Source organism: Zootoca vivipara, chromosome 8, assembly GCF_965207765.1.
Source record: "Zootoca vivipara chromosome 8, rZooViv2.hap1.1, whole genome shotgun sequence".
NCBI lineage: Eukaryota > Metazoa > Chordata > Lepidosauria > Squamata > Lacertidae > Zootoca > Zootoca vivipara.
In genome coordinates this window covers 5,988,917-6,133,095 of record NC_142591.1, presented here as the reverse complement: position 1 = coordinate 6,133,095, position 144,179 = coordinate 5,988,917, and the positions used below count along the sequence as shown (strand labels likewise).

The following is a 144,179-nucleotide window of genomic DNA, read 5'->3' as shown; positions in this document are numbered from 1 at the left end:
TTTTCCAAATCTTAGTCTAAATACAAATTTTTAAACATAATTTTTATCACTATCACATAGCTGCCAAGTTTTCCCTTTTCTCGCGAGGAAGCCTATTCAGCATAAGGGAAAATCCCTTAAAAAAAGGGATAACTTGGCAGCTATGCTATCATACAATATCTTAATTTAATTTAATCACAATCTATTTTTCTTCCCTAGCCTGATTTTCCCCCACTATCGACCTCCTTAATTTCAAACCTTTTTTCCATAACCAATTCAAATTTACAATATATTATTCTACAACCCTCCTCTCCCCTAGGTCCGGCATTCCCTCTCCTCCAGCAAAATCCCAAAACAACTGTCCAGTTTTCAGCCTTTTGATCCATCCTAATAATCCCCAATCTATTTCTCTTTTCACCCCACCCCTTTTTTCCATGTTTTATCAAGTTGTATGGAATCCTTGTGTCCATTCCAATGAATAGACAAAACTGGGACTTAGGTTCACCCCTCTGTCACTGGCAGCCTTCTAGCTCCAAACTGGAACTAAGGGGGTGTAAAGTGGAGTCACTATGCTAGCTTCCTGGCAAGTGTGTTGCTGTTGTTCACTGGGACTGAAGGGGGCAAGGGGGCAGGGAAGTTTGTATGGTGCAAATGCACCAGCAGGTGTGACAATTGACTCCACCAGTCCATTTGCACCATGCCAACCTCTCCTTTCTATTGCCACTCCATCTTCTGGTAAGCGGCAGAGAGCCACATGCTGGGAAGCTAGTGTAGTGAGCTGCTTCTGAGCTAGAATACTATATTTATATTGCTTAAATAATACATCTGTTAAGGGCAGAAACAGTGTTTTGTTTTTTGCCTCCCTGTCCACCCATACGCCTTACTCCCAAGACAACTTCTGCTCTTCCCTGGGAGCTGCAGCTTTCTTTTCTTTTTTAAGAGGCTGAAACGCTACAGGTGTTTATTTATTTAATGAAACTTCTTGCAAATACTGTAAAGGATTAGCACAGCAGAAAGAGAGCTAGTTTAGAATAGTTTCCCCTGTAATTAAGAATTGCTCTTGCTTTCAAGACAGTGGTGAATTCAAAAATGGCATCTCCCACATGCAACTCAGCAACTGTATGCAGGAAATTCTCATGATAAATCACCAGCACAGGCCCGTTGGCATTCATGAGAGTTACAGAAACAGTACGCCAGTGGATAAATAGTTCTAGGGAACACACATCCATGGATTCCTGAGCTCTGGCAGGGAAAGGACTGCAGAAGATCCAGCAGGCTGCTTTAGGTCCAAACTATGACAAGTTTCCTCTTCACATTAACAGCAGCAGCAGCAGCAACAACAACTGTTAATCCATTCTTCAATGCTGCAAAGTCAAGCCATAGCTGTGTATGAAAGCATGTAATAATTGAAAGTGCCTTTGTGTGATCACCCTGGCTAGTGGTTGGCACCTAGCCAAGTGAAGAAGGTTGGTTGTAGCAGGCATGGGGGTGGGGGGGAGGGACAAGAAGCAGACACCCCTCAGTTATTGCTCCACTAATGTTGTTGTTTAGTCGTTTAGTTGTGTCCGACTCTTCGTGACCCTATGGACCAGAAAACGCCAGGCACTCCTGTCTTGCACTGCCTCCCACAGTTTGGTCAAACTCATGTTCATAGCTTTGAGAACACTGTCCAACCACCTCGTCCTCTGTTGTCCCCTGTTGTCCCAACATCAGGGTCTTTTCCAGGGAGTCTTCTCTTCTCATGAGGTGGGCAAAGTATTGGAGCCTCAGCTTCAGGATCTGTCCTTCCAGTGAGCACTCAGGGCTGATTTCCTTCAGAATGGATAGGTTTGATCTTCTTGCAGTCCATGGGATTCTCAAGAGTCTCCTCCAGCGCCATAATTCAAAAGCATCAATTTTTCGGTGATCAGCCTTCTTTATGGTCCAGCTCTCACTAATACGCCACCTTTAATTGAGCAGGAGATTCACATGAAGGGCAAAGCGTGGTGACAGGAAGTGACAGGGCTAGTGTATAGGAATTTAACACAAGGGTCTGGGCATTTTCTCACCCACTGCCTCCCTTCGCCTTGCTGCTGGCTTTGCACTCGGCATAGCTAGGCAGCCCGAGGGGTGAATGTGCCTTTCTCCTCAGCCAGAAGCTGGGAAACCATCAATTCACAGTGCTGCTCAATTAGCTCTTCTGATATTTCAGATTCTTGCTCTATTAGATGGGGAAATTCACCAGTTCATCTCCCAAAGCTGTTCACCTCACTTCATAAATGCAAATTGAATCCACAAGACGATATTAAGGAAAATACAACGCCACTGTGCTTTCTACCCAACTCTGTACTAACCAGTTATAGTATCACTGCTACTTCCCTTTTGTGCTTACCCACAAGTTTACTAAGCCTCCAGACATTCAGGTGATTTCACATCTTGGACCGATAGCTCTGGGTGAAGCAATGGCAGCCCTAGATTAGTGCTATGTCTGCCCAAGATTATCCAAAGTCTAAAGCAAGAAAAGGTGAATTGTTCCATAATAGAGTAGTAAAACAATACCATTATGAGAGCCACATACAAAAAATCACAAAACAGAACGCAATACTTTTCACACAAATTCTTCTTCAGAATTCTGGTGAACTAAAAAACCTGCTGGAGGAGACTCTTGAGAGTCCCATGGACTGCAAGAAGATCAAACCTATCCATTCTGAAGGAAATCAGCCCTGAGTGCTCCCTGACCCTGATGTTGGGAAAGATTGAGGGCACTAGGAGAAGGGGACGACAGAGGACAAGATGGTTGGACAGTGTTCTCAAAGCTACGAACATGAGTTTGACCAAACTGCGGGAGGCAGTGCAAGACAGGAGTGCCTGGCATGCTATGGTCCATGGGGTCACGAAGAGTCGGACACGACTAAACGACTAAAAAACAACAACAACAAAAAACCTGCATGCTTTTGCGATTGAACCATCATGGGTTACTTGTGCTTGTTCAAAAATCTGTATCAAGCAAATGTGCATAATTTCCTCCTAATTTGTATTCTTTATTCTGCATTTTTATCATTTTGCATAATTTCATTCTGTTTCCCTTTCCTGTACTTTCCTTCAGAGCTTTGTAAGATTCTTGGAACAACAAACTTTTTGGAGTATTTGTGTGCTCCTGTTGCCCTGTAAAACATTGACCACGTACGAACTGGGGTAATAGTCTTTTGCTTCTACTACTGCAGAGAAGGGCTAAAGAGTCATACAGAATTCTGGAGTCCCATGGACACGAAAACCTTGTCGATATGTCCTCTAGCCTTTGGCAGTGAGGCATATTGTTGCATACCATGCAGCTCTGTATACAAGCAAATAAACATTAACAAACTCTTTCCATGTTTTTCCTTCAAACCAAGTTTTTAAAGTTATCTTTCAAACTTCTATTCAGCCTGTCTACAGAGATAAAGTAGGAACCTTCACTGGACTCTCTTTGGCGCCTGCTAAAAACATTTTTTTGTTTAGGCATATATTACCCAGATGCTTAGAAAGTTGAGGCAATTTTAATCTGTTTTAGTATTTTTGTATGGTTGTGGTTCCCCCCCCCCTCAATTTTATTGTTTTTATCTTGTTTTTAAAACTGCTTTGAGGTTTGGTTTCTCAGTCAATACAATCAAGTGGTATATAATTTTTTAAACGAATTAGATAAATAAATAATAAACAAAATGTTCTATGTTCTATATAGTGCTGTCATTGTGTGTGTGTGTGTGTGTGTGTTATTGTGTAACATCTTTAATAAAGGCTTTTGCCAAAAGGCAAAACATATATCGAATCATAATTGTAGGGGTAAAACCTGTTAAAAATAAATAAATCAACAAGACAGGTGGAAGTCGGTTTATAAATGAAGAATGCATATATTGGTTCATGAAACATAGTTGATTCAGAAGAGATATTGGAGATAATAATCTTGATTTATGTATAATTTTTTATTAATGTTTTAGTTTATTTATTTGGTTTATTTGGAATATTTGTATTATTTTCTTTGTGATATCTTATCATTAGTTCTTATGTTTTGTATTTTTAACCTCAATAAAGAATATTATATATATATATATATATATATATATATATATATATATATATCAGAAGAAAAATAAATAAATAAATCAACATGCTACATGTAAGGAGGCACAGCAAACACTCACTAGTAGGACAATATGTCGGGAGTACAGTTTATTGGAACCAGAGGTCTGCCAGCAGCAGCTATTAATCAGGGTAACCAAAATATAGCCCACTTTTCAGAGGCAGTTTACATTTCTGAATCGTGGTAACTAGGGAGTAAATAACAGCAAAATTTTTGCCTTTATGTGGACTTCTGGCTGAGACCCTGTGGGGAAAAGTGATGTTGGTGGGGATGATTTTATTTATTTAAAAACTTGCATATGCCACATTTCCAGATTATGCCTTCCTAGTCCCAAGGCAGTGAAAAACATCAGCCATTCCACACAGAAAACCAAATCTACAAATTTAGATTACTCTGAATCCACTGGCTTTCTTGTGAGCTACAGTGCGACAGTCGTAAAAAAGCATGTTCAGAAAGAACTGTTTTTTAAACAACAAGCCTTTGACCACGTGCTGGTCAGCAAGACTGCTTTTCTTAGAAACAGACTCCAAGCACTTCAGGTAAATTCAAACAGGAATGGCTGCATTCAGTGCTTTGTTTTTTAAGAAAAAAAGGTGCTGGTACTCACCATGATGTTTTTACAGTAATTGCCACACTTTTAACATTTGTGCGGGGTCTATGCATGCTGGTGCTGTGTACCTTTGAGTACCCGCGTAAAAAGAACGCTGGCTTTATCTATATATATAAAAATGTAAAAATCGTGAAAATCCAGGTTCCACTTTTCTCCGTAACCGCTTGACCGATCGTCCTGAAATTTTGAGACAACGATCCAGGCCACTCCCCGCGCGTTGTTGGGGGCAAAAATCCCTCAAATCGCACACCTGCGCAGGTACAGACCTGGTTTTCCACCAAGTCAAACAGTGCCGTCAAGTGGAATTCCTCCCACAGCACACCCCTCCCTTCCTGTGAAATCTAAGCCACACCCACAAACCAAATGACATCATCATCAACCAAGCAACTGAATCCAGCAAGGTGGCCATTATCACACCCCTAGGCTCCTGCCAGGCTGCCAGGCATAGCTGGCAGGCAGGAACGGAGGAGGAGGGCTGCGGTGTGCGGGCCGCCCCGGGTGTCACCACTGAGGGGAGTGACAAAATGCCAGGTGTCACTCACCATGGAGCCTGCAGTGCGCCCAAGCCACACGTCTCCCCAGGAGAGACGCAGTGGCTTGGGCACATGCAGGCTCTGCGCTTCCCAAACAGTCCTTCCGCTGCCTCCCCCCCCCCAGCTGTAGGGCGGCTAAATGGGAGGAGGCAGGCAGACTCCAGAGTCCCCACAGTGCGCCCTGCCCCAATGGGTGGCTTGCGCTGCCCCTGGGCGCACAGCCCCAGGCTCCTGAGCGGCTTTCTTCGCCGCTGCTGGCAGGGAGCCCCACTTCCTCTTCTGCCTCCAGGCCCCCACTGGCTTCCTGTCACGGTCCAGGCTGCTTACGAGCGAAGTCCCAGCAAAGAGCGTCGGGACCGGGGGCGAGATGGTAGGCACAAACATCCGAAGAGCAGAGGCCCAGCGGTCAAGAAGCACAAGGGAAGAAGTCACAGTCTGAAGGTCAAAGCACAAAGTCACAGTCCGGGGGTCAGAGCATGAAGTCACCATCCAAGGGTCAAAGCACAAAGTCACAGTCCGAGGGTCAAGGCACGAAGTCACGGTCAAAAGGTAAGGAGGCACACGGTGAGGCAGAGAGTGCGTTGCTGTGGCAAGGAGCTGAGGGGAAATGCTGGCCTTATATCCCCTGCTGGCTCTTGCCACCAGGTGCAGCGAATACCAAGTGGCCTCATCTGTGCGACCGCACCCTGCCTCTCCGGAACAAGCCGAAGAGGATCCCAGTCCTGCAAAGCCCTGCTGGTCCCAGGGCCCAGCTCCTGCACAAACTCCTGACACTTCCTCTCCCCACTCCCCTCTGCAGGACGTTCCCTCTTCAGGTACTTACCTGTGATGCAGGAACTAACTAGATGCACATGCAGAAGTCCTCCTTCCTTTCACTCAGCCAGCCCAGAGGGAGGATTTGGGTTCCACCAACAGGGAGTTTTTGAGAAATGGGGTTGGGAGTCCCATGAGATGCCAGTGAAGGAACTCTGAGCTAATCGGCGAGGTTTTTGTCATTAGTGCCAAGGCCATTTGGCCCTCCTCTCTCTCATCTCCTCTCCCACCATTATAGATGCAGTGCAACTGCTACCGGTATTTGTATCTGTATCTGGACAGTCATACCTCGGTTTACAACCGCCTCCGTTTGTGAATGCCTCTGTTTACAAACGCTGTGGACCCATCTGGAACGGATTAATCCACTTTCCATTACTTTCAATGGGGAAGTTCGCTTCAGGTTAAGTACGCTTCAGTTTAACTACTCCGCGGACCGTCTGGAACGAATTAATCCACTTTCCATTACTTTCAATTGGAAAGTTCGCTTCTGGTTAAGTACGCTTCAGTTTAAGTACTCCGCGGACCGTCTGGAAAGGATTAATCCAGTTTCCATTACTTTCAATGGGAAAGTTCGCTTCTGGTTAAGTACGCTTCAGTTTAAGTACTCCGCGGACAGTCTGGAACGGATTAATCCACTTTCCATTGCTTTCAATGGGAAAGTTCGCTTCAGGTTAAGTACGGACTTCCGGAATCAATTACGCTCATACCTCGGGTTAAGTACGCTTCAGGTTGAGTACTCCGCAGACCCGTCTGGAACAGATTAATTCACTTTCCATTACTTTCAATGGGAAAGTTCGCTTCAGGTTAAGTACGCTTCAGGTTAAGTACGGACTTACGGAACCAATTGTGGTTGTAAACCGAGGTACCATTGTATCTGGGTGTGCTGAACACTTTGCTGAAGTGGTAAGATTGCCCTTATACAAACAGCGTCCCTCTGTCAGTTTGCTTCCTTCCCATAAAGTTTGCTTTTGGAGGAGCTTGGATGTGCTCCCTCTGGACTAATTTGGAGAGAGATGATTAACTTGTTAATATCTTTTCCTTCTCCAAAGTCTCAAGCTCTCTGCTATTAATTCTGTCAGATTTCGGCAGGCTTTCTGGTCATAGGACAAAGCACACAAAGTAGTGAATGTAAGCAAATAAATATTGGGGCTGTGCTCAGACTACAGCAGATTCAATTTGTGGCTCCGATTTGTAAATCCGGATCAGGCCCAGTCTGGTCCAGACTGATTCAGACCTGGTCCAACCCTACCCAGATTTTCCAAATCTCAGGAAATCCGATCGACTTGCATTGCAAAACTAAAATGGCCACAGTGGATTTGCTTTTTGACACAGGGGCATGAGGTCTAACAGTTCTACAACACAGGCTCTCCTGTGTTGTCATGCCCAGCTCAGGCATGGATTCCTCAGGGGATGAACCAGACACCACACAGGCTGAGGACCCATAGCTGCCAAGTTATCCCTTTTTTAAGGGAAATTCCATTATGCTGAATAGGCTTCCTCACGAGAAAAGCGAAAACTTGGCAGCTATGGCTGAGGAGCTGACAGGGACCCCTGAATGGAGTGCTGAGGTTTCCCTTGAGGGGGGGGGGGCTTGTGGACTGATATCTGATGAAGAGCCCCTGGGAAAGTGAGAAGAAAAAGTGTAGTCCCCCCCCTCCCACAGCCATCCTTAAGACTTATAAGGGGGTCTACTTGTGAATAAGGGTCTACTCAGGAGTAAACATTCTTTTATTCACTGCCAGCAGCAGTTAGGATGTGGTTACTGCTCATCCACATTTTTGCTCCAGATTTATTTCAACCGTATTATGTACTGATTAATTACCTCAGGCCTGAGAGCTTCTCTTGTTGTTCCACAACTGTGGTTTGTTAAAATGCAATCTTATCCTCCGAACTGAAGCTTGGTTAAGCAAAACCTCTCTTCAGATTTTCCTCGTATCCGTTTAGATCCGATTTAGTGGGTGAGACGTATTGAACCAATGCCCACTCTACTGCCCAGAAAACGAAGCAAATCAAAACAAAAAGTGCTGAACCTAGATTCGCATTCAAATGTGAAGTCAAAGCAAAGTCCTAGTTTCTAGCTCCGGCAGCTCCTCATAGCTGGAATTTATATAGTTATTTACCTTTTCAATGCCTCTTAACTTCCCCAAACTGCTACGCTGGGTAGCTGGATCTTTAAAATGTGGGATTAAAGAAGCCATAAATCAGGAAGGGACGAAAAATTAGTAGAGCAGAAAACACCAAATGACATGGAGCAAATTCTGTACGTATTAGACAGGCTGGCAGGCTTTTTGTTCCACAGCGCAACAGCTAGATGCCTTTGCAGCCTGCAAAGAATGGCGGGGTCCCTGCTGGCTATTAGTTGGGTGAGCATCTGTTCTACCTATAGAGAGCTGCAGCTGCCTGATTTAGTACGGAGAGCTGTGTGCCCCATACACTGCACCCTGTGGTTGATGTGTGCACATCACATGTGAGTTGTGGTGGGAGGCAGCACTTTCTGGCGGTGTCCGTTGCAAACTCTGCCTCAACCTAAAGCTGTGGATGGGGATCAATAATAATAATATATTGAATCCTTACAACATATACTATTTTGCTGTCCACTGCATTCAGTTTCTCGGACCAGATTTTTGTCCCCTTTATTATTGGAAACCTCGGGTGACTCCTTGGAAACACAGTTAACACATTTACTGCAAGATTCTGATCCGAGTAGGTCCCTTTTTGTTGCAGTCTTAGCTTATAAGAGGAAAAATGGATTACTTTATAATTTATTGATCTCGCTTAAATAATACTGATTTATAGTGATAATCTGATATTTTAAGTGCTATATTGCTCTTATTTCAATGGAATTTGGAAATTTATGATTTTAGATATGTATTTTAATTTTATTAATTTTATTTTGTCATATTTGCTTTGTCGTACAATGTTGGTATTGAATATGGGCCTATGGCCGCAATAAACTATCTATCTATCTATCTATCTATCTATCTATCTATCTATCTATCTATCTAATAATAATATCCTGTTGTGGTGACCATTCTTCTTTCCCCAAGAGCTTACATTGATATTTGCAGGTCACTGGAGTTCCAGGTGCAGATTAAATCTACTGCCATGGCACTAGATCTGTTGCTATTTTTCTCCATGGAGCTTGCAGAGGAAATGTGTAGGTGGGAGAGAGACAGACAGAAGACCTGATCAACCAATTTCAGGTCATGTTTTCTCTCTCTCTCCTAACTCTGAGCTTCAGCAGCCGCGTCCCTTAGGTGCCCAGCAAATGCACACCTCCCCACGCGTACACCTTGGCTTCTTTGTGCTGTGCTGGGTCTCCCTTAGCAGTGATTGTTAGCTTCACAATAATTAGGCAAAGCAGCATCTAACACAATTGTTTCAGCTTGAGCAAGCAATTAGGCCAGGCAGTGAGGCCTGATAATGAGCAATATCAGCCTTCTCCCCCTCCTTCCCTCGCCCCATCACCGGGCAAGCCGTTGTTATTGCTTCACAAGCTTCCTAACACACTCTGGCGCTGGCACTCAGAGCAGCCCCACGGCAATGGGCTTCACCACACACAAGCACAGCAGCAGGGAGGGAGGCATGCAAAGGGGAGGCACTGGACACAGACCTAGAAGCCGGAGTGGAAGAGCGGTTTTTCTGTCTCTAGATGAGGCTTATCAAAAGGTTGAATGGGTGGCTGTGCTCTCTGGAGACACAGAAGCATGCCAGTGGCAAGCAGCTCGATTTCTCTTGGGATGAGCTAAAGTGGCTTTCCAAAATTCTCCATTCTTTTTGTGGGCAGCAAAATTAGAATGCTGACTATTCAGCTCATTTAATGGAACTCTGTTATGAGTTCATTTTGATGAATGAAGGAATCAGTGGACCAAGGAGATGACTGGAAAGAGTAGGATTTATTGGAACACCAGGAACAAGACTGACAAATGAGCACTTGGCCCACTTTATATACCTTAAGCCGGCCCAGGCAAAACACACACCTCACCTGCGATAGGTCACCTTAATGCTGAAATTAGCGAATCACAACACTGGCCCTATCTCAGCAGGGATTGGCTGTCTGCCAGCCTTTCTGTCTTTTGTTATGCAGATGAAGCTCCTGAGCTCCAGGAGGCCTTCATTGTATGCAATTTGTATAATCACCTGCCCTGTGAGATGGGAAAGCCAAGGACAATATTGGTGCATGCAATGGCCATCCAGTTAGCTGCATTTTATATCCTTTACTGTATCTCCTTTAGCATTTTAAAATTGCATAGTCTCCAACTGCCCCCAAAATGCTAGGACCATCATGAAAAGCCACCATGGCTTCTTCGTTTGACATGCAGTGTCCTAAATAACTGATGCGCTGGAGCGCCCTGGGGCACCTTGAATGATGGCCAAGTGTTTTGTGGGTTGGGGAAGCCGTAGGCAGCACAGGCTTTCCTCCCTTCTCTTAGATATAATCCTCCAAGTTCTCTGAAAGGGTTAATGAACCCCCCTCTCCCCCCCTTGGCTACCTTGTGTTCGACAGCGAACGTTTTTCTTTCCTCTCCATCTTTGGGTTCTATTTGGCTGTGGTGCTCGCACGCTTGGCTGTAGCAAACAAACAAACAAACAAACAAACAAACAAACAAACAGAAAAGGAACCCAGCCTCCATGTGGGACTGGTGCTCATTCATTCATTGTCTCCCCCATTCCTGCCACTGAAAGTCTGCTGGTGGGGATGGAGAAAGGAAGAGGGGGTCACACCCATTCAAGGCCCTGCCCCACCGCACCCTCACACCTTCCTTCTTTTCAGGCTGCTGGGGCCCCGATCCTGGTGAATGCCTTTATCAGATGTGGGGTGAGGCTTGTTTGAGGGGGGGCAGAGAGGAAGAAGGCAGGAGGAGCCTTTTCCTGCTGTCTGATTTCCTCACCACCGCCTTTCTTTTTACCTGTTGGAAAAAAAGAAGACCCTTTTGTCATACCTGCCAAGTTCCGGGACTGGACTGGAAGTAGCAGACCGGAAGTAGCGCTGCCGCCATTTTGGAACTGGGCGGAGCATGCTCAGAAGCGACTTTTGATGCTGCTCTTCCCTGTTCCAAAATGGCCGCTGCACCAGAAGTCGCGCTGCAGCCATTTTGGAACTGGGCAAAGCAGCATCAAAAGTCGCTTCTGAGCATGCTCCGCCCAGTTCCAAAATGGCCGCCGCTGCACCAGAAGTCGCGCTGCAGCCATTTTGGAACTGGGCAAAGCAGCATCAAAAGTCGCTTCTGAGCATGCTCCGCCCAGTTCCAAAATGGCTGCCGCACCAGAATAAACCGGGGGGGGGGATCCGTTTTTTTCCGGCTGGGGACAGCTGGAAAAATGGGGGTTTCCCGGGGAATACGGGAGACTTGGCAGCTATGCCTTTTGTTCAGTCTGGGAGATTATTAATGATGAACATGGGAGGGGAGGGGGGATTTGCAGGGGGGTGGAGCAGAGTGGGTGTTACATCCCTTCCCCCTCCTGCATTTCTTCCTCTGCCCCCCCCCCCCCAGGCAGCAGCAGGAGGGATCCACAAAATCGGCCCACTATTTGAACTGGCGCTTGTTGTTGCCTCCCCCTACCTTGTTGGTGATTCTCCCCCCCTTTGGCCAATTCCGTCTCTTTCCCCAGATTCCAACGGCTGTCTTGCGGGGAAGAAAAGCGTGAGTGCCTGCAAGTCCTCTGCTTTCCTGCTGGCAAGTGTCTCAGGGGGTTAAACTGCATCATGGGGAGCAAAAATTGCAGTGGCATAATAAGGAGAGGTAAAGGTAAAGGTACCCCTGACCGTTAGGTCCAGTCGCGGACGACTCTGGGATTGCGCGCTCATCTCACTCTATTGTCTGCAGACAGTTTTTCTGGGTCATGTGGCCAGCATGACTGAGCCGCTTCTGGCGGAACCAGAGCAGTGCATGGAAACGCCGTTTACCTTCCCGCTGGAGCGGTACCTATTTATCTACTTGCACTTGACATGCTTTTGAACTGCTAGGTGGGCAGGAGCTGGGACAGAGCAACGGGAGCTCACCGTGTCACGGGGATTTGAGCTGCCGACCTTCTGATTGGCAAGCCTTAGGCTCTGTGGTTTAACCCACAGCGCCACCCGCGTCCCTAATAAGGAGAGGTACCTTTGCCCAAATGTGTCTGTTTTCAAATTTTTGTATTATGATCATTTGTTAATAATTTATATATCATAGGACGTGCTGTGAGAAAGAAACAATAAGAAAAATTCAGTAATACAGTATATCTAACTAAAGGCAATGGCATGCAAAGACTAAAAATATTAATAACACCCAATCTAAAATCATGACAGCCGTATTTCTCTAGACGACATGGGGAGAGATACATATATATCTGAAACTAAACAATATGAAATAAAATCCCACTGCATTGCGTAGAAATTATTATTATTTTCTATTAGATTTGCATACCACCCTTCACTTGAAGGCTTCTCTAAATGCAATACAAAAATTCAAATATTTATGTGCTTAAAATACTGCCACTTCCTCTAATAACTTTTGTACTTGACCAGGAGGAAATGCTCAAGGAGTGATACTGCTGTAGAATAGGCTCTCTCTATTTTCATCTGAGGAATGTTGGAGGGTATGAAATTGTAAACCGACTTGTGTACTTTGGCTCAAATACAGCTATGCAAAGTATTAACACTAGATCCAAAGTTCTATCCAAAATCTGCAGGTGGTTTTGCCTAGTATTCTGCAGGAGAGAAAGGCTCAAAGGAGGAAAACCTTCAAAAAATTTCCAGAAAGAATTTTTTTTTTTACTCAGTCCTAATTTCTCTAATTGGGACCCAGGTGGCGCTGTGGTTAAACCACAGAGCCTAGGGCTTGCTGATCAGAAGGTCAGCGGTTCGAATCCCTGTGACGGGGTGAGCTCCCGTTGCTTGGTCCCAGCTCCTGCCAACCTAGCAGTTCGAAAGCATGTCAAAATGCAAGTAGATAAATAGGAACCGCTGCAGCGGGAAGGGAAACGGCGTTTCCATGTGCTGCTCTGGTTTGCCAGAAGCGGCTTTGTCATGCTGGCCACATGACCTGGAAGCTATACGCTGGCTCCCTCGGCCAATAATGCGAGATGAGCGCGCAACCCCAGAGTCGGTCACGACTGGACCTAATGGTCAGGGGTCCCTTTACTTAATTTCTCTAATAATACAGTATTTGCTCATATATGCTGGTCAGCTAGACTGCTGGGAAACATGTTGGGCAGTTTCTGTGTGAATGCAGTTTAAATTATTGGAAGCCTTCCTTTCTGCTTGGCGGTGGGGAGAAGGATGAAATGTAGCATGTCTGCAAACAGAGTGGCACAAAAGTTCATGTAAATGTCTTCCAAGTTCTGCACAGATAGATTAGAAAATGTAATGCCAATTTATATCCATAGGTCCATGCCACAAATCTTTTAGGTATACATAGCAACAAACTGGTTGTGGATAACTAACATGTTGGAGGAATGTGAGACTCTGGAAAAAGGTCTCTCCACTGTGCAAAGACATCATTTAACCTTTTCATGAGCCAATCAGAGGTAATAAATACCTTTCTAAAGAGACTTGTGCTGCTCTTCCTTGAGAAAGTCACACCAGTCTACCCAGGCACTTAGATCGTTAGTTGCAACTAATCAATGAAAGAAAACACCCCCCCCCCGGATCTTCAGTATTATTCTGTTCACAAATATATTTATTTGGGTCAAGATCCCTGAGTGGGAGACTGCTGCTCTGGTCCATAGCAGTGATGTTGTATAGCACAGTTCTGCTTTGTCCTCCTTGTGCTGTTCAACATCTACGCCACTGTGGTCCTCCAGATGTTTGAGTTGAGGTATCACCAGGTTTTAGTTGAGGATGCTGAAATCCTTTCCCCCTTTTGTTTAAACCCAGGTGAAGCTGTATCCCTGTGATGCCTCTGCATAAAGACTAATAAACTGAAGCTATGTCTTGACAAGTTGCAGGTGTTGGTTGGCGGTTCACCTCACTTGGAGGGTGGTGTTTTGCTCTTCTGCAGGTGCAGAAGATGCAGCTGGAGCCAACCTTAGCTTGGTCCGAATGGCCTCTGTGGACTGAAACACCATTCACCGACTGAGGCAGGTGTGTCCATTGTGGTTTCTCTTAGAGTCAGAAACAGCTTGAGATGTACAGTGGTACCTCTACTTACGAATTTAATGCGTTCCGAACGCACATTCGTAAGTCAAAAAAATTTGTGAGTCGAATCCCATAGGAATGCATTGGGAGAAAAAATTCGTAAGTCAAAGCAACCCTATCTAAAATTTCGTAAGTAGAAAAAATCCTATCTAAACCGCATCCAAAATGGCGGACGGAGCTCCATTCGTAAGTAGAAACATTCGTAAGTAGAGTTATTTGTAAGTAGAGGTACCACTGTATGGTAATATCCCATTTGTTATATTGCAGTGCCTGTGGGGCCATCTTTAAAGATTCAGAGGCTACAGTTAGTGCAAAGTATGGCAGCTAGGTTATTAATTTGACCTGGATAGATCTTGCCAGGTTTAAAATAGCTGCCGTGCCTCACAGTCCATTTCCAGGCCTAATTCCTTGTGCTGACTTTGACCTTTAAATAATGGTGTGGAATCAGGATTTTTGAAAGACTGTCTCTTCCTACACCTGCCTGCCCAGGTATTAAGGTGCTCCTCAGAGGTTTTTCTCGGGGTCATTCCATTACCTGATCATAGGACCATGAAGTGAGGCAGGTGATAAAACTATTTAAGTTGTGGCACGCTATCTCAGGAATGCTCTCGGCAGGAAGGCCAGCCTGTCAGAAGCTCTGTTACCATTTCGGCACTAGGTGAAGACCTTTTTTTTTTTTTTAAATTCACTCAAGCTTTCTAGTTTTAGTTCTGACCGGTGGCACTATCTGGCTCTCCCTCCTGTTCTGTTTTCATTGTTGGGCTGTATTCCTATGATATTTATCTCTCCGTCTTTATACTGTGTTTACTCAAGTTTGTCATCATGCTGTCTGGACCACTAGGCGGCAGAAGAGGCCCATGGAGTGACCTTTTCAGAATCAAGTCAGAACCTGAATGGGGCTTCTCAGGAGAAGATGTGGGAAGAAGAAGAGGCTCCGAGGGAGGGAGGGTGACATCATCCTTCCGGGGAGCAGCTGTGGATAGGAAATAAGGTGGTCTCAGGGAGGTAGGGGAAGATAAGATGTTGTCGCCCTGAAAAGAAACATCCATTTGGGGGAAAGGAGATTGTGGTCCTGGAGAAGGAAACTCTGGGGGAGGCCAACAGGCAGGCAGGGGGTTGGGGGTTGGCAAGTGGAGCAAGTAGGGACCCTCACCGGTTTAACACATTCATAAGCGACTTCACAAGAGCCATACTTTACAAAATAGCTTCTAAAATAGTCATCAAAACATAATTGATAAATATATAATTTAGGTAAAGGTAAAGGGGCCCCTGACCATCAGGTCCAGTCGTGTCCGACTCTGGGGTTGCGGCGCTCATCTTGATCTATAGGCCGAGGGAGCCGGCGTTTGTCCACACACAGCTTCCGGGTCATGTGGCCAGCATGACAAAGCTGTTTCTGGCGAACCAGAGCAGCGCACGGAAATGCCGTTTACCTTCCCGCCGGAGCGGTCCCTATTTATCTACTTGCACTTTGATGTGCTTTCGAACTGCTAGGTGCGCAGGAGCTGGGACAGAGCAACGGGAGCTCACCCCGTTGCAGGGATTTGAACCGCCGACCTTCTGATCAGCAAGCCCTAGACACTGTAGTTTAACCCACAGCGCCACTAAAAGGGACCCAGGTGGCGCTGTGGGTTAAACCACTGAGCCTAGGGCTTGCTGATCAGAAGGTCGGCGGTTCGAATCCCTGTGATGGGGTGAGCTCCCGTTGCTCAGTCCCAGCTCCTGCCAACCTAGCAGTTCGAAAGCACATCAAAATGCAAATAGATAATTAGGAACCGCTACAGCGGGAAGGTAAACGGCGTTTCCATGTGCTGCTCTGGTTTGCCAGAAGCGGTTTTGTCATGTTTGGTTTGCTAGCTGCCGACACAAATTAAACCCTAACATCTGATTAAGAGTGAATAGGGATAGTGAATGAATTAGGAAAGCGGAGAGGAACCAGAGAAGGATGCAAATGTCTCTCTGCAACTATTTTCCAGGTGGACAATATCACACTTTCCTAGAATTCATCTCATTTGCTATTCCCTTTCCAGAGGTGACCTATGTTTGCTAGGCCAGCGCAGTGCTGCGTCCTTTAAATTTATCTCCCTCTCTCCTTTTTGTTCTAAATGCTGTTTGCAGCATCCAATTTAGCAACCTTTGCAAATTCAGGTGGCTTTCTAATGCTCCTCCTCTTTTGCCTTACAGATCAAATGAGGATGTCGAAGGAAAACTGAACCGGGTTTATCGTGACGAAAGCTTCCTTGGGCTTCGGGGCATGGTGAAGTTCTCAAGAAGAGCCAGTATTCCAGAGAACTAATGTGATACTACAGAGGACTTCCACAAACCCAACTCTCAGCAGGTATCAAATGGATGCTGTTGCCAGCCTGACTCCGTGTGCTGCGTATAATTCCTGGGTCAGCACCAGACCTGGGGAAGTTCCAGTCCTAGTCAATGGCTCCCAGAACCGCCTCCATCAGGGGTGCCACCTGAATAAAATAGGGGGGGGGGAGGCAAGCTCTTCCCTGTGTAATCAGTCACAAGATATAGGGCATGCAAACCATTTGAATGGCAGTGCCCATCAACATTTCATGGGGTGGGGGCTGAAGGGACCTCAGCCCCTAGGAGTGGGCTCCTTTGCTCTCCATGGTGTAATAATGGTTTTCCACATTGGAAAGGGACACACATACTTTTAGAATTTCTCTCATTGCGTCTGAGAAAATCTTTGTTGTGGCAAAGCAGGTGCCATTTCCAACAGTAGAAATGGTTACAACAGTGTGTAAGATCGTACATGTGAATAACAGGGTCACACACATCCCTAATTCCCATGATCATTAGAACATGGGGAAAGCTGCATGTCTGAACTGGACTTGTGTTGCTCCTGCCCCTTCAAAAGATGGTAAAGAGTGCCATCTCTTTAAAGCCTTAAATGGCTCAGGACCGCAATACCTCAAGGACTGTCTCTTTCCATATGAACTTACGCGGATCCTGAGATCATCTTCTGAGGCCCTCCTTTGTGTGCCTCCTCCACGAGAGGTCAGGAGGGTGGCAACACGAGGACCTTCTCTGCAGTGGCTCCCTGTCTGTGGAATGCTCTCCCCAGGAAAGTTTGCCTGGCACCTTCACTATATACACCTTTAGGTGCCAGGCAAAAACGTTTCTTTTTAACCAGGCCTTTGCCTGACTTGATCTATATCCTATACCCTTTTTTAAAAATGCCGGCTTTTGGTGTTTTTTTAAATTGGGTTGTTGGTTTTGTTTTGATTTTATGTATTTGATATTTTATGTGCACTGCCTTGAGACCTTCGGTTGCTGCGTGTTATGGAGCAAATGCCAGAGCCCGAGTCCGTGCAAGAGCCAGAGCCATGCGCAGCGGGAAAGCGGCTCTCGGGCTGCTTCCGTGACAGCGAGCGAGGTGAGAGGAGACGGAAGGGAGCCCCTTCCGCCCCTCCTCCCAGCTTCCATCCTTCCTCCCCCTTTCTTTCTTTCTTTCTTTCTTTCTTTCTTTCTTTCTTTCTTTCTTTCTTTCTTTCTTTCTTTCTTTCTTTCTCTCACCCTCCCTCCCTCCCTCTTTCACCCCTTCCTTCCCTCCTTCCCTCCCTCTTTCTTCCTTTCTCTCTCTCTTTTCCACCCCTTCCTTCATTGTCTCTCTTTTTCTCTCTCTCTCAACCCTTCCTTCCTTCCCTCCCTCCCTCTTCCAACTTGAATAAAATATTTTTTTGGGGGGGGCACATACCATATCAGCAGCCTACCCCTGCCTCCGCCGCGAGAAGCAGAGGGCAGCGGAGGGATGCTGCTTGTTCTTCCCCGCCAACCCCCGCTGCCTCCTTCGCTCCCCCTCCAGCTTTTTAGAGGAGGAAAACCGGGGTGGGGGGTGGGTTCTTGTTTTCCTCCTCAAAAAACTAGGTGCGTGTTATGGCCCGAAAAATACGGTAAATAAATATTCTTCTTGTCAATAAAATACACCTGAATGTGAATTTGCATTTCTCCTCCATCTCCATGCTTATGGAAGAGTGTAATGTTCTCTGTGTATGTTTTCCCCCCCCCTCTCTCTTGGGAATAGATCGTACCCATTGACACCAACTGCGCTAGCTTTCATTCTTTTACACAAATTATTCCGCATGTCATGGATAGCTCAGTTGGTTAGACCATGGTGCTGATAGCGCCATGGTTGCAGGTTCGACCCCTGTATGGGACAGCTGTATATTCCTGCATTGCCAGGGTTGGACTAGATGATCCTCAGGGTCCCTTCCAACTGTACAATTCTACAATTCTCTACAATCCTATTACATGTGCGTGCGTGCGTGCGTGCACACGCACACACACACTTCACCTTGGATGCTGCTGTCTACCACCTATGTAGGAAGGAACTGAAAAATTCTTTGGAGCCATCCAAGCAAAATCCAAAACACGTGTAATCTCTCTTTATGTTTACATAGGAGAACATCACCTGACAAATTCCAAGGCAATCTTGTCTGTCTGTACTCATGCACCAATGGATTCCTGAGGATCGATGTCTCCCGAGGCAGACAGATGCCAACCGATCCTATTAACACAGGTCATTGCAGCTTGTCTCAGATATAGCAGTAATAGCTGTTGTTTAATAATGCAGATAAGCTGCATGTTTCTCTATTGAGAAACACAGTTCCTCTACTGTATTATTGTAATACAAGTTGGGTCCTTCTTACAGATTGGAAATAAATGATGTTGTTGGGATCTTTCTGTCTTGAGATACAAGGGAAGAGAGCGCCGGGGGATGGGTAGGATTTAAACCATCGGGGAGCACTATTGTTATGAAGGGCGCAGTTGGCACACAAGCCCAAATTTCCCTGCTACCCATTTTTGGGGATCGTTTGCTGTTGAAACCTGGACGCACTCAGATGTTCCAGATTCATGGACACATATGAGAGGCTTTGCTATAACAGTCTGAACATGCAGAAATACATTGTATTGTACACAGCTCTTTTTGTTGTACTTTTTCTTCAAAATCAACCAAATTTTTTTTTATAAGGACACTTCATATTTCAGGCAAGATCCAATGCAAACTGGAACAAGGAGTTCCTTTAGCCGAGTCTTAACATCAGTGTGATCGGAAAGACATATAGTCTTCTTGCTTTTTTTCCTTCTTCACCCAGTGTATGCCTTTTGTGTCTATTCCTTCAGCTGGATGGGATTCTTATTTTTCCGTCGTCTTCAGACTGGTTTTGACAAAGCAGGAAACAGCTGTGGATGTGATTACCTGGCCTGATAAGCATCTTATTGTGAATGCTCTCCTAGATTAAGGAAGGGAGGAATTGAAAAGGAAGGACATTACACAATAGCCCCTCAGTTGAAGGTAGGGCATTTCCAGGAACTTTGCCCTTCCTGTCCTAGTTTAGCTTCTTGGAGCAGTCTCTTGGCAATTCTTTCCTTGTGACCAGCTGCTGAAAGGGGCACATTAGTAAAACTGTAATATGTAAATGATATTTGTATGTTGTTTGCTTCAGCTGAGATATGCGCAAGAGCCAAACAATAGACAGATATGTGATTCATATGCATCTTATTGTTTGTTGTTGTTTAGTCGTTTAGTCGTGTCCGACTCTTTGTGACCCCATGGACCATAGCATGCCAGGCACTCCTGTCTTGCACTGCCTCCCGCAGTTTGGTCAAACTCATGTTCGTAGCTTCGAGAACACTGTCCAACCATCTTGTCCTCTGTCGTCCCCTTCTCCTTGTGCCCTCAATCTTTCCCAACATCAGGGTCTTTTCCAAGGATTCTTCTCTTCTCATGAGGTGGCCAAAGTATTGGAGCCTCAGCTTCAGGATCTGTCCTTCCAGGGAGCGCTCAGGGCTGATTTCCTTCAGAATAGATAGGTTTGATCTTCTTGCAGTCCATGGGACTCTCAAGAGTCTCCTCCAGCACCATAATTCAAAAGCATCAATTCTTCTGCGATCAGCCTTCTTTATGGTCCAGCTCTCACTTCCATACATCACTACTGGGAAAACCATAGCTTTAACTATACGGACCTTTGTAGGCAAGGTGATAGATTATCAAATAGCCACAAACGGGGGTGGGGAAAAGACGTTAGCCAGGGGTTTTTGGCATTGTTTGAAAAGATGGGCTATATATTAAACAGTGACCAATGAGAATGGGTCCCTCCCAGAGATCCCTGCCTGAAATGTTTATGAAACAGCACAGGAAACTCCCAACTAGGTTATAAGAAAAGATCCATCATTTCACAGAAAACAATTCATACTGATGTTTGTGTGTGATCATTATCTGCGAAGATAGTTCACGGTACGATGACTATCTAGTACGTCCTTTTTGAACTAATGGGGACATTTTGAATTTTGAGAGAATACTGGGGGTGCCAGTCACAAAATGGCTGCTGTGTGAAGTGCGGCACTCAGAGAATTAGAAAATCGACCACCCGCAACAACTTTATGATAACCACGGGACGTCAGCTATGTCCTGCGGCTCCTGATTTTACATGCACCCACCACAGCGACGCTGTCACCACCTAATACAACAGGAAACACTCCTCGCTTCCAGTTCTCATTTCACAGAAATTGCTTAGAAGGGAGCTGCACATTTTGTTCCATAGCTTTCTTTCTAGGAGAGCTAGGTACTTTTTATTGAAAGCACAGTCTGGGTTTGGGGCACCCGTGTCAAGGGTGTCATGGTGCTTGCAGGCATTGGGCTGGTGAACCCTGGAGTACAGTAATGATACAACTTGTTAGGTGGTCAACCACAGACTCCACCGTGCCTCATAGAATCATAGAATAATAAAGAGTTGAAAGAGACCACAAGGGCCATCCAGTCCAACCCCCTGCCAAGCAGGAAACACCATCAAAGCATTCTTGACATATGGCTGTCAAGCCTCTGCTTAAAGACCTCCAAAGAAGGAGACTCCACCACACTTCTTGGCAGCAAATTCCACTGCCGAACAGCTCTTACTGTCAGGAAGTTCTTCCTAATGTTTAGGTGGAATCTTCTTTCTTGTAGTTTGAATCCATTGCTCCGTGTCCGCTTCTCTGGAGCAGCAGAAAACAACCTTTCTCCCTCCTCTATATGACATCCTTTTATATATTTGAACATGGCTATCATATCACCCCTTAACCTTCTCTTCTCCAGGCTAAACATACCCAGCTCCCTAAGCCGTTCCTCATAAGGCATTGTTTCCAGCCCTTTGACCATTTTGGTTGCCCTCTTCTGGACACGTTCCAGCTTGTCAGTATCCTTGTTCAACTGCGGTGCCCAGAACTGGAAACAGTACTCCAGGTGAGGTCTGACCAGAGCAGAATACAGTGGTACTATTACTTCCCTTGATCTAGACCAGGGGTCCCCAAACTACGGCCCCCGGGCCGGATGCGGCCCAATCGGCCTTCCAATCCGGCCCGCGACGACCCCCGCCGCCCGCTGCCGCCGCCCGCTCTCACGGCGCGCGGCGCAGCGGCGATCTGAAAAATCGGCAAAAAATTGCCGAAAATCCTTTGTGCGCATGCGTACGGGCCTCTCCCGACCCGGAAGAGGTCATTTCTGGTGCACTTCCGGGTCGGGGGAGGCCCATACGCATGCGCACAAGCGATTTTCGCCGATTTTTTTTCCGCCCGTGTGCGTGTGCGCATGCGCACGGGCGCGCACTCCCCCGCCCTCCGGCCCGCTGCGCGCGCACTCCCCTGCAGTCCGGCCCACCGCGCGGTCGGCGCGGCGGGCACCGGCCCGCCGCTCGGTAAGTCTGGGGACCCCTGATCTAGACGCTATACTCCTATTGATGCAGCCCAGAATTGCATTGGCTTTTTTAGCTGCTGCATCACACTGTTGACTCATGTCAAGTTTGTGGTCTACCAGGACTCCTAGATCCTTTTCACATGTACTGCTCTCAAGCCAGGTGTCTCCCATCCTGTATTTGTGCCTTTCTTTTTTTTACATTTCTCCTTGTTTACATTTCTCCTTGTTAAAATTCTCAATGTTCCCAAAAGGAAACAAAGACCTTGGTAAGCCCCTCTTGGAGGCTGGAGTGGCGTATTTCAGTTAGCAATAACAGCAAATGAAAAATGAGAACCTGCTTGTTACATTAATGGATATTCTTCATTTCCCCTTTCTGTGACTAGAAATTTATGCCTTCCTTCTCGCTCAGAAGTGTATATGTGCATATAGATGTAGGAAGGCGATGACAGATACTTCCAAAGCGATCGCATTTCTCCCACTTTTTTTTAGAATCAAAATCTTCTTCAGTAATATTGGAAGGGAGAATTGTTCATTACCTTTCTTACTGAGATTGTTTTCTCTTGACCCATCTCCATGTTGCCATCTGTCTGTATCGTTTTTATTACTGAATGTAGCCTAGGTCTCCTCTGCCCCCCCCCGCCTCTCCACACACAATATTGCACATGTTCTCTCCCCCAGAAACACCAATTCAAAGAGCCAGGCAGTTGCACTTTATGGATTTCACATCTTTTGCAGTGGTGGCATGAAAGGTTTCCATGGCAACCCCAAGGCTCACTCTCTGATACTGGGCTTGGAAAAACGCAAACATTTCCCGTTCTTTCACAATAGCAGTGTTTCCACAGTCACCCTCCTGAAGGGCGGCTGATGTGCCATACAGTATTTCTGTGCATTAAAGAAGGTGTGCGGATGCTTTTAATATTGCCAGTCGGTACCAGCCACTGAATCAAGCAGGTCCCAAAGATATAAAATAGTCACGTTTTGTTAGACAGAACTCCATCTTGTCTAGGGGTGTTTATTTGGACTGGCAGCATAATAATAATAATAATAATAATAATAATAATAATAATAATTTACTATTTATACCCCGCCCATCTGGCCAGGTTCCCCCAGCCACTCTGGGTGGCTTCCAACAAAATATTAAAATACAGAAATCCATCAAACATTAAAAGCTTCCCAAAACAGGGCTGCCTTAAGATGCCTTCTAAAGGTCTGGTAATTGTTATTCTCTTTGACCTCTGGTGGGAGGGCATTCCACAGGGTGGGCGCCACTACCGAGAAGGCCCTCTGCCTGGTTCCCTGTAACTTGGTGGGCTGATAGGGGTGGTAAACTACTTTTTAATTCTGGTAGACTACTTTTTAATTCTTATGCATACTTTTGCTCCATAGCACCTTAAGGAGCAGTTGAGTGGGATTGAAGAGCCAGAAGACCACCATCCCTATATCTATATATTTTATCAGGGCCGGCTCCAGGTAGACCCCCGGTGGCGCAGGGCACCACGGCGCCGGCCCGCCAGGAGGGCACCGCGAGTCGCGGCTGCCCGCTGGAGGTCCGCCGGTTCGACGCGCAGCTGCGCCCACGGCAACCGCGCTGTGCCTGCCCGCCCACCGCGCTGGGAAACGGGACGGTGGGGGCGCTGGAAGGATCCGTCGCTCCACGGTGCCAGGGGCGCTTAAGGCGGCCCTGTATTTTATGTCTGCTCCCAGTCCTGCGGCTGCATACAGAGGCAAATCAGCAAGTCCTACAAGTTTTCCAAGTCAATCCTCACACTGCAAATAGATTAAACAGAGGAGGCTGGTCCACTAGGTCTACTGGTAAATAGATCATAGCTATCAACTTTTCCCTTTTTTAAAAGGGAAATTCCCTTATGCCGAATAGGATTCCTCGCAAGAAAAGGGAAAAGTTGACAGCTATGAAATAGAATTGCAAGCAAAAAAGAGGTAAAAGCCCTTCCCCTCCATAAAACTAACTCAGTGTTTCTCAACCTTTTTTGGGCCAAGGCACACTTGTTCCATGAAAAAAAATCACGAGGCACACCACCATTAAAAAAGTTAAAAAATTTAACTCTGTGCCGCCCTATATTGACTATATAATTATGACTGTAAGAAACACTTGCCAATTGCTGTGTTGGTTGCAATCTCCTGTAATAAGGCTTCACAAGCCGCTGATTTCTCTGCCAGCACAATCCTTTGCTCAGCAAGTTTCAGGTTGAGCTCATCCAGCCAGCTTCTTTAAGTTTGTCTAAAAACCCCCTCCCGTGGTGGTGGCTGTTGAGAGCTGTGCTCGCCCCGCGTCGTAACCCGGCCGGCTTCCTTTCCGGCGGGTCAGTGGTATTTATTGGCGGCCGCCAGGTACGTGACAATGTAAATCGCCCTTCTCGTCGCCGCACGTCGCGGCACACCAGCCAGCGTCTCGCGGCACACTAGTGTGCCGCGGAACAGCGGTTGAGAAACGCTGAACTAACTAACCAAAGCCACACTCTTTCCTGGTCTCCACATACTGTACTCTTATCCTTCCATCTGAATTTAGAGAGACTCCTGAAAATAGTTCTGTCCATCTTCCATACTCTGACCAATCAGCTCTCTGCACAATTCAGCCAATCCCCATTCAAAACTCCAGTATATTGCTGTGGCCAGGAGGTCCCTCCCATCCATCTGGGATGGGTTGGGGGGGGATGTAAAAAAACAACAACTGCTTTTTGAACTGCAGACTCCTGAGAAATAGCACTTTGCAGGTTATCCTCCCTCCCCCTTCCTCCTAATTTTAAATGCAGATTTGGATGCTGGAACACTGTTGTTTTTCTAGCATCATGTTTAATAAATAAAGCTTGTGAAAATAATAGAAAAGGCTGAGAGATAAGGATAGTAGTTTTCTTGGCTATCTTGTATTAGATAGATGCAGTGTTTCTCAAACTTGGTTCTCCAACAACAGTTGGACTACAACTCCCATCATCCCCAGCTTGCAGAATCAGTGGTCAGGGATGATGGGAATTGTAGTCCAAAACCAGCTAGAGAACCAAGTTTGAGAAATACTGGTTAGCGTCTGACTAGGGCCTGGGCAAATGGGGTTCAAATGCCCACTTCAGCCATGAACCTCACTTGGGTGACCTTGGGCCAGTCACAGTCTCTCAGCCTAGCCTACCTCCGAGGGGAGCTGTGAGACTAAAATGGGGAGGAAGAGAAACATGTGGGCCACCTCGAGTTCCTTGCAGGAAAGGTGGCATGCAAATGCACTAAAAAGAAATAAAGATTTCTCAGTTAGAAAGCTGTAACTTTGGAGCAACGAAAGCTCCAGTTAAATGGTGGGGTATTTTAAAGGCTGGAACTGAGACAGAAATGCCATGTAAACCACAGTCTCAGGAGGGGGGTGTATGCTTATAGCCTCGACCTGGGACCATTTACTGTGTAAGGAAGTGTACCGATTGCTGCTGGAAGGACGGAGTGCAGCGCTCAATTGTTGTTAATACTGTGGTGATTGTAGGATTTACTCTTTAGGTGAAGGTTAATGGCCAAATCACCTTATTTAGAATAAAGTGGAACAAAGATTAGGCATGTGGGGGAAAACACAGCCACCAGCAATCTATTCCTTCAACTGCTTTAGGCTGCTCAGCTTTTTGTAAAACATGGCCTGGAGCTGCTCTCGGCTCTGGTAAATTGGAGCACATAAAATACAGACTGGATTCCCTGAACATTACAGTGATGATTGCTTGTTGTCCCCCCCCCCCCCGCCCCCCCAAAAACCTGTCTGCTTTTTAGCCTAGTAAATGAAAGGCAGCGATTCTATGCATCACGTGAATGACAATGACAGGGATGGGTGGGTTATGTTTCAGCTGTTGTAAAATCATCTTATGAAATACAGGGATACCTCACTGGTCAAGCAGGTGCACTCTGCACATGCTCATGCTGTGTATTTCTGAGGTCCATCATTCTTAGCCGCACCACCCCCAACTTAAATGAGCCCCCTTAGGCTGCAGCGTGTTTTGATTGGCCTCACATTTTCCTTCTCCATAAGCCAAAATAGTGCACTTTCAGCCAACTAGCCATGGTTTGCAGTAGAAATATAATACTTAAATATAATACTGAACAGTAGTTCAGTAGTACTTTGAAAAAAGAGTAAAGACAATAGGCACAGGTTTTCGTGGATTACCAAGAATGAGGCATCTGAGGCATTGTAGTTTGAGAAACTTTAACAGAAGGAAGATATTCTTTAGGAGACATTCTAGATGACCAGATCTCCCCTCCCAGGTGGCATAGGACCCAGTGGTCTGGGGTGCCATAACAAGTGGGTTTTTTGGGAAGGGGAAATTGCAGTAGGTCTTAGGAAAAGCCTGGAAAAATAGGCTTAAAGAGGGGGAAAGCTGCAAATCATTACCTATTCTTCCCAAACGGGTGCCACAGAGAGAACAGTGGAAGTGCTCATTTATCTTATTGTATCTAGGCAAGATCTGCTTTAGAGTCCAAGCAGAGCAGAGGCTCATTGATTTGGTATTTTCCAAGTTTGCCAGAGCAAAAATAGGCAGAGCAGGAATGAGAGATCAATCCTTACGGCCAGCCACCTAGCAACTGGCCTATATGGTTGTTTGAATGCTTCTTCTTCTTTGGCGATCACTCGTAGCCGAGTAAGATTGTTTTCCATGAGCATGGGCTTAGCGGTGTGTCTGTAGGTGACTGTGGAGGCCAATTCTGGATCCACATGTCCTTCTACAGTGGATACATAGGTTTCAGGGCGGGAGTTGATCATGGTGAGGGTTTACCAAGCGTACCTTCCTCTTAGGACGTTTCTCCCTTTCATCCTGAGTTTGAGCGCGTTCAAAGTCCATGACACCTTTGGTAAAGGCTGTTCTCTAGTTGGAAAACTCGCAGGCCAGTGTTTCCCAGTTGCTGGTGTTTATACTACTTTTTTAGCCTTGAGAGAGCCTTTAAACCAGGGGTCCCCAAACTACGGCCCCCGGGCCGGATGCGGCCCAATCGGCCTTCCAATCCGGCCCGCGACGACCCCTGCCGCCCGCTGCCGCCGCCCGCTCTCACGGCGCGCGGCGCAGCGGCGATCTGAAAAATCGGCAAAAAATTGCCGAAAATCCTTTGTGCGCATGCGTACGGGCCTCTCCCGACCCGGAAGAGGTCATTTCTGGTGCACTTCCGGGTCGGGGGAGGCCCATACGCATGCGCACAAGCGATTTTCGCCGATTTTTTTTCCGCCCGTGTGCGTGTGCGCATGCGCACGGGCGCGCACTCCCCCGCCCTCCGGCCCGCTGCGCGCGCACTCCCCTGCAGTCCGGCCCACCGCGCGGTCGGCGCGGCGGGCACCGGCCCGCCGCTCGGTAAGTCTGGGGACCCCTGCTTTAAACCTCTTTTGTTGACTACCACTAGCATTACGGTTGCCATTTTCAAGTTCGGAATAGAGTAGTTGCTTTGGAAGACGATAACCAAGCACCCACACAACATGACCAGTCCAACAAAGTTGATGTCGAAGAATCATTGCTTCGACACTGGTGATATTTGCATATTCCAGTACACTGGTATTAGTTTGCCTGTCTTCCCAAGTGATTTTTTTGGAGACACCTTTGATGGGATCTTTCGAGGAGTTGGAGGTGCCGTTTATAAGTGGTCCATGTTTCACAAGCAGACAGTAAGGTTGGTAGTACAATAACTTTGTAAACAAGTATTTTGAATGCATGGTTAGTCCACATCCGCCACTGGGCATCAACCTCCATATTGTATACACACTCTTGACCTCAGGCATCCTGTCTGCAGTTTGGTGGTGACTAAGATTTTGCTTCCCCCCAGTCTCTACTTTCCCCCTTCTTCCCTGGCCTTCTCCCTCCACCACAGCCAAGCTGCCTTAGCTGTAGCATGTGGAGTGCTTTGGATCGTCTAATCCCACTGGGATGTGGGCTCGTGATTCTCCCATCTGCTTGTTCTGAGGCCGACATTAGCAGCAGCACTTTCACTGCATGAGCTTTAATGCAAGCAAATCTAATGAGATCAGCGCAAACGAGGGACACAGCAAGAAAGGACAGATAGTCTTCTTTCCGGCTAGCTATTTGTCCATGGAAGGTTGGCCATCTATTTCATTATTTCAGCCTTGAGAAGCCAGATGAAGAACCTTCTAGATGGATACACTACTATTAAGAGTAAAACCACATAAAATGGCAAACCAGTAACACCATGCCTTATCTTGTTAGGGCCTATGCCAGGCATCCCCAAACTGCGGCCCTCCAGATGTTTTGGCCTACAACTCCCATGATCCCTAGCTAACAGGACCAGTGGTCGGGAAGATGGGAATTGTAGTCCAAAACATCTGGAGGGCCGAAGTTTGGGGATGCCTGGCCTATGCACATGATTGAGGGCACTAGGAGAAGGAGACAACAGAGGACGAGATGGTTGGACAGTTTTCTCGAAGCTACGAACATGAGTTTGACCAAACTGCGGGAGGCAGTGCAAGACAGGAGTGCCTGGCGTGCTCTGGTCCATGGGGTCACGAAGAGTCGGACACGACTAAACAACAACAACAACAACAACATGCACATGAGATAAGATCCACATAAATATTCATAGAATCATATTTCACAGAATCATCTAGTTCAGGCATCCCCAAACTTCGGCCCTCCAGATGTTTTGGACTACAATTCCCAACTTCCCCGACCACTGGTCCTGTTAGCTAGGGATCATGGGAGTTGTAGGCCAAAACATCCGGAGGGCCGCAGTTTGGCCATCACTGATCTAGTTCAACCCTCTGCAATGCAAGAATCCTTTGCCTAATGTGGGGCTTGAACCCACAGCCCTGAGATTACGAGCCTCACACTCTACCAACTGAGCTGAAGATCAGTTTGTAGTACAGTTCTCCACTCTGGATCTGACATTTAATCAGCACAGGAGGGTGGTGGTCTGGATGTGGAGGACTTTCTTTGAACTCCCTTTTCAAACCCTTTCCTAATGGGAATTCTCCTCCTGCAGAGGTGAAGGACCCCCTGCAGGCTGATACAACCACATGGTCCACCTGTGCAAGCGGATGGATTCTTGAAAGCCTTTGGGAAGTTTCCACCTAGCATGGCTGTTGCTCCTGTTGACGCCTTGGCCAGTCTTTCAAGTCCTGAGATAGCTTAGACCACAATTGCTTCCAAGGACCGTCTCCTGCTGGCAAGAGGTTTGATGCTTGACTGGGTGAGTGGGAGCAATAAAGGAGGGGGGACAATGCTAAGAACACAGATGGAGGACCTCTTGAAGAACTCTTGGCTCAACTTGAGTTTAGAGCGTTTTTAGGGCAGGGGTAGCTAAATTTTTTTTAAGGCGGAGGGCCAATATTGACCCATGGTCAATCCTCTGGAGGAGCATTTCAAAGTGGGTGTGACTGAACTGTAAAAGTGGGTGTGGTCTTTCTAAAAATTCAATGAGCGGCTTTACTGTGGTAGTGATCAGGAAAAAGAATTATTGCCTTTAAAAACAGATAAAAGGGGCAGAATTTGTGGACTCCAGTGGACCCACCCAAAAAACCCACAACTTGACAACATAGTATTAAAGAAAGATACCTAAAGGAGCAATCATAAATTAAATAAATAAATTCGAAAAATCAATTTGGTGGTGTTGGTGATGATGATGATAAACGAGGGCCTCTAAGATTGACCACTTGGTGGGGCTGTGGGGCAAGGAGAGTTGATCGATTATGCTGGCAGTCTACCGGAAGACCCCATTGTTCTTCCTCAGAGCTCCCCTCCTCTGCATCCCCCCCTCCACAAAACCACTGGGTAACGTGCTTGAGCAGGGGATTACCATGCAACTGCATGTTGATTATTTAGATTCGTTCCAGTTGGGTTTCCAGCCTGGTTTTGGCACTGAAGCAACATTGGTCACCCTGGTTGATAACCTGCACTGGGGCCAATGGTTGGGGCTTTCATCTTCACTTCCTGGTCCAGCATATAAAGCTCTGCCAATTGCTTCAAGACACTGCTAAGACAGCTGTTTGTTGTTTTCTGCTTTAGCTGCAGGGCAAAATGTAGTTCTGAAACAGCACCCTTCCCTTCCCTTCCCTTCCCTTCTGTTTTGAAACCCCAGACCTATTCCTTCCATTTCGCTTTGACCACCTTGACCAGGGGTCAGCAAACGTTTTCAGCAGGGGGCCGATCCACTGTCCCTCAGACTTTGTTGGGGGGCAGACTATATTTTGAAAAATAAAATAAAATATGAATGAATTCCTATGCCCCACAAATAACCCAGAGATGCATTTTAAATAAAAACACACATTCTTTGTTGTTTAGTCGTTTAGTCGTGTCCGACTCTTCGTGACCCCATGGACCAGAGCACGCCAGGCACTCCTGTCTTCCACTGCCTCCCGCAGTTTGGTTAAACTCATGTTTGTAGCTTCGAGAACACTGTCCAACCATCTTGTCCTCTGTCTTCACCTTCTCCTAGTGCCCTCAATCTTTCCCAACATCAGGGTCTTTTCCAGGGAGTCTTCTCTTCTCATGAGGTGGCCAAAGTATTGGAGCCTCAGCTTCACGATCTGCCCTTCCAGGGAGCACTCGGGCTGATCTCCTTCAGAATGGATAGATTTGATCTTCTTGCAGTCCATGGGACTCTCAAGAGTCTCCTCCAGCACCAGAATTCAAAAGCATCAATTCTTCGGCGATCAGCCTTCTTTATGGTCCAGCTCTCACTTCCATACATCACTACTGGGAAAACCATAGCTTTAACTATACTGTACGGACCTTTGTAGGCAAGGTGATGTCTCTGCTTTTTAAGATGTTGTCTAGGTTTGTCATTGCTTTTCTCCCAAGAAGCAGGCGTCTTTTAATTTCGTGACTGCTGTCACCATCTGCAGTGATCAAGGAGCCCAAGAAAGTAAAATCACTCACTGCCTCCATTTCTTCCCCTTCTATTTGCCAGGAGGTGATGGGACCAGTAGCCACGCTGTAAAAACACGCTGTAAAAACACGCTGATTCCCAGACCGTCCGCAGGCTGGATTGAGAAGGCGATTGGGCCGGATCTGGCCCCTGGGCCTTAGTTTGCCTACCCATGGACAGTGTTCATCATAGTTATAAATAAATGAATGAATGAATGAATGAATGAATGAATGTTTTGGCTTCTGTCAGCAGCCTGACAGCATTTTCTTTGTAACTTGGGACACAATCACCTAGCACTAGCTTAAACATTCCTAGCTACATCTGCTGCATAAGGCAGCCACCATGCAGGGGCATTTTTTTATGGGAGCACAATCTCATAAAGCTGGAAGCAAAAAAGCCATTGATTCCAGCCTCTTCCTGTGCAACCCAATCAAAGCCCAATCAATCATCTATGAGGCCGGCACATTTTGTGCAGGCAATCCAGGTCACAGGAATAGTAACAACAACAACAGAAATGTTCAGGAAGGTTTTGGGGCAGGGCTGCTGGGGTGGCATACACTGTGTTGGTATTCAAGGATCATTCCCTGAAGATCAAGAGATGGCTTCCCCTCTTCTCATATTGCAGGGCTAAGACTGGGCAGTGGGGTGGGAAACATTGTCAGTTGATCTCTGGCTGTTCAGGGAAGAATCCCTGAAGAGCTGGCATGAGAGAGAGCTTTGTGTCTGTGTCTGGTGTCTGTGTTTGTGTGAATGGGCATATGTGTGCTGGTCATGCAGCCTTCAAACTGACTCTCAATGTTTGCCCTGGGCTGGAATGGTTCACCAGTCCTGATCTAGGGATCCCTTTTCTCACTTGGGACCCGACTTTGAATGACTTGATACCCATTCCCCAACACACCTCCTGAAACGTGATCAAACAACTCTATTTACTAAAATGAACAAAAAAGCAGTTAAAAGTGCAATAAAGGGTGAGAAGCGTTTCCCTTTAGTTAAGGTGAGGAGGGGAAAAGGTCACTTTCAAGATTTTATAGTTCATAGAAATGACACTTGCCAAAACCTTGAAGCTTTGCATACATGATCTGCAGGATGAGGTCTACAACCATTTCAGATTCCAACCAATCTGATAAAAATTGCCACTGGTATAGCAAATGAAAAAGTGCTGAAAATTGGTACAGTACTGCCCCATTTATCTGATGAAGTGTAATTGCACACGAAAGCTCATACCAAAATAAAAACTTAGTTGGTCTTTAAGGTGCTACTGAAGGAATTTTTTTATTTTGTTTCGACTCAGACTAACACAGCTACCTACCTGTAACTAGCCCCATTTGTTTGTTTGTTTGAGAAATGATCCAACACATTTCTTTCCAATCTCAGTGTGAATGACTTACGTACTTTGTTCAGGTTTTCCATGGAAGACGATGGGTTGGTTGGTTGGTTGGGAGAGGTTCTGAGCAGCAGTTCAAAAGTTATTCAGCTTTCCTTGCCCCATTGAAGCCTATGGAAACCAAAGTACTGGCAGATACCTGTAGCACAGGGCATGGTCAGATCCAAAAATGAAGCCACACTTCCCGTCAGAAGTCCAGTGCTTGCAGAGAGAGCCACCTAGTGGCTGCTATGTGCAATGCCTACTTCTTGTTGTTAAGGAATACTGTACACCAGTTTAGTCAGACAAGGGCTCACCAATATTTCTGCAGGACATTTAATCTTTCCAACATTTATTGTGGGAACATTTGGAAACCTGAGCTGTAATATAATATCCCAACCTCGTGCACTGCAAACTCCAACCCTACCCCCTAATCAGTGGTTGCAGTGTGGTAAGTTGTAGAATGAGGCTGTGCAGGAACTCTTGTGTTCAGGATTCTCCTCCAGCCTTTATCTTCCCAACAACCCTGAAAGGTAGGCCACATGGAGGGATAATGACTGCAGCAATGTATCCCTTAGATACGCATGTCACAGAATCAGCCTCCTGTCAGCATTCTGCACGAGCTGCAGTTTCTGGATCAATCAATAAGGGAAGCCCCACATTGAGTGCAGCATTCGAGTCTTGAAGTCACCAGTGCCTGAACTATGGTGATCAAACTATTTTGGTCCAGAAACAGTCACAGCTCTTTTACCAGCTGAAGCTGATGAAAGGTGCTCCCGGCCACTGATAAACAAAATGGCTCATTTGTTCTTTCACCTCTTCTTGGAATAAGAGCCAGTCAGACATTCATTTCGCTTTTTAAAAATTATCCACAGATCCTTTATCCACCAATCTGTGCTTGCACTGCCACTGCCAGGCAGAGTGAGCCATCGCCTAGGCTTTCTGTAGAGCTGACTGCGGAAGACTCAAGAGTACAGTGGTACCTCTGGTTAAGAACTTAATTCGTTCCGGAGGTCCGTTCTTAACCTGAAACTGTTCTTAACCTGAGGCACCACTTTAGCTAATGGGGCCTTCTGCTGCTGCCGTGCCGCCGGAGCACGATTTCTGTTCTCATCCTGAAGCAAAGTTCTTAACCTGAGGTACTATTTCTGGGTTAGCGGAGTTTGTAACCTGAAGCGTCTGTAACCCGAGGTACCACTGTACTTCAGACCATCAAACATATAATGTTGCTACATGCAATATGCAAATCAGATCTGACCCCCCACTGCTGTGGGGTTTTTTGGGTTTCCACCATTTGGCAGTTACAGTTTACATTCTTTTGAGGTTCTATATACCATGCCATCCAAGTGTCCATACTTTCCAGGGACAGTCCTAGAATTACGAACAAGCAGGCAGTGGCTTCTGTTCCTTCTCACTACCATGTGGAAGAGAAGTCCCACGAGGCTCCTGTTAGTATGGTCAGAATCAGGGTGTGGGCCCCTGGCAGGTGCCTGACTTTGGATGATGCCTGACCCCGCTGTCCGAGCAAGTCTACGTGGCCTTAGCGGCTCAAATGCACACTGGATTTATTTCTGTTAAGCTAATTTTGTTGTCTTTGTCCATGGAGTTTTCTTGGCAGGGATACTGGAGTGGCTTGCCAGTTCCTTCTCCAGGTGGATCACGTTTAGTCAAAACTCTCCACTATGACCTGTCCATCTTGGGTGTCCCTGCATGGCACATAGCTCATAGCTTCTCTGAGTTATTCAAGCCCCTTCGCCACGACAAGGCATTGATCCATGAAGGGGACTGCAAGAAGATCAAACCTATCAATTCTGAAGGAAATCGGCCCTGAGTGCTCACTGGAAGGACAGATCGTGAAGCTGAGGCTCCAATGCTTTGGCCACCTCATGAGAAGAGAAGACTCCCTGGGAAAGACCCTGATGTTGGGAAAGATGGAGGGCACAAGGAGAAGGGGACGACAGAGGATGAGATGGTTGGACAGTGTTCTCAAAGCAACCAACATGAGTCTAACCAAACTGCGGGAGGCAGTGGAAGACAGGAGTGCCTGCCGTGCTCTGGTCCATGGGGTCACGAAGAGTCGGACACGACTAAACAACTAAACAACAACAACAAGCTAATCTTGACCAATTACTCCCACGATGCTGTGAGAAATACAGCACTCTCCTAGCTTTGTACTTTTCAGTCTGAAATTCAGAGAAATTCTGAACGCAGCTTATAATTCCGGCTCATCGTTTTTGAGTGCCTCTGATGAGCGGAGCTGAGGAACCTCTTTCCATTTTATTGCATGAGAAACTGAGGAGGGACTGCTGGTTCAGAGATCTGGGGTGAGCACTTCCGACACCAAGATGCAGAGCAAGTCGAGGTGACAGGCTGCTGCTTTTGAGGACAGAGCAAGTTACACAAAGTTCAAGGAAGGTTCAAGGAAGCCCACTGTACCCGCCAGCATTGAGATCCAGCCAAAGGACAGCAAGTGATATCCAAGCATAGCATCAAGATATCCTTCAAGGCTCCTTCCTACATCTGCTCCTTCATTTTCTGTGAGTAATTGCTGTAGAGAGAGTATTAAGTCTGGCTTTTCAATCCTGCCTCTTGCTGTAGATTAGATTCAATTAGGAAGTGGCTGTGTATGTGCAGGTCTCTCGTATATCCCTGATTGCCATGGCTATGAAAGTCTCTAGTTCTGCAGACCACACGCCTAAACAAGGAAAGGCGAGGAAAAGAGATCCCTAAGAAAAATGTAAATTTTTTTATGTATGCCACAACAGCGGCAAGAGTTCTATTAGCCAAGAACTGGAAGTCTCAAGAACTACCAACAGTCGACGACTGGCAAATGAAGATGATGGAGTATATGGAGATGGCTGAGATGACCGGGAGAATCCGTGACCGGGGAGAAGAAGCGACTGAAGAAGATTGGAAAGATTTCAAAATATATTTGAAAAAATATGCTAAAATTGTGTATTAAGATGAGATTTAGAATTATATAGACGCTGTGGATTTAGAGAATAAGTGAAGTAATAAGAGGGACGAAAGATTTGATATAATATGAAATTCATATAAAAATGTATAAGAAATTGCTAAAGATTAAAATGAATTGAAACGCAGACTGATGGAACCCAAGGAGGTCCCTAAATATTATGTTAAAAGAATTTGGAGTTATATTTGGATTTTTTCTTTTTTCTTGTTTTTTCCTTTTTCTTTGTTGTTTTTTGTATGTCTTTGTTATTCTTTTCTTTATAAAACTAATAAAAATTATTATATTAAAAAAAGGAAAGGCATTACGATGTCACTCCTGAGACTTGCTTGAATGCTACATTGCTCCCATCGGATATGTTGTCATGTGAATTCCACCAGCTATTCTGCGAGGCATTGGGTAGGGGGATTTTTAAACGGTTTAGAAAAGAAAATTCTCAGAAAAATGTCTCAGAAAAATCTCTTCCAATAAATTTTGATTCCTATAATACTGAGGAAAATCATATTAGTAATTCAAACTGATGGATGAAGGAAGCAAGGCTAAGAAAGGCTGACTGGAGAGAGTAGGGCCAAGCCCATTTTGGGCTTTCAAAACTATTAATATACATTAGGTTAGATCAACAGTTGAACCTAAATTCACCACCCTACCTTCAGATATTGAAATAGAAGTGGTTTGGTTTTTTTTATTCTCCTAGGTGACAAGAAAACACTACTCCTCTGTGCATTGAAATGTCACATTTGCACATGAGTCCTGCAATTCTCCCATGCTTCTGCATTTGTGTGATGCTCCATATCCTGTGCTGTTTTCAAAAGTTTAGTGTGTTCTTGGAATGGGCTGTAAGGTGGTGGACTGGGCTGTTCCGTACTATGCACCAACTGGATGTGAGAGGTTGGCAGTGACAGGGGCCCAACTCCGCAGCCTGGCCCAATTGGGTTCAAACCAGGCTGTGCCAGAAGTGCTGTTGTGCAGTAGCAGCTGGTCACCCAAGATGCTATCACTTCCTCTATGAGCACCTAAGGGTGGCACAGCACCACTTTTGATTATCCTGAAGCCCTTTTCTCAAAATACAAAGGAAGAACAGGGTGTAAGTCAGGCATCCCCAAACTGCGGCCCTCCAGGTGTTTTGGCCTACAACTCCCATGATCCCTAGCTAACAGGACTAGTGGTCGGGGAAGATGGGAATTGTAGTCCAAAACATCTGGAGGGACGAAGTTTGGGGGTGCCTGGTGTAAATTATGGAAATAAGGAACTGAATAAATAAATAAAACTAGAAAAGGTGAAGGTAAAGGACCCCTGAGAGTTAAGTCCAGTCATGGATGACTCTGGGGTTGTGGCGCTCATCTCACTCTACAGGCTGAGGGAGCTGGCGTTTGTCTGCAGACAGTTTTTCCAGGTCATGTGGCCAACATGACTAAGCCACTCCTGGCGAACCAGAGCAGCGCATGGAAACACCGTTTACCTTCCCGCTGTAGCGGTACCTATATATCAGGGGTGGCCACCTCCCAAGAGACTCTGATCTACTCACAGAGTTAAAAACTGGGAGTGATCTACCCCTTTTGGGGGGTTCAGGTCAAAGCTGTTGAGTTTTTTTAAGGAAGGGAAGCCCTGTTTTTTTGGGTTTAGGTCAAACTTGTTGAGCTTCTTTTAGGAGGGAGGGAGGCCCATTTTTGTTTAGGGCTTCAGGTCATAGTTCAGCTTTTTTTAGGGAGGAGGAAAATTTTGGGTGAGCTTTTTTTAGGGGTGCCAGTGATCTAGCAGTGATCTACCACAGACATCCAGTGATCTACTGGTAGATCACAATCTACCTGTTGGACATGCCTGCTATATATCTATTTGCACTTTGAGGTGCTTTCGAACTGCTAGGTTGGCAGGAGCAGGGACTGAGCAATGGGAGCTCACCCCGTCGCGGGGATTCGAACCGCCAACCTTCTGATCGTCGAGCCCTAGGCTCTGTGGTTTAGACCACAGCGCCACCCGCGTTCCAAAACTATAAAGCAATTTTCAAATAATAAATTCTAAGGAGGCGGCCACCTCCCCCTGTCCACACTTTATTTTTACTTTGATCAGGATTTCCTCCTGTTCTCAGTCACACACTCGGTGTCAGCGTCTTGAAAGAAAAGTCATTCCCTTCTGCTGACACCTCCCCCTCCACCGGGTTTCCTTTCCAGACAATAGCTATTCTGGTCTCCCTTTGTGAACTTCCTTCCAGTGAATCACACAAAGCCCTCGCTCAACCCAATGGACCCCTTCACCATTCCAATCTAGGAAAGCTAGCAGTGAAAGGCTGGAAAATAAGCACACCTGGTATCACAGGGGACGAGAGATTGCCCAGAGTTCAGCTCAGCCTCTGGTCTTTTAGCACCTAAGGCAAAATATTACATTGCATAGCCATATGCTTTCCTCCCATTATGGTGGGCCCTTCTCCCATAACTTGGGCTTTGGTCCTCATCAGGACGCACATTCTTGTTGCGATCCTCACCTCCAGCCTGCTCCTTTCTGTGGAATCTAGCTCCCATCTAGTTGCCCCTTGCACCAAATTCTGGCAATAACCATAACAATATCGACAGTGTAATTCTATGCTTGTCTACCACATTTGAAGTATTTCACCTTATTGAAATAATTCTTGGCAGCCCTGTGGGGCCCTCCCCCATCCTGTTTGGCTGCCGTCCGAAGCACAGTTACTTGAAAAGCTCAGTTTGTAACGTTCATGTTCACGTTGAATAGCATTCATGACAAAGAAAATGTGCGTAGGTTTGGTTTTTGTATACAACAGGACTGTACCGTACAGTACTGCACACTAATGTAGTGTAAGTGTGGGAGGGCCTGGGTCACGCCTCAGCTTTGCCATGAATTCTCCAGGTGTTAGGACTGTGCATTCACTTTGGGCAAAGTCCAAATCTGAGCCACGTGGCTGCCTTCAGAGATCTGGAGCTGGACATTTCAGCTGCAAAGTGACTCAGGTTCAAGTCATATCAAGGTTGCCTCAAAGATTCAGAACTATCTCAGAGCTTCAAAGGGGTGTTTTGGCATTTTCCTGTAACCCAGTTTGATATACATTTGTTTCCTCCAACGCCTCCCCCTCCCCGGCAAGCTCTACATAAGTAGAAAATGCCCAGCATAGAGATGTAGCTCTATATGTACTCTCTATGTGTTTCCTTTGGCAGGAAATGATTTTAACCACATTAAAAGGCAAAAACGCACAGAGAGGAACCCCCAGAACTGCTCCCAACCTCATGAGGGGGGTGGGCTGCTTACCTGGTGCAACGGAGGGGGGGGAATATAAATAAATGGGACAACAGAGAATGGTTTTCCATTAATCTATTTGCTTCCCCCTGCCCACCAAATCAAACACATCTGGTTAAGGGATGAAGTTGACAAGTAAAGTGAGCTCAAGTGGCGGACTTATGGTACACATTGACCGGGGGGGGGGGTAGGAGATCCAGGGCTGATTCCACCTCACTTGGCCCAAGCCCGGATCCTCCTGAACTGACCTGACTTTTCTAGATTTGGGTTTGGCTGAATCCAGTGCACAGCCCTGCTAGGTAAAGGGTAAAGGGGCCCCTGACCATCAGGTCCAGTCGTGTCCGACTCTGGGGTTGCGGCGCTCATCTCGCTCTATAGGCCGAGGGAGCCGGCGTTTGTCCGCAGACAGCTTCCGGGTCATGTGGCCAGCATGACAAAGCTGCTTCTGGCGAACCAGAGCAGCGCACAGAAACACTGTTTACCTTCCCGCCGGAGCGAGGTGATCTTGCGCCCCTGGCAGAACTGTCCAGATTGCGCCCCCTAATTAGCTGTTCTTTCCGCACCCCCTCCAACCCTCCCCCTTCAATTCACCCTCTATTAAAAAACCTTTTCTTACGAGGCAATAATCAATACTTTTATTTATAGACATATTTTTAGCCAATTTTGTGCATCCCCTTGCCTGCACCCCTGGCGGGGGCCCACCTCACCACCCCCTAGCTACAGCCCTGGGCGGCACCTTCCTATTTTTTCCAGGTGTGAATTCCTAAACACAAAGAGAAATTAACATTTTCCGTAAGGGTTGATCACTGTCTTTTGTTCAGAGGAGTCGTCCATTGTGAATGAGATACCATTGATGGGGAATTATGGCTCCCAAGTTGCTAGTCATGTGGAAATGTGTGCATATGCTGATCCTTAAGCCTTCCTTGAGGCAGGGTTGAGTCCAAGCGGGAGGGGTGAGGGTCTTTGAAGCGGAGCGGAGACTGGGAAGATGGCGTTGAACAGGATTCTGGGTATTGCAGCTGTCAAATTCGGTCACCCCTCTCTGTTCATTAATAATGGTGTCCTGATTCTCCCCCCCCCCCTTTATAATTTTCTATAAAGGTAAAGGGACCCCTGACCATTAGGTCCAGTCGTGACCATACCTGCCAAGTCCGGGTCATAAATATCCGGGATCGGCAGCGCGCGCATGACCGGAAGTTGCGTGACGCGACTTCCGGTGGCGCTTTGCCCTTCTATGGGCATCAGAAAATGGCGGCGCCAGCGCGGGAAGTCGCTTCCGCGCATAACCGGAAACACGTAAAAGCGTCACAGGGATTCGAACCGCCGACCTTCTGATCAGCAAGCCCTAGGCTCAGTGGTTTAACCACAGCGCCACCTGGGTCCCTTTTAAATTTGTTAATATTTTCTATCACACCATAAGTAAAGACCTTCGTCTTTCCCATAAGGCTTAGTGGTGCATCGCGCCTCTCAGGGGTGCCCCAGCAAGTGGGGGAGCTGCGGGGCTTTGCCAGTGGCTTCCCCTTTCCCTCCACGCCCACCATATGGCTGGCGCGCATGCAGCTTCCCTTCCAAGCCTCTGCGGGGATTGCTTTCCTCCCCAGGAGGCTTGGGAGGGGTGCAACTTCCCTCCCAAGTCTCAGCGGAGATCGCTCTCCTGCAGTGGCATGGGGGAGAGTTGCACCCCCCTGGATGGCTGGCAGTGTGCAGCTACGGCCACCCCAACACTATCCATGGTAATTTGGGGGCACTGGGCGGATATTTGGACCCCGGTGTCGCATCTGCTAAAGACGGCTCTGTCTGGGCATTTACCCAGGCAGCCTGGTTTTGTTTCGGGAAGAGAGGAAGCCAGGAAAAACTGCTCCAAGCTTCAGCCACTCTGTGGGTGTCCCAGGAGTAGGGCAGACAGCTTCCCCAGATGAGAAAGAATATCCCTGGGGTCAGGAGGAACCCCACTTCCTTGATCTATCTAGGCCAGGCACCCCCAAACTGCGGCCCTCCAGATGTTTTGGCCTACAACTCCCATGATCCCTAGCTAAGAGGGCCAGTGGTCAGGGATGATGCGAATTGTAGTCCAAAACATCTGGAGGGCAGGGCCAAAGTTTGGGGATGCCTGATCTAGGCTGGGTTTCAGTTTATTCGCTCTTATCCAGCCGTATTGCTGACCTCAGACACTTGTTCGGCAGCCTTCTTAAAACAGCCCCCTGGGGTGGGGGAATTGGCTCAGGGCAGCAGGGCACACAAGGGATACTTTAAATTTTATCCCACCATGCCATTTCCTTGCCCACTGAAGCTGCTAATAGTCTCACAGGGGATGACGGAGGGAGGGAGGGAGGGAGGGAAGGACTGGATACAACACAGACGCAAAGAAAGACTATTAAAATTATTTATTAAGCTTATGGTTAAAGGCAGTGTGGTGCAGTGGTTAGAGCATCAAACCTGGCCATGAAGCTCACTGGGTGACCTTAGGCCAGTCACTGCATCTCAGTCTAACCTACCTCACAGGGTTGTTGTGATGATTAAATGTACACCACCCTGAGCTCCTTGGAGAAAAAGCCGGGACATAAATGCAATAATTGAATGAATAAAATAAAACGAAAATTTCATGGACTAGAGTCCACTTCATCATAAGCCCAATTATACTTCATTGGGTCCACAAAGTGGATCCACATTATGCCAGAATAAATTTGCCAGCCTTGTAACATTTTAAAACTTCTGTCTGCAAAATGCCTTACGAGTCCAGCTGCAAGGCAAGTCAGATAAATTTAAAATAAGTTTATAAGAGGCTACATGACTGTTTTTTCTCTGCTATGAAAATGGGCACAATATGGATGTCTTTCCCTCCTGTGGGACAAATATCAACTGGGGGGGGGGACACACACACGCACGCATGCACAGGGAGATCGTCATGGGTGTTCCACTGTTCCTGGTTGCATATTTTGGTCTTCAGAAATTATATGAAAGGACACATACCTAATGCCTAACCTAACTGATCTGCCGAGACAATGAATCAGATCCAGCCAGAAGGTTTTCACATTTTTATTGTAAAGCTTTGGGAGGGCTAATTACAGTGGAGTTTGTCATCTGACAGCTCAGCAAACAAACAGAATGGAAGAGAACAGAAAAGGGCTCACGAGGTGTCATGCTCACTGTTCCAAACAAAAAGGATTACAAGGGAATCGATTGTGCTCATGGCGCCTGGGGAGAGAGAACGAAGCCCCGGGCCCAAAGCCTTCCCAGTGCAAGGAAAATGCATCACATCGAGAGCAATACCACCTTAGCAAGAGAGGCAGTGCCTAAACGTAGGTCTCCATCTGAAAAATAGTTGGGTACTCTTTTATTCTGCCGTAGGATCCCTCCTTTTTAGAAAAAGCTACACCTGCATGTACATAAAACTGTACAAAAAACAAGGCATCACAAGCAAGGAACTGAAATCTCGTATAAATAGGAACCAACACGAAGAGCTACAAAGGGGTCAACTTGGCTCCATCTTACACAGCCGGCCTGTGCCTGGCCTCCCACCTTTGGTTTTACCCCTGGCTTGTCCTAGTGCAGTGCTCAAAAGTGTCCTTCCCTCCCCCCCCCTCGCCCTTCAATGTGCTTGTCTAGCCCAGGACCCTTGAGCTCCTCCTCCTCCTCCTCCCCCACCTCTGTGCACATAGGCTCTCTCCTTCTGGCTTTGACTTGTGCAAAATGAGTTTCCCCTGGCGGCACATGGGATCTTGGAGATCGCCTGCACCACCCTGTGGCACCTTCCCTATTCTGTGGCCTTTCAGCCCAATGGCACTACTGCTGTCCCCCCCCCCCCAAGATCCTCACCTCTTCTGCCGCACGCGGGAGGCCGCTATGTCTCGAACATGGTTTTCCTTCGTGGGACCAGAGACCAAGCCCTCTTCTCTTTCCTCCCTCTGCCTTCTTTGATCCAGTTTTCCAGGGGCAAACCAAGAGGGAAGAGGTGGAAGACTTTACACACATACACTCACTCACTCTCACACACACCATGTCAGATACCACCAGATACACCAGTGTGGATTGATCCAGCCTGTCATTCACATTCAGGTATCGGCCTTTGCCTAACTAAGAAGGGGACAAGCAACCTTAACCTGCTTGGGACATGCTCATTTTGCTCCACGGAGCCCTGTGGCAAATGCACCCAAGGATGGGAGCAGCGTCCGGATGAGGCCAGCCTTAAAATGCCCATTGTCAAGCGAAAGGCCTGGGCTTTCCTGTTGTGTTCTTTTTGCTTTCTTTCAGCAGGCCCGACTTATGGACAGGCCTATTTGAATGTCCCATTTCATAGGCATTTTTTTAAATTAAAAATGAAATAAGGTAACCTTACCTGGGAACCACAGGTGAGTGAGCCTGGCTCCCATCTATGCCTTCCACAGCAGGGAAGTAATAATATGGAAGAGCAAGAGGGTCCTGCCCCCTCTCCACCTTAGAGCGGCACTTTAAAGTGTCTGGAAAGGACAATGTATGGTTCAGGATGGGTGGCTGAAATCCCTTTGCTCCCTGGGCAGAGCCGATATAAGCTTGTGTCTTGAGTGGCATGGAAAGAACAGCCATTTCCAGCTCCTTTGAGGTCAAAGCTCACCACTGGCCACCCAGCCTCTTGGTACCAGAATAAATAGGTAGTGCAAGGCCCCCCCTACCACCTGTGAGTTGCTTCTGGACCAGCCCTGAGTCTCAGAGAGTGTAGGCAACAGAACAGGAAAGTCCTTTGCTCTCGTGCAGACTGCAAGTCACCAGGGATCTCAAATGGAGGACTCTAGTGCTGAGATCCAGACACCTAATTCTCTGGTTGGTGGCAGCCATTGAAGGAAGCTGCTTGTTTGCTCTCTGTTCTGCACTTTGGTGTCACCAGTGCCGATGGTCAGAAGATGATAGTTTAGCAACCAGATGAAACAATGGGACAAGAGGGTCCTATAAAGCTTCTGGCTCTGGCCTGGCTGTTCAGTCTGAGGAACTTGGGAGACTGCCCCTCCCCACCTACCTGCTTCCAGACTGTCAGCCTGGACACACACACACACAACTGCACCACAAAAGCTAAGGAGAAGTATCCCTGCAGATACCACAAGGTGCTCCCCCCACTTCTCCCCAGATCCATGCAACAGAGAAAGTTGAACAGAGACACAGCAAAGGGTGACGACCAGCCTGCCTCCTGCAGCCCAGCTAAGAAGAACACATCCATGACCCATGGCAAAATGTGGGGAGGGGGGCAGGGTCTATGGGCACCAGAAGAACCAAGTCCAATGCAGGAACCAAGAGGGCTGAGCCGGGCCCAACGAGTATCGGTGGTCAGGTGAACAGATGCCCCACACTGGAGTTTGTACCAATGAGCATTGTGCGGGGCAAACAGTTGTATCCTCCATTGCCATGCAGATTGGAATGAAGCCCCGCCGCTTGGGGACAGGTTGATGGGCAGGGATGGCCACGAGCTCTTGGCTATATGGTGCCAGGTCCAATTAAGTCAGGACACCTACGGGCAACTGAAGAACCAAGTTACTTGAGCAGCCCACGGGGGGCTGGAGGTGGAAGAGTGCCCCTTGCCCATTTGGGGCTGGTCTTTTCACCCACCCAAGGGGACAACCCACTGCGGGGACCAATCCTTCCAAGGGTGGTTCCTTTATTTGTTATAGGGCCCTGCTGGAACTACGATACCACCAGAGAGTTCTTATGTGGCTAAACCGGTGGCACACAAAGAGAATCTTGGAGCCCTTGAGGCTGGCTCTCTGGTCTCGAGGCAGAGGGAGGGAGGGGGTGGGGTGACTCCAGCATACAGAGGCCTCGTGGCCCCCGATGTGACCCTGAGTCAAAGCTCCATTCACAAAGGCAATGGTGGCTTACAGGCAGACTTTTCAAAGGCCGGGATCATGGCGCTGGGGCCCAGCGACCCCATGGGAGTTCCCTGCCTCGAGGGAGGCAGAAGAGATACTGGGAAGTTAGGGGGATTGGACGTCTCTTCCACCTTTCCAGCTGGCCTTAGCTCCACTGTCCAGGGGGCAGGGGCAAAGGAGGGCCAGGTGAAAGCCACAGCCAGCAGCTCTAAGGCTCCTCCTCCTCCTCACATGGGACGAGAAGAGTTGCTGAAGTCAGGAAAGAGATTGGGGTTAAAAGCTCTGCAATGCCCTTCTGCCCAGTCCTGGTGACTGGCCAGAGCTCTCCCCTCACCAGCCAGTGCCCCATCCTTTTTACACTGTGGAAGGCAAGGGTGGGCTGCTTGGAAGTACTTGCTCCCATGTGCTCTTCTGTGTGGTGAAAGATTCAAGCTGGAAATTGCTCCCTGTGGTTTTGTTTTGTTTCAAAGTCTTTTTGTTTCAAGGACAATTAAACTTCTGATCAGGCAGGACGCAAATGTCATTCCTAAGATTCATATTTACAGGAGTCTACAGTAACAAGAGAGGCAGCTTTTCCCCCTGGACCTGTGCCAGGTGCCCTTGGCCCTGTGCCCAACGGACTCCACCAAGTCTACGTGGACCTTTGGTAACTCAGCCCTTCCCCCCACCCCCAGCCCTGAAGCCATGAGGCCAAGCCCTCTTCGCTACGTTCCTCTCTCCCTCTTTCCAGGCATCTAGGGACCACTCTACTGAGAGCTTGGTAATTCATGTTGACATCGGTTCTCTTGCCCTGGGAGCAATGAGTTCATAAAAAAAAGTGTTCCTGTGCCCAGGGCCTGGGCAAGGCATTCTCACCTGGCAGGCACAGAACCACCAATGCGAGTGATAAAGCATCACAGTTTGAAAAGTCCCTTCTTTATATTCTTCTTTGAATTCCAGACACTGGTCTGAGGTGTTTTTGCAGGCACCTTCCACGGTCCTCTTCATCTCACAGGTAGATCTCCCGCTTGGCAGTTTGGGACGATGGTGTGGTGGCCGCCTGGAAGTCCGAGGTCTGGGTCAGAGGGATTTCCTCCATGGGGGAGTCCTTGCAGGGCTCATGGCTACTGTTGGAGAAGGCACTGTACGTGGGGAGCAGGTGGAGGTTAGCCATTTTGGTGTTGCGCTCTTCTGAGAGTCTGGGGCTGCCATTCCCAACTTGTTCTTGACTCCCTCTGTCTTGATAAGGCACAAATGTGGAGAGTTTGAGGGCGTTCTTGGGCCTCCGGCTTGGAGAGGACTGACCTGGCATCCAGCAGGTGTCAGAGTGACCAAACTCTGTGCATTCCCGGGTGCAGTTCCCTGTCATGGCTACGTCAGGCAGAGGCCGGAGATCTGCACACAACAACAAAAAAGAAGAAGCAGAGGGAGGAGGATTAAACACGCATACAGACACAGTGCGCAGTGTGAGAAGCTGCTATGGCCAAACTTCAGGCAAATCATGCCTGGGAGTACACAGCCTCAGGAGCCTTCTTCCTCACCCGGCCTTTTCATTATTGCAATTATCACAGAAGAAGTACCAGAAGTGGAAACTGGAGGAGAGGCAGAGTTAGGAGAGCACAACTCGTTCAGTCACTCGGGGCACAGAGCCTTGCGGGGGGGGGCACCACCAGGATGCAGAATGCAAGGTGAGAGGGTGCCAAATTTTGGCGTTGCGCAGGGCGCCGCTGAAAGTTGAGGACCCAAGGTCTGCAACTGACTAGAGAGTCAAGCAAAGCCCTAGTCCTCATGGGTTAGGTGAGCTGTATTACTACATGCCAGGCAAAAAGACCGAGGCCTGGTCCAGACAACAGAATGAGGCTGGACTGATATATAACCGAGTCCAGATGGGGCAAAATGAGCGCTAACACTTCAGACTGTAGCTTTTCTGCATTAGGAAAATCTTTACATGCAGAAAACACAGCAAAGGAGAGAAAAGCTAGAGAGAAGATTTCTCCTGAAAGGGTTTTGGGTTTTTTACCTGCAGATTTTTTTTGGGGGGGGGCATTTCTCCCACTTACAGTCTGAAATGGTACCGTCTATACACTCCACCTCCTCTGGGATTCTTTCATCTTATTTTCCTTCATGTGCAAACCAAGCCTCTAGCTTAGGTCAGTCTAAAGAACTCTGTATTTCTGTTTACCTCTGGTTTGTTTTGGTTTTTTTGCACATGTGTGTACATGTCTAGTACCAGTTCTCATTTCAGCCAGATTTCCTTTATTTGCCAGCAGAGCCCATCTCTCCTTCCCAAGGGGGCACCTGGGCACCAAAAAGCAGCGCCCCACCCCCCAAGGTGGCTGCTGTTCCTCAGCCTAGGCTACAGCTGATGTGGACATAGAAATATATACATATATATTCATGTTGTGATGAGAATATTTTCCTGCACGGAACTGAACCCTAGATGCCTAAGTACTTGCAAGGCACCTCACTAGTATTATGGTGCGGAGGATAAGAGTTGAACTTCAACTAGGGAAGCCTGGATTCAACTCCCAGTTAAGGCTGCCAGGGGACTTGGAGAGTCATTCTGTAACATGCTTTCCTACCTCACAGAGATGGCTAGATGGAAAAGAAAAAGTAGCTCAGACTACTTAAATAAATTATATATTTCTGCTTTTAGGTGTTATCGCTTCTGCCCAACTGTAGTTGTTTGGGCCAAAGGTGCATAACGGATCTCTCGCCATGCTTTTATAAAAAGAATTATTCATTGGGGAAGGGCATTTTTAATCATGCAAAGAGGAGGGCTTAGGCTTTCATTAAAATAAAAATCACACTATGAAGCAATATTGTGACAAATGTACTTTAAATGTGATTTTTCTTTATAGTATTTACATTTAAATAAAAACATCCAGATTTCCAAAATAATAACTGTATGCCTGAGTTGATATTTTCTGCATTCTGTGCCATCTGAATTTCCAGTCATGGATGTTTCTCCCTCCCTCCCTCCCTCTGCTCTCTAAGGAAACCTCACTGCTTTGTGAAGCTTCAATGGAGGGTGATGTGCTGTGTGTGTTTGTTTTTTAATGATTCCATCACCTTTACTAAGAAGGGGCAAAGAATGGATGAGATGGGCCAAGGGGATCCGTGCCCTGAGGGTGAAGAAGCAGGCTGGGCAAACGGAAAAGGGCAATTGACCAGTGGGGGCACTTTGAGCTCACTAGAAGGGAATTCACAAGGGCTGGAGGAGGAGAATTCCCCACTACTATATATGCTTAAAAATACCCTGCAATATTTATGGGCCCATTCCTGCAGCTCAGAAACCAAGTATCCCAGCTAATTATTGTCACTGCCAATTAAGGAAGGACAGGTCTCTCTCTCTCTCTCTCTCTCTCTCTCTCTCTCTCTCTCTCTCTCTCTCTCTCTCTCTCTCTCTCTCTCATCTTATGGAAGTTTGCCCTGTCCCACTCTAAAGTTGCCCTAACAACTTTTAAAAGGCTATAAAATACTGGTGTGTTGCAGACTGTGGGCAGATACACTATCTGTTGTTGTTGTTGTTTAGTCGTTTAGTCGTGTCCGACTCTTCGTGACCCCATGGACCATGACACTATCTATAAAATAAAATAAAATAGCTCCACTTATTCACTTGGATCACCTTTCCTGCCCTCCCACATAACCACGCCCAAAATGCCAAGACTGATTCCTTTTGCCGATTGGCATTTGTGATATATATTATAACCACTGAATAGGATTCACACAGATGGGAAAGCAAACCGAAATACTTTAATGAATAACCAAATTAATGAATAATACTAAAGATGAAACTCATGAGCTCAGCCACCTCCCTTTCCCCTTGCTATATGTTGCCGAGATTCCAGTGACAACAGAGGATTGGGAAGAAAAAGCAAAGGGACTGGATAATATATCTGCAGGGAGGCTTAGAACATGCCAGTATCCGCTCTTCCGCTCTTCCTTAGCTTTTGAAATTGCACCAGCTGTCCCCTGTTGGCACTCTTTGCCCCCATAGGCATGCGTTTCCCCAAGCCATGCAGCAGTGAAAGTTTCTGTTTGGTTTTGGCCCATTTTGGGTAGCGACAAAGCAGAAGCATCTCTCTCTCTCTCTCTCTCTCTCTCTCTCTCTCTCTCTCTCTCTCTCTCCTCGCACTTCCACCCACGCCAGTTTAGCCAGCAATGCTTTTGTTCCATCTCCCAAGCTGCCTCCCCCCAAAACCACCTCCATGCTGCTCCAAGTGGGGCTCTGCTTTCTTTTCTAGAGCCCCACTTCCACTGCCGCCCCGCAACCCTCTTAACGTGCGTGTGGGATTCATAGGTCCCTGAGCACACTCTCTCCCTGGAAAGCCATGCACACCTACCTGGGTGCAGAGCCCCCTTCACAGTCTGCTCCATTCAGGGGACACTAATGAGGAGCAGAAAAAGGAGGAGAGGGTCACTCAGGATCAGGGCCGGATTTAGGTTTGATGAGGCCCTAAGCTACTGAAGGCAATGGGGCCCTTTATATGTCCAGCTGTCCTTTGTCAACAACAAATTGTTGCTGGTTTTGTGTTGAATATATGCTTTATGGTAATTTGTGGACCTAATAGGTATCTAATGCCATTTGTCACTGTTGCCTTAGCTTGTTTAGCTTATACGTAAATCCGGCACTGCTCAGGATACAGCCCCACTCTCAACTCCCTAAGGGTTCACTGTCCCACCTACCCACCCAGCCATCCCATGGGGCTTCCACCACCAAAGCAGGGCAATGCTATCTCTCTGAGACCTGTTCCTGGCCTCCCCTAGAAACAGCCAGTTCTGAAACCCATGAGTATTCTGATTCACATCAACACCTTTTCCAATCATCCTCCCCCCCCCTTCCAAATTGGCAAGGTTTGTGCTCCAGGATCAGCAACAATGAGTTCAGGACTTCATGGGAGCTGAGAAGTTGTTCCAACTCTTACATCCACCAGCCAAGCTTTAAAGCTGAGGTGGGGTGCAGTCCTTACTCATGAGAATCTCTTCTTGCAGGTCTTGCCTCCAAGCAGGTGCTACATCTAAATGGTTGGGTCTCCTGCCTTCCCCATAGGTGCTGCCTTCCCCTGGGAGAGAGCGCTGGAACTGCCTCCCCCTCCACATCCTACTCAGTCACCCCAGGCTGTGGCTCAGAGCCCTCCCCAGACTCTGACAGCACTCTTTCCCCCACAGGAAGCGGGGAAGAGGGTGGAACTCCTGTCTCAACTTTGGGGCCGTATGTGTTTGGAGAGAGGGAAAGGCTTCCATCTCCTCCAACCTCTGACTCATCTCCCTCCAGAGTCTGCCATCCGGGTCTGAGCTCGACAGAATTAAGATTGTAATGACATGGTTGGGTCTTGCAAAGTACCCTAAGGTTTCCACAGGGACCTTAGAAGTTTCTATTGGAGAAGAGAGGCTGGCAATTGTTTATTTGAGGGACATTATGAGACATTCTGCTACTGTTGGCATATATTACTGCCTGCACCAGTGCAAAGCATTTGGTGAGGGGTTTCCTGAAATCACCTTTTCCCCTTGTGTTTGCTTCAAAGCATTTACTGCTAATGAGCTTTTCCTTTAGTGTGCAGTGTGCAATGTGCAATTACATTTTTTTGCATTTACTCCCTGACAGAATAACCATTAAAGAACTTAGAGTAAGCAGGATGTTCATCAATGGAACTTCCTGCCACTGTAGAGCAGGGAGCGAGATTGCTGTAGGAACTTAATCTATTGATGCTGCTAATGTTTGTTTTGCATTTGCAGCAGGAGGAACCCATAAAAGGAAAACACTGCAGCTGGAAACAATATATTCCCTAAGCCCAGAGCTAGGAATAATAGCTAGCTACCGGTAGTATACAGGAGGCAGCAACGAAAACCATCCCAATGAAAAGTGAATGCAAGAAAGCAAAGTGGCTATCCAATGAGGCCATACAAATAGCGGGGGAGAGAAGGCAAGCAAAATGTGAAGGAGATAGTGAAAGATACAGGAAATTGAATGCAGATTTCCAAAAAATAGCAAGGAGAGAGAAGAGGGCCTTCTTAAACGAGCAATGCATTTTTTTAAAATTTTAAAAATTTTTTTAAAATTTTTATTTTGTTTCGACTATGTCAGACCAACACGGCTACCTACCTATAACTAGAGCAATGCAAAGAAATACATTGGTACCTCTACTTACGAATTTAATGCGTTCCGACCGCACATTCGTAAGTCGAAAAAAATTGTAAGTCGAATCCCATAGGAATGCATTGGGAGAAAAAATTTGTAAGTCGAAGCAACCCTATCAAAAAATCCGTAAGTAGAAAGAATCCTATCTAAACTGCATCCAAGATGGCGGACGGAGCTCCGTTCGTAAGTAGAAACATTTGTAAGTAGAAACATTCGTAAGTAGAGGTACCACTGTAGAGGAAAACAACAGAATAGGAAAAACCAGAGATCTGTTCAAGAAAATTGGAGATATGAAAGGAACATTTCGTACAAAGATTACCATAATAAAGGACAAAAGTGGTAAGGACCTAACAGAAGCAGAAGACATCAAGAAGAGGTTGGCAAGAATACACAGAGGAATTATACCAGAAAGATATGGAGGTCTCGTACACCCCAGGTAGTGTGGTTGCTGACCTTGAGCTAGACATCCTGGAGAGTGAAATCAAATGGGCCTTAGAAAGCACTGCTAATAATAAGGCCAGTGGAAGTGATGATATTCCAGCTGAACTATTGAAATTTTTAAAAGATGATGTTGTTAAGGTGCTATACTCAATATGCCAGCAAGTTTGGAAAACTCAGCAGTGGCCAGAGGATTGGAGAAGATCAGTCTACATCCCAATCCCAAAACAAGGGCAGTGCCAAAGAATGCTCCAACTATTGCACAATTGCACTCATATCACACGTTAGCAATGTTATGCTCAAAATTCTACAAGGCAGGCTTAAGCAGTATGTGGACCGAGAACTCCCAGAAGTGCAAGCTGGATTTTGAAGGGGCAGAGGAACCAGAGACCGAATTGCAAACATGGGCTGGATTATGGAGAAAGCTAGAGAGTTCCAGAAAAACATCTACTTCTGTTTCATTGACAAAAAGCATTTGACTGTGTTGACCACAGCACACTATGGCAAGTTCTTAAAGAAATGGGAGTGCCTGATCACCTCATCTGTCTCCTGAGAAATCTCTATGTGGGACAAGAAGCTACAGTTAGAACTGGATACAGAATACTGATTGGTTCAAAATTGGGAAAGGAGTACAACAAGGCTGTATATTGTCTCCCTGCTTATTTAACTTATATGCAGAATTCATCATGCGAAAGGCTGGACTGGATGAATCCCAAACCAGAATTAAGATTGCCGGAAGAAATATCAACAACCTCAGATATGCTGATGACACAACCTTGATGGCAGAAAGTGAGGAGGAATTAAAGAACCTTTTAATGAGGATGAAAGAGGAGAGCGCAAAATATGGTCTGAAGCTCAACATATATATAAAAAACTAAGATCATGGCCACTGGTCCCATCACCTCCTGGCAAATAGAAGGGGAAGAAATGGAGGCAGTGAGATATTTTACTTTCTTGGGTTCCATGATCACTGCAGATGGTGACAGCAGTCACGAAATTAAAAGACGCCTGCTTCTTGAGAGAAAAGCAATGACAAACCTAGACAGCATCTTAAAAAGCAGAGACATCACCTTGCTGACAAAGATCTGTATAGTTAAAGCTATGGTTTTCCCAGTAGTGATGTATGGAAGTGAGAGCTGGACCATGAAGAAGGCTGATCGCCGAAGAATTGATGCTTTTGAATGATGGTGCTGGAGGAGACTCTTGAGAGTCCCATGGACTGCAAGAAGATCAAACCTCTCCATTCTGAAGGAAATCAGCCCTGAGTGCTCACTGGAAGGACAGATCGTGAAGCTGAGGCCCCAATACTTTGGCCACCCAGGGTCGGCAAGAAACGGGGCAGGGGGCGCTGGAGTGATCTCCGCACCACGGCGCCAGGGCACCCGACATGCTTAAGACGGCCCTGTGGCCACCTCATGAGAAGAGAAGACTCCCTGGAAAAGACCCTGATGTTGGGAAAGATTGAGGGCACTAGGAGAAGGGGACGACAGAGGACGAGATGGTTGGACAGTGTTCTCGAAGCTATGAACATGAGTCTGACCAAAATGTGGGAGGCAGTGGAAGACAGGAGTGCCTGTCGTGCTCTGGTCCATGGGGTCATGAAGAGTCGGACACGATTAAACGACTAAACAACAACAGTATAGTTGGAAGGGGTCCTGAGGTTCATCTAGTCCAACCCCTGCAATGCAATAATCTCAACTAAAGCATCGTTGACAGAGGGCCATCCAATCTCTGCTTAAAAGCCACCAAGGAAGGTGAGTGCACCACCTTCCGAGGGAGTCCATTTAACTGTTAAACACCTCTTAATGTCAGAAAGTTCTTCCTGATGTTTAGCTTGAATCTCCTTTCTTGTAACTTAAAGCCATTGGTTGGAGTCCTCCCCTCCAGAGCAGGAGTGCGCCATCTTCCATGTGACAGCTCTTAATATATTTGGTGATGGCTATCCTATCTCCTCTCAGCCTCCTCTTCTCCAGGCTAAACGTACCCAGATCCTTCAACCGTTCCTCATAAGGCTTGGTTTACAGACCTATGATCATTTTGGTTGCCCTCCCTACCTCCAGTTCAGAAGCATTACAGGGAAAAGATTTGGAGGTAAATGCAGCAGGCAACAGCCATGCAAACAGATCCCAGGTGAAGGAATTGGAAGAGGCCTGTAAGGCGTTGAAATGAATGGGGCTAAGCTAGTCATGTCCATTCATTTCAGTGGGTTTACTCTGAGTAGAAGTAACATTGGCTACAGCCCAAAGGTTCCACACCTTGGATAATCAGTGGTTAAGACAGAAGGAGAGTGCATGAGGTGGTGCAAAACAAAGACAAATTGTTTCAATTGTTTCTACTGCCTTGACGCCAACACATTAAGCCGCCACCCAAGGACAGGTATTAAATCTCCCTTCTCTCTTGGCATGCAAGCCTAGCAAAACCCTCAGGGTCTCCCTGCTTCTCAATCTTCTGTTTCCAGCCTAATCATGTCTCTCTCTCTTCCCCTTGCGAGTTCTTCCCCCTTAGATGCGTCGCCTCCAAATCTCAGATCCATCTTTCCTCAGGGTCTATAGACACCCACTGCAATTTCAGGCTGGCATGCAAACAGTACACTTTGCAGCAGATCTGTGCCATAGAATGCTTTGCATGTCCGCTCAGGATTAAGTCCCACTATGTTCAGTGTGGGGACTTCTTCCTTGGTAAGTGGAAAATTAAGTAATGGGATTTGTATAGTTTGAAGGATATAAACACTACTGACACAAAGAGAGCATAATGAATGGAGCAGTCCATGCTTTTGGTTCAGGATCCAGATCAACAAGGTGCAAGGGGCGGTACCAAAGGGGGTCTACTATTGCTTGGTTGCCCAAAGAACCTACAACAACCTGGATCCAGCCCTTCCATTCACCTTAGAAGCTAGGCTACATGTTTACTATGGTGCTTCACCTGAGATCAGGGACTCCTCCTAAGTTATTTTCTGCAAATACTACAGCACAGTAAGTGGAAATGCAAAATGTGAAAACTTTGTAAAGAGGTTGCTTCTGTGCAGGAGCTGAAAGCCCAGCCACTCATTAAGAATTCACTATATAGTTCAATGCAATGGTATATAGTGCAATGGTATACAGATGCATGCATATATTACTGTACTATGGTGTGTGGCTAAAAAGAGTAAGCAGTATCATTATTGTGATTTTGTTAATGTATCTTTATGTTACTTCAAAGCTACATTGGGAGGATTTGTATCCTGATATAAATAAATGTAATGAATAATAAATGGACAGAGTATATGGCACTTCGACAGGTATTTTGTCCAATTTCATTCCCCTCCCCGGAGCTTACATGCAGGGAGCTTTTACATGAGGAAGTATCCAAAAAATATGACCCTTCCCCCTCCCCCACCTGCAATCTGATGTTTTACTCAGAGTAAACCCATTGAAATTAACGAACATGGCTTAACTTAGGCCCATTAACTTCAATAAGTAAGTTTACTTTAAGTAAAACCTAGTTGAATATCACCCAGTGTCTAGAATTCTACCACCCAAGTCTATCAAAATGGTATGTGAAACTTGCAGAATGGCTCAAAAATGTTGTTCTTCGAGATATTCTGAAGGTCTGAGGGAAACCAGTTGGAGCTGTCAGCTATGGAATTTTGGTGGATATAAAATACCTGGACTTGCTTAGTGAATAAAATCATCAAGTGAGGGACTTATCCTTTCCCCTTATGTTACATTATGTTAGGTACATTTAAGACAGTACCTTAAACCCAGCACCTAGGTTGGATTGAGGTACTATTGCCAGTGGTGGAGCTTCATTATCCGGCACCAGGGGCGGAGAGCAGGCGGGGCTGGGGCTGGCATGGGGGGGGGACACCGGCGCCTACAGGGGTGGGGTGTCCAGCGCGGGCAGGGGGGTGGCAGCCGCGATGGCGCTCTCGGGATCGCGCTGCCCGGGGCGAAGCACCCCTATCACCCTATCAGTTCGACATCTTTAAAGAAACCAGAACATGGAGGCAACATTCTAAGGTTTATTAGGCAGATATGGAGGCACTGCTGTTGCTAAGGATGCTTAGTCACTTAATCACTGTTGCTAAGCAACCAGAAGGAAGGAATGTGAGGGATTTTCTGTATCTTCCCTGATTAAGAGATTTGTTCTCTTCCAACAGGAGCAGCTGGCAGTGAGAAGTACAGGAACAGGAACAAAGTGAATGATTTCTTGTGCTTTTAACGACTGTGTGGCTGGCACAAATGAAACAGGGCAAGCCTTTTCTAGCATGGAAATACAATTGTGAGGCAAGCCTTACCTGTTCATATTCTTGTCTTTCAGACATCTTTTTACTTGTTTCTGGCACTGGATTTACTTGTGGATACTGTATTTTAGCACAGCATTGTGTAACACCCGATTGCAGGTATATTATATATATCCCCCCCCCGGGTTCTTGCAGGAGGAAGGATAGGATATTAATTGAATAAACAAATGAAAAATCTCTCTGCAAGACCATGAAACGTATGTGTCCCCAAACCTGAGTGCAAGGCAGGGGAAAGGATCTGCTACCCAATGCGCAAAATCACCTCTTTTAAGCCAGTTTCATGCTCCAACAGGAACCCATTTCACAGAAGGAAAAGTGGTGATGCTAACTAAGGGACAGTTAACTTGCCCCAGAACCCAAGTACAAAGGCAGAGGTGGGGGCTGATGCCAAATGCATTCCTTAACCCACAGTTCTCTCAGGATCACCCACAACTCTCTTTTACACACATTCCCCAAAAGCACACTCAAAACTTTCTCTCTCTCTCTCTCTCTCTCTCTCTCTCTCTCTCTCTCTCTCTCTCTCTCTCTCACACACACACACACACACACACACACACAAACCCCTTCTCTCCCTGTCACTTAACCTCCTGTTGCCCCTCCCCCCGCCATTAAAATTCAGTGAGGTGCCTTATTTCATTCAAGTGGTACTGGAAATCTTAATAATAAATTGAGGTGGGTTATTTTTGGCCTCTTCCTTTTCTTCCCTCCTACTTCCTTAATCTTTAGCAGCCAAAGGCAGGCATGTACCTGAGCTGCTGCTCAACATGCAAATTTCCGCCTGCGTTTTGGGGTTGCAAATTACCTGATCTTGTTTCTACCTAAGTGTTGATGCATTCGTAATCTGCTATTCTTCCACTTTGTTTTCTGGACTTTGCGGTTTTCTGAAGTCCACAGGCTGCATCTTCTTTTCTTACACTTCACTGATGTGCGCCAGTACATATGGGGACTGACTAATTTACAACACGGAAAGGAATGTGAATCCTGTTGTGCTGTCACAGCAAGGTCCCCTTTTGCGCTGCGCATATGTTCTGGTGTGCATCAGGAACCAGCAGCAACAATAACTTGTTACTTGTTGCTTTTCAGCAAACTGAAAACGGTGCAGAAAAAGAGGCATGCACTGAATCAGAAATTACGTTGAGAATTACACCACGTTAAGGGGGAAGGTAGACTGAGCAGATTGTAGATCATAGCAAACTCATGGAATGGTATGGAGCAAATCCATCCATATGCTGAATGGGTTTCATGTCCTGAAACCCTCTCTGTGTGTCTTCTGCTCCTTTCATTCCTTCTCCTATGCACTCGTTGGAGATGGATCTGTCCCAAAATTTTACAGCAAATTTACTATTAAAGTATTTCCCTGCCACAGTTCACGTCCGATGCACAATCCTGCTCTGTTCCTTGCTTTGGTAGCAGCTTACCTTCCAAGTCCCGGACTGCAGAATCCGGGACTGGCAGCCGTGTGACACCGGAGTTGCGTCAACGTAACTTCCGGTGTCGCTCCGCCCATCTATGGGCACAAAAAATGGCCGCCGCCAACACCGGAAGTCGCGTCTATGCACTTCTGGACATGCGTAGATGCGACTTTTGAAGCCGGTGGTGGCCATTTTTGGTGCCCATAGAAGGGCAAATCGGAAAGAAAAAAATGGCTGCCGACAGGAGAAAATAACGGAGAAAAATGGGAGACGAAGTAATACGGGGGGCCACCGGGAAAAGGTAAGTAAAATCGGGGTTTTCCCGGAGAAAACGGGGTACTTGGCAGCTATGGGTAGCAGTAGTGCGTGCTCTTTGGCAAGTGGGACACAGATCTACTCATACTTGTGGGTTTCCTAAAGAGCCTTAGGAATTTTGAGCAGGTTCCTTACCGTTCTCAGGGTGCTCAATTTCCCCAATACTGCCATCTGGCGTGGTGCGCTCATAGTGATCCTCCGGCAAAGCCAGTGGTCCAATGCGGGGCCCCGATGACGACTTGCTGCTCGGTGTTTCTGACTCCTCAAGGCCACTGTCATAGTAACTGTGTTGGGAGGGGTCCTGCAGATCTTGCGCCTGATTGGCTGCAGAGAATGTCACTCGGCGATGAGGTAACTGCGCAAAAACAAAAACACACAAAATATAATCACAAAAACATATTCCATAGGTGAACTGTAAAATGTTGTCACAACAATGAATAGCAAGGAAGCACAACTTATCAATGCAACCTGAGAAACACTTCTTCTCCATTCAGAGAGCCCACCTAGATCATGGGATGAGCTAGACCAGGCGCCCCCAAACTGCGGCCCTCCAGATGTTTTGGCCTACAACTCCCATGATCCCTAGCTAACAGGACCAGTGGTCGGGGAAGATGGGAATTGTAGTCCAAAACATCTGGAGGGTCGAAGTTTGGGGATGCCTGAGCTAGACCTTACCCAGTACATGCAACAGTAATAAACACTAAGAGCTGTTATCAATCTGAAGATAGTCAATGCCAACGATCACAGACAGGCATCTTTGTACTAAACGTAAGGCAGAGATTCAAGATGCCTTCTCACACTTTGTGATGCTGCCTCCTCAAAAGTAGAAAGCACATAAAACATAGATCTAAACCTCCAAGATTCCCCATATATATATTGTAAGGGGAAGGGCTTATAGAGAACCCACCCCCTGTCATCAGAAGCAGCCCACCTCCAAGCAGTCATGAAAGCGAAGGGACAGATGAGGAAAGTCAGGAGACGGAAAGGGAGTGCCAGACCTCTGGCAACATCCAGGAGCCCCTGCTCCACAGGCAGGAAGAGAGGGGGAGGGAAAGAGAGGAGAGGACACAGGCAGAACGCAGACCCTTCCCCCCCCAACTCCGGAATTGAGGAGGAGGAGAAAGGGGAGGAGATTCGCTGTCCCGAGGCTTTTATGCTGGTCCAAATCGCGTAAAGGGGCAGTGCCGGATTCTGATACGGAATGAGAAGACATGAAACCGACAGCTCACTACACTGTAAATAATGTGCACTAATAAAGACTTTTGAAAGACAAGTATGTGGAAGGTCGTTACTCAAGAGTAGTCGCAATAATACCTGCCATTATATATATATATAATAAAATACTGTTTTGCATATTCTTACCCTTCCTTTCAAGTTATGTACCCTTTCAAAGTGGTTTCTTTGCTCATAAGTGCCATCGTCACAGAGGCACCTGATGAAGTAGACGCCAGTCCCCCAAGATGTATGTCATGGAGGTGGCGGCTTGCCAACGTGCAAGATGGCTGTATAATTTAATCTCTCCCATACCCACCAAGGTCCTTTTTGCTTTATACCGACATAACTTAGATGCGCTAAGTTGTTGAGGCGGACAATCTAACAGGGGAATGCAACTAGCATCTGGTAGGAGACATCCAAAAAACCCCTCAATTAGATCTGCCTGAAACAGAACATTCTTAGTTGGGGCTGTCAAGCGCCAATGAAACTGATACAGCGCAGGATGGGCTCCGACCAGGGGAAGGCGTGAAACTAACAACCTGTCAAATGGTGGCAACATTGCTCATTACTTTAAATCACCCCACAATGACTTAGCAGAGGGCTGGCAAGCAGCGATTGCACTGCTTGGTCTGAACCGTTCTGATTTGCAGGGATGGTGGAGGCGGCAAGCAAGGTGTTTGAACTGCCTCTGCCCCCCATCTCAGAATCCCCTTCTCCCTCTGGCAGACCCCACCCATCCCACATAGGGCTCCTGGCAATCCTCTTGATTAACCAGGTCTGAAGCTCCTCTTTGCTGTCCTTACTGCAACGGTGAATATGGTGGTGTGGTGATATCTCAGTACAGTTTGAGCATATTGCACCAATCCTGCCCAGACTGAACTGGCTGCCAATTAGCTTCCGGGCCCAATTCAAAGTGCTGGTTTTGACCTATAAAGCCTTAAATGGCTCAGGACCGCAATCAGGGCCGGATTTAGGTTTGATGAGGCCCTAAGCTACTGAAGGTAATATATGTCCTTTATATGTCCAGCTGTCCTTTGTCAACAACAAATTGTCGCTGTTTTTTGGTGTTGAATATATGTTATATTGTAATTTATGGACCTAATAGGTATCTAAAGCCATTTGCACATAACAAAATATGTATTTTATCAAAGTAATTGTTGATCTGTACTGTATACTGTATAGAAATGATCAAACCAGTGATATTTTGGAAGCAGGCTAGCAGGTGGCAGCCCTGCTCAGGGAAGTTTTTAATGTGTGACATTTTAATGTATTTTAAATCATTGTTGGAAGCCGCCCAGAGTGGCTGGGGAAACCCAGCCAGATGGGCGGGGTACAAATAATATATTATTATTATTATTATTATTATTATTATTATTATTATTATTATTATTAGAGTGGTACCTCGGTTTATGAGCACCTCAGTTTACGAATTTTCGGTTTACAAACGCCACGGACCCATCTGGAACGGATTAATTCACTTTCCATTACTTTCAATGGGAAAGTTCGCTTCAGTTTATGAACGCTTCAGTTTATGAACAGACTTCCGGAACCAATTACACCCATGCTTTGGGTTAAGTACGCTTCAGGTTCCGGGTTAAGGACACCGTCTGGAACGGATTAATCCACTTTCCATTACTTTCAATGGGAAAGTTCGCTTCAGTTTATGAACGCTTCAGTTTAAGTACTCTGCGGACCGTCTGGAACAGATTAATCCACTTTCCATTACTTTCAATGGAAAAGTTCGCTTCAGTTTATGAACGCTTCAAGTTTATGAACAGATTTCCGGAACCAATTGTGTTCATAAACCGAGGTACCACTGTATTATTATTATTTACATCATAGGAGCCTACACAATACAAAACACAGTTGCTGTATGTAGCTTTCATTTTTTTTGTTTTTTTTATCTTATATTTTGGAAATGTACATCCAGTTTTTCTCCTTTAAATTTTTGGGGCCCCCAAGAGAGTGGGGCCCTGAGCTATAGCTTGTTTAGCTTATACATCAATCTGGCACTGACCGCAATACCCCAAGGACTGCCTCTCCCCATATGAACCAACCTGGACCCTGTGATCATCCTCTGAAACCCTTCTTCATATACAGTGGTACCTCTACTTATGAATTTAATGCGTTCCGAACGCACATTTGTAAGTCGAAAAAAATTGTAAGTCGAATCCCATAGGAATGCATTGGGAGAAAAAATTCGTAAGTCGAAGCAACCCTATCTAAAAATTCGTAATTAGGAAAAAATCCTATCTAAACCGCATCCAAGATGGCGGACGGAGCTCCATTCGTAAGTAGAAACATTCGTTAAGTAGAGGTACCACTGTACCTCCTTCACAAGAGGTCTGGTTGGTGGTAACCTGAAAACAGGCCTTTTCTGTGGTGGCGCCCCATTTGAGGAACCCTTTCTCCAGGGAGGCTGACCTGGCGCCTTCGTTACAAATCTTTAGGTACCAGGAAAAAGCATTCCTCTTCTCCCAGGCCTTTGGCTAATTAAACCACCTATGGCCTTTTAAACTGAGGTGGTGGGGGTTACTGTTTTGTTTGTAGCTATGGTATATATTTTTGTACTTTTATATTTTAAACTGCCAGGTGATTCTTGCATGAATGGCAGTCTAGAAATTTAATATATAAATACATGCATGCATGCACCAGGGTTTCATTCTGACTAGGCAGACTGCAGACTCTATGCATAGAGGTTATAAGGTGGTGGCCCATAGCAACTCTCAGAAGGTCTCAACATCCCTGAGTATTTTTGATATTTTTAAAGTATTCAACTAAATTGCAAAATTAATAAAAGCAACAGACACATGCAGCAACAAAGCATGTTTTTTTAAGACAAACAAAAGGGGGGAAATGGAACAAAGAGAATTAAAAACAAGTAATTAGTAGGTGTTGTTTGTTAAAAAACAGAATGTGATTGGAATAAAAAAACAAAAACAAATAAATCACATAAATAAAAGCCGTACAACGGAACTAAGGCAGGGATAAAATGGAATGACCCGATACTGATCCCTCCTAAAAGTTTGCAAAATAACAACCAAACTTACACAATCTGGAAAAAATGAAAAACAGCAGAATGAAGTCAAATTGATTGAAGTATTGATTTTTAGGAAACAGAAAGCAACTGGGAAGAATGCCAACAGTCCACTCTTCTTCCAAGCCCCCTGCTTTCTCAGGCAGAACTCGCAGAACAGCATCAAGAAAACAAATGCTTTTTATTTACTTCAACATTCCTCCTCCAAATCATTGTAATTTGTATGCCTCGGCAGAATATTTCGTTCTCATGAAAACCTAGACCTGCCCACCAAAAGAAGCCCACCCCCTCCTCACTTGAGCTCAGGGTGTTTTTTTGTTTAATTGCAATAGTTGCTTTATGTTAAATAGGAAAATGTCATGGTTTGTGTCCACAGATCAACATCAGACTTTAGAGGGTCCCTGGTGCAATGTGAGATGCCTTATTACTGGTACAGTCCAACACAAACATGTGAAAACCTCATTCACACCCAAATTCACTTTATAATTTGGGCTGCATATCCTTAATACATGCTCATGTAGATCCATTCCTAAACAGTCTGTCCTCGGGGTCAGAAATTAGGCAGGTGTGCCAAAGTTTTCATAGAATCGTATCATTAATAGCATTCTGGGGTCAGATGAGATCTTGGAAGTACAGTGCAACCTCGGTTTATGAACACCTCGGTTTACGAATTTTCAGTTTATGAACGCCGCGGACCCATCTGAAACGGATTAATTCACTTTCCATTACTTTCAGTGGGAAAGTTTGCTTCAGTTTATGAACGCTTCAGTTTATGAACAGACTTCCGGAACGAACTGTGTTCATAAACTGAGGTACCACTGTACTCTCAATGCAGAACAGCCACTTTTACTCGAACCAAAACACAAACTAGAATGTAGGACCAAGAAAGTCAAACAATAAAAGAGATCTGGCCATGGAGGAGCAGGAAGTAGGTTTCTTACTCACATATATAATCCAGACTCAAACCAGAATTCAACTGCTACCTATATATTAAACCTGAAAGCTGGAAGCTGTAGTTTAATTTAGATAGCCATCTTCAAATATCTAAAAGGCACGGACAGGACTGTCTTAAGTATATCCGGCGCCATGGTGCAAAGATCCCTCTGGTGCCCCCCCCCGTTTCCCAGAGTTGCCAACCTTTTTACGGCGCTGCCGGCAGCTTTGTGGGGCTGGAGGAGGCTGGAGAGCGGCTCCTCCAGCGGGGGAGAGGCGGAGGCTCCAGGCGCGGCGTTGATTTAGCGAGATGGGCGAGGGCGGCGAGCTGATGCCGGGAGGTGCCATGCCCAGCCTCCGCCTCCTCCCTGGCACCGTCCAGAACTTGGCGCCCTGGCGCCCCACACCACTTGCCTCTATGGGCAAGATGCCCCGGGCATGGAAGATGCAGCAAGCTTGTTTCCTGTTCTGGAGGGCAGGACCCGAACCAATGGCTTTGAGTTACCAGAAAGGAGATTCCAACTGAACGTCAGAAAGAACTTTCTGACAGTAAGAGTTGTTTGATAGTGGAAGAGTCTCCTTTGGGAGGTTGTGGACTCTCCTTCCTTGGAGGTTTTTAAGCAGAGGTTGGATGGCCATCTGTCATGGGTGCTTTAGCCGAGATTCCTGCATTGCAGGGGTCTGGACTAGATGACCCTTGGGGTCCCTTCCAACTCCGCAGTTCCATGATTCTAGCCTCTTTAGTTTTTCCAGTACCGTAGTTTCCTCCCTCCCTTAATCTTGTCAAACACTAAACTTTTTTCACAGATTGCTTTCTTCCTGTGATCTGAGGCAGCCACCTCAGGTAGTGGAATCCAGGAAGTGGCACTCCTGTGGAGAAGTGAGGATAAACTGTTGTGGCTTCTGGTAAGATCTCATGGGGTTCTTGTGATATCTTACCAGAAGCCGCTGTAGTCGCTTCTCCTGCAGTGGGGGAGCACTCTGCCTGCCCCTGCTGCCATGACTGCTCAAAAAGCAAGGGGAAGCAGCATCTTCCAGGTTTCAGAGAGATCTTGCAGGCCTCTTGTGAGATCTCACTGGAACCTGGAAGCTGCACCACAACCCTGTTAAGTGAGGTTTCAGCAGGAGGGCACCTTCCCATTTCAGCTCAGGTGCTGAAATGGGATGGACTGTCCCTGGGCCTACTACCCCCTGCTCACTTGACCCTTTCCTATTAGGACTGGGTATCTAGGCTTCTGAGGTAGCTAGTGCCTCTTGAGGGAAGGGTTTATTCCTATCTGCTTCAAGGAGGTGCTGATAAGACTACTTTGGACAATTACCCCTTGGTCTCAAATTTCCCTCTTGAGGGCATGGTGCTGGATAAGTGGTTGCCTCTTAATTCCAGATAGTCTTGGGCGATGGTGATCATTTGGATCCATTCCAGTCTGGTTTCAGGCCTGGTTACGGGACAAAAGTAGCTTTGGCCACCCTGGTGGATGACTTACACAGGTGAATGGGTGGGTTATGGGCTACCATCTTAGTTCTGGACCTCTCATAGCAGCTTTCAATACCACCTACTGGTGCCATGGTATCCTTCTAGGAGGTCACCTGTCAGGGTTGGGCTAAAGGGGGCGCCATCTTACAGTAGTTTTGGTCCTTCCCGGGTGGCCGTACTTAATAGGGTGGTGCCAGGGTTTACAGAGTTCCATGGGAGTCTATATGATTTTTAGCCAATGAGGAAAGTCATCTAGAAGTTTGCAGTGTTGTTAGTACACTGATGACCCACAACTCTACCTCTCTTTGTCATCCTCTGATCCAAGGGGTTGCTGAAGTTCAGAACTGATGGCCGGAGACAGTCCTGGGGTGGGTGAGGGTGAATAACCTGAGTTTCAATCTGAGCCAGATTGTGAGATCCCCAGATCCAGAAGGAGGTTTACAACTGGTTCTCGATGCAGTAGTATCTCCCCCCTTGAAAGACCAAACACACCGCTTGGAACTCATACAAAGACTAAATCCGTATGAAAAAGATCCCTGTTCAATCCTTTTTGTATGGTTTTAATTAATGTGCATAATCACACTAACTGAAAACTGCAGCAAATTGTACATGACAGCAAGCTTAACGAAGAAGATTGAAAATGCATTGCTGCCACTCCTCAAATAAGAACTCTGAAATTAAGAAAGAAAACCAGATTGTTGCCCTCATATCTGACTGTTTGCTCCATTTAATTCAATGGGATTTTCTTCTGAGTGTACATGCATCCCACAATATTTGTTGCAGCTTACATTGTTTTAATAATAATAATAATAATAATAATAATAATAATAATAAGTAGTAGTAGTAGTAGTAGTAGTAGTAGTTCTAGAAAGTGTTGAATTTAAAACAACACACTAGAGTGTGTCTCTCTTCCAAAACGATGACCTTAAAGAACAGCAGTCTTAGAAAGATCCCAGATTGCCAACTGCAGGGTGGTGCCTTTCCTTCCCCTTAATATATCAAGGGCTGAGGGTGGTCCATTTCTGTCGCTTGAAAAGGAGCCTGTTCCAACCGGCTGATATTCTGATGCAGAGGTGGGCTGGCAGAAAACTCTTCCTGGCCAGCACATTTCACGCTCTTTTGATTACTGTTCAGCGTGATATGGAACATCTTGGGGAACAAATCCCTCTTTAATGAGGCATTTGGTTTCCTGCAACACATTGGAAATTTGGTGTGAACACCACCCACACTTCTTGGTAGTCTTGAAACAGAGGAGGCTGCCTTATATCAAGTCAGGCCAGTGGTCCCTCTAACTCAGTATTGCTGTTAGTAACTGGCAGGGCCTTTCCAGGGTTTCAAACTAGAGTTTGTCCTTGCCTTACCTAGAGATGCCAGGGACTGAACTTGGGACCTCTGCCTGCCAAGCAGTGGATCTACCCCTGAGTCACAGTGCTTCTAACACAGCAGGTGAACACACTTATTATCATTCAGTAAAGTCACTACCATTTGGTTTCCTGACCAGCAACACCTGAGCCAGCTCTGGGTGTTCCTTGGGAAGAGTTGCTTGGGCTCTTATCACTTCCACTGCCCGCTGCAGTTCGCAGCGTACCTCTGTGCTCTGGTTCCACTTACGGAGTTTGTTTCCTTCTCAGCTGCAGCCACAGGGACACCTACTGGTAGATGCTACTCAATACTTTACTCACTTTTATGTGACTATCCATCTCATCATTTTGTCAAGGGGAAGCAGTAAGATGAGAAGGGGGAGAATTATGTCCATTTATATGCAAACTACATTATTAAGCGTACACTGTTTGCCTGCAATCCTAGAGTTTACTCTGCATTACCTTTAAAGAAAAAGAATGCAGCACAGAGGATCCTACATTTGCCACAAGAAAAGCTGAAATCTGTAACCTGCATAAATGATGTAAATTAGCATTATTATTTTGAAAGATTTACCCAGCATTTTCACTAATGCTGCTTTCTATACTAGAAGTCACCAATGTGGTGCCAATGGGCTCCGTGGAGGAATGTTCTGGGCTTGCAAAGCTATCTACTCCCCTCTATGATTGAAATAATAATAATAGCTGCCTCTTCCCAGTTCCTGCTTGACCCTGTCTGTGCATTGGGGCTGGTGGGGCAGAGGACATGGCAGTGAGGGGTAGATGGAGCTAAAGGTTGGTGTCCCCACCCCCCTTGCTTTGCCCATAGGAAGCGTCGTGAGTTCCAAGTAGCAGGGCTGGCTGGATGCAAAGGATGCTCCTGGGGAGGGTCTCAGTGGGGTTGGACAGACCCTGCCAGGGGCTTCCGGGTGAGGATCCAGGGGAAGGTGCTAGCTTGGTGGGGTCCTCTCTGCCCGATCCCATCACCCAGGCATGCAGCTTCTGCTTCTCAGGAGTTGCCAGGGTCCACTCCAGGCTAATCCTGCCTCCAAAGGCACCCGAGTTTGTCTCTGGTTTGGCCCCTCTAGAGAAGCCTGTCGGGGCACCCATCCTGTCTACTCCAGAGGATTCACAGCACAGGCATGAGCCCACAGGCATGAGCCCAGTCTTCTCAAAGGAATGCCCACTTGCATTCCCAATTTAAGGAACAGTCCCGCTTGCTGGGCTAATTTGTGCCCCTTCCATATCATGGGATCATAGGGGAGGAGGATGTTGCTTGTTGGACCAATGTCTTTGCTTGCTTAGCCATGCATTGCATCTGATGGGTCTTGAACTTCCCTTTGTTTACGTACTGCACTGGTTTCAGTATTAATGGTTTTGTTGAAACCATAATTTGAGTTCTTCACCCAATGGGAATGGGAACCAGGACAGGAAGCTGCCAAGTCAGACCTTCGGTTCCTCTAGCTCAGTGCTGTCTGCCACAGCACTTGCGCACGAATTCAGACCTTTCCTCTACCTGGAAATACCAGGGATTCAACCTACAGGACCTTCTGCATGCAAAGCAGATGCTCTGCTACTGACTTGCACTCCTACTCCTCCAGAACGCTAAGATTAAGAAATTAAACAGATGAAACAAAATGAATGAACAGATGAAGCTATTCATCACCTGGCTAGAGAAAACTTCCAGTCTGAGATTCTACATGTTAGAAGTAAGTTCCCCCGTGATGAAAAGATTTTATTCATTAGTGCATAGGACTGCAGCATTGATAAGCTTACTTTTCTTTTTCATTAGCTTTTTGTGTGTATCTGGCTGCTGCTAAATTCACAAGAGCAGAGCCAATAAAAAAGGAAGCAGCTGGAAATCCTGCTGCCACAGAGACAAGTAGGGCTACCACCATTTTTCACAGAGCTCAATCCTCCAAGGACCACCATTTTGGAGACATTTTCTTTTCCGTTCCTAGTATCATCCATTTTGAAGTAAGCAAAACTGTACGCATGTTTTATGTTAGAGTACCGAGTACAAAATTATCTCCCCAAAGCCCTGAGATTCCTGAAAACTTGTCCCCAGAAAGAAACAGTTTAGACCTGCCAATGGTTCTACTTCATTTTCTCCCTACAAATTGTGGAGAATTTTGGGGAACTCCACAGAATTGCTCTCCTTTACAATGCTTTGATGGGCTGAATGGAACTCCCCTATCTACCCATTGACAACAGGGAAACAGAGCAGGCAGGTGTGCTCAAAATATTAATCTAAGGGTCAGCTGGTCAAGTGGACTCCCTGGCTCTCCCAAAGCTTCTCTAAAGACACCTCCTTAAAGGTCTAGGGCAAAACTACCTTCTCAACTGCCCTTTATTTCAACAGCTGCCTTTGCCCTTACTGTATACTGGGGGTCGGCAAGGTTTTACCTGCCTGGGCTGGTCAAGTCCTGCGGAGATCTCTCCGTGGGCCGGATTGCCGTGTCTCGGCATGCGCAGATGCGATTTCTGGTGCCACGGAAGCGAGTTCCCGTGCCGCACCGCGCTGGTTTAGCACAGTGCGCAGGGACTCACAGAGCGGGCATCTCGGTTCGGTAGTGGCTCGTGGGCCGGTTAAACTGCCCCTGTGGGCTACTTGCAAACCCCTGCTGTATACTCACAGCTCCTGCTATCCAAATGCTCATTGTACAAAAATTCACTTATCCAAAGATGAGGAATCGGTGCCCAAACCTCGCAATACACACCACAGGTATCCAAACAGCCGGAGCTACATGTAGTACAGTAAACAAACAAGCAGTCTTAAACAAAACTTTCCTTTTTGTGTTTTGGTCTGCGGCAACCGTTTCACTTGCAAAAGGCAAACAAATAAGGGAAAGGTGCTCTCTTATTTTTCTGCTGTCTCCCTTTCCCCCCCTTTGCAGGTTTTTTTTCATCATTGGGCAGGGTGGTGGTGGTGGTAAAAACTCCATGGTCAAGAATGCATTGGAAATTTCCCTATACAGTAGAAAGCAATGGAAATCCTTAGCTTGTTATGTGAACCCAATGAACCACTTCCTGAAAATGCCTTGTGTTAGGATAGCAGGACCTTATTCCCCCCAACAGAGCTGGAATTCCCAGAGCAGTTTAAAAATAAATCTCTCTTCCCAATGAACTCTGGGAATTGTAGCCTTGAGATGGGAAGAGGAGTCTCCTAACAGCTCTCAGCACCCTTAAGAAACTGCAGTTCCCAGGATTCTTTGGGGGGAAAGCCATGAATGTTCAAAGGGAGAGTGAGACGGTTTTAAGTTCATGTGCGTGTTCCCATGAGGGCCTTAGTAAAAGAAGGTGGCTCCTCTCCATGCAACTTTTGTAAGGAGTGGGTAGCCAGACGGTCCAGACCCCAAACTGAGAAGGAAGAGAGTTGGCAATGGGTGTGTATGCAGACTTACATAACCTCCCTTCTCTCCGTCAAGTCTTCTCGCCAACCGCTGCTTCTCACATCGGAACAGGAAGCAGATTAAAGAGGCAATTTAAGGTCCCTTTATTTCTACTGCTGCAGTCAGCCAACAGAGAGGTGTTGAGGGGCAAGGAGCAAAAGAATGATTGGGAGATGAATTATGAACCTGGATCATGAATTATGCACCCACGGTTTTCCTTCACTGCCATAGGATTATGACAATAATTACAAATCATGAATAAATGGCATGCATGCAGCACTATCGGTATGCAATAACTGGCTGCAATGGAAATTTAGGAAAACAGGTCAACAGAAAGAGCCTTATAAACTCTCACCATTTAATATTCCATATCCCAGCCTCCCTTTCCTGTCTCTGTTCTGCCCAATACACAGAAGTCTCCAAATGCTGCTAGATGAGGTCACCAAAGGTCCTTGGCTTGATACCAGGAGGTAGTAGATAATGACTTGCTCCAAAGGGCTCACAAGTTCTAATAAGCAAACAGCAATGCAGCTGAATGTGCGAGGCATGAGCTACAGTGCCGGGAATATCAATCAGAGCTACTGGCATCCCTGCACAGCACAGAGAGAGAGAGAGAGGGGTGGGGTGGGGCTTGCAAGAAGCTGGGGCCTTTTATACACAGAAGTACTTCTGTACAGATTGGAAAGTGGTGCAAAGGGTGGAGCCACTGGGGTAGCTTTCAATAGATTCAAACAGCAGGCCTTCAGATTGCGCTGTCATGGCACACAACAACAATAACAGTTGTTATTAATATAATAACAATAATAAAGTTGTGCTGTTGATAATAATGATGATAATAATAATAATAATAATAATAATAATAATAATATGCTATCAACATACATTGTGTTCTACATTGTGTTTGATAGGTTCCTATCACAGGAGCTTACCGTTTTAAAATAAATACAAGTGAAACAACAGAGGGATGGAAGAATGGAAGCAGGGCAAAAGGGGAAGAGTATGTGATCATTGTAGTTACATGAATTTTGGCTTACCCGTATATTCTGGCGTATAAGACGACTGGGCGTATAAGACTACCCCCAACTTTCCCAACTTTAAAATATAGAGTTTGGGATATACTCGCCGTATAAGAAATACAACCCGGCGTATAAGACGACCCCTGACTTATGAGAAGATTTTCCTGGGTTAAAAAGTAGTCTCATACACAGGAATATACAGTAGTTACAACAGGGTGCTGGCTGTTCCAAAGGATTCCTGCAAAAGGTGAGTTTTGAGGGGCAACTTGTAAGGGAGGGGTTGAATTCTGGGAGGGAGCAGTCAGCAATTTAATTTTTTTAAAGGAATTTAATGGACAAATTTTGGGGATCTTGGACCCCCCCCCAAAAAACTTTTGACATCACAGTATCACAGAGTGGGAACCTGTGGGAATAGTCATAGAAAACTTTTTTTTTTAGGTCCACTTTTTTGATATGCGGAACAGTTACAGGTGCCATATAATATTCATTCTGCTCTAGAAACCATTATTCTAGTATGGCAGTATCTACACTTTGGAACCCCCCCCCCCCTATTGATATCTGGCAGGCACCTTTGCTGTACTTTTTTCAGTGCCTGTTTAAAATGTTTTTGTTTAGGCAAACTATCCAGACATGTAGAAAATTCACATCTGTTTTAATTCCCCTTTTAGCTTATATTAGATGCCATTTCATGCCATTACTTTTTAGCCTCAGGACAGTTCCACCAGCAGTGGATAAATTCTGCTCTATCCATTCCACATCCATCCATTTCCAGCACTCATCATTTCCCATTTTGTATATGATGTGTATAAATACCACAATATCCAACGTTTAACAGAGTTCCCTCTCCCTCTCTCACACATCGATATACAGTAGATTTATCCAGCCTTGAGGAACTGCTAGTCCATCCAGCATTGACATTAAATGGCATTAAAATACAACATAGCACTTTAGTAATTTCCTCCCATTTTGTAACATAGTCAACTTTTGTTCTATCTCCCACATGAATAACAATTTGATATTTTTTTTCAGGTTTTTGACAAATTAATTTCTCAAACTTATTTGGTTGTCTTAAGTCTTCTCTATAAGTTATCAACCATTTATTTTAAGAATCTCTAATTCAAAAATATTAATATATGAATTCTACATTATCCAAAGCGTCTCTCGTTTGATCTATAGACATTATTTGATTATTACCAATCCGTTCAACCAAATTTTCCAGCCCTCCTTTATGCCAGTTAACAAACTACCCCATGGTTCCATTTTTCCTGAATGGTGGATAAAATAGCAGAGATGTAATTGGTGATGTCAATCGACCCAGTTTGCTTTTTATTCATTCCATATGGCGCATAGCGCTGGAGAAACAACCCTTCTCCAATATTCTGTCTTTAGGGTCCATCCATAATAATAAATTTGATGAATACTCCTGTTTCTCCTTGTCCTGGTTGATAATACCATTTGGTAATCCAAATTATTTGCCTGATATTCATTTATTAAATCAGGAAATTACAACCCCTCTTATTTTTGTTGGTGTACATTATTTTAGCTTTAAGTTGTGGTGTTTTTGTTTTTTAGCCCATATAAAACTGATATTTAATCGTTGCCAAGTTATTACCTTGATGTTGCCCTCTCTGCAGATTAAATTTTGTAGATAAGCTTCCTTTCACTAAAACTCTTGCTTGGAGTAAACTGAATCCATTTTATAAAACTTGTTCCAAAGACAAATTTATCCAGCACATATAAAAGATAGGACTATTCAACCCTATCAAAAGCTTTTTAGTGTCGATAAAAGTGATATAATGCAATCCCCCGCGTTGATGAAATTATTATATTTATCATTTCAAGGATATTATATGCCATTCTCCTTCTAATAAAAACCTACTGTTCTGTATAAATTTATTTATGCATTACCACATCAAAGCTCCTTGCCAGTGTTGATGCAAATATTTTTAATCAGAATTCTATAATGATACTGGAGTATGCTGTATGGGTAGTAATAAATTATTTTCTGGCTTGGGAAAAATCATGACTGAACGCCCATTCAATGTTTGTAGGATTTTACCTTCCCTCAACATGAAATTACAGGCATTGCCCCGTGTCCATGCGAACAGCATGCATGTACTATTTTCTGCAAGGGGGTGAGGGTGGCCATGAATGCACTACTGTGTGAGCGGGGAGTTTCCTGTATAACATACAATTGTATAGTTGGAAGATATCCCAATGGTCATCTAGCCCAACCCCCTGCAATGCAGGCAAGTGCTTTGTAGAACTCAAATGAAAATCCATCAGGTCTGGACGATTTTTGAATTTTGGCTTTTGCTATCATTTTCCTTACTTCTTTTTCTTGAATTGGAGCATACAAACATTCTTTTTCTACACCTGTTAGGTTTCACAGTCTTATATTGGGAAAAAACTTTTGTTTTTTATTCTGTTCGTGGATTTTTGAAAGACATAACTTGGTATGATATTTCTTAAACTCTTCCTTTAGTTGTTGCTCATTAAGAACATATTGATTATCATCCTTCCTATTCAGTGGAATTACTTGCTTTCTAATCTTCTTTCTTAAATAATATGCGGGTAATTTATCATCTGTTACCCTTATTTTTTTTTTTAAAAAAACCCCACTTTCTTGCTAGACCAAACTGTGCTTTCACTGTAATAGCCTTTTAGCCTCTAATAATTTTTCATTAATCATTTTCCTTGCATCCTTTTACTCCTTAGATGCACCTTTCTCCCCCCCCCCAAAAAAACGACCATAGCCGATTCCCATAATATAGAATCAGTAATTTTGGGGTATCATTATTACCAAGCTATATTTTAAGTTCCTCTGAAACAGTTTAAATAAAAGACTCACTCTGTATTAAGAACAAATTAAGATTTGCATTATATTGTATAGTTAATAGTAAAACTAATTGGACTGTGATCACTATATAGAGTAGTACCAATAGTTGCATAGTCAATCCTTTGTGTTAATTCTGATGATGTACAACAAATATTTGTGAATAAATATCAGGTACTCTGAAATAATATGTATAATCTCTGTAATCATAATAATAGGCTGGTTTTCTTTTAAAGTATTTCTGAGATTACTCATAATACGTTTAGAGAATGCAGTAGCTAGGTTGATGACTGGAGCAACTTATCACTGGGCTGTCATGCTTCCTAGAATATTTGAGGGCTTTGCATCCATTCTCTCTCTCACCTGAGACAACTGAAGAATGGAAGGAGAAGGCTAAAACAGCCACCCCACCCCTTTGAGTGTCCTCCCTTCTTGCCGCATTCAAAAAATGGCAGAAGTTTGAGTGAAGCAGGGCGGAATAACAGAGGGATTGATTTTCTAAAAGCAAGGAAACAAAGCAGTTTTAAGGAGAAATAGCAAGAGAAGCTACAATGTGAAAGCTAACAAAGCAGAGGCTTCCCCTAACTTCCTTCCTGCTGCGCTCAATCCCTGTTTTAAATTGCCACTTTCCTTCCTTCATTGTCACCCCTACTCACACAATTTTAACCTCTGCCACTGTTTAAAATCTCTACCATTTCATTTCCATTGCTGTTTCGTTCAAACTTCTGCTGTTGTTTAAAGCTGCACTCCTGCTTTACTCAAATATCTGTAGTTTAAAACAAACTTTTTTCTTAGTGTTGCTCTACCACTGCTTTACTCAAACTTCTGCCCTTATTTAAAACAGACACTTCTTTTTGAGTGTCTCTCTTTTCATTCTCAAACTTCTCCCTCTTGCATACCTCAGCTTCCTCATGCGAGAGATAAAAGGTGGAGAACTTTACTCAGACCTCTGTCAATGGTGTAAAACTGCCATTTTACTCTCAGTTCCCGCCACCCGTTTCATCATCATCATCATCATCATTTATTATTTATACCCCACCCATCTGGCTGGGTTTCCCCAGCCACTCTGGGCGGCTTACAATAGAAAAATGAAATAAAATAATCTATTAAACATTAAAAGCCTCCCTAAACAGGGCTGCCTTCAGATGTCTTCTAAAAATCTGGTAGCTGTTTTTTTCTCTTTGACATCTGATGGGAGGGCGTTCCACAGGGCGGGCGCCACCACCGAGAAGGCCCTCTGCCTGGTTCCCTGCAACTTGGCTTCTCGCAACGAGGGAACTGCCAGAAGGCCCTCGGTGCTGGACCTCAGTGTCCGGGCAGAATGATGGAGGTGGAGACCCTCCTTCAGGTATACTGGACCGAGGCCATTTCACTCAAATGTCTGCTGTTGTTTTACAACACCACTTTCCTTCTCCGTTGTGGTTGCTGGTGATGCGTGGCTTGCCATCTCTTTTGCTCCCTGACCTGACTCTGAATTCATGCAATTTCTTCAGTGGGGGCTGCGCTCCGACTTCATGGAAATCCAGGATTGTGATGCAGCACTACAAATGACAGCAGCCTTGCATTTTTATCTATTTAGGAAGATATGTGCAACACTAACCTGGACAGCATGGTAGTGAGTCCAAGTGTGGCACAAAGCCTCAAGCAAGAACATGGGTGCGGGAATTGCTAGTTGGTTTTGTCCTCACTTATTGTTGTTGTCATCGTCTTAATCAGTAACAAGGGGAGCATTGGCCATGCATCCCCTCCCCAGAGCATGGTGGGAGAGCTTTCTTGCTCCTAGTGTGAAGTGAAATGGAGCTTCCTTTGCGAGAGGACACACTAGAGGAGGTATCGGGGACAGGTGACGTACCTATGGCCACTGACACCTAAGAAAAAAGATGCAGGAGGTATCTTTGGGTGCTGGTGTTGGTGCTGACCTTTAAAGCCCTAAACGGCCTTGTTCCAGTATACCTAAAGGAGCATCTCCACCCCCATCGTTCTGCCCGGACACTGAGGTCCAGCTCCGAGGGCCTTCTGGCGGTTCCCTCATTGCGAGAAGCCAAGTTGCAGGGAACCAGGCAGAGGGCCTTCTCGGTGGTGGCGCCTGCCCTGTGGAACGCCCTCCCATCAGATGTCAAAAAGGAAAACAGCTACCAGATTTTTAGAAGACATCTGAAGGCAGCCCTGTTTAGGGAGGCTTTTAACGTTTAAGAAATTAGTGTATTTTAATGTTTCTGTTGGAAGCCGCCCAGAGTGGCTGGGAAAACCCAGTCAGATGGGCGGGGTATAAATTAATTATTATTATTATTATTATTATTATTATTATTATTATTATTATTATTTAAGGTTGAATATCTTCTCTTCCCCTATCCTGCCCATGTGAAGGTTCTCTTGCATTTTGAGAATCTTTGCTAAATGCCCAGTGACTGAGTGGTCAATTCCAAGTGAGTTATGGGCACTGCAAAGAAGAGAGAAGGTGATGGAGACTGTGGATGAGCAACAGTGGGAAGGAGCAGCAGCAGGTGAGATGATAAAGAGCTGCTGACACAAGCAGAGGTCTGGTGATGGGCGTGGACAATCCACACGAATGCACAAACCAGGGCAGGGGGGGCAATGGTGGCTGTTGCTCTTAAGTCGCAGCAGCAGGGGTAATCAGTGGGACTCCCAGGGTTTTTATCTTGAAACACTTTTTGATTTATAGATTTGGTATTCCTGGATTTTAAAGAACTGTGACATTCTGGGTGCTGCTGTGACTTTCATTATATTGCTTCTGTTTTTATGCTGTGTTTAGATATTGCGGTTTTAATTTCATAGGCAACTGTTTTATTTTTATTGTAAGTCACCTGGAGAACTCTTGTTATTGGTTGGCATATAAACGCTGCAAAGAAATAAATCAAAATTCAAGCAGCCTCTATCCTGAAAATACAATTTAGCAAAAGAAGATGGACAGGACCTGAAGCAGAACACCTCATTTTAGTGGACAGTGCAATTTTATAACAAACTGCAGTTGACAAGCTGGAACCAATTTCCATATTACTGACAGCAACCTGCCACAAGATGGAGATAGCAGGTAAGAGAGGAGATCCTACCTTTCCAACTAAAGTTTGTGTGCAATTAGACCCCGACAGCAAGCCCAACTGAACTCAAGGAGAGTTACTTCTGCATAGGACTACAGTGCAAGTCACAGCAGCTTCCGCTACTGAATTATTTTAACAAGTCTTGAAAAAAGGTCTTTACAATCTACTGTAATGAAAAATAATCTCACACACCATTGTTACAGTTCACCGTCCATCATGGGCACACTCTATGCATTTGAAGCCATAACCTGTGCTGGTTTTTTGTTTTTGTTTTTTAAAAAATAAGCTTTATTAATTTTTAAAATATAGACAAAATACAAACAACACAAAACATACGGAGATAAAGGGAAAGAGGGGTGAAGTGACTAGAGTGGATAAAAGGGAGAGGAAGGTAATAGAAGACAATACCCTACATTAATTCATGTGATGCAACTTTTATAGTCACAATCCAAGGCATCAAAAAAGCATTCTACCATTATCTTCTAAAATATATCCTCTCCACAAACTTAACTGGACCATTGTTCCGTCTCTGCAGTATTGACGTATCAATGATTTAGACCAAATAGCACCAAAAAGATCTGATTTAGGTTCTCCCCTCATTTTATTTTATTTTTTGGTATGTGATGTGCTCAGAGAGAGATGGCTTAAGGGCTCATAGTAATATTTAGGGGTGTGAACCTGTTTCAGAAGAAATGCAGTGAGAGATTTTACCTTCTTGGGCTCCTTGATCACTGCAGATGGTGACAGCAGTCACGAAATTAAAAGACGCCTGCTTCTTGGGAGAAAAGCAATGACAAACCTAGACAGCATCTTAAAAAGCAGAGACATCACCTTACCGACAAAGGTCCGTATAGTTAAAGCTATGGTTTTCCCAGTAGTGATGTATGGAAGTGAGAGCTGGACCATAAAGAAGGCTGATCGCCGAAGAATTGATGCTTTTGAATTATGGTGCTGGAGGAGACTCTTGAGAGTCCCATGGACTGCAAGAAGATCAAACCTATCCATTCTTAAGGAAATCAGCCCTGAGTGCTCCCTGGAAGGACAGATCGTGAAGCTGAGGCTCCAATACTTTGGCCACCTCATGAGAAGAGAAGAATCCTGGGAAAAGACCCTGATGTTGGGAAAGATTGAGGGCACTAGGAGAAGGGGACGTCAGAGGACAAGATGGTTGGACAGTGTTCTCGAAGCTACGAACATGAGTTTGACCAAACTGCGGGAGGCAGTGCAAGACAGGAGTGCCTGGCGTGCTATGATCCATGGGGTCACGAAGAGTCGGACACGACTAAACGACTAAACAACAACAACACCTGTTTCAGATGAAGCAACAAGTTTATTCTGCTTATGGCCTGAAAGACCATCCTGCTGAAGCTCCAGAACCTCATGGATGGGCTAAGATTTCCACTGGTTACGTGAAGGAGCTTCAGTGACTTGCTGCCATGGTATCTGACCTGGTACCAGACATTTGTCCTCAGAGACAAACCAGAAACAGGATCTTGAGGAGCTGGCAGGGGCCTCTTGGAACCAGTGCTGAGAAGACCCATTGAAGAGTCCTTGGTGCTGTCAGAAGAGGAGGTCCTTGTAAATGCTGGCACCAAAAGATCAAGGTCCAGGCCAGACAGCAATGACACAGCATTTTTCTACAATCCCAGAGTTGTCGCCTGGCCTCATGAGTAAGCAATCTCGGAAATGCCTTCATTACTAGCTGCATTGGTGTGATCTAGAAGGCCAGATTAAAGGAGGTCTCCCTCTTGAGCCTTCCAGTTGCTGGAAATAACTCAAGCTACTGACTCCTTGGTCCAGTTACCCCTCCTTGTTGGGCTGTATCTTGCCTGAAGTCCCTGTGAGAATGACCGTGAGCTGTGTCTCTCTCTCTCTCCTCCCCCCCCGCCTCTGGGTTGTATTTTGGACCCAGATGGATTCTCTGTGCTTGTCTGAGCAGTGCTGCCCTTGCAACCCTGCACTCATTTGGGTAAGAGCTTATACCACCTGAGATTGGGACCCCAGCCCCTGAGGATACCCACTGGACCATGGCTCCCCTTAGATCCTTGCCTGCTCCCCAAGATGAGCAAAGCCAGGATCTAGATTGGTATCAGAATGCTTTTAATGTTTGATGTTTCGATGTGTTCATTTACACTTTGTTGGAAGGCACGCAGAGTGGCTGCAGCAGTTGGGTGGAGTACAATAATAATAATAATAATAATAATAATAATAATCATCATCATCATCATCCATCTCTCTCTGCCTTTTTCCTTCTCCTTAAAGCACACACTCAAAAAGCCATGAAAGAAAATAGCGCTTCTGCTAGTGGTATGACTCACTCTAGGTCAGACACAATCCACTTGCAGGTTCCAAGCCATCAGCAGAAGGCTAGGTGAACAGGGAACCAGTGGAAGCTGGTCCACCAGGGTTATCAGGGCACAGCCAGGGCTTTTTTTTCGGTGGCAACTCACTGGAACTCAAGTGGGCACCATTGCCATTCTAAGAGAATGAGGGAGGTGTTCGTGGAGAGTTCTGGCACCTCTTTTTCTACAAATATAGCACTGGGCACAGCCCCTCCTAATGTGTATGCCAAGCATTTTTAAAATAAACTTATCTCAAAGCTACACTCTCTGTCCTGCCCCCCCCCCCAATTTTATAATTCTGTTTGAAGTCTAAGGTTCTGCAAAAGTTTCTGTCAATCAGCTCTCTGCACCACACAGCCAAAGTATAGTATGGCAGAGAGATTCCTCGTATGCATCTCTAAGCAAAAAAGGCACTTGACTGACCGGACTTCTCCAACTAAAAAAATCTATGGTTAAGAGGGCTATCCAGTCCAGCACAGCCACTGTAGCAGACTTGGGAGGTGTTAGGACTGCTTCAAGAACAGCCTTAGCCTAGATCAGAACCAGGCATCTGTTCTGAGCATGCTCTGAGCTGTCTCCTTGAAGACCACACATACCCAACCAGGCCTTAGGAGTGTGCTTGTTCTCTGAGCACCCTTGCTGCCTTTTTGTGTAAGTGAGCGGGACTGGCTGCAAAGTGGCTTTGTTGTCTTTCCCTATGGATTTGACCTGGCATGTGTGACAGAGACTTGGTCGGACGACGCAGATGGGCCTGTCCTTGTCCACCAGGTTTCTCTAACGCACAGCAACCCAGGCCATTTGGGCGGGGAGGGGGGGTTTGCAGTGATTTTTAGGAAGTCCTTAGTTTGCACCAGGCGTCCTATTGGAAAGACCGAGTTTTCTGAGTGCATGTTCTGGAAGTTGGGCAATAGGGGCAGTACAGGATTCCTTTTGGTGTACCAACCTCCCCGCTGCACCAAGGATTCCCTGCCTGAGGTGCTTCAGGTCGTGGCGGGTGTCCTCCTGGAGACACCCAGCTTGGTTGTCTTAGGGGATTTTAACATCCATGCCGACACGACCTTACAAGGAGCCGTTCGGGACTTCGTGGAAAGCATGGCCTCCATGGGGCTGTCCCTGAATAAGTTTGGCCCAACTCATAGCCGCGGGTATGGATGTTGGGGATCTGACGCTAAGTAAAAGCGAAACAAAAGAAGTGCCATGGTCAGATCACTTCCTGGTGTAACTGGACTTCTCCACGACCCTTCCCCTCTGCAGGGAGGTGGGACCGATTCGGATGGTCCGCCCCTGCCACTTAATGGATCCAAATGGTTTCCAGAGAGTGGTAGGGCAGGCATGTCCAACAGGTAGATCGTGATCTACTGGTAGATCACCGGATGCCTGTGGTAGATCACTGGTAGATGACCGGTTCCCCCCAAAGAAGCTCAACAACTTTGACTTCCCTTTAAAAAGGGGGGTTTCCTCCTCCCTAAAAAAAATCTCAACAACTTTGACCTGAACCCCCCAAAATGGGGTAGATCACTGCCAGTTTTTAACTCTGTGAGTAGATCACTGTCTCTTGGGAGTTGGCCACCCCTGTGGTAGGGGATGTTTTATCCCATGCTGATGGCCTTTCAGCCGATTCCCTGGTGGCCCGCTGGAATGTGGAGTGCTGGAATGTGGACTGTCTGGCTCCGAAGCACCCTCTCTAGTTGCATGGAGCCTGGACAGCCCCGTGGTTTTCCCTGGAGCTGAGGGCGATGAAACAGTTGCTGAGATGGCTAGAGCACCGGTGGCGGAAAACTATTCTGAATCAGACTGGACACAGGCTAGAGCTCAACTTCGACCTTCGACCTTCTTCACCATTTCCATTGCATCTGCAGAAAACAGCAGCAGGAGACTCTTCCAGGTGGTTCATAATCTATCAGAACCACCTTCGTCATCGGGGCCTGGTAAGGACCCCAAGATGCAATGCTTTTGCAAAGTTTTTTGCAGATAAAGTCGCTCAGATTCGAAAAGAGGTAGACTCCACTGTGGGAGCAGGGCCGGGGCGGGAGAGTGCTAGAGCCCTGTCTAGTCATGTTTCATGGGATCAATTCCAATCTGTTACCTCCGAGGATGTGGACAGGCTGCTTGGATGAGTGAAACTGACCACCTGTCTCCTTGATCCTTGCCCATCCTGGCTAATAAAAGCGAGCCGGGAAGGGCTGGGCAATGGGCTCCACGGGGTGGTGAATGCTTCCCTCTGTGAGGGAGTCTTCCCAGACCCGCTGAAAGAGGCGGTCAATAAACCTCTTCTTTGGTCGCACTGGTTGATGCTCTCCGGCAGGCTAGGGACAAAGGTGAGAGCAGTTTCCTAGTTCTGCTGGATCTCTCAGCGGCCTTTGACACCATTGACCATAACATCCTTCTGGACCGTCTAGAGGGGCTGGGAGCTGGGGGCACTGTTATACAGTGGTTCCGCTCCTTTCTCCAGGGTCGTGTCCAGAAAGTGGTGTTGGCGGATGAGTGTTCAGACCCCTGGGCTCTCACTTGTGGGGTGCCTCAGGGGTCCGTCCTCTCCCCCATGCTTTTTAATATCTATATGAAGCTGCTGGGAGAGATCATCAGGGGGTTTGGGCTGGGTGTTTATCAGTATGCAGATGACCCCCAGCTCTACCTCTCTTTCAAATCAGAACCAGTGAGGGCGGTGAATGTCCTGTGTGAGTGCCTGGAGGCGGTTGGAGGGTGGATGGCAGTTAACAGATTGAGGTTGAATCCTGACAAGACTGAAGTACTGTTACTGGGGGACAGGGGGCGGATGGGTGTGGGGGACTCCCTGGTCCTGAATGGGATAAGTGTGCCCCTGAGGGACCAGGTGAGTCATTTTGGACTCACAGCTGTCCATGGAGGTGCAGGTTAATTCTGTGTTCAGGGTGGCTGTCTACCAGCTCCATCTGGTACGTAGGCTGAGACCCTACCTGCCCGCAGACTGTCTCACCAGACTAGTGCATGCTCTGGTTATCTCCCGCTTGGACTACTGCAATGCGCTCTACGTGGGGCTACCTTTGAAGGTTAACTGCAATTAATCCAGAATGCGGCAGCCAGACTGGTGACTGGGAGCGGCCACCGGGACCACATAACACCGGTCCTGAGAGATCTACATTGGCTCCCAGTACGTTTCCGAGCACAATTCAAAGTGTTTGGTGCTGACCTTTAAAGCCCTAAACCGCCTCGGTCCTGTATACCTGAAGGAGCGTCTCCACCCCCATCGTTCAGCCTGAGATCCAGCGCTGAGGGCCTTCTGGCGGTTCCCTCACTACGAGAAGCCAAGTTGCAGGGAACCAGGCAGAGGGCCTTCTCGGTAGTGGCACCCACCCTGTGGAATCCCCTCCCATCAGAGGTCAGAGAGATAAACTACTACCTGACATTTAGAAAATACCTAAAGGCAGCCCTGTTTAGGGAAGTTTTTAAATCTGTGATATTTAATGTATTTTAATGTGTGTTGGAAGCTGCCCAGAGTGGCTGGGGAAACCCAGCCAGATGGGCGGAGTATAAATAAATTATTATTATTATTATTATTATTATTATTATTATTATTATTATTAGTTTTACTTATACAATTTTTGTTACCTGGATGGAGATATTGGGAGCACTTTAAAGGTTTGCAAGTGCATCGTTACATAAATGTTCAGAGTTTACCACAAATGATGCATCGGGCGAAGTGGACTTTAGCCTCCAAATGCTTATGCACTAATAAACGTGCTGGTCTTGAAGGAGCTGGTCCTTCCCCTGTTTTGCTGAAATTGTACTACCATCTATTTTAAAGGCTTCTAAGGATAAAAACGGTATGGAACACTTGGGCAAATTTAAATTGCATTACAAAAGACAGGATGGTTGAAACAAGAACACTGTGGACGGACTGCGGTCTCTTCTTGCACACCACACCCAGGCAAGCCTGTTGCAACAGGCAAGGCACATGTTGGATTTGCTGAAGAGCTACCTATAAAGTCTTCTGTTTCTAGGTCCGCATATCCCAGTTGGGGACCAGATACTTCTTTCCTTTGATTTCGGGTTGCTGTTTTTCATTTGTTTGCTTAATGATTCCAAACCGGCCCCCCACACCTCCCCAATTCAAAACCAGGGGCAGGAAGGCTGCGAATTTACTTTTTAAACAATTCTCATTTCTTTTAATCATTATTGGGTTTGTGTCCTTTCCACCCTTCCTCCAAGGAGCTCAGGGTGGCAGTTATGGGTCTCCTTTCCCCCATGTTATCCTCACAATGACCTTGTGGGGTGTGTTAGGCTGAGAGACTGGCTCAAGTCAGACAGGGAACTTCATGACTGAGTGAGGATTTGAATCCCGGTCTCCCAGCTCCTGGTCCGCTTAATATCCCTTCTCCCTATTCCACATTCTGGAAAGATGGTGCAGAAATGACTAAGATCACTGTCTCCTCCCATACAGTGCCTGTGGGGCACCTTTATGACTAACCTACTCAGGCTGCAATTCTGTACAAGCTTATGAGGTGGCAATCCCAGGGATTCATTGGGGCCTGCTTCTGAGTAATGTATGGTTTCTTTGACTTGAACGCACGCGAGAAATTGTGATGGCAACTATGAACCAAAGCACAACACTTAGGTATAAAAAAATCCACTGTTTCATTGCAAAGAAGGAGAATAGGCAGAGAACCAGAACAGTTGGGGCTGCATATATTTCTTTCCTGCAGAGAAGCATCTGTGGCAGCAGTTGTGTCCTGGCTGTGTCTGTAGCATCTTTGCAAGGGAGCCGGGTGGAGAGAAAACTAGAACTGGCCACACCCATAAGATCTCATTGGCCATGCCCCCATGCTTCTTCTCTTGGGGGCGAGTGTCAATACAGTGATGGGCACTCAGTGATGGCCGATTCATCCTTCATCTCTGGTTGCTGATATCCCCTGTAAGGGATTAGAATTGAGCCACCTAAGTGGAACCTGACCAGCGAGTGACATAAGTCGGCAAAGTGCTGCTCTGGCAGGCCTTAGGTGGTTCAAAAATCTTCAGAAAGGCAGCCAAGAAAGCCTCCCAGGATGGAGAAGTGGGCTTTCCCGTTCAGGAACAGAGATACCCAGTCGAGATATTCTCTCCATAGTGCTAGAACCAATTCAATCTTGTCCATGTAACACAGGCATCCCCAAACTTCAGCCCTCCAGATGTTTTGGACTACAATTCCCATCTTCCCCAACCACTGGTCCTGTTAGCTAGGGATCATGGGAGTTGTAGGCCAAAACATCTGGAGGGCCGCAGTTTGGGGATGCCTGATGTGACAGGTCTCAGGCTGCTGCAGCGTAGACAACAGCTTGCCACTGGGCAATAAAACTATGTCAGAGCTTCTCCAATGCAATTCAATATGGAAGGGGTCTTGAAAAGAAATCTAGATCACAGGCCCAAACTTTCACCATCCTAATGCCCAGAAAGGGTGCGCAAAAGAGAGGAGGGCACATTCTCTTTGCGTATCCCCACTGAGCTGAATCACCCTGCTGGACTTCTCAAAGAAAATGGGAAGGGGCAAGAGCAGCTTCCTCCTCCTCCTCCTCCTCCTCCTCCTCCTCCTCCTCCTCCTCCTCCTCCTCCTCCTCCTCCTCGGAATGGCCATACACTTGAATAGATGGATGAGGAAGCAACAGCCGCCCTTTGCCACATGCCCTCTTTGTTCCAGGGAACGGGAGAGAAGGTCAACCATTGCTGTGGCTGGCACAGAGCGAGGAAAGGGTGCTGCTGAACCCCGCAGTGCTGCTCTCAGGGGCTGCTGCATCTCCACAGCCACTGGTCAGCAGTTGGAGCAAATTCTGATAAAGTTCTTTTCCTGCTGGTGCTTTAGTTAAGTAGCACAACCTTCCTCCCGAACCAGCTCCTGATGACCACACGGCTGGCAGTTTCATGTGTCTGTCCACCCCCACCAATTTTCTGCTCCTTCTCTAGCCCAAGCTCCACCCAGACTTAAACCAACATCAAGTGTTTGAGGGTATCCTGCTGCTACTTTGGGATTAAGTGTAGGCCGCCATCTCTTTCTTCCCCCATCCCACCCACGTTGCAAAGAGTCTCTGCCTCCCCTTGCACTGTGTGCAAATGGGCCGGTCCTTTGTGCAATTTTATTATCATGCTGTTACCATTTCATGTATGAATTGCTTTCTATGAGGTGTCACAAAATGATTTACATAAAAAGAAATATAAAACAGTATATGTAAAAACAGTTAAAACATTTGCACTTATAAAAACAGTTCAAACAACAACTACTATGAGACACGCCTTAACAGGAAAAGAAAACCACAACTACCCCTCACCTCTTCACCCCAGAACTCTTCCCCATTTGACTGTGTTCGAGGCGGGGGCAGAGCGATAAGGGGGATGGGGGCTAACGTACATCCCGCCAGCTTGCATGGTGCCTTGGAATGCAAACCCTACACAAATGGGGAGTTGCCCGTAATCAAATGAGTGCCTTTGTTGTAAAGACAAGATAGACCCCTTTACTCAGTGAGCTAAGTCACAGTTTAACCAGGTGGGGAAAGTGTTTTTGTTGGATAGGAAGGCTTCCGGTTGTTAAAATGAAAGCTCCCTCTGCCTACTGACCCTCAAAAAACGCTTAAGAAGATTCAAATCCACTTAATTAATCCATCAATCCATTGGAGGGTGAGGGACACAAGAATGAGCTTAGAAAATTCACAGTAATTGGTATCCAAGGATGGCTGGAGACTTCTCAGCACGGCAACAATTATTATTATTACGCTGCCATTTTAATGGTTTTATCCTTTTGGTGGGAGCCAGGTAGTGAACTCGGGACGTGGTTTGTAGAGCAAACAGGGATAGACCTTGGGAGTGTGACAGAGAAGGAGAGGAGTTCTATAAAATTAAAGAATCATGTAATTAAGTCTGCAACTGTAAACATCTGGGGGAAATAGAAATGGATTTTGGCTCTGGGAGTGCCCCTAATATCACCAGCACCATAGTCTAAAATTTGGGTGCTAAATATTTCGCAATAACTAGGATAAGTATTGTTTTGGGAATGGTAGAGGAAAAAATTGAGCAGATACTGTGATGATCAATGTAATTTTATCTTTTGCTGCTATAATAAATAATTACAGAGCTACTAACATTAGGGATGGGGTTCTTAATGTGCGAACATGATATAACATAAAAAGGAAACAAACAACCTTATGCAGACCAACGCAGAAATTGTACTCAAAAGGATTTACTCCCATGCGAGTGTGTATAGGAGCCACAACATGACTTTGGAAATATTGAAAAGGCTATATACCATTGCAACAGAGGCTGAACCATTTTTAAGTGTAAGGTAAAATGGGAATTGGACCTGCAGGTGTGTTTTTCAGATAAAGATTGACAGTGCCTATATAAAAATTAGCAACCTCTGTACTGTATCCTTAAATGTGGCTAGTAAAAAGAATTAAAGCACTTGTGTGTTTATTTGGAACATTTACATATACTACACTTCAAACAAAAAGTTCTTAGACACTTTGGCTTACAACAATGTATAGTTAAAGCTGTTTACATTCTCACCAGGGACACTTCTACCCCTGAGCAAATTGTGCTGCAAATGTGCCGTGTGCGCACTGCAAATCTAACCCTACAGATGTTTGGCAGATTTGCTGGTTATGTAAGAAAATTAAATACTTAGGGCCCCCATAAAAATACAGCGTGGTGTATTGACCACGGTGTCAGACTGGGACTGGGGAGTCTCAGCTTCAAATCCCCACACAGCCATGAAGCTCCCTGGGTGACCTTAGACCAGGTAATATCTCTCAGCTTAATCACCTTCTAAGGGTGGTTGTGAAGATGACACAGGGCCAGGGAGAGTCATATAGGCTGCTTTCATCTTCTTGGAGGAAAGGCAGGATGTAAAAAAAATGAAATCCCTGTTGTTCTGAGCACTAAATGGGAATGAGAAACAATACAAACAATTCTTTGGATTAAAATAATGCTATCTAGATTATATGCAGCAATAATGCCTCGTGCCAAAAAGTTATTTTCATAAGGATTTTGTGTGTGTGCAGAAAATACAGTTTGTTATGAGTGCATAAAAAGTCACTACTTTGATTTAAACCCATTTGTTTTGTTAAAGAGAAATGCATGTGTGTGGAAACAAGTGGGGATCTTTTATTTATTTATTTAAAATGGTAGGTCCTGTTGGGATAATGCTATACCAAACTAATTTGTGAAGTATTGTTCATATGCTACATTTAAAAAAGAAACACGATTTAATGTGATTTCCCCCCCATATTCCCCTTTCCCTGCCCAACATACCATATGGAATAATAATAAAAAATACACAAACAGGCCATATTAAATTACAAACAAAAAAAGGAACAAGAGAATACCAGTGGCAAAATGACTTCTGGAAAGAAAGTCCTTCCCTTCTCCTCCACTGCCCCAGAGGCTGCCAGACATTCACACTTCACGACATGCTCACTAGCAACGGGTATTTTATTGCAGCCCTTCAACAGGCAAACACCTTTTCACTCTGAGGACATACAAGTCTGGATGGAAGGAGAACATGGCACAGTCTCAGGGAGACAAGTCCCCCCTCCAAATACTTTGGATCTGTGGCAGAACCCTGCACAGAAAACCCTCTACAGGTCACCAGCTTGAAGCACACACAGAAAAAAGGACAAAGTCTACAGAAACCACACCGCCTACAGACTTTCCCGGTGCATTAACCAGTTTGCAAGCCGGAGGATCTCCCTCTCCTGTGCTCCCAAAGCTGCCGAGTACCCTGTCATGCAGTTCAGAATCTCTTATTTCAGCAGATACCAGCCCTTGCTTCAAAAACAGCGAGAACAAAAAGAAGAAAGAAGAAGCAGCAGTAAGCCCTGTGCCCTACATGCGCTCAAAGCTAACCTCTTTCTTGTACTCCGCAGATGTATCCCAACGCATGCACAGATAGCCCTCGGAGCGGAGGCGCACTCAAAGCAGCAGAGAAGCCCCAGCTGCGGAGGCAGGTGCCATGTCCACATGCAGAAGCCTTGCAGCCACACCCTTTGTGCCACCGCTCAAGATACTTGCCTTTCTCACTCTGCGTCCTCAGATACACTGAGGCTCTCGTGTCATCAGGCTCTGCGGCAGAACTGGGGCAGGCATTTCTTGCCCGAGGTATAAGATTTGTGAGTGGGAGAGTGGCTGGAGCCTGGGACACATATACAAAGACCCAGAATGCATGCCTTCTGACCCTTTTTATTTCAGTGAGCACCATACATGGAGGGCTCCGTTAAAGGGCTCCAGCAGAACGCACAGAGGCACCACCCGCCAGTGGACCCTGCCCCTCCCAAGCGGCATGCTTGCTGCTCCCCCCCCAGATGCCGCCTGCCAGCTCCTGATCCTTGCAGCCAGAAGGTCTCCTCCCGCCTCCCACACAGTTATTCCCTCCACCGGCTGGGCTGGCAGGAGGCCTCTTCCCTGAGCAGTCCTTTCCTGAGCAACTGGGACCTGGACACCTGCAGGCTCCGGCCTGCAGCGTGCCAAGGGGGTCAAGGTCCATTCATTCAGGGTGGGCGGAGTCCGCGTCACTCCCACACTTCTGTCCATATGGCCCGGGTGCGGCGTGAGGGGGTTCTGGGAGGGTGCAGGACAAGCTCTCCTACCTGCTTGTTGGTGTATTTCTGAGGGTTGGTGCGGTAGCTGTAGTCGGAATACTGCTCCGAGCCTGTGGAATTGCTGTCCCCTGTGCCCACAAATGTATTGGTGGCCGGCAGGTCCTGCACCACCTGGTGCTTCTTGGAGGCAGATGGCGACTGGGGCTGGAGCTGGATGGAAGGCAGGGGGGAGTTGGAGCGGTAGTGGCGGCCCAAGTCAGGGCTGCCAGGGGGGTAGTTAAGGGGCAGGTGGATGCGGGGGCTGTCGCTGACCGAGTCGTTCATCAGGTTGAACTTGAGGGATTTCTGCAGGCCCGTTTCTTCCTCGTCCTCGGCTGGTTTGGGCGGCTTGGGGGACTTGTTCTTTTTGACCTTGCCCTTGGCTTTGTTGCCTTTGTTGCCTTGCTTGGGAGCGTACAGGTCCTTGGTTTCCTTCTTGCCTGCCTGGTAGCCGCTCTTGGCCTCCTTCTGGCGGCAGTAGCGCACCAGCACCACCAGCACAATGACCAGAGTGACGGCCACGATGCCCGCAATCACCCCGAAGAGGATGTTGCTGCGCTGCTTGCTGCGCTCGTACTCTGGGTCGCCGGCGATGTCAATGTCAATGGGCGTGTCCAAGCTGTGCCCTACCAGAGTCTCCAGCAGCGTACGGTTAGTCAGGGTCTCGTTGACGTAGAAGTGGACCAGAGCGGTGCCGTGGCGAGATGGCTTGCCCTTGTCATTGACGCGCACCACCAGGCGGTGAAGCCCGTGGTGCTTGCGGAGGATCTCCTTTTCCAAGGTGATGTTTCCACTCTGGGGTGAAATCTTGAAGAGCTCAAAGGGGTTTCCCCCCATGATGCTGTACTGCAGCTCAGCGTTGATCCCAGAGTCAATGTCTTCGGCTCCGACACTCATGACCTGCTGCCCAGGGCTAGTGTGTGGCTGGATATGCTTGTAGGAGGCATTGGAGGGAGAAATGATGACAGGAGCGTTGTCGTTCTCGTCAAGCACGTTGATAGTCACCCCCACATAGGCAGACCTGGGCGGGTCACCTGAATCCACAGCTTTCAGTCGGAAGGTGTAAGTGCTCTGCCGCTCGCGGTCAAAGGAAATGCTGGAGAGGATGGTGCCAGTACCATTCTGGATAACAAAGTCCCCGTTGTCCTGCTCTACTGAGAGCTGAATGTAGGCATTCTCCCCTTTGTCTGCATCGATTACTGTCACCATGCCCACGGGACTCAAAGGGGGCATGTTTTCCATCACAGAGAAGTTGTAGCCACTTAGCATGAACTTGGGGTCATTGTCGTTGCGGTCCATGACGTTGATGGCAACAGAGGCCGTCCCCTTCCGGCTAGGGCTGCCCTTGTCCGCTGCGACTACCAAGAATTCATAGCGTTCTCGCTGCTCACGGTCCAGGACAGTCTTAACCCGGATTTCACCAGACTCTGGATCAATGGAGAATATGCCTTTGGATGAAGGCTCTGTCACTAGGGAGTACGTCAGCTTAGCATTGGACCCGCTGTCTGCATCAGTAGCACTCACTTCTACCACCAAGTCATCTGGGGAATTATTTTCTGGGAAAGATACCTCTGTTGAGCTCTGGCTGAAAACTGGGTCATTGTCATTAACATCCACCACCTGCACCTTGAGAGAGTTGGTGCTAGACAGAGGTGGATTGCCAGAATCCACAGCCACAATCTCAATGGTGTATTCTTTCACGGCCTCATAGTCTAGTGGCGTTGTGGTCTGGAGAAAATACTTCTTTTTGCTGTCGCTTCCGGTGTCACTGGCTTGTCGCAACTGGAAAGGTACATCACCAGCCACCACACAGGTCACAACAGCATTCTCACCTTCATCCCGATCAGACACCTGTACCAGAGCCACAGGTGTCTCAACCGGCACATCTTCTGAGATATTAGCCATGCCATCTTGGTGGGTGACCAAGCCAATACCACGGATTTCAATGGATGGAGCATTGTCGTTCATATCCCTGACACTAATCACCACCTGGGCACGGGCAGTTTTGGGGTTGGCCCCTTTGTCCTTGGCCAGCACGGAGAACTTGAGCACATTGATGTCTTCACGATCAACGGGACCCTGAACAGTGATAAGTCCAGTGGCTCTGTCCAGGCGCAGCAACCGGCGAACCACATCTGAAGCTTGGTGGAAGGAGTAGTCAATCTCAGCATTGGCACCCTGGTCAGAATCATTGGCCTTCACCTGCAACGAGAAAAGGAAGTGGTGAGCAGGTACCTAGGTAAATTGTGCCTGAGGAAACTGAGCTTGCTGACCTTAAGAATGTGCCCCAACTATCCCTTCACCAAGGAGATGATAGAACACTTCAACCATCGCAAAGTGCTGTATCACATCGTGTGACGTCAACTGAATCAATCGCACCAATACCAAGAGTACTACAGTGGTACCTCTACTTATGAATTTAATGCGTTCCGAAAGCACATTCGTAAGTCAAAAAAAATTTGTAAGTCGAATCCCATAGGAATGCATTGGGAGAAAAAAATTGTAAGTCGAAGCAACCCTATGTAAAATTTCGTAAGTAGAAAAAATCCTATCTAAACCGCATCCAAGATGGCAGACAGAGCTCCATTCGTAAGTAGAAACATTCGTAAGTAGAGGTACCACTGTAGTTCACTACAGCTGCTTCCCACTGGGCAAGATGCAAGCGAAAGGGAGCCATCCCCGCCAAAATTCCAAAAGTTACCAATATTTTTCTTGGTGATCTCCAATAAAAGTTCCACACTGAAACAGAAAGTACATCAGGGCAGAAAGTACATCAGGATCTACAATGGTGATTTGTAATAGGTTGAGGTTGGCAAGGGTTTTTGACTCCTAACTGTAGAACAAGAGCAACAACGAAAAGGGTTGGTTTCCCCCAATCTGAATTTGATTGTCTAAATCAGGGGTGGCCAACTTCCAAGAGACTGTGATCTACTCACAGAGTTAAAAACTGGCAGTGATCTACCCCCTTTTAGGGGGTTCTGGTCAAAATTGTTGAGCTTTTTTTTAGGAAGGAGGAATGCCCATTTTTGAGGGGTGCAGGGCAAAAGTGTTGAGCTTCTTTTAGGGGAGTCAAACTTGTTGAGCTTCTTTGGAGGGAGCCAGTGATCTACCACAGGTGTCCAGTGATCTACCTGTAGATCACGATCTACTTGTTGGACATGCCTGGTCTAAATGAAAGACAGCGAGGGGAAGCCGTGAGTGCATTCTTCTATGGATGGTGCCCCTAGACTGAAGATGTGCTCAGAGGCTCCCTCATCTTTAATCTTAGCTGTAAGTCTACCTCCAGGAATCACTTTTTTTTCACATAGCTGTGGGCTGTTCCACTCATGGTTCTAACAAAACACAAAACAACCCTGCAAGCATGAAGCATGCCTTGTCTTGTCATAAAAGCATTAAAAGAGATGCTGTAGTGTGGCCTCTACAGCTTTGGATCTGTTCATATCCTCTCTCATCCATAAATAATAAGACAAATTAAAGAGCTTTGCTATATCAGACCAAAGCTCTACCTACTTCAGCATCCTATTTCCATCAGTGGCCAGCCAGATGCAAACTTTGCCCCCTTGAAACTAGCATTTAGAGATACACTGCCTCCGAACATGGAGGTTCCAGGTGCCTCTTCTAACTGATAAACCAGTCTTCCATGAACTTGTGCAATCCCCTTTTAAAGCCACTGTGACGCAGTGGCCATCCACACCCTGTGATGGAGGAATCACAAAGCAGGCATTGTGTGTTCTTCCTTGTCTGTCTGGAATATACTAGCTGAGCTATAGGTTTTATTGGGTGGCCCTGCGTTCTAGTGTTCTGGGAAGCAGACAGAAATATATCTCCATATATTATCTGCACACAAGACATAATGTTATAAACCTCTACAGTGGTGCCTCGCTTAACGAATGCCTTGCTTAACAAAATTTCCGCTTAATGAAAGGATTTTTCGAGCGGAGGTTGCCTCGCTAGACGAATTCGTTTTATGAAAAATTCGTCTAGCGAATCGCGGTTTCCCATAGGAATGCATTGAAATTCAATTAATGCGTTCCTATGGGCAAAAAAAATTCAAATTTTTTTCAATGCATTCCTATGGGATTCGCTAGACGATTTTTTTGTTATAAGAAATGACCCGTGGAACGAATTAAATTCGTCTAGCGAGGCACCACTGTATCCTGTCTCCTTTTCTCTAAAACAACAAGTTCTTTATTTTAAAAAACCCAAACTCAAACATATAGGGAAGATGCTACAATCCCTTGTTTGGCCTTTTGTACACATTTTCCAACTCTGTTATAACATTTTTAAGATGGGGTGACCAGAACTGGCGATCTTGGGCCAGTCTTTTTCTCAACCTGACTCAATTTCACAGGGTTGTCGTGGGGAGGATAAAATGAGATCATGCCCACGTTTGAGAAATGGTGTGGTAAAATGCAACAAATGGTCTCCTTAATACGTAGCAGTAAGTCAGGGTTATTGAGCAGTGTGCTAATCACTCCCTACTTTGTTCCTCCTCTGGTGCAGCAGCAGCAATAAACCATAAGGCCTTTGCCTGTCATTGCAGCATTACAAATCTGGGATTGTGGTTCTCCCTAACAAACCACAATCATTAGCCAACATGAAGTCATGGTTTGCTGTTGACTTGCTGATCATGGTTTGCTAGGGAGAAACAAACCGCAACCTTGGTAATGACAAGCAAAGGCTTCATGGCTTCCTACTCCCACTTCCACCAAGGGAGGAGCAACGCCAGAGTGATCTGGCCGTCCCAATAAGCCATTAAATGTGGTTTATTACTACATGCAAATTGTCCCGATGAAATAACCATTGTTACTACCTCCCGCCATTCAAGTCCTCTGTTAGTCTAAGATGACACCCACAATCCTACCTGATACATCCAAACACTGTCTTCTAAGTGCCCCAACTGCATGTACGACAATGCCCCAGCTAACTCCATAGCCCACATCCCATGACTCCTGCAAAAGCTTGCTAGCCTCCTCAGTTCTTTCAGCTCTTGGCCGAAAGCCCAGGTGTTGCCTGAGACTGACAGCAGGCATTTCTCTTTCTGGTGGAACTGGCTTGGCTGGTCTAGCTGAGAGGCCACCTCTTCCACTCTGGTATGCAAAGAATTTACCAAGAAAACCAATCCAAAAACCACCCAGCAGGTCCCCCGATTCTGAGCAATAGAATCAAGTGGGGCTGTGCCAAAGGCTTTCTGCAAAGGAAGCCCTTGCTGCATAAACCATTGAATGACTCCCTAGCTGAGAAGGTGCAAACCCAAGATCAATACTAGGGGAGCGAGTTCCGTAGTTTAATTACATGTTGCGTGAAGAAGTGCTTTCTTTTATCTCTCCTAATCTTTCAACACTCAGTTCAAGTGTTATGGGAGAGGGACAAAAACCTTTCTCCACTTTCTCCATGCAATGCATAACTTCTGTCATACAGTCATACCGTGGGTTGTGTGCGCTGTGGATTGCATACTCGGCGGACCCGGAAGTGTTTACTTCCGGGTTCTGCCATGCATGCATGCTCAGAAGCGTTCTGCACACTTTGTGCGTGCGCAGAAGTGCTCTATTGGCGCTTCGTGCATGCGCTGAAGTGCCGTTTGGGTTGAGTACTTTTCGGGGTACAAACGGCACCCCGAATCGGATTGGGTACTCAACCTGAGGTCCCACTCTATTACCTTCTCACTTGCTTGTTCTCTAAGCTAAAGAGCTTGAAATCACAGGACCTTTCCTCATACGACAGGTGTTCCACACCTGTGATCATTTTGGCTGCCCTTTCCCAAACGTTTCTCCACTCTTCCAATATCCTTTTTGAGGTGGGGCAGCCATAGATCTGTATGTGCCTCTTGGGTTGGGGGAATCCACACATTCCTTTTGTGTTCATTATAGTGGGGTGTCAGCTTCGAAAATCAGGACTCAGAGGTGTCAGCAAAACCTAGAGAAAACAGTGAGTCTCACACTGGCAGGTGAACGGTGGGCATCGGCAATGCCTCATTGTGGTGACTTGCTCCTGCAGTGGGAGTGTCCCAAGGGTACATCTTTGCCCGATAAGTTACTCATTAAAATACAAGATAACTCATCTGACCTGATGCTATCAAGCATCTTCTGAATAGGCAGGTATAAGATTGCACCACTCAGTAGACAACAAAGGGGCCTGTGAAGTAGCAACAGTGTGGCATAACAACAACACAGCCTTACTGACAAGACAACATGTCTCTCTGCTGTCATCAGAAAATGGATATTCAGCAATTGGCTTTAATTATAAACATGGAGAAGATATAAACTGGCCAAGCAGGGCCACAGCAAGAGCAACAACAACAACAAAAAATGCAAGAAAGAAAAATGGTGGAAATGCAACCACCCACCCCTTCCTCTTCTTGCTACACACAATTCCATATATGCCCACGCTCTTATATTGTGTCTGAAGGAGAAAGTTTACCTGCAGTAACTTATGCCACTTCAGGTGTTACATCTAGACAGAAAAAGATTTGTTTTACAAAATACCTAACAGAGTGATTGAAAGAGCTTTTGCAAAAATGCACATGGCGCACTGTGAACACATGAAAAGCACTTTATAAACATGGCTTTCACAGTTTAATGTAATAGTTTACAATTTAATGGAAATAATTCAAAAGGGGGGGGGAGCCAATCCAGACACATTGTATGAGATTGTTCTGGAAGGGAAGGTGGAGAAACCAGATGGCGATTGGCTCCAGCCAAGCCAATAGGGCCTCATAGGCTCCCCTCCCTCCTGCCAGGTAACCAGATAGAAGCACTTTATTAAGCAACATGAGCAGCAGTAACAGAGTTTGCTAGCCACCTTGGCCACAGATGACTCATTTCTCAAAGCTGTGCCCTATTCCAATAAATCACCCCCATACTCATTGTTTGCTTTTTTTTTAAAGGTCTGCCTAATGTTTGCTTTTTCTCTTACAACCAGTCATTTCTGTTCTTGTTTGCTCCTCCTGCTTATCATTTTGCTGTACTGGATGGATGGAGGGCCCTGATGTCAAATGTCAATTCCAGGGATCACCTTCACACGCAAGGTGGGAGGTGGTACCCCCACCCCTTCTCCTAAAAAAGCAGGAATCAAATGCTCACTCCCTCAGCTTGGGCTGTTGCTTTATAAACCAGTGATACCCAATAGAAGAGTAAAATTATCTAACCCCAAATCCTAGGAATGCCTTTCAATGCCTGAGCGCCACCAATTTCACCTATGCTAGGAGGAAAGGTTCTGACCTAAGTCATCTCCTGGATGTACACACACACACACACACACACACACACACACACACACACACACACACATTGAGGGATCTGGAATAGGGGCATAAATCAAACATCAGATTTGCAACCTCCATTCCGAAGTGATGAGGTCTCAGCCAGGGTTGGGCCAGCACTGAAGATGGTGTGTCCCAGCCACACCTCTGTTTTTTCCACCCTTCCCACCCAAACTGGCTTTCATCCCCCCCCCCATGAAAATCCTTGCTAAGCCACTTCTGCATTCCCCACACCCTCTTCCCATTCTCCACATTGTCAAATGGCAGTGAAATTTAGTTTAGGAAAAGCAGCGGCATATCCGCACGGCCTCTGAAAACGCCAGTCATTCTAAACCTTGAGTCACACAGCCCGTCCCCCGCCCTGCTTTTCAAACGGGAAATACATTCATTAGTCCCACCTGAGAGCTGTTTAGTTCCCCCCCCCCATTTCCCCACGGAAGGAGGGGCTCACCTGCAGCACAGAGTGACCAATGGGGCTGTTCTCTGAGAGTTCGGCCTCATAGAGGGGCTTCTCAAACTTGGGCGCATTGTCATTCATGTCCAGGATGGTGATGCGCAGCAAGGCACTGCTGGCACGCGGTGGGTTGCCCCCGTCCTGAACTTTGATGGTCAGGTCATAGGACTCCGATTGCTCCCGGTCGAGGCTTCCCATGACGATCAGCTGTGGCTGTTTCTCCTCTTGGTCCTCTGCTACCTGCAAGCCAAAAAGCTTCTGGGCATCTGAGCCGGGCATGAGCTCATAGGAAGCCACACCGTTGGCGCCGGCATCGCGGTCCATGGCCAGCGGAATGGGGAAGAGTGTCCCAATGTTGGTGTTTTCGGGAATGGCTAACGTGATAACGGGAGAGGCAAAGTTGGGCGTATTGTCGTTGATGTCCAGCACCTCAATCTGCCCTTCCAGCAGGCGTGGGCTATTGCTCATCAGGTCCGTGATGGAAACCTCAAACTCCAGAAAGCACGGGTCCCCTGGGAACAGCTGCTGGCATTCTCGCAGGCTCTCTCGGTCGATGGAGGTCTCCGTAGTGTAGATGTCGCCGGTCTTACCATCCACGCGCAGGTAGGGGGCACCTACCTCCAGCTTATACAAGTGCCCCACGTCTGGGAAGCCATAGTCTGCTGCCAGGCTGCCAATGAGTGTGTTGGGGGGCTGCTCCTCCTGCACCTTGTAGACGACACGTGTCCCGGAGCTCAGGCAGGGGAGCTGGAAGAAGAGCCACAAGCCCAGGCAGGAAATCAACTGCTCCATCCTGAACCGTGGCAGAGCTGGAAGAAAGGAAGGAGAGAGCAGGCATTAGTATAGCTCACTTCCCTGCCCAAGACGTCTTCGCCGAATGTTTGCAGGAGGCAGCATGTTCGCTGCTGAGGGCTATGTACACAAGTCCTCTGTGTGGAGCAGGCAAACACTTGTATGGGCCTTGCCGCCTCCTGGAAACAGGTGAAGAGTGCCCAGCCTTGGAGGTGCTGACGTCAATCATCCCAACCCCGAAACCAGACTGGCCACGCCCGCCTGACCCTGTAGGGAGCCGCACCTCCCACTGCTCTGCTCCTTAGTCACCACAGGAAGTCACTCGTAATAGCTGCCAGGGATGCGGAAAGGGAGGGGTCCAGCTGCAGGTGGGCAGGCAGCTCCATCCCAGGGAGACAAAGAACCATAAATGCAGACTATGCCATGTCTGTGGGGTGAGCTTTCCTCCATGTGCTCCTGCATATACCTAACACGAGGATGAGGAAAGCACACAGCTGCTCTTTAAGAACATACCCCAACACCAGAATTATGCTCTCTCTCTCTGTGTCTCTATTCACACACACACACACACACACACACACACACACACACACACACACACCCCTATACACCCTAAACAACAGCAACAGTCTCTTATGCCAGGGGTGGCCAACTCCCAAGAGACTGCGATCTACTCACAGAGTTAAAAACTGGCAGTGATCTACCCCCCCCTTTGGGGTTCAGGTCAAAGTTGTTGAGCTTTTTAGGGAGGAGGAAAGCCACATTTTGGAGGGTGCAGGGCAAAAGTGTTGAGCTTTTCTTTAGGGGAGCCAAAGTTGTTGAGCTTCTTTGGGGGGAGCCAGTGATCTACCACAGATGACCAGTGATCTACCGGTAGATCACAATCTACCTGTAGGATGTGCCTGTCTTATGCTATCCAAACTGCACAAGTGATACCATTAAGCAGGTTTTGCCAACGCAGACATAGGAATGATTTTTTAAAAAAAATTTTTAAGGCCAGCATTGCGCACAAATGGGAACATGGTATCATCAACACAGGCCAGCAGGCACACTGGTCTGGAGGGCAACGGTATGGCATCAATCTGGGCAGGGCAGGCCGCCAGCCCAGTGAAAGTTGTGGGGCTCCCCTTAGCCCCAGCCAGCATTGCCAACAGTCACCCACAGACTAGGGGGCCGCAGTCTCCCCGCCCGTGAGCTATGGCACTTCATGCAAAAACACTGGGATGTGTTTTAGGGAGTCTCCTCTAAATCTCTGTGCTGTTCAGGCATAACTTTTTTCTGCCAGCCAGCAATTAGAGCTCATTAATTCCTACATGAGGAGTGGCACCGGGGCTTCTTTTTCGGGGGGAAAGAAATAAATGAAAATGGTTGTGTGGCTGGCTGTTCTGCTAACAGTTACAAGGGACCATAAGATATCCCATTTTTTATTTTACTTTTCCACTCACTCCACCCCCCCAATTCAAACAGTTAAAATAGCTAAATACTACTCTTATGCAAGACCTATGTATGTATGTACAGTGGTGCCTCGCTTAACGAATGCCCTGCTTAACGAAATTTCCGCTTAACGAAAGGTTTTTTCGAGCGGAGGTTGCCTCGCTAGACGAATTCGTTTTATGAAAAATTCGTCTAGCGAATCGCGGTTTCCCATAGGAATGCATTGAAATTCAATTAATGCGTTCCTATGGGCAAAAAAAATTTCTTTTTTCCAATGCATTCCTATGGGATTCGCTAGACGAATTTTTCGTTATAAGAAAAGACCCGTGGAACGAATTAAATTCGTCTAGCGAGGCACCACTGTATGTATGATTTTTAATAAAAACCAAATCGAAATGACTATTACCCCTCCCCTCCTGTTTTCCCCATTATGAGACATGATAACTAAGGGCCAGCAATGTTTGTTCTCATGATCTTTGAGTGATTTTTTTTTATTGTTTAAAGTGTGCGCACACAGGTATACAAAATAAGCAGAGCCTGGATACATTAGGCCAAACCCTGGTGTGGATTCCAAATGGTGGAAGAGTAATAAAATGGGAATTAAGCTTTTTTATATAAAAAAAGAGAATGCCATGGAAGAATGGACTGGGAAGTCCTAAGAGAATTGACTTGTAATGGAAAATTTGTTATGTATATATACAAAAATCTGGGAAAGGCGGCCAGAGTATAAGCAGAACCGGGGCAGAGATCTGACTGAAGGCACCTTTTCCTTCCTCACAGGTTCTGGAAACAACACTTTGGAAGGGATAATCACAACTAAATTCTTGCACCGTACCAAGCAGAGACCCACTATTCCAAGTTCTCTTTCTAGGAGACACCACCGGTCCTTTTCTTCCCCAAGAAGTCAACTGCTAACAGGAGGGAAGACTCACTTTATCACTGTTTCACACACACACTACAATAAGGGGGAAGAACATCTGGAGACGGATGTAAATAGACTGACTCGCAATCCCTGATGTAAATGGTTAATAATTATACATACAACACAAGTCTAGCCAAGTCTACTCAAAAGTAACACCCATTGAGTTCAATGGGGTTTACTCCCAGGTAAGTGTATCCAGGGCATTTAAACAGCATTTTGGAGCATTAAAATGAAGGCAGTGCAAATGGTTGTGCCCCCCACTTGATTCGGTAATACAGATTTGCCCCGACCTAACCACTGAATCTGAACTGCAATCGAGAAAACCACCACCAATCCTTGGAAATCCCACTGACTTGCCTTATCTGATAGGGCAGATATGCACAGAAAAATAACACGGGAGACTTTTTACTCAAATCCCTGTCATATAAGGGGCAGGTTGTTGTCAGCAGCAGTGGTGATGGGAAGGAAAGAATTAACGGAGTTGCTTTTTCAACGCGAGAGGGACCCGGTCATATATGGGGCAAAATGTTGCCAGCAGCAGTAAAATAAGAGAGAGAGAATAGGGATGTGTATTTTGATTCCAGGCCCTAAAATCGAGGAGGCAGTAACAGCACCAGCAATCAAACTGGGATGAGCACAGTGGACATGGACTAGACGAGGCAGCAGGTCTCCTGGTCAACACTCAGCATGACTGTGAGAAAGGAGGATCCATGAGGAACAGCAGCACATAAAATTTTCCCCAAGGAAGTACCTGGAAGCGGAACAGTAAACAACAGGACTCTAAGTCAGGGGGAGGGGGCAGACACACAAGGTGCAGGGAGGTTGGCCAGTTTAGCCAGGGGTGGGGTGGGGGTGTTTGGCTGTCAGCCAGGCAGTTGACAACTGAGGCAGACCACTGCAAGTAGGCAGGCAGCCGGAGCCCAAGTGGCAGGCTCTGAATCCGATCTGATGAGCCATGAACAGCCACAGCAAACGGCCCAGGGAAATTGAAACAACAACAGCAGCACGCAGTGCGTGCACAGAGAGTGCTGAGATGTTGGGCAAGTGAGGGCTAGCACAGTGGCAGGGAGCTCGTCCCTGGCAGACAAGCGGGTGGGTCTGGGTGGCCAGCAGGAAGGGAACAGGCGGCAGAGAACAAGGTGACTCAGGCAGCAATGCAGGCAGGCAAGGAGGGAGCGGGGAGGTTAGGCAAACGGCAGCCTTGGAGATGGAGATGTTTGTGGGGGCAGCCGGACAGGCATGCAGCACAGCTGGCTCTGCAGGCTGATTTCTCCAACCCTGGAGACCGGAGGCAGGCAGCTGTGGTTGCCAACTTAGCCTGGCAGCTGGGGCAGAGAGGTGTGAGGCTGTAAGAGCCAGGAAGCAGTTGAGAAGAAATGATGCCGGGTGGGGTGGGGTGGGGTGGGGGTGACGACTGTCTGCTGGGTGGGTGGAATCACTGTTCCTGGGTGAGGGAGTCCTTTACCTCCAGGGCTTGTGCTGGGCGGGTCAGAATGTTGTCAGCAACAAGAGAGGGGGGTAGTGGGGGAGGAGAAAGGGCTATTCAAAAGTCCTTTGACTCCAGGCCCTGTCCTTTAAGGAGAAGATCCATTGGAAGGGGGTGGTTGTGGGGCACGTGAACTTCCTTGAGCCCTGGGTAAGGTAAAGGGCCCCCTGACCATCAGGTCCAGTCGTGTCCGACTCTGGGGTTGCGGCGCTCATCTCACTCTATAGGCCGAGGGAGCCAGCGTTTGTCCGCAGACAGCTTCCGGGTCATGTGGCCAGCATGACAAAGCTGCTTCTGGCGAACCAGAGCAGCGCACGGAAACACCGTTTACCTTCCCGCCGGAGCGGTCCCCTATTTATCTACTTGCACTTTGATGTGCTTTCGAACTGCTAGGTGGGCAGGAGCTGGGACCGAGCAACGGGAGCTCACCCCGTTGCAGGGATTCGAACCGCCGACCTTCTGATCAGCAAGCCCTAGGCTCAGTGGTTTAACCCACAGCGCCACCTGGGTCCCTTTGAGCCCTGGGTAAGAGATAGCAAGTAGGAGTAGGAAGCCTGTGAGGCAGCTGGCCATAGCAGAAATAGACAGCACGTCACAATGATACCCAACATGGGGACAGTGTCATCAGTTAGGTAGCCATGCAGCTGCCCTCCTGTGTTCTTCCCACCCACCCAAGAAAGCGGCATTCCGGAGCACAGTAGCCCTGAATGTGGAGGCTGCATTAAGCTACCAAAGCTAATAACACAAGACATCAGCTCCCCTGTAGCACCCAGTCAGGGATGCCCAAGAGGCGCAGGGATGGTGGTGGCTCCAAGGTTGACTTTGGTGCTTAAAGCCCAAATGGCCTAGGACCAAAATCTGCAAGGAGCAAACCCCATTCTTCCATACTGACCTGCCTGTGCTTTAAACACAGGACCCACACGCGGAACGCCCTCCCCACCGAGGGACTGTTGCCCCCAACCCTTTGTGGTCTTAGGTGACTGGTACAGCCTAGGCAGGCAGCATTGAATCTGGGCCGCTACCGGGGCAACTTACACAGGAGCAGGTAAGATGTTGCTTTGGCAGTAAGGGGCTATTCAGGTAACTTAGGCAGGCAGCCTCTCCCCACCGCAACAGGAGCAGGAGGATGAACTAGCCTGACTGGGAGAGAACCGGTCTGGCCAGTGCTGCTGCTGCTGCCAGCACCTCTGCCGCTTATGCCTCTGTTGGCACCACGGTGGTGCCAGGCAGGTGCCTTGATTTATTATCATTTCATTCTGTGCTATGTTCAATGTGTGATGTTGCGATGTGCTTGCTCGTACAAAGGTGGATGCACACATGGCAAGATTTACCCAATACACATAACATACACAAGGCACAGCTACAGTTAAGGTAGAAAACACACAAGACAACGAACAGCCATTTTGCTTTTAAAACTGCTACAAGGAAGGATGGGAAATGATGAATTAGGAAAGGACTGGAGAAGCTGCAAGGCTGGGTTGTGGGTGGCTGGGTACTGGGCAAGAAGGGTAAGGGAGACTGGATGGGAAAAGGCAGGGCCGTAAAGCGGCACTAACAGAAAGACAAGCTGCTGGGAAGAACTGCCAACAGACATGCACAACCCAGGAGAAAACATCTGTGACCATGAAAACAGGTTCAAAATGGAAAACAAAGATAAGACTCAGACAACAATTATTACTTTAAAATAAGGAGGATGAGACTGATTGACTGAGAAAGGGAAGGCTGGAAGCAAGCAAACACAGATTTAAGGCCAGGAGGGACTAAAGGAAAACAAGACAAGCTGAATAACGGGACGAACCCACCAAACAAACTCTGCCCACCAGCTCCTTCAAATGTTCTCTCTCCCTCTCTCTCTGAATTGACAAAAGAGTTAAGCCAGCGGGGGTGGGGTGGGGGGGGAAGCTCATGCTTTTGAGACTTGGCATCCCTCCTCACAGGCACTGTTTCCAAGCAAGGGGGCAGTTTCAATAAGCAAAGCATCTTAAGCCCTGGATGTACAGGTACTAGCTGTCAATAAACAAAGCCCGGAACCCTCCTACCCCCCACCATGGCATTTTCCTTTTATGGTGCCTGCTTCACCTTACATTTCAGTTTTGGAAACATTTTGGCACCAGAAGCGGTTTAGTCATGCTGGTCACATGACCTGGAAAGCTGTCTGTGGATGAATGCTCCCTTGGCCTGAAATGAGCTGAGTGCCGAAATGAGTTGAGCGCCGCAACCCCATAGCATAGCTGTCAAGTTCTCCCCTTTTTTAAGGGAAATTCCTTAGTAACTCTCCTGCATCAACCATCTTGGGATTCGGTGATTGGCAGTGGAGTTTTTTAACTGCTTTAAATATGTTTTTATCTTATCTTAAACTGTGTCACTTTAACACTTTAATGTTTGCCATCTTGGGCTCCCCTTTGGAAAGAAGAGTGGCATAGAAGTGTAATGAACAAAGAAATAAATAATTTTTGGGGGCAGTGCAGCCTTTGCCATCCTGGCACCCGCCAGATGTATTTGACTATGACTCCCTTCAGGCTCAGCTGGCATGGTCATGATGGCTGAGGCTCATGGGAGTTGTAGTCCAACACATCTAAAGATCTCCAGATTAGGGGAGGCTGTGGTACTTTGGGGAAACAGAGAGGTGTTTCAGGATGGAAGGATCTACAGCAGGGGTCCCCAGACTACGGCCCGGGGGACACATACGGCCCGTGAGGCTCTTTTATGCAACCCCCGCTGCTGCCGCCCGTTCTTACCAGCGCAGCGTGGCTGCCGACTTCCGACCCAGAAAAGCGACAGAAATAGCTTGTGCGCGTGCGCAAGCGTCATTTCCGGTGCTTTCCAGGTTGGGAGTGTGCCAGAAATAGCATTTGCGCATGCACATGGGCGCGCACGGCCGTGCGCTCCCGCGCCCTCCGGCCCGCTGGGCATCCAGCCCGAAGCCGGGTAAGCTTGGGGACCCCTGATCTACAGTAAGGTCTGATGGTGTGCCCTTAGGCAGATCAAACCGATGTTACAAAATTGAAAGGGAACCAACCTCCCCTGATTTTTAGAACATTGTAACTGGATTCACCCATGCTTCTGAGGAAAAATAACATGAGTGGAGACAGAGTTGAATCCACCCCCAGTTATCAAGGTTACATTTGCCAAACTAAAATGCATCCACTTCTAAACGTTTCCATTGTTTCCAGAATGTACAGGCCCTATGGAGCCCCAATGTGAAGAAGAAGAAGAAGAAGAAGAAGAAGAAGAAGAAGAAGAAGGAGAAGGAGAAGGAGAAGGAGAAGGAGAAGGAGAAGGAGAAGGAGAAGGAGAAGGAGAAGGAGAAGGAGAAGGAGAAGGAGAAGGAGAAGGAGAAGGAGGAGGAGGAGGAGGAGGAGGAGGAGGAGGAGGAGGAGGAGGGGGAGGGGAGGAGGAGAAGGAAGTAGTGTAGCAACTAGCAAGTGTGCACATGGCCCTCTCATGGACTAAGGCCTTCTTAAATAAAGATGGGATCCACGCCCCCTCTACACACACTTTTTGTTAAATAGAGTATATTCTCAGGTACATTGGCTATATTAAGAGGAGGCCAGTTTGTTTTGAAGAATACAGTTCTGTGTGAGGATTGCTGACTCTAGACATGCGCCAGCACACAGCGGGTGGCAGACATCACTCCTTCAAGAACAGGAGAAGCCCACCAGGCCTCCTCCTTCCCCCAACTGTTTGCAAAGGAAAGGTGAATCATTGCTGCAAGCGTCTTTCTCTGCAGGCGATCGGGTGGGGTGGGCGGGCTGAACAACAATTCTACATGATCCCCAGCAGAAAATGAGGCTTCCAGCATCTTAACTTTGCAAACAGCTGGGGGGCGGGAGGAGGACGACTCTGGCAAGGTTTTTCCTATTTCAAGGAAGCTGTCATATTCCCGACTCCCAGGGTGTGTGTTCTCTGATCCTTGGGTAATGAGACAGTAGGCAGTAGAAGGCAAAGAGGGATTAAGGCAGGCAGAGTTTGGAAAAAGTTCAGCAGTAATTAAGTTCTTGCAACATTCCAGATGTGGTCACCCTGATAGGGTGTGGGAATGTGAAGGCAAAAACTGTGTGGCACAGCCCTTGTGCCACTTTCCAGAGGTAGTTGTGTGGGATGACTAACTCATCTGAGCGCAATGCTCCTTAAAACAGCTCATCATGTACAAAATACCTTTGACACAATATTGGCGGAAGTACGAACTACCCAGTTAAGACAGGAGATATTAACTTCTTTTCAGATACTGATAACTCGCAACTTATGCACATTTAACTTGTCTGCATTGAGCTTTGTGCATTTGGCAATTAAAGAAAAATTGAAAAGGAAGGCCACCTGCCGTTGCACCCAATGTGTTTTGACTATATGCAATTTTGGCTTTATGCGCTATCCCAGGAATGTAACCTATCGTATGTTGAAAGTCACCTGTATACCCTTCTTGCACAACAAGTTTCACTCAAAGATAAATCAGGAAGTTTTTAATGTCTGGCATTTTATTATGTTTTTATATGTGCTGGAAGCTGCCCAGAGTGACTGGGGTACTTAGAAATAATAAAATTATAGTTATCCTTATTGTTATTAGCTACCTAAGCAAACAGTTCACTGTTCTACATTTAGGAAGTCAGCACTTCTGACACAGAGAGATCCCTTGTAGAGGTTGCTCAGTAATGGAAGCCACAGGTACAGCAACTTCTAAAACCAGCTGCATATTCAGGGAATACTTGTCACCCAACACTCACCACTGGCCTGACCTGGTAGGCCAGCTCTTAGTGTTTATCATTACAGTATAATGCTAAGGGCTGACATACCAGTGGAGACCAGGGTTCTGTCTTGTCCTGTATTCTGTCCTTTGCAGTAGCCAGGTGTGCATTTACGCACACGTTTCTAAAAAATGTTGCTTTGCCAAAGACATAGTTGCAATGAAGAATACTAAAAATAAAATTTGCATATTACTAAACTTTAATATAAGTGCTTTAAAAAAGAAAAAGAAAATATGGCAGTGGGATTTGCTGCCAAGGAGTGTGGTGGAGTCTCCTTCTTTGGAGGTCTTTAAGCGGAGGCTTGACGGCCATATGTCAGGAATGCTTTGATGGTGTTTCCTGCTTGGCAGGGGGTTGGACTGGATGGCCCTTGTGGTCTCTTCCAACTCTATGATTCTATGAAGTTGTAAGATAACAAAAACAAGAAGGATATCTATTAGTTTCCCTTTCCATTACTTCTCCAGAACCAACGCAGGGTATAACACACCTTTGTGACACATAATATACAGATAACCAAGATGAAAATTATCTCCCACCAATTATAGTTGGCCCTCCGTTGGCTAACCAGTAGATTAATCAAGTGAAATTGTAGCTGACAAGTGTGCAACTCTAATACAGTGGAACCTCGGTTTATGAACACCTCGGTTTATGAATTTTCGGTTTACGAACGCCGCGGACCCATCTGGAACGGATTAATTCACTTTCCATTACTTTCAATGGGAAAGTTCGCTTCAGTTTATGAACAGACTTCCAGAACCAATTGTGTTCATAAACCGAGGTACCACTGTATTGCTAAATGTTTACAAAATCCTATTTTTGCTCAAAAGTAATTCTTAATTGTGTTAATCAGGATTTAGTCCTTAAAGAGTGTCTTAACCAGTTAAACCAATAAATGAAAAGCCTTTTCCTGAATTAAAAATGTGCCTGCATTACACATTTGCAACTTTTAAATACAAATACTTACTCCACTCCCAAGTGCAACATGCACCTGTCCTCACAAACCACCGCTACGTAAAATGCTTCCAGAAACAAACTGGATTGTGATACATCTTTTGTTTTCCAGGGAGCAAGGCACAGCTGCCATTTATCCCAATCACCGACATCCTATTTACAGACTTGTGTCCTCCACACCCACTTCCATGGCCTCAAAGCAAAGCGCATTCCTTTCTCAGAAAGGATCTTCAAACGCTATCTTGCTTACATTCAAACAAAGTCATTACCCAACTTCAGCTCAGCCTACCCAATAACATCCCAAAGTGCAACCCAAGCTCACTTCCTCCAAACAGGGTGCAGCGCATTGAAGTCACAACATACCATCTGCCTACCATCCTGTTTACCAGCCTCACTGACCCAGACTTCCTCCCACTCATGATTCCTCCTCCTCCTCTAAATAACTCCACTATCCATACATGATACAACACCAACTTCCCAGGCAATTATCGCAAAATAGAAAACAGGCAGTTATAATCCTTGTCATAGCAAACCTTGCGTCAAATCAAGCAGAGCCTGCCCTAGCATATGTGAGAATATTTTTTGGGGTGGGAATTACCCCCTCCCCCAGCATTTCCTTAAAAACCAAAACCACACAGCAGCTGACTGGATAACAACACAAGGGTAGCCAATATTATGGATGGGAGCAATGGAACACCCAATCTCAGGAGCTGCACTAGGGCCAGACCATGGCATTACCAAGGAGGCAGGTTTAGGGGCTATCTGAAGACTATCCCAGAAGGATACAGGTATCAGCAAGGGTGTCCCCCATGAGTTTAAGGTGCTGTTCTGCAACGCCAGGTCAATGACCAAGACCAGTGCCATCCATGACTTGACCATGGCTGGGGGAACTGACCAGGTACATGTAACAGAGACTTGGTTGGATGAAGCAGGTGGGCCTGTTCTTGCTGCTGTTTGTCCACCAGGTTTCTCTTACACACAGCAGCCCAGGTCATGTGGGCAGGGAGGGGTGGATGCCGTGGTTTTTAGGAAGCCTTCAGTTTTCATCAGGTGTCCTATTAAGGAGACCCAGTTCTCTGAGTGCATGTTCTAGAACAGTGAGTGTTATAAATCAGGGGTGGCCAACTCCCAGGAGACTGTAATCTACTCACAGTTAAAAACTGGCAGTGATCTACTTCCTTTTTGGGGGGTTCAGGCAGGTCAAAGTTGAGATTTTTTTAGGAAGGAGGAAGGCCCATTTTGGGGGGCTTCAGGTCAAAGTTGTTGAGTTTTTTCAGGGAGGAGGTAAATTTTTGAGCTTTTTTTAGGGGAGCCACAGTTGTTCAGCTTCTTTGGAGGGAGCCAATGATCTATCAGTGATCTACCGCAGATGTTCAGTGATCTACTGGTAGATCATGATCTACCTGTTGGACATGCCTGTTATAAATTAACCAAGTACTGGGTGCATCTGCAACTGGCATGGGTCCAACAGTGACCACGTGGAGATCTCTGGGTGCCAGGTTGGTGAATGGGAAGAGCAAAATGTCACTTAGATAAGGATCTGCTCTGGTTATCTCCTGCTTGGAATACTGCAATGTGCTCTATGTGGGGCTACCTTTGAAGGTGACTTGGAAATTACAACCAATCCAGTATGCAGTAGCTAGACTAGGGACTAGGAGCAGCTGCCGGGATCATATAATACTAGTCTTAAAGGATCTAAATCAGGCACCCCCAAACTTCGGCCCTCCAGATGTTTTGGACTACAATTCCCATCTTCCCTGACCACTGATCCTGTTAGCTAGGGATCATGGGAGTTGTAGGCCAAAAAATCTGGAGGGCAGCAGTTTGGGGGTGCCTGATCTACATTGACCCCCAGTACATTTCTGAGCACAATTCAAAGTGTTGGTGTTGACCTTCAAAGCCGTAAATGGCCCTGGCCCTGTATACCTGAAGGAGCGTCTCCACACCCATCGTCCAACCTGGACAGAGGTCCTGCTCTGAGGGGCCTCCTTGTAGTTCCCTCACTGCAAGAAGTGAAGATACAGGGAACCAGGCAGAGGGCCTTCTCGGTGGTGGTGCCCGCCCTTAGGATTGTCCTCCCATCAGATGTAAAAGAGATAAACAACTATCTGACTTTGAGAAGATATCTGAATGCAACCCTGTATAGGAAAGTTTTTAATGTGTGATGTTTTACTTAGGTTTGATAATTTCCTGGAAGCCTCCCAGAGTGCCTGGGGCAACCCAGTCAGATGAGCGGGGTACAAATAATAGAATTATTATTATTATTACTAAATTGCAGGTCTGTCATACATTACCCAACAAAAAGGGTCCAACACTGAACTATTCTACAGGGCTGGTGTAACTTGTACTCTCTAAACCACAAGCCCAGCCCCTGAATAAAAATGATGGTGTTTATCGGTGCTTCTTTCCCATCACATTTATTTTTAAAAATAAACCCGGGGGGGGGGGCATTAAGTAAGATCTGACTAAGGAAAATCATTAATCCAGCTATCATTTTTTTCTTTGATTTTGGGTACTAACACTACTACCCAATCACAGCTACTCTCAAATGCTGAATTTCTGGTTTTGCTCTTACCCTCTGGGGCAGCAACCACTTCTTCACCAGGGAATGAACCAGGAAGTTTTTCTCTCTAGTCTTTCTTCCTAAATATGAACCATTGCTATGGGTTATTATTATTATTGTTGTTGTTGTTTGGGAATAGCTATTTTTGCTCCGGGTTGAAAATTGATGCCTGGACACCAGGTCAGCCCCAATGGAAGGGTAGGTATGGTACAAGTGTCTTGGGGACCAGATCTACCCAGCTCAGGCTTCACTCCCACTTACTCACCAGATCTAGTTATGTATACTCATGCATGTACTTCGCACACACAAACCCTGGGAAAATGGCTGCAGTTGCCTTGGGAAACTGATGACTTATGGCGCACAAGTTACTGTTCATTTGAACAGGACTTGTGCAAGAGAACTTGGAGTGTAGCAAGACCAGTAGCAGAAACTTCATCGTTGGTTATCTATTGTTTTTGCTTTGTATTTATAAACTTCAGCTTAGATTGGTTTTTTGTAATATTTAATTTATTCTGTTTGCTAAAGTGTTGATTTTTGGCATTTTATATATTTGTATATCTTATATATTTTATATATTTGTATTTCCAGTGTCCTCTATTTTAATGTTTTCAAAATTTACTGTGAGCTGCTTTGGGCACAGCTCAATGTGGGAAAGCGGCATATTAAGTCAAATCAATCAACCAATTTCCTGGTGAATTGTGTCCGTTTGGGGGAGAAGAGGGCTTCTTTGGGTAGAAGGGCACGATATACATTTAATAAAACGAATAACTAACCATTTAGGTTTTCCACATCAAACACCAAAATGCCTTGTATAAGGCATCACTGCTAATTAAACCCTTCTTAGCAGACATAAGTGCTCTGGGTAATCGTGGGACTTTAGGCAGAATTTGTACTCATTGCTGTCTTGGAACTTACCCAAGATACCCAAATGGGAAGCAGCTAGTAAGTGGTGTGATCTGTGGATGCAAACTTACAGATAATAATAATAATAATAATAATAATAATAATAATAATAATAGGTAAATTGAGAGCTACTGTGATTTCTTTACATTTGAAAGGACCTCGGTGGGACTTGTTGCCTAGCAGCAGCCAGCAAAAACAGATTGTTCCTGTGCAGGTCTGAGTGAGATCCAGCTCAGCTGCTCAGCCCCACTTCCCTGCCTCACTGGATTTGACAGGAGCTTCTGGAAGGCATGATACCAGGGAAGAACCAGGAAGGGGCAGAAAATGCTGCCTGGATAAGGCTGGTTCCTGGACTTGAGAGGTGGGGAACCCTTCTCAGCCCAGGGGCTTACTTCCCTTGCTCGGTCCCTCCCGACCCCCAGATCTCTAGTCCTTTATCCTAGTCCCTTTTCCCTGCTCAGTTTACTTTCTCTTGGTTAGCTGCCTCCCTATTCCTGCCCATTTCCTTTCATTAGACTCCTTTCATTGCTAACCCTGCGTTGACCCAGCACTTTCTCAGCCCAATCCTTTTTCCTGTTCTGGATCAGGAGGTTGACCAAGCATCAGGGATACACACACTCGTACAACAACAAGGAGCTAAAGGTAAGCTGAAGGCAATACCATAGCGGCCAAGTTTTCCCTTTTCTCGCGAGGAAGCCTATTCAGCATAATGGAAAATCCCTTTAAAAAAGGGATAACTTGGCAGCTATGGGCAATACGTGCCATCGCTTGCTCTGCACCGAAGCAGGCTCCAATACTCCTCTCTTGGCATTTAATTCCCTTCTCCTCAGCTTCCTACTCTGCCCTGAAAAGATCCCAGAAATGCCATCCTATATCGCACCAGCATCATCCACTAAACTAGGGATGACAAAAGCAGGGGCCCTTTAAATGTTGGGCTCCATTAACTCCCATCAGCCCCAGGCCAGCATAGCCAATGGTCATGGAGAAGGAAGTTGTAGTCCAAAAATATTTGGAGGGCCCATCACTGCACAAAACACACAAGGATAATCTTATGTCCTTGTTTTATTCCTTCCACCTCTGCAATGTGTTGAGCTCTCAAACTGTGAATATTTAATTGTTTAATTGTTTGCAGCGCTTATGTGCTGCCTGGTAACTATGTTACCTGGGTGGCTTACAACAATCCAGCATTAAAATGTAAAATGTATCCCTTCTTACTTGGGATAACGGGAGATGAAATACCTAGGAAGGATGTTACTTTCTTTTTGTATGCCACAACAGCTGCAAGAATTCTACTTGCAAAGAATTGGAAGAATGAAGAATTACCAACAGTGGATGAATGGCAGAAGAAGTTGATAGAATTTATGGAACTGTCTGAGCTGACCGGGAGACTCCGGGACCAGAGTGAAGTAGCAGTGGAAGAAGATTGGAAGAAATTTAAAATTTATTTAAAGAATAAACGTATAATAGATTAGAATTATTGGAAGTGAGGGAGATAAAATAGAGGTTGTAGATAATACAATGGTGTGAAATAAGCATTGATAGAAGTTAAGGACAATTTAATTAAGAAGTAAGATCTAGATAGAATATAAAAGGATAAGATATAAAAGATTAAAGAATTAAGGTATAGTTAAAGTAACAATTAGAATTTATATAAGATTTAGAGTTTACTACGGAGGATATGTAAAGAATCGCAGAAGGAGGTGGAATGAGGAAGTCAATAGATTGGAAATAAGGGTTATAGTTAGAATTTTGTTTTTGCATTTTTTCTTTTTTTGTATTCTTGTTTTTTCTTTTTTATGTTTTGTAATTTTCTTTGTGTGTTTTGTATTTTTGTATTTTTTGTTGTTTGAGAAAATCTTTAATAAATACATTAAAAAAGTAATGACAAACCAGCAATAAACAATAAAAAGTAGCACAAAATGTTTAGCAGCAGCAGCAGCTAATAAAACAGTATAATAAGATTCACAGCACTGCTAAAAGTATGCTGCAAATGGGGATTATAAATGCACAGGTCAAAAAATATTTATGATTCCTAATCGAAATACACCAGCTTTTGCTTTCCACCAGTTCACACAGGATGCTAACCAAAACCCTGACTTAGCATAAATGCATGCGCATGCGCACTCCCAGAGACAAGACCACAGCTGCTTTGCTCCTCCTCGGGTTCTCCTGCTGCATCACTGAGAGCTAAGCAATGGTTTGGTTTAGCATAGCATCCGTACCTAGGCTCATGATTTGTCTCCTACAAAAAAAACCACGAACACTAAGCCATAAAACAAACCGTGGCTATAGCTTTGTCTGGGGTAAGGGAAACTATGAGCCCAGGTTCCAACGACACACTAAGCCTAACCATGGCGTAGCTCTCACAGTGGCTCAGCCACAGGCACCGACGAGCAGTAAAGCAGCAGCAATCTCCCCTGTAGGAAGGAACCCACTTTGTTTGGCTTAGCATACCATGTGAACTGGGTCTGTACTGAGTTGCAACTGCACGGGGCTTTTGGACAATCTAGGAAAGAGGTCGGCAACCTTTTTCGGCTGTAGGCTGGTCCACCGTCCCTCAGACCATGTGGTGGGCCGGACAATATTTTTTTGGGGGAAAATGAACGAATTCCTATGCCCCACAAATAACCCAGAGATGCATTTTAAATAAAAGTACACATTCTACTCCTGTAAAAACACGCTGGTTCCCGGACCATCCATGGGCCGGATTGAGAAGGCGATTGGGCTGCATCTGGCCCCCGGGCCTTAGGTTGCCTACCCGTGATCTAGGAGCAATATGAAACCATTGGAGGTCGGTCCACATGTCTTTTGCATTGGAGTATTCTAAGTGTTTTCTGCTTGGCTTTTTATCTACTTGGAAATAATCCTAATTTCATTTAGTTATAACTTCATTAGAGTCTTACATATATAAAGACACTAAGCAAGATCGTGTATGTGGAGATTAAGGCTGTGGTTTTATGGAAGAAAGTCCCATTGAACAAAGTAGGGCTTACAGTCTGGTCCTATGCATGTTTCTGAAGAACGGTTCAGAATTTTCCAGAAATAAGGCACCGAAGGCACTAGGCAATTTTTTAAAATGCTATTATGGCAACTAGTTAGTATACATACATTCGGGGAAGAATTGAATTCAACAAGGCATTTCTTTTCTTTTTTTAAAAAAAGAATCACTAAAATACACAAAGTCAATTAAAAATCAGAATAAAATACACAAAACCAATTAAAAACCAGAACAGAAACCAGAATACAGCAAAGCAAATGCCCTTAGAAACAACAGAAAAATAAATACAGTACAGCAGAGATATAGCCCTGCATATTGGGATGGGGTGGGGGTTGTAGCTGCAGTGGAACTGGACCTCCTTCATATGGAAGCCAACCTCACGCCCCTCCCTGCTCAGGATAAACTTTGAAGCAGGCCCTACTATTAGATCTTTATTGCTGCGGGTGTTTGATTTCAATCCACCTTGTACGTGAAATGTATGGACTCTGCCCCTCAGATCGGATGGGGTGGCTGTCTGTAAACTATAGAGATTATATCCTGATGGGCAGTAAAAAGGGAGGGGGCAGTGGTGGGGGCGAGGAAATGGGAGAAAGCCAAAATGTGGGAGGGGTTTGCGAGAGGATAAAGTGCAAGGAAGAATTGATGCTTTTGAATTATGGTGCTGGAGGAGACTCTTGAGAGTCCCATGGACTGCAAGAAGATCAAACATATCTGTTCTTAAGGAAATCAGCCCTGAGTGCTCACTGGAAGGACAGATCATGAAGCTGAGGCTCCAATACTTTGGCCACATCATGAGAAGAGAAGACTCTCTGGAAAAGACCCTGATGTTGGGAAAGATGGAGGGCACAAGGAGAAGGGGACGACAGAGGATGAGATGGTTGGACAGTGTTCTCGAAGCCACCAACATGAGTCTGACCAAACTGCGGGAGGCAGTGGAAGACAGGAGTGCCTGGCGTGCTCTGGTCCATGGGGTCATGGAAGTCGGACACGACTAAACAACTAAACAACAACAACAACAACAACAACAAAGTGCAAGGATTCCCCCCAATGGAGGCATGCTTAGTACCCAGGATAGGCCAATGCAATGGAAGGAACCGTGTTCAACAAAGAGCTCCGCTTCTAAACATTTAACAAAACCCAAGAAAGCAGAAAGACGAGCAATTCCTGAACTACATTTCAGTCACCTACTGATGCAGCCAACATGGTAGGCCTGCAATAGGGAGCAGAAAAAGAAACTCATACTATTGCCAATTCAATTCAGAGCATAGCAACAGTAGAAATGTGAAAATAGGATAGCTAAGCCTTCCTTTAAAGTCCATCGCATTAGGACTTCATGGGGGGGGGGAATGAAATAATTGCATTTCATGACATAATTACCTGTGCAATCTGACCAGATGCGGGCAAAGGAAGATAGCTGACTCTGGGCATTGATAAGTTCCCAAAGGAACTTCCCAGTGGGTTGTAACCACTCTTAATTACTAAAATAAAGTCACCATTTTGCATTTCCACCTCAAGCACCATATGCTGAGCCACACCTGGCTAACGAATGGTCAAGGCTGCAGTGTGAGTTGTCACAGTAAAGAGCCCCACGGATTCTGCACCACATTTGCCCTTGAGAAATTCATTGTTGATTACTTCATACATGTGCATACCCAGTAGAAACGAGCACATCCATACACTCCTCTCTATCCATATCCCTGTACAATATGAGCATGCATGTGTATTATGAGCTCAAGCCCTTGCAGCATTCCTGCAGAAAGATTATCACCACACATCAACTCAACACCAATCTTCAACACAGACCATTCATCCTCTCACAATTGTGCATTTCTTATTATTTTTGTGTGATCTTAAAGAAGCCACATTTCATCCAGGAGAAGAAAAGATACAGGACAAGCCAAAGCTCAAGTGCTCTTGCCCAACAAATCCAGCTCCACCACTTCATTAGGCTCCTTCTGCAACGCTTCTAATCCAGAGTCAGGGTCAGAGCTTTAACCTTGTCGAGCTGCTTGCCTAGTCTAGTCAGTGCTGGATTTGTGCACAAGCAAAACAAACTGCAGCTTGGGGCCTCAGATTATGAGAGGCCTCTAAGTAAAAAACAAACTAAACTAAACTTGGAATATTGCACAATTGGTTAATGAAGGAAATAGGAAAACAAACTCATCCTGATATGATAAAATATATCCAATCGCTACACGATAATTTGCCATGTTGTGTTTATGTATCTATTCAGAAATAACAATAATATTTTATACTATATATGTTAAGAAATCATATGGCATTTTCATAAGCAAGCAGGCTTATTGCAAGATGTGCAAGATTGTTAGTTTTTAATTGCATCCTAGCCTATGCACCGGCATGTAAACAAATACAATAGTTCATTATTTCTATTTTCATTGTCCTTCTTGTTAGAATAATACAGTCAGGGGCTCTTAAAGCTGCCATAGTTTAGGGCCTCAGCATGTCTTAATCCAGCTCCAGAGGCAGCCAACAGGGGGCACACCAGGTATTTTGGAAGACCACTCCCATCCCTAGGCATGGCAGTGTTGGCTGGGGCTGAGGATTATGGCTTTGCCCTGTAGGTCCCACTGATTTGTTGCAACTCAGATTTTTGGCCATAGGCCTATGCTGGTTGAGATGCTTTCAAATCCCCAATGAAAGCAGCTGTTATCTACACCTGGTTTTGTCAATATAGACAAAATTTTCCTTCCTCTTACAACTGGCTTAGCAAGACCATTCTCCAAGTTCCATTTAGGTGTAAACACATTAGCATATACAAAGCTATTCAGCAGGGTTTAGGCCTCCTGGCTCCTATTTGGAAGCACAGTTTCCGCCTATAGGGATACAGTGGTGGTGGTCTTATGTAGCATTTGATTCTGGGTAACACATAGATAACAGATCTGCCTTAAGGCAACTCAGAAAGCAAGAAAGGTTTCTTTAGAAGACAAGTCCAGCAGCCGGCAATGGCAGTTAACTCATAACTTCCCTATCAAAATATCAAATCTCTCTACCTTATTGGAAGATGCTACAGGATGAAAGCCATACACTGAAAACACTGTGCACATGAAACATCCCAGAATAAAAGCTCTCCGGCCAGCAGAACACACACTCAGAAACACCAGGAAGCACAAATGAAAATTGAGGTTTGGGGTTGAAATCAGATTGTGATAAAAGGCACAACGATACAAAACCCTTAAAAGAACAGCTACCTAATTCACATAGTGGTGACAGATAAAAGGCAAAAATTTATTCTCTGGTCTCAAATATTGTGTTGGAAATAATGCTTGGATGTTGGTGCAGTTTTTTTAAAAAAAATAATCATTGGTTGTGTAACACACAAGAAACATTCAGTACTTGCGCTGGGAAAATGAGAGGTTCCCCAGATGCTAGACTAGAAACTTACAGTAACCACAAACGGGCAGAGGAAAATAGAGCATGATTCATAGTTAGCATACAAGGCTGCTGTAAAAGGGACTACAACTCACCCCACCCTTCCAGCCCCTCAAGGAGATCGGGCTAAGAACAAATGGCAACAAGTAATCCGGCAACAATACAGTAAATGGCTTTTTGCACAATCGAATCCATACAGCCCTTCTCGCAGGGCACACCTAACACATTCCTCACTCCTAGGAAAATCCTCATAGGATACACACGCATCACATGCCCTCCTCCATAGGAAGGTACACGCACCACCACCACATCCTTCCAGCCTGCCTCACCCCCAGGGATACCCAGGGGCGCCTCTTTTCTGTGCACCTTCCACGTCTCCCCCTTTTCCACACATCATACTTCATCACACACACCCGATTCACCGACATGCTAAGGACGCGAGTTCTCACCAAAAGCGTACGCCGACGCTGAAACCTGGGTCTCCACCAGCCATGCATGCCTACTTCCTTTACATGCACAACACCTGAAGTTCACCTCAGAGCAGTCCGCTCTTGCATTCACACGCACCCCATTCGCATTCCCCAACCTTCCCTTGGGCTGCCTTCTGCTCCTTCCCCAAGCACTCATCGGGGTCTCTCTCCGAAGGAGGCGCACCTACACCCGAACCCGCTGCACCGCAGCTCCCGTGCAGACGCTCCTCGAGACCCCAACCCCAGAGCAGCAATGCCCCGGACAGAGCGGGGGGGGGGACCTGGCAAGGGCGAGAATGCAACGCACTTTTCACCCGGGGAAGAGGAGGCGCGCTTGCCGCCTCGGCCATCCGCGCGCAGGAGCGAAGCACGAGCGCCAGCCAGGGCAGCTGCCAGCCTCGCCCGCCCGCCCCCCCCCCACGCCGCACCAGCAAAACACGCGCAGTCCGAAAAGGCGCTTGCAGGGGTGCCACGTCCCCGGAGCCCGCACACAGGCAGGGCATTCCGGGGCAGGGGTCGGGGTGGGGGCACACGAGCGAAGCGGAGTTCTCCCCCAGCACCCAACAAGTGGCAGGAGGCGACGGTGCTTCGGTCCTGGCAGGAGCCCGACTACTTGCCCCCCTTTCTGATCCGGGAGGGGGCGCACACAGCGCATCGGGGTGCAGCCATCGGGGAGAAGCCAGGCGTCGCCCACAAACGCCTCCCTGTCCCTGTCCCCCCCCCGCTGCTTCTCGGCTGTCACGGGAGGGGGGTGCCCTCACTGCCCCCCCCACCCGGGGAACTGCTTCCTATTTCGGGGGCGCTCCCGTCTCCGCAGATTGGAAAAGATTCATTGAGACCCCGATCCGTGCAAAAATGAGGTGCCGAAAAGGAGGGGCGCGGGGGGAGAGAATGAATCGAATGGCTCCCGGAGGGAGAGCAGCAACGGAGGCGCCGCAGCTCACGGGGGGGGGGCGAAGCAGCTGGATGCAGCGAGAGGAGGAAGGACCCGGCGCAGGACCGCAGGCGAGTCGCCTGCCGGCTGGAGCAAAAACCTGACCCCCCACAAGCTGCCTACCAAGTATCCCCATCCTTGCCCCTCCACCCATCCCTCGTCCGTCCGTCTTCGGGGAGCTGCTTCCGCAAGCTGCGCGGCTGCTCGCCTGCCTCTACTCCCGCCACCCGCAGCCTCGACCGGGCGCCTTCCTTCCTTGCTTCCCTCCAGCCCGGCGCCCGCATTCCGACACAGCCGCGAGCCGAGCGCGGTCCTCCGGCGCGGAGTCCGCCCTGCCAGCTTCCCGGCTGCCCGCCCGCCGCGCCGAGCTTCCTTACTTAGCGGCGCCCCGCGCACAGCCGCCCGGGGCTTCCTCCTCGCTCGCCGCTCCTCGCCGGGCATCTTCGCCTCCCGCCGCCTGCCCGCTGCTCTCCGCAGCAAATCCGCGAGCAGCCGGGCTCTCCGAGCCCCCAGCGCCGTCGCGCTCCGCTCCAAATCCGCTCCGCTCCGTTCAGTCCGTTCCAACCGAAGGAAGCCCTCCCTCCTGCCCCGCTCGCCCGCGCCAGGAGCCCAGCCAAGCAGCCGCTGCTGCCGGGGCGCGCGCCGAGCCGGGCTGTGTCCGAGCCGGAGCTGCTCTCTCGGTGTGTGTGAGGAGGAAGTGCAGGGGAAGCGCAGCCCAGGGATTGCATCGCCCCCAACACCCCGCTCCTCGCGCGCGCGCGCGCGCCACCGCCTCCCTCTCCTCGCTCCCTCCCGGCTGGCCTCCTCGTCCTCGTCCTCGTCGCCCGGGGAGAGGGAGGCGGAGCTCCGGCGCCTTGGCAGAGCCGGTGCCCAACCGAAGCTCCGCGCGGAGGTGGCCGCCGCAGCGCCAGCGACCCAGCCAGCCTCGCGTGCCTTAGCCCAGCCGGCCCAGCCCCGCGCTCGCTTCCGAGGAAGGGGACAAGCCATCCTCGAGCACCTTCAGGAGCAGCATCGCGACTCGCGCGCCGCCGCCCGGCTCCTCGGGCCCCCTGTTCGCGGCCACTGACTTGCCTGCTTTTGGGGGGGGGATGATGGGCAGCCCCGCGCTGCCCGGGGAATTCGCGGCGAGATGCCCGGCCGGCCGCCTGCCACGCGGATTTGCCGCCCGTCGCTGCAACTGACCGAGCCGCGAGGTCGCGCGCTGGCGCCCGGCAGCAGGAGGCGTCCCACTCGGCGAGGCGCGCAGGAACGCGGCGGCCACGGCCACTAGGGGCGCGCGAGGCCTGCTCCCCACCAGGCGCGGACGAGGCCTGCGCGCCCGCCCGCCTGCCCTGCTGGCCGGAGCCGCTTGGAGCGCCTGCCCGCCCGCCCGCCGTTCGCTCTCCCTGCGTGACTCCCGCTGACCTTGCCCCCCGCGAGCCCTGCCTCCCGCGCGCCCTCCCCTCCTCCTCCCCCGCTGCCCTCGCGGCCGGTTCCGGTGAGTCACCCGCGCGTCGCCGGCTGCACCTGCCGGGGGAGGAGGGAGCGAGTTGGGACTGCGCACCTGCCCAGCCGCCCGCCCTTCCCCCTCGCCGCGACTGCAGCAACCCCGGAGGGGGCTGGCCAATGCCATTCCGCTGCCCCTCGGGGAAAGCAGGCCAAGGAATCGCGCGGCGGAGCTGCCGTCGGAATCCGTCTCCGGAAAGCCGCTTTCTAGCAGGCGGCGACCCTCCCGCAGGCCCTTTTGGGCGGGCGGGCGGGCGAGGGGCTTCCAGGGAGAACTCCTGGCTGGCGAAGCCAAGATGGTTGCCAGCTCCCCCGGCATCCAGAGTGGCCGATAAAACAGCAGAGACTCACACACACGGGGAAGCGGCTGCCGAGCGCCGGCTCCTCTGCACCTTTAAGCAGCGAGGGCCCTGCTCTGCCAGTGGTCCGGATTTCCAAACTGGATTCTGGTTCTTTGCCAAGAACTGAGCGCTCGTTAACATTCAGCCTGGCGCTGCCGGTGCCAAGCTGCCAGGCTCCAGAGATTCCTGGCTCTTGGGCCCCTGCAGGCCGGCCACGTCAGGCAACTCTGCAGGCGCCTTGCGGAGCCCTACCGGTGTGGGGGGCTGCCGGGCTGCCCTGCTGGCGAGCAGGGGTGGAGAAGACGGCTCCCAAGTCTGCACGGTGTACTTTCTAGCATCGTTAGGAGTAGATTATGGGCAGAGCCAACCTGTTAAAAACACGTGTTGCTTCTTTCCTGCAGCTCCAGATTTTTTACATGCTGCTCAGCTCTATGAACCTGTTGCGCAGCACAGCCCCCGCGTTCCTTCTTCCCATACATGCTCCATTCGCCTTCCATAACCCACTGCACCATCTAGAGGCTGCTTAGGCTGCTTTGTCTTTCAATGGAATGACGGGCTTTATGTGAATTTGAGTCCTTGGGCTGTGTATGTGTGTGTGTGTGTAAAAGAGAAACAGAGTATCTCTGCATCTTCCTGGGAGAGAGGGGTCTTGTGAGGAATGTGAAATTCTTATCAAAAGACTCTTCCCCCCCACCAAAAAAGAGTGTCTCTTAAGGATTCCTGCTGCTCCTCCTTGCTCCTACTCATCTCTCCAGGCTAATCCTCTACTCCTTGCTTGCTCCAGGCTTTTCTGCTACTGCCCACTGCTCTGGAGCTATGTTTATTCCCCCCCCTTTTGTTTCATTTCATCTTAAATTAAATCATATCCAAGGCTTTGCTTTTCCCTAGTACATCACTTGATGCTTATGTTTGTAAAAGCAACACACTGTAGTGGAACTGGCCACTTCTAGCTTTTTAGTTTGATCTTCACCCAGTGGTGAACTCTCACCCCAATTAGGATGGTGTTTGCATGTTCCCATTGCAGCTACAAATCTGGCTAATGTGCCTATTACCCAGCCCAGCCTCAACGGACTTTGCTCTGTTTACTTTGTAGGTAGGCCTGAAAGGCTTTATTTGCATAAGATACCCAGGTAACCGGTGTGAGGCCGCACCTGCTTTAGAGACTGGGGAAGGGTTATTCTAGTTGGGTGTTAAGACTAGGAAGCATGCAGCTGGTATTAAAAAGTTACTTTTCCCCCTTTTATTTTCTGTCTAGTTGAAAAGCTTGATGGAGCATCATGATGTTGATGGGTTGAGATCATGTTCAGCTACGTGGTCTTCCCAGAAGTACAGTACACTTCCTGTTCCTGTTCCTTCAGGTGTTTCCAGTTCTTAAAAGAGAATGAGACAGATTTATGAGGAGAGAAATTGAAGTAGCAACGTCCCTCCTTTTAACTCACACAAGAGTCAAAAGGAGGGAGGTTGTCACTTGAATGTCCCTCCTTCAAAATCTGTCCCATTAATTAACTCACATTAATTTCCTTTTTTAAAAAATAATTTTATTAGTTTTATATAACAACACAAAAAGACAAAACATTTCTGCCCACCTTCCCCCCTCCCCCCACAAGTCCCCTTCTGCCACAAGTGGATCCTGCGGGTGTTGAGAGTCGAAGGTAGTCAATTTTAAAGCTGGGTTTGTCCTCACCCCCCTCTCCCCAGCTCCTGAACCTCTCTACTCCCATTAATTTCCTGGTGGGTGGTGTTCAGAGGGCTGCAATTGTTTATCTCCCACTGCAGTCCTTGAGTGGTATGATCCTCTGCATTTGCCACCTGAGCATACCTGCCAAGTTCCGGCCTGAGAAATAAGGGACTGGAAGTAGCAGACCGGAACTAGCGCTGCCGCCATTTTGGAACTGGGCGGAGCATGCTCAGCAGCGACTTTTGATGCTGCTCTGCCCTGTTCCAAAATGGCCACCGCACCAGAAGTCGCGCTGCAGCCATTTTGGAACTGGGCAAAGCAGCATCAAAAGTCGCTTCTGAGCATGCTCTGCCCAGTTCCAAAATGGCCGCTGCGCCAGAATAAACCGGGAAAAAACAACAAAACCATTCTTTCAGCTAGGAACAGCTGGAAAAACGGGGATTTCCCGGGGGAAACGGGAGACTTGGCAGCTATGCACCTGAGGCAGCTCCTTGCCTGTGCCTTGTGGTTATAGCCGCTTGTGACTGGAATAGAAAAGGCCCTGCCCATGTCCTTCAGCTTGGTTCCTACTGTGTTGAAGGGGAGGAGGAAGCAAATCTACGCAAAAGTGTGGGTGATCCTCAGAAGAAGAGCGACTCTCTGCATTGGCTTCTCTGCCTCAACCACCCACAGGTTTTGATGCTGCCCCTTCCAGAGGACACTGGGGAGCCCAGCGTGGCACAGAAGAGTCCGCCAGCCCTACCTCGCTATGGCACATTGCACAGAGACAGGTGCCGTGTGGTGCCACGGGGCCTTGTCAGGAAAACAAAGTCTGCGATGGGAGAGTAGCCAGATAAATCTCTAGAAAAGGAAGAGAAAGGGGGGAAATATAGGAGAGCAAATGAACCTCACATGAGAATAAATACTCTCCCCCAACACAAATGCTGCAAACCTGGCTGCTGGTTGCTGTGAGCAGTTTCAAAGGCTCCTCTGTTCTCTCACCAGCTCTGGGCTCCACAGGAGGGGGGGAGGGAGAGGATTCGGGCAGCTAATGCTAATAACACAGATGTTCTGACAATTCTCTCCTTCCTACAATTAAAAACAAAAGGCACTGGAAAACAAACATGAGGAAATGAGCAACATGAAAGACTCTAGGCTTTTTTCTCTCTTCCCCCCATACAGTATTGCTCCTGCAAACAAATACGAGGCGAAACAAAGATGGGTGTCTCTGTGGCAGCCTGGGCACCATGCTAGATCTGAGCGTAATGTTGATTTTTTTTCAAGCCAGGTTCTAATAATATCTAGGGCACACTTGGGAAGATGTTCTGCTGATATTAGGACCGCCTGGGCTGCTTTTAAGAATTTACAATACCAAATGGATGGGCAGAAAGGAACCACTGGTTGGGGAGGGGACACTGGCTCACCCTAAGGGGTGGGGTGGGGAATAGACATGAAATAGACAATGTTATGGTGATGGTTTAAAGACACTGCTGATTCCTGGGTGTTGATTGTGATGACAATCTCAAGAGTTGTCCTGCTGATCGGCAAGTATAGGCAGGAAGTGTGCCAATTTGGGGTCCTGAGATAGAATGTATGTGCCGATATTCTGGTATGATATTCACATGGATTTGGGGTGTGGCATCATCCTGAGTCCAGGTTATAGTCAGAAGGGTGCCAGACATTGCGAAACCTTGGACTAGGGTGCTCAGGAGAGAAGGTTTTGCATTGATTTGGGGTGGTGGTTTTTTTGTTGGTTTGTTTTTGTTTTTTGCACCATCACTCACATATTTGAGTGACACCAGGAAGGTATTCGTGTGTAGGTGTGACTCCTGTCGCACTGGGCTTTTCATGGAGGCCATGATGTGTGTTCTTCCCTGGAAAGCTCTCTCTCTCTCTCTCTCTCTCTCTCTCTCTCTCTCTCTCTCTCTCTCTCTCTCTCTCTCCTCTTGCCTGTAGGATACATGCTGCCAAATTACCAAGAGGTTGTTTTTATTACTGTTTTAACTCTTTCTTTAACCTTGTTTTTCTCTCCGCTGCACTTTCACTCACTCATTAATTTTGGTATTTTTCTCACGGTATATAACCCCTGTCACGGCTGCCATGGCAACAGGAGGGAATGCGTTCAGTGCTAAAATATCCTCTCAAAAATAACAAAAATAAGAAAACACAGGCAGCTTGTGTTAGCCACTGCAAATGCCAGTTTGATGCAGACCTTGCGGTGATGGGAGGAAGAGGAAGAGGCCGTGAGCTAGAGGAGAATTCCCATTATTAGCCCAAGGCCCCTCGAGTCGTGGTCTTGTCTGAAGATTACCAGATGCAGATGGCTGCACCCAATGAATGAGGACCCTCTGAGTTAATGTTGCCCTTTCCCGCTCCCTTTGATGTCACTTTTCCTTCCTGACTGTTGATTCCCCTGTTCCTTGAGAAGCAAGTCCCAGAAGGAAATCTGGAAGAGAGGGAAATATTGGCTGCTAATGGTTACATCACTGGTTTGTTCGTGTCTTTCAGATTTTCCCCTATGAGCCTAGTATTCCAAATACCAAAAGAAGATGCCAATCCTTTTAAAAATATTCCCTGTACAGTATAGGGTGCTTCTTCGGCACCCTGAGTTCTGCATCGTGCTTCTTCCCAAAATGACACAAGAGCATTTCTGCATCCACCCATTCGGCCTGCCAGCTCCCTCTCCTTCAGGTCCGAATTCACTACCTTGGCCTTTGGAGCCGACACAGAATGCAGAGCATGCACCAAGAGGAGGAAGGGAGGGACCACTGCACCAGGTGCAGCTCATTTTCCCTTCACCACATAATCAGGTAAAGGTAAAGGGACCCCTGACCATTAGGTCCAGTCATGACCGACTCTGGGGTTGCACGCTCATCTCGCATTATTGGCCGAGGGAGCCGGCGTATAGCTTCCAGGTCATGTGGCCAGCATGACAAAGCCACTTCTGGTGAACCAGAGCAGCACACGGAAACGCCGTTTACCTTCCCGCTGTAGCGGTTCCTATTTATCTACTTGCATTCTGACGTGCTTTCGAACTGCTAGGTTGGCAGGAGCTGGGACCGAGCAATGGGAGCTCACCCCGTCGTGGGGATTCGAACCACCGACCTTCTGATTGGCAAGCCCTAGGCTCTGTGGTTCAACCCACAGCGCCACCCGCGTCCAGATCAAGTTGTACATTTGTGTAAATAAACCACATATCATAAAGATGCTACAGTCTCCGCTCTCCCTCATTCCAAGGAAATGGAACCCTGCATTAGCATCGGGAACCCCTGGACTCACACACTGCTCAGAGATTGGGGGGGGGGGAGCATGCAACAACACTCGCATAGTAGCAGCCTTATTCCATACCATGACACACCTTCCATGCTAGTCTCGTCTCACCCAAAGCTTCCTGCTGCCCAGGTGCAACTCCAGCAACAGAGACACTTTATTCTGGTCTCAGCTGGGGCCTAACCCTGCCCTGGACATTCTGTGTCTGACGCAAAAAATGCAAAACATCCCGCCACTAAAAATGATCCTAGTACACAGTAGCTGTAGCGGTTCCTATTTATCTACTTGCATTTTGACGTGCTTTCGAACAGCTAGGTTGGCAGGAGTTGGGACCGAGCAACGGGAGCTCCCCCTGCCACAGGGATTCGAACCGCCAACCTTCTGATTGGCAAGCCCTAGGCTCTGTGGTTTAACCCACAGCGCCACCTGGGTCTCACCACATAATACTTTATACCAAAATCTAATAAAACAAGGCATATTTTTACTGGACACGTTTACATGGGGGGGAAAGAACACAAACATCTGAGCTGTGATGGCTATTCTTCTCCATGGTTGGAGGCAATGGATGGGGCACCACAGCTGGTACAAGATAATACCTGCTGCATATTCATTTTTATGGCGCTCTGCAGAGAACAGGATCTTCTATGTATGCAGTTCTTTGTAGACCACAAGGGAGGCCTAGCAGCAGGGTGCTGAGTGCTCCAAGCTGTTCCTCAGTGCGGTGGACAACCAACTTGTTCTAGTCAGGTTCCTGCACCTTTGCAAGTTCCACAAGAGGCAGTTCTATAACAGGCAAAGAGATGCCCAGAGTCACAGGCAATGTGACTCCTGCTGTCCTGCTGTTGGCCATGCAGCTGTCAAAGGCGGAAGAGCCCTACTGAAGCAACCACTTGACTTGGCAAACCCATATGCATGTGGCAGAAACCCCCTCCCCCTCCCTGGCGCTGTTCAATAAAAGTTTGCATCTTTGTCACAATGAGTGAGCAAATAAGGAGCCCATACCCTCCTCTTCATGGTAATTCATTGTTGCTACAGATGAGCGCAAGATGGGACACTAACAGGAAGGGAAACCAGGGACTCAATTGCTACCACAGAGGTCACTGTTAGTAGCTCCTCTGCTGTGGGTATGGGTGGCAGTACCGTATTGCTTCATTCTGTGTTTCTTGGAGAGGTACGGAATACATTCTACCAACACTGCAACAGTGCAAATGGCCTGCTTGAATAGCAGGAACCATAAGGCTGCTGCCCAGTATACCTTGAGAACTATGATACATGGAAGATAGCATTTAGATTTCCAATGCCATCTCTAACCCTAAGGCCCTGCTTTTGGCAAGAACACAGGTAAGATTCCTCCATTAACTTACCCCATGTTTTATAGACAGTTGCATTATGCATGGTTAGAGCACATTCCTGGTATGCAGTAATCCATGGGACACTGCTATGGGGATGATAACAATCCTGGTCCACCTTACAAGAAACTTGGAAGGATTCTTGAGTGATTCTTGAAACACAGAGTACTTAATTGTTAAAATACTACCAAGAACCAGATTGACATGCGATAATGAGGTAATGTCTTCCATCCCCACAGCAGCCTTCACCATGGCAAGCAATGGGGATTATAGTTATAAGTGGAAAGGCTTTTTTAAAATTATTATTCAGCCTTTAAAGGTAAAGGTAAAGGGACCCCTGACTGTTAAGTCCAGTCGCGAATGACTTCGGGGGGTTGTGGCGCTCACCTCACTTTACTGGCCAAGGGAGCCGACGTTTGTTCGTAGACAGTTTTTCTGAGTCATGTAGGTAGTCATGTAGGTAGCCCTAAATTAATAACTCCTCAGTGGTGTTTACTTATGTGCAGAGATGCTCAAGTGGGCAACCTTTCTGGGGTGGCGACTGTACTGGAAACGCTTGCGTTGGCATGTTATTTAGAGGTATTCTTGTTTGAAAAAAGCAAGTTAACAATGCAGGAGAGTCCCCTTCTTAAATTTCTAGGTATCTGGTTTGCTGTGTTCTAATGTAGCCTTATACCAATGGATGAATCCAGTTTACCATACTTCTCAGTAACAAAACACGTACCGTAGCTGCTTCCCAGCCAGCAAGGTCACATAGATTAATAAGGTGGCATTGTGGAATGATTTGGGGCCCTAGAAGGACAGGGGTTTATTTATTAATATAAGCCATGCTCTTTTGAAATTGGTTTAGGGTTGTTAACCATGAAATAATATCCAACTTTCCTGCCAGTTTAGTTTCATTTAACCTGTGAGGTGCTTGTTTATTTTGAATTTGTAAATAAAGCAGGATATTAAAATAATGCTCATTAAGAAGAGCAACTTTTGCAATTACATGTAATGTAATTGGGTTAATCAATTTATCTTCAGCCCGTAACTATCATTATAGGACAGAGAGGTTGCTTTGTAGTCTGCAGGATTACAGTTTGTGGTAGAAGGGACTGCTGAACTGGTCAAACCAGTCTCTTTATTAAGTTTAGGGCCCTGGGATGGGCCTGTATGCACTCCATTTACATGCCTTAAGAGCTGGGAAAGGACAGGTGTGTCACCATATTTGCAATAACTGGTTGGTGGTGCTATTTCAGGAGGGGGTAGGCCTCCCCCTTCACTCCGCTAGAGGCTACACCGGGTCCCCAAACTAAGGCCCGGGGGCCGGATGTGGCCCAATCACCTTCTAAATCCGGCCTGCGGACGGTCCGGGAATCAGCATGTTTTTACATGAGTAGAATGTGTCCTTTTATTTAAAATGCATCTCTGGGTTATTTGTGGGGCATAGGAATTCGTTCATATTTTTTTTCAAAATATAGTCCGGCCCCCCACAAGCTCTGAGGAACAGTGGACCGGCCCCCTGCTGAAAAAGATTGCCGACACCATCTAGGAGAACAAAAGGCCAACAGCTGGTCTTCCATTTAGTTTGGGTTGAAGCTGCAGAGATACACAGAGGCTTGTTTTGCTCTCTGTGCTGAATCCAAAATTATGACTTTGGGGACATGCCTATAAACCGAACGGGGAAGCCAGAGCTGTTGGAAAGTTCATGCTGTAAGCCTTTCCATCTTATGCTCATGATGTACATCTTAGATGTGTGAATCCGATCACAAATCCTAAAGACATTATAGTCTCCAGTGATCTTCATGCCAAGGAAACAGAACCCTGGGTGAGAACTGGAACAGTTGGAGTCTTGTACCACTCAGAGATTGGAGTGGAAGCAACAGCATTCCCAGGATTTCTTAAAGTTAAAAATTAACCCATTCACATTTTTGTGTGTGAAGGGCACAATAGTCATAAAAGAGTATGGTGGAACCTTTGGAACTGGGTTTTAGTATATAAAAAGAGACTAGCCAATAGAAGTAAGGTGGACTGGAACAGAATGCTATGAATGAGGAGGGAGAATCCTCCAACCGTTCTAAGGCATGAGCTGAATAATGGCCTTTGTTCTAACTTAAAACATGTGAATATGTGACAATTCTCTGGCAAGCAAAGGCATTCTTGGCACCCTCTTCTCCTGCTGTCAAACTCCTTGTGTCACACACATGAGTCACACATGATCCCAGACGAGTGAGCAAATGTCAGCCCTTGTAATAAGTTTTGTGCTTAGATGATGCTGAAAGCCAATGTGTTTCAAACGTAGATTCTGTGGGTAGCCTTCGGCAAGTCTCAGCCTCGATTTCCCACTTGAAGAGTGGAATTATTTATTGGTATTTCTGTTGTTATACATTTATGAGCCACTTTTTCCGTTTCTAACTCTCAAAGCGACTTGCAGTCAATTAAAATAGACCTTAAAACCATGCAGTTAATTAAAGTGATTTTACATAACTTGACTGCTGGGATAGCTCCGTCAGCAGAGCACGAAACTCTTAATCTCAAGGTTGTGAGTTTGAGCCCCACGTTGGGCAAAAGATTTTCCTGCATTGCAGGGGGTTGGACTTCATGTCCCTTGGGGTCCTTTCCAGTTGTTTGAAGGCAATAGACTTAAGGGAGGAGAAACTGCCAGAATGGCTAACTAGCTAAAACCCAGGAAGTGTCTACTTGGGGGGTACAAGAAGGGCAGCTTCACACATAATGCTGATCTCAATCTGACCCTCAAAATTCATCAGAGGCAGTGAATTGGGGCATGGGCGTAGGCAGGGGGGCAGGAGGGGGCAATTGCCCCCCTAGAAGCAAAAGGCTGAGGGGCGCAGGCGCGGCAGCCCCAGGCTCCCGCTCCCAGCGCGAAGCTCCAGAGGCGCGCGGGGAGCGTAAGCGGAGGAGCGCTAAGCAGGAGTGGGGAGCGTAAGCGGAGGAGGCAGCCACAGGCTCACGTTCCCCTTGCGCCTCTGGAGCTTAGCGCCGGGAGCAGGAGCCTGGGGCCGCCTCCTCGGAAGACCGGGGAGGCGCGGAGGAGGCAGCCACAGGCTCGCGTTCCCCACCCGCCTCTGGAGCTTCGCGCTGGGAGTGGGAGCCTGGGGCTGCCTCGTCGGAAGACCGGGGAGGCGCAGGCAACGTAGCCCCGCCCACATTCACGCTGTGGCCCCTCCCCTCCCCTCCCGCCCCTTGGCCCCGCCCCTTGCCCCCTATTTTTTATCCTGGGTATGCCCCTGAATTGGGGGGGGGGTTTGTGGTCAATTTTGGTGATTTTAAAGATGTTTAATGAGTTCTTCCTCCCTCTCCCTCTCCCTCCCTCCCTCCCTCCCTCTCCCCCCCTCTCTCTTGTAAAGCAGTGGGTGGCCATGCAGCTGTCCAAAGTGGTGGCTGTGGGCTAGTGCCCACCATTTAGTTTTTGTCCTAATGCCCCAGATGTAGCTTCATTCCAAGGAACCTGGGCTGGGGAGGGGGGCAGCCACTACACAGGCAAACAAAGACAGCTGCTATTGGTGGTAGAAAGTTTGTTTGTTTGTTTGTTTGCTGCTGTTGCAGCAGCAGCAGCAGCAGCAGCAGCAGCAGCAGCAGCAGCAGCAGCAGCAGCAGCAGCAGCAAGGAATCACTTAGTGAAAGAGACCCCCTGCTGGTCACCAATGATCTTAAGAAATCCACCATAAATCCCTAGTTCTCCCACCCAGATTTGTGAGCCAAATGTCCTTGAGCCTGTCCACTTGCGCCAGTGGGAAACCCCTCTCAGCAGAAAGCAGTACATGGGCGCAGGCTTCAGTTGGCCAGGCTAAAGGGCTGGATGGTGGAAGGGAGGGAGGGAATGGCCTCCTGTCTTCATCCTAGCAACTCCTGCCGTGCATTTGGGGCCAATGCAGGCCCTGAATTTGCTAGCCGCTTCAGCTCTGAACCCATCAGGAGTATGCACTGCAGCATGTTGGAATCAGGGCTGCATTCATCCTCTGAGCTCAAGAAAAGGCCACCACCATAGAGTTGAAACCAAAATGGAGCCGCAGCAGTTCTTAATAGCACAGCAGTGAATTCCTCCCACAAGTCATAACCAACAGATCTACAAAACTGTAACAGGATTCATGAGTTTCAACTGAAAATTCAAAGCGCATTACACAGAATCTGTGTGACAAACTGCTCGTGATTCCAGTACCTCCCGTGTTCCGCCTGCATATGCCAAAGCAGACAGGCAGGTGGTGAAAAATGGTTTCTGGTTTAGTCAAGTGGTGTGTCCAGTTTGTGTTTTTTTCCTGCTGGATGGGAGGGCACTATTTGAATTTTCAGTTAAGGTGCAAAAAAATTGGTCAGTCCTGCCAAAGAAACAGGTTGTTGTTGTTGTTTAGTAAACTCCTGCACACTGTATTTGCTCTCTGCAGTCATATTGATCATGAAAAATGTACTGTATAACAAACTCTCTCTTTTTTCTCCCATCTCATTGCTCTGTGCACGGGATCTTCTCCACTTTAGCATCTTGGAATCCCATTAGTCTAGGTATTTACTCTATCTCTAAGATCACTAGGGAAAGGTGTTTAAATAAGATCAGCGCAGTTCACAAACAGATACCGCCTCATTCTCTGAAATGCTGACACCACTCATTATCTTTTATTCAAGATGTTCAGCCAGCTTTCTGTCCAATTGACAGCAATGCATCTATGCCAATGGATTTAATTTTGTGAGGAGGACTTAATGAGACAGAGCATTAAATTTCTTAAAGGATGTCTAAAGAGGAACATCCTACTGCATTCATTTCCTCAGCCAATCAGGCTCAAATGCTTTAGTGTGTTTGCTGTTTTACAAAAACAGTAAAGATTATTCTTGCTTCCATTTAAATTGGAGACAATCCTCAGCGGGATACAGGAACTTCTCAAAAAGATCAAGTCTGTTCCGCTCATACTTCTGATGCTGCTATTGGATGATACATGAAGCATACTGTTGTGAGTTTGAGGGGTCTGTCTTTATGATGCCCGAATCTCTTACCATCCCTGGAGAGCTGGACCCAGCAAGGGTTAAACTCTCAAGGAGGATCCCATTGTTGGACTGTGAGAATGCCCATAGATACCATCTAAGTACTGTATGGTCATTAGACTGACAAGGGAAGCTGCTCTGAGCTAGAGGGCAAATGGCCTTCCTCACCTGACTGGTAAAAAGAAAGATAAAGGCAGAGAGCTGAGCTAGAAGGAGGCAGAAGCTAGGAACCCAGAGCCACTTGTGATTTCAGCTGGAATCCAAGGCTGTGCAGATGGGAGAGGCAAGATGTTATGGGGTGTTGTAAAGCCCCTCCATTGTATGATCAAGTTGTAAAGGTAAAGGGACCCCTGACCATTAGGTCCAGTCGTGACCGACTCTGGGGTTGCGGCGCTCATCTTGCATTATTGGCAGAGGGAGCCGGCGTACAGCTTCCAGGTCATGTGGCCAGCATGACAAAGCTGCTTCTGGTGAACCAGAGCAGCACACGGAAATGCGGTTTACCTTCCCGCTGTAGCGGTACCTATTTATCTACTTGCACTTTGACGTGCTTTTGAACTGCTAGGTTGGCAGGAGCTGGGACCGAGCAACGGGAGCTCACCCCGTCGCGGGGATTCGAACCACCGAGCTTCTGATCAGCAAGCCCTAGGCTCTGTGGTTTAACCCACAGCGCCACCCGCATCCAGATCAAATTGTACATTTGTGTAAATAAACCACATATCATAAAGATGCTACAGTCTCCGCTCTCCCTCATTCCAAGGAAATGGAACCCTGGATTAGCACCGGGAACCCCTGGACTCGCACACTGCTCAGAGATTGGGGGGGGGGGAAGCATGCAACAACACTTGCATAGTAGCAGCCTTATTCCATACCATGACACACCTTCCATGCTAGTCTCGTCTCACCCAAAGCTTCCTGCTGCCCAGGTGCAACTCCTGGTCTCAGCTGGGGCCTAACCCATTCTGTGTCTGAGGCAAAAAATGCAAAACATCCCGCCACTAAAAATGATCCTAGGACACAGTATGGCTGCCCTTGCAGATTGTCCAGAAGTTGTGTTTGCTGTTTGGAGCTAGCCAGTACCAATGTATCACAGCTTTGTCGAAGCCGCTGCACTAGTGGATTATTTGCCACCAGACCAAGTTCTTACAAAGCCTTAAACAGGTGTGGACCAAGTTACTCGAGAGACTGCCTCTCCCTTATACCTCTGCCTGGCAGGGCCCTTCCCTGAGGCAGCCCCTAAGTGTGGAATTTCCTCCTTGCAGAAGTGTCTCCAGCAGCTTCATTAAGCTGCCATTTCTTCATCTTTTCCACACAGCGGACTTACACTTCCTTGTTTTGCCTCTAGCTCTGAACACAGTCGAAAATCCCTTGTTGTAATTTTTTTTACCTATCTCGAAAGCCTAAGCTCATTCTGAGCTTTAAGCCCCCCTGACACTCCTTCTGTTTCCTATACATGTCCCTTTAAAATATGAGATCATCAGAAAGCTCCTTTTGCACCCACCCAAGTTTTCTTGCTCTGCAATTGCTGGCTAGTGTGCTTTCAACATCCCACTTCTAACAACCTCCCAAGGCTAACAGATTTATTATGGCACAAGGTTTTGAGGACTACAGTCTACTTCATCGCTGCATTGAAGTGTTATCCTGAGTTACAGGCATATATACACAGGGTTGCAAACAGTGAGGGAAATGAAACACAGAAAAGTACAGAAAGTGATAATTATATAAACATCAGTGACAATTCACAAAGCAACTTTTGATAATTCTGGCATTGGTCAGCTAATTAACATATGAAGGATATTGGAAAATTATTTGTCTCAATTCAATCCAAAAGTAATTGCACTGAACATCTTGTTCAGTTGCAATACAGAGGTTTCATGTTTAAGGTTCGTTTGCTCCAGGACGGCCACTTTAAGGTCATTTATAGAGTGTTCTCAGAGGTTGAAATGTTCGCTCGCTAGCTTTGGAAAATAGCCGTTTCTGATTCGTGTCTATTTATTATTTTGCATGGAGACCAGCCTGTATGTCTTAAGTAGAATGCAGAAGAGCATTGCTTGCAGATGATGGGCTTTATCATATTCGAAGAGAGGCAAGTAAATGAACACTTGACATTGTGGATGAAATTATTAGGTCCTATACTGAGACAAACAACTTCTAGCACAATACCTGTGTTAATTAGGGACGCGGGTGGCGCTGTGGGTTAAACCACTGTGCCGCTTGGGCTTGCCGATCAAAAGGCTGGCGGTTCAAATCCCTGCAATGGGGTGAGCTCCCGTTGCTCGGTCCCAGCTCTTGCCAACCGAGCAGTTCGAAAGCACGTCAAAGTGCAAGTAGATAAATAGGGACCGCTACAGCGGGAAGGTACTGTAAATGGTGCTTCCGTGCACTGCTCTGGTTTCGCCAGAAGCAGCTTTGTCATGCTGGCCACATGACCCGGAAAAAAAAGCAGAAGCGGATAAATGCCAGCTCCCTCTGCCTGTAAAGCGAGATGAGTGCCGCAACCCCAGAGTCATTTGTGACTGGATTTAATTGTCAGGGGTCCCTTTACCTGAGTTAAATGGCTTACCAATGCCAGGATGTTCCTGTTATCAACAACTGTGTTGTGATTTTTTCACTGTTATTTGCCTAATTATCACTGTGGGTTTCATTTCTCTCTGACCTCACTATTTACAATCCCACCCTCTGGGGAAAAAAGTGTGTACATTACTGTAACTGTAACTCAAACAACACTTTGGACTACACTGTAGTCTATGAAAGCTTATGCCTCAAGATGCCACAAAACTATTTGTTCTTTTTCTTGAATCTAAATACCCTTGGTGGGGTGGGGGGGTAGTTGCAACGGTAGCTGGAGAAAATGTGTTCCCTTAGACCCTACTGGCATCCTGGGAAAGGAAAGCAAGCAAATTGGAGCATTGCTGTTGCCGCCGCCACCAACTGAGCTCACAATCTCAGAGACTGTCTGGAGCTATTGGACAAGTCATTGCAGAATCATGCTTTATTATAAGTCTGAACATGAGCAAGCGCAGCATTAAGCAAGGATCAGCCCATAAGGATTAATTCACCACAGCGCCGAGGGATCAAAAACAGCAGGGGAGTGAAGCAGCAAATGATGTTTAGGACAGAGAGGCCAAAGGCACAAAACCAGACACACAGCCACGGGGCACCTGCGCACGGGAGAGATCTGCTGCTCCAGGGCAGAAGCAGAAGCCGAGGAAAAGAGGGTTGCACACAAGAGCCTAAGCAAGCACCTGGAGTAAAAATGGAAACTCCCAAACAATTGCATGAATCGAGACCATTGTATTAGTGGACTTTTGACAACCAAACTCCATCAACAACAGTTTCAGACAAAGATACCTAGTGTGGCACGGTGGTTAGAGTCTCGGTCTTAAAGGAGGGAGGCCTAACTTCAGATCTATGAAGCTTTTGGTTCAATATTGAACCAGGCACTACCTTTCCGCCTAATTTGCCTCACAGGGTAGTTGAAAGGCAGGCACAGCAAAAAAAAAACACAGCAAGTCAGCTCAATTTAGGCTGCCCTGTCCCACTACCAGAGACGACAAGTTCCATGTTGCCACCTGAGGTGTCCCACACCCCTGCCAAAGCCCCCCCTTACCTGAGTCGGATGGTAGCGCCCATGAAACAGCCACCAACCACCAAGCTGGTACTGTATACTCTTGAATACCCCCCAGAAAAAAAGCACTGACTATTTACAGCAGGCATCCCCAAACTGCAGCCCTCCAGATGTTTTGGCCTACAACTCCCATGATCCCTAGCTAACAGGACCAGTGGTTACAAAATAAAAAAATTCCTTCAGTAGCACCTTAAAGACCAACTAAGTTTTTATTTTGGTATGAGCTTTCGTGTGCATGCACACTTCTTCAGATACACTTGAAACAGAAGTGAGTCCCTTATGTATATACAGAGGGTGGGTGGTGGGTGGGTATGGGTGATGGGCTGATGGGAGTGGTAAACCTGTAGATGGCTGTTAATGACTGCTGATGACTGCAATTGGTCCTGCGGGGGGGGGAGCAAGGGCTGAGGCGCTAAAGAAAGCTTGATCATGCATAATGAGATAAGAATCCAATGTCTTTGTTCATCCCAGGTGGCTCCAATTGCAGTCATCAGCAGTCGTTAACAGCCATCTACAGGTTTACCACTCCTACCAGCCCATCACCCATTCCCCCCCCCCACCCTCTGTATATACATAAGGGACTGACTTCTGTTTCAAGTGTATCTGAAGAAGTGTGCATGCACACGAAAGCTCATACCAAAATAAAAACTTAGTTGGTCTTTAAGGTGCTACTGAAGGAATTTTTTTATTTTGCTTCGACTCAGACCAACACGGCTACCTACCTGTAACTAGGACCAGTGGTTGGGGAAGATGGGAATTGTAGTCCAAAACATCTGGAGGGACGAAGTTTGGGGATGCCTGATTTACAGTCTGTTATAAAATACATGACTTATACATGACTTTGGCTTTTTAAAAAACACCATCCTCCCCAGTAGTAGGACTAGGGAAGACTTGAAGAGCCAGTCCTAGCCAGAAGAGTTAGTAGTGGGCTAGACATTCTAGCTCCATATAGAAGCATCACCCTCTCCTCTCAGGATAGCAGGGGGTGGGGAGCCAGGGCTCTGGCTGGCTTTCTTGGATTTTGATGCCTCATCATTAGAAGACAGCACCTGGTTCCCACACACAGCTGCTGTCATCAATGACAGAGAAGCCCTTTTCCTTTCCCAGATGACCAGATCCTGTTCCGATGGAAGACTGAAGTCTTGGCCACATTCTGTCGGCCTCCCCCAGTGATTCCAATGACCACCCTCCCGCTGGGTGATCCAGTTGCCCTTTGATCTCACAGCACGATCAGAAGTCTACCTATTGTGACTCCTTGACTGAAAGCCACCCTCTTCCTTCTCCCCCAGCCCTGGTTCGGGCTGATTCTGAGCCCGCCGCCATGACGCCAACTCAGCCTATGAAGCGCAGCCAGAAGCGGTTTCCGCACACGGTTATGCAGTAATATCCAAATCTGCTTACTGTCTGCCACTGTGATTGAAGAAGTTTCTGCAATAATGTATTAGCTAAAGCTTCCAGATTATCCCCGAAACATCAGCTTTAACAAAAGGGTAATGCCTCTTTAATCCCTGCATGATCCAGGTTCCAGTCTCTGCAGGACATTAATTCACAGCTAATACATGGATTCCCTGACAGTTTGCTTATATGGTTGTACAAGAGGCCCTGGCATGTCCAGTTGTCCCAATTGTAAGCTGCGCCAATGCCAGCCAAAGTCCTTCCCTCTCTTCTCATCATTTCAAGGTATTAGACATGAATCCTGCAGCCACGGAGAGTGAAAGGGGTCAGTGGGTGGCTGGAACACACCTCCCAAACCTTTAGGATGTCCGGACCAAGTGCATGCATGAATTGTGATGTAGGGTTTTTTAACCACATTGGCTCAGTGTGCAGACAGGGATCAGGCATATAGTATTATTTATATTCTCAAAAAATGGGTGATACAGATCCCAAATTCAAGTGCTGCATGCCCTTGATCATGGCCGGCCCACCAAAGTGGGTACCCATGGTTGAGAACAGCAGTCCACAAGTTTGTAGCTACATTCCTCATGGCAGCACCCACCAAACCAGATGTTTCAGAATGCAACTTTGATCAGCTCCAGCCAGTACAGTTGGGCACGTTCAAAACATCCCGTGGGCGCCAGGTTCATTATTTATTTATTTTACAAAGTTATAAACTGCTTCACAGACTGAAGCCCTTCCAAGTGGTATACCACGTAAAAAAATGAGATAAAACACACACAAAAATATGCAAGCTCTAAAATCATAAAACACAAAATGACTGGGGAAACTTTCTTAAATAAAAACGTCTTCAGTGGGACTTAAACATCATGGTGCCACCGGCCTGGGCTAATTTCAGCCAGTAACTTATTCCAGAGGGGTCCAGAGGGCATCATGGGTTAAACTCATTGGATGGGATGGATTATGTAGACCCATTGCAATTTGGGTCCAGACCTGCCTTCGGAACCAAAAAAGCCTTGGGGTTTGCTCACACTTACCTTTCTCTGTGCTCTTCAGGCACAGTCCATGCTTTAAAGCTTCAGTTTTTGGGGTTGTTTTTTTTGCTCCAGAGCTTTCCTGGCAAAACCCTGCTCTTTATTGCTGAATAGGAATGAACGGCAATCTGTGGAGAAACCTAAAGGCAATGGTTACATTTCAGCTTTAAAGAGCAGGTTTTCATGGAGAAAGCTTTGGGGCAAAAATAAAAAAAAATTAATGCAACTTCTCCTTTTCTTGCCCTAGCTGTATGTTAGTGAGAGCTGGACCATAAAGTGAGAGCTGGACCATAAAGAAGGCTGATCGCCGAAGAATTGATGCTTTTGAATTATGGTGCTGGAGGAGACTCTTGAGAGTCCCATGGACTGCTAGAAGATCAAACCTATCCATTCTTCAGGGAATCAGCCCTGAGTGCTCACTGGAAGGACAGATCCTGAAGCTGAGGCTCCAGTACTTTGGCCACCTCATGAGAAGAGAAGACTCCCTGGAAAAGACCCTGATGTTGGGAAAGATGGAGGGCACTAGGAGAAGGGGACGACAGAGGACGAGATGGTTGGACAGTGTTCTCGAAGCTACGAACATGCGTTTGACCAAACTGCGGGAGGCAGTGCAAGACAGGAGTGCCTGGTGTGCTATGTCCATGGGGTCACGAAGAGTCGGACATGACTAAATGACTAAACAACAACAGCTGTATGTTTAATTAATCAGCCCTTTTGTTGAAGCAGGTCCAGGGTGGGGTGGGCGGTCCCTGGGGTGTCTCAGGGTGGGTTAACCTGATTGGAGACCCCCTCCAGGTCAGAGCCATGAGGCAGCGTGGGCGAGCTGTGCACAGCCCTATTAGAAATCAGAGCACTATCTGCATCTGAATGAGCATGGCATTTTATTTGCACACATGAGAGTGCAAGAGCCTGCCCCAAAGACAAAAGTGCAGCACTAAGTGGTGCTCTGAAGAGCTTTTTAGGGCAGCCAAGAGCTTACTCTTCTGCTCCACTTGGTTTCAAAGTGCAAGATTTTTGCCCATGTTCTTTCCAGTATATCCTTTCCTCCCTAAAGGCTAGACAACGACTTAAAAAAGAAAAATGAAAGCAAGCAGAGACTTCTAGGAAGCAGAACTCCAAATGGAATATCACATTCTATATTGGGTGAAGCCAATATCTATCCTTTTAGCCAGAAGTAAAAACGGGCAGTTTTTGTAGCAGCAGTAGTAGTGGGAAACGATCATACTTGAGAAAAAGAATTCTGGGTTATCTTAAAAGGGGATTTGTTCTGTTTGTGCTCTAGTTTTTACACACACACACACACACACACATTTTTAAAGCTTGATTTCTATTGTCCCAAGCCATAGAATCATACTTGCTTTTAATTGTTTTGCTTTTAGTTGTTTTTAAGGAGGAGCTCTGTTCAAATTCTCACACAGCTACGATATCCCACTCTTTCTGCCCCATTTCTAACATGCCAGCACAGACTCCCTGATCACTTCAGTTTCATATTAAGCTACATATCATTATTATTATTTTTTAAAAAACACCCTGAAATCAAATAAGGGGTGGCTAGAAAACACAGTCAGCAGGGGGAAAACTCACTGCTTGCTAAATGAATGGTGGATGTTCATAAATTTTCTGCGGTGACTTTCAACTTAAATGCTCACAAAGTCTCCTCAGAGAGACAACCTTTCAATTTTAACTTGAAAGGAATCAATGAACTGAGATGTTTGCCTTTGCTGGAATCTGAAAATGGTACCCATGCCCAGAGCACCACAGCCAGTCTATCCTACTTAATATAAAACCCAAATAGATCTACACATGATATTCACTTTTGCTGGTAGGTTATCCTGCTATGAAGAAACAGTCATGAGCTCCTCATGGGCATATGTTTCCCCATCTCATCCAAAGTGTGGATGCGAAGCGACATCCGAAGGCCTCTAGCTCCAATCCCAGAATGCTCTCTCCCTACCCTCTCCTTCCTTGCCTGAACTCTGTTGCCCCCCAGCTCAGGCTGATGAAAAGAATGCCTATTTTTTTAAAAAATATCTGTAATCACAGATCCACAGAGCCTGATCGACACCACGCAGTAGAAACAAAATCACTCCTCTCTTCAAAGGGCTCAAAATAAAATATAGCTTTCTGAAAGCCTCCAAAACAGAGGCTACTGAGCCTCATAGGATAGGCTCCCTACCATGGGAAAGGTTAGAGCAGGGGGCCCCTCCAGATGTTGGATTCCCAGCATGCTCAGTGGTCACAGGGTGCTGGGAATTATACTCCAACAGTACCTGGGGGGGGTGTCACAGGTTTCCTACCCGCACCCTAGAGGAAAGAATAAACCTTGACTGAGTAGGGCACTTTATTCTGTTGACCCAGCAGAAACAGAGGGTGGGATTCAGCTAAGCAGCCCTACCAGCGGAAGCCCTGTGCAAGGACTTCCACCTGTGCAATGGGACTTTCTCCCCTCTCCTCCCCCTATGTACCCCCCTTCCTCCCCAGATTGTCTCAGGGGTCAGGAGAACCCCCAGTGCAATGCATGGGGGTTAAGAGAGGGGATTATCATACCATCTGACTCGCTGGAATGCTGGCGCAGATGGAATGATTGGAAGAGCACCCAGATATCCCAGCCACCATTTTCAGAAGAGATCTTCAGCAACAACAGTGAGAAGTCACATCCCGAACAAGCATAAATCTGTTTCTATTGTACTAATCAGGACAAGCAGTGTGTGTGTGTGTGTGTCTTTTAAGGCAGTCCCAAGACACTCGGTTGTCAGAAGTGTTTGGATGGGGACAGTAGTGGCGAAGCAGGTTAAGGAAGTTCTTCCCAATGTATTTCTATGAAGTCGTTTCCGCCTTCATCACCCAGCAAATCTTGAAAACACGCTAAAAGAGTGGTGGGGACAAGAATAAGGCTGCAATGCTGTATTCTTTCCTGGGAGTAAGCCCTGCAGAACACAGGGTGACTTCTGAGAAAATGTATTTACTCATGGTCTGCAGAGAGAATAGAATGGGTGTGATCAGAGCTGTGGTGTGTAGAGAGATGGGGCTAGCTCAAAGCAGCGAAGAAAACCCCACATCACAGCATCTGTGATTGGATGCAGAGGAAAGAGATGCTAGAATCACTGGCTAAAGTTAAAGCAGAGTCTGAGTAGGAGAGAAGCCCAGAAACAATTCCTCAACCCAGGACGATTCCAGCTAGACTCATCAACATGACTCTGGGCATAAGTTCACATCAAGACTTGTAAGGCTGGAAGGTACTCTGAGGGTCATTTAGTCCAACCCCCTGCAATGCAGGAATCTCAACTAAAGCATGCATGACAGATGACTATCCTACCTCTGCTTAAAAACCTCCAAGGAAGGAGAGTCCACCAACTTTCGAGGGAGACCGCTCCATTGTTGAATGTTTCTTACCACCAGAAAGTTCTTCCTGATACTTAGTTAGAATCTCCTTTCTTTTAACTCAAATCCATCGGTTCAGGTCCTAGCTTCTGGAGCAGTCAAAAATGAGCTTGCTCCATCTTCCATGTGACAGCCCTTAAGATATTTGAAGTAGGCTATCATATCTCCTCTCAGTCTCCTCTTTCCCAGGCTAAACATACCCAACTCCCTCAACCGTTCCTCATAAGGCTTGGTTTCCAGACCCTCCTCTGGACACATTCCAGATGGTCAACCTTCTTTTTAAATTGTGGTGCCCAAATCAGGACACAGTACTCCAGGTGTGGTCTGACCAAGGCAGAATAGAGTGGTACTATTACTTCCCTTGATCTGGACATAAGACTTCTGTTGATGCAGCCTAGAATAGCCCTAGCTTCCCCCACCCCTGCTGTTGCATCACACTGTTGATTCATGTCAAGCTTGTGGTCTACTAAGGCCCCTGGATCCTTTTCACAGGTCTCCTCAGTCTTATATTTGTGCAGCTGGTTATTCCTGCCTAAGTGCAAAACTTTTCATTTCTCAGATTGAAATTTATTTTGTTAGTTTTGGCCCAGTTCTCCATTTGTTAATCCTGATTCTACCTTCTGAGGCATTAGTTATATATCCCAGTTTGGTGTCATCTGCAAATTTGATGAGCATCCCCTCAACTCCTTCATCTAAGTTGTTCATAAAGATGTTGAACAGCAATAGGTCCAGGACAGAACCCTGCAGCACCCCACTTGTCACTTTTTTCCAGGGTGAGGAGGAACCACTAGTGAGCACTCCTTGGGTTCCATCAGTCAACCAGCCACAAATCCACCTAAGAGTTACCTCATCCAGTCCACATTTTACCAGCTTCTCTGCAAGAACATAATGGGGGACTTTGTCAAAAGCCTTACTGAAATCCAGATATACTACATCCACAGCATTCCCTTGACCCACTAAGCTTGTAACTCTATCAAAAAAGAAAAAGAAAAAAAGAAATTAGATTTGTCTGGCATGACTTGTTTTTGAGAAACCCATGCTGGGTCTTAGTAATCACAGCATTGCTTTCTAAGTGCTCACAGACTGACGGTTTAATCATCTGTTTTAGGAGCTTTCCTGGTACCAACATCAAGCTGACCGGTCAGTACCGGTAGTTACCTGGGTCTTCTAAATCTATGCCATGTTTGAGAATTCATTGTCTATTTCATGGTAAACCCACAGAGAATTTTTTGTATGTGCAATGAGGTTTTACTGTGATACCCACAAAAGTCTTCTAACAGCCAGCAGCACAATGATATGCTCAAGCACCACGTTCATTCTCACAAGGGGACACCACTTGGATTTTCCACCAAAATGCATGCAGGAAGTCCCAGCTTCAATCCTCAGCGTTCCAGTTAAAAGAATCTCAAGCAGCCGGGCTAAAAAAGGCCTCTGTCTGAAACCCTGGAGAGATGCTTCCATTCAGAGTAGACTAGATGACAGAGTAAGGCAGTTTCATATGTAAAACTATTCTTATCTTCTTTGCTGCTTCTGTGATGTCAATAAAGCAAAACACAGTTCATTTTCCTTTTCCTACATCTTAGCAACGCTGTGGGACCTGCATTGCTTCCTAATTAGTTTCCTGGTGTGATTTAAGATGTTGGTTTTAATTTTATAAAGCTCTGAATGGTTTTCCTCAGAGGCTGACACCTCTCCTTTTGGTGTAATACCAAGGTTGCAAAGAGACTTCGAGGCCTTAGGTGTGTTTAGAAATAGAATAAAGAGTGTTTAAAAGCAAGGGTGGATTGTATGCGTCTGTATTTGTTTTACATTATCATTTTCTTTAGCTAACACTAAAACTTCGGTGTAGACACATTAGTCGACTATAGGCTCCCTTCAGTGCACGAATAAGCTCAATACACCTGACATTTGTTGTTGACTTTACAAGAAAGGTCACCCCAGGTCGGTCAGTTCATGTGATCAATTTGTTATGGACTTCAGGCTGTAGAAATATCATATGTAAAAGCTCCTCTAAAACACATGTGCATGCAAAACTAGCGTATCACGGTGAAGATTGGCATAGCTGCCAAGTTATCCCTTTTTTCAGGGAAATTCCATTATGCTGAATAGGCTTCCTCGCGAGAAAAGGGAAAACTTGGCAGCTATGAAGATTGGCCTGAAATCTTTCTCCACAATGTGTTAGTTTTGTGCATGCATATGCACAAGTTTGGTTTTGTGTGGACCAAAACAATGAATTCGCTGGGTTTGACCACCATGACCCCATTCCAAATTGGGGTCAGAGTTCTCTAGAATGAAACTGACCCTCATGTGTGATGCCCCTTCAACTATAACTGCCCCTTCCCTTACCCAGTCCCACTATATTTAGCCACTATTGGCAAGGAACACTTGCAGGGCAGCCTCAAACAGATTCTTATTTCTGCTCTTACCAACCACAGCACCCATGATTCCTGGTTCTCCTGTGCCTGCTCAAGGTAGCATCTAAGACTGGCTTGAGGCCCTGCTGCAAGGCCTCTACATCATAGCTGCCAAGTCTTCCGTTTTTTGTGGGAAACCCCCGTATTTTAAACTGTTTCCCACTGGCAGCCTGGATTGGAAAAAATCCCGTAAATCCCCCGGATTTCCTACCTGCCAGGGACATGGGCGTAGGCAGGGGGGGCAGGAGGGGGCAGCTCCCCCCCCTAGAAGCAAAAAAAATTAATGTATTTTACAGACCATAACCAGCACTTTTCCCCTCCAAAAACTGAAGTGGAAAGGGCTTTGCTTTAGCAAGAGCAGCTAAGTCTCCGCTTGCTGGGGGGGGGGGGACACAGCAGTAACAAAAACACATCAAATAAATAAAGCAAAGTGGCTACCAGTAGTTAAGCAGTTAAGACAATGGAGCATATATCCCCAGGCAAGATTCGATAGCTGACCATTTCACCCTATTGTTCTTAAGTGGGAGTTGTTAATGAGCATTCAGGAGCATTAAGAGTTCTATTGGCGATTTAATGAGGGTGCAGACTCAGAGGATTCAATTTGACTAAGGTGGCTCTGCAAGGCTAAAAAGAAGTGAATAAGAAAGGGGGGGGCTGTAGCTTTGACAGACACAGTGATGTTTATAAAAAGCATTGGTGTTCCAGTCTGCCCCTCCTCCTGCATCTGTATACTGTAAATCAGGGGTGGCCACCTCCCAAGAGACTCTGATCTACTCAGAGTTTAAAACTGGGGGTGATCTACCCCCTTTTGGGGGGTTCAGGTCAAAGCTGTTGAGTTTTTTTAAAGGAAGGGAAGCCCTGTTTTTTGGGGTTTAGGTCAAACTTGTTGAGCTTCTTTTAGGAGGGAGGGAGGCCCATTTTTGTTTAGGGCTTCAGGTCATAGTTCAACTTTTTTGACGGAGGAGGAAAATTTTGGGTGAGCTTTTTTTAGGGGTGCCAGTGACCTACCAGTGATCTACCACAGACATCCAGTGATCTACTGGTAGATCACAATCTACCTGTTGGACGTGCCTGTTGTAAATCAAGCAGAGAGAAAGCTGCTTACAAGGCTCCTGTACATGCAGAGTTCCAGCATCACAGCGTCACCCAGAGGCACCCACAAATATGAGTTATCCCTCTCTCTATTTCTTCCTTCCTTCCCTCCCTCTTCCATCCTTAATAAAATACGGGGGGGGGGCAGATAAGCCCCACATAGAAAGCCCATCAACATGGGGGGATGACTCTTTCAAATACGGTATTTACCAGTAATTGGGGGGGGGGAGAGGCACCTAGGCCTCTAGGAGTTGGCTGCTATGCCTAGGAGTAGGACAATTCAAGAAAGCAGAACGATGCATATGGTATGGTAATATATCAATAGAATCGTAGAATTGTAGTCGGAAGGGACCACAAGGGTCATCTAGTCCAACCCGCTGCAATGCAGGATTTTTTTCCTAAGGTGGGGCTTGAACCATGGATGAAATATTATGCCGATATGCAGCAACGCCTCAGAGCCGTCGTGGCTGTGGCCGTGTCTTGCCTCGCCCTCGCCCGCCCTGCCACCCCCTCTCGCCTGCCCGACCCTCCCATCCTCTCCAGCCAAGCAGGGTAGCCGCCAACACTACCAGCCCCAGAAGCACAAGGTGGCCGCTGCTGCCACCGCCACGATGTCATCAGGCCTGTTGGCCCTTTAGCCCCGCCCACTTTGTGCCCCCTCCCCTTCTGTGCCTTGGCCCCGCCCCTGAATGACCATGGCTTGCCCCCCCCCCACTTTTGATCCTGGCTACGCCCCTGGCCAGGGAGGCTCCTGGCGCCACCCGATTTCCGGTGCCCAGACATAGGTAGCGCGGCACCAGAAGTCGCTTCTACACATGTCCGGACATGCGTAGAAGCGACTTCCGGTGCCACACTACTCATGTCTGGGCACCGGAAATCGGGCGCCGCCGCTACCGGAAGTTGCTTCTACGCATGTCCAGACATGCATAGAAGCGACCTCCGCTGCTGCGCCGCTGCTGATCCTGCATTTTTCAGCGGGAGACTTGGCAGCTATGCTCTACATTGCTGCTACCCAAAATGCTTTGGAAATGGAAACGGGGTTATGGCTGGATGGTGGGAGAAGCCCTCTAGGCCCTAACATAACAGTGATGACATAATTGGGCGAGGGCATGACATGACATGGTCTTTATCATTAATGGTCCTAGTTTAAAGCAATTTAAAATCCAAGCGCCCATTGAACTTTTGTCAAATGAATTAATTTTAATCAAGCTCATTAAGAATCTGACTTGGAGGAGGATACCCATCACTAAGGGCAAGGAAGCATTTCCCATGAAAAAAATATTTAAACATTTCACACCCTACCTGCATCCCAAACAGATATATAGAGCAGCAACAAATATAGAACACAAACCTGCTGATCATGTGTTTCAGCCTTAGGTTACACATACCTGGTTCAAAGAGATGATGGGGGAGCCCTCAAGTTTAGAAAATCTGTTCACTTCCCATGTGTATATCATATGTACACACACACGGCAGGAACTAAATATGGAAAGGTGTAATAGCACAGGTGTAGCACACCTTGATTTGTTGACAGTGATGTTTTGTATTCAGAGGAGAGCTGACACTAATGTGGCGTAAGGAATGTGAGTCTAGTTTATGGAGTTTAGGAAGTCGGGCCCACGTAGGAGGCAAGGTTTGAAGTCAGAGCTGCTAAATAAGACCTGTTGTACACAATCATTTAATAAACCTATTTCTTGTTCAATTTCTCTGACCTGCTCATCATTAAACAGAGGTAACATTACATGGTACTAGGAGTGGGGTCAGCATGGAAAGTAAGGGGCAGAAAACTGAGATAAAAAGATGTATCAAGGCCCCAAGAGAGTTGAGGGTGACAAAGCAACAGAATCTTGGAAAAGGTTTAAAGAAGGCTTTGCCATCTACCCCGTTTCTCCGAAAATAAGACGTAGCCATTAAATAAGCTAGAGCAGGATTTTTAAGCATTCAAGGAATATAAGCCATACCCCGAAA

General features: G+C 46.9%; 1 protein-coding gene across 2 annotated transcripts; it reads right to left on the bottom strand.

Annotated features, from left to right (window-relative positions):
* Positions 1-41,273: 41,273 nt before the first annotated feature.
* Positions 41,274-117,193, bottom strand: PCDH1 (protocadherin 1). Of its 2 annotated transcripts, XM_035103310.3 has the most exons (6): positions 116,569-116,939; positions 94,604-95,415; positions 86,901-89,093; positions 56,790-57,009; positions 48,412-48,455; positions 41,274-45,460 (listed from the first exon to the last, which is right to left on the bottom strand). In XM_035103310.3, the coding sequence occupies exons 1-5, from the start codon at positions 116,630-116,632 to the stop codon at positions 48,430-48,432; spliced, it is 3,315 nt and encodes a 1,104-aa protein (XP_034959201.3). In that variant the 5' UTR covers positions 116,633-116,939; the 3' UTR covers positions 41,274-45,460; positions 48,412-48,429. The 2 variants fall into 2 exon arrangements, with proteins under 2 accessions (XP_034959201.3, XP_034959198.2); XM_035103307.3 differs by lacking the exon at positions 48,412-48,455 and having other exon boundaries at positions 116,569-117,193.
* Between the last annotated feature and the right edge of the window lie 26,986 nt (positions 117,194-144,179).

Excerpts from the sequence above, each read along its gene's own strand:
- PCDH1 (XM_035103307.3), bottom strand. The coding sequence starts at position 117,178 with ATGGCTTGTCCCCTTCCTCGGAAGCGAGCGCGGGGCTGGGCCGGCTGG. Across the intron at positions 57,010-86,900 it reads AGAAATACACCAACAAGCAG|TTACCTCATCGCCGAGTGAC; the intron begins GTAGGAGAGCTT and ends GTTTTTGCGCAG. Across the intron at positions 45,461-56,789 it reads AATTGAGCACCCTGAGAACG|ATCTCCGGCCTCTGCCTGAC; the intron begins GTAAGGAACCTG and ends TGTTGTGTGCAG.